The sequence below is a fragment of the Camelus bactrianus genome, chromosome 2, assembly GCF_048773025.1.
Source record: "Camelus bactrianus isolate YW-2024 breed Bactrian camel chromosome 2, ASM4877302v1, whole genome shotgun sequence".
In the NCBI taxonomy this organism is placed as follows: Eukaryota; Metazoa; Chordata; class Mammalia; order Artiodactyla; family Camelidae; genus Camelus; species Camelus bactrianus.
Window position 1 is genome coordinate 8,814,606 of NC_133540.1, and position 144,179 is coordinate 8,958,784.

A 144,179-nucleotide genomic window follows, 5' to 3' on the forward strand; every position below is an offset into this window, starting at 1 on the left:
CGCCGTGAAATTCCGTGCTTCAAACTTGCTACTTGCACTGCAGGTTCAACAAATATTCACTGCTGAGTTGTTAGCATGTGGATTACTGAAATTTCATCTACCATAAAATGTACATATACAGCTAGAAACATGTACAAAATATATGCAGATTTTTCCTAACGTCAGTTTCTGAAATCAGGCAGTTTTCAAAAAAATATACTCTTGGAACTTGTTCCCCCCAATAGACTTGTAATTTACATAGATTCGCTCATCGTCAAATTCTGTGTTCTGAAAAAAACATCAGAAAACATGCATCACGGTTTCGAAAATTATTCACTACAGATTTTTTAGCATGTGTATTTCTGAACTTCATCACCATAAAATTCATATTGGCACTTAGAAGCATTTTCTCAAAATTCGAATTTTTTCCTAATGCCAGTTTAGAAAATGAGGCAGATTTCAAAATAAAATGCTTTTGGGGCAAGTTCTACCAAGTGGACATGTCATTTAAATGCTTTCACTCACCATGATATTGCATGTTCCGAACACGCTACATGCATCACTGATTTGACAAACATTCTTTATTGAGTGGTGAACATGTGTATTACCGAACTTTCATCCACCAACCAATGTGTATTTACACATAGAAACATTTATTTTTATTTAGTAGATTTCTCCTTACGTCAGTTTCTAAAATCATGCAGTTTTCGCAGAAAAATACTCTTGGAGCGACTAATACCCAATAGACATGTAATTTACATTTTTCCCCTCACTGTGACATTCCATGATCTGAACATGCTACATGCATCACAGATTCAGAAAGCATTCATTACTGTGTTATGTGCATGTGCATTACAAACTTTCATCCACCATACAAGACATAATAGCACCTAGAAACATTAACTCTGAGTTCGCAACAATTTCCTAATAGCAGTTTTGAAAATTAGGCATTTTTCTAAGGAAAAAACTGTTGGAGCAATTTCTAATCACTAGGCATTTAATTTACATAGATTCCATTTCTGTGAATTTACGTCTTTCGAACACACTACATGCATAACGGATTTGACACATATTCATTACAAATGAGTTTGCATGTGGATTACCGAACTTTCAACACAATAAAAGGCATAGTGACACTTTGAAGCATTTTCTCTGATTTCACAGAGTTTTGCAATCGCCAGATTCCAAAATGCAGCAGATTTCACAGCAAAAAACTCTTGGAGCGAGTTCTACCCAATAGACTTGTAATTTATATAGATTCACTCACCGTGAATCTCCGTGTTCTGAACACGCTACATGCATCTCAGATTCCACAAATATTCACTACAGAGTTATTAGCATATGGTTTTCCGTACTTTCATCCACCATACAAGGCATACTGACACTTACAAGCATTTTCTCATTTTTTGAAAGTTTTACCTAAAGCCAGTTTCGAAAATGAGGCAGTTTTCACAGAAAAATATTCTTGGAGAGAGTTCTCCACCATAGACATGTAATTTACATAGATTCGCTCACCGTCAAAATCTGTGTTCTGACAAAGATGCATGCATCAAGGTTTCGACAACTATTCACTACAGATTTGTTAGCATGTGCATTTCTGATCTTTCATCCACATACAAGTCATATTGACACTTAGAAGCTTTTTCTCAGATTTCGAATATGTTTCCTACTGCCAGTTTTGAAAGTGAGGCAGATTTTGCAGTAAAATGCTTGTGGAGCGAGTTCTACCCAATGGACATGAAAGTTAAATGCTTCCGCTCATCGAGGATTTCCGTGTTCCAAACATGATCCCTGCATCACTGTTTCGACAAACACTCTTTAATCAGTTGTGAACATTAGTATTACCGAATTTTCATCCACCAAAGAAGGCATATTTACACGTAGAAATACTTTTTCAGATTTAGTAGATATCTCCTAATGTCAGTTTCTAATATCATGCAGTTTATGCAGAAATATCCTCTTGGAGCTAGTTCTACTCAATAGAGATGTAATTTACATAGATTCGCTCACCGTTAAATTCCGTGTTCTGAGAAAGCTCTATGCATCACTGAATCGAAAAAAATTCACTACAGACTTGTTAGCATGTGGATTACTGAGTTTTCATCCACCATTAAAGTCATATTGCACTTAGAAACATTTTCTCAGATTTCGAACTCTTTTCCTTATGCCAGTTTTGAAAATGAGGCAGATTTCACAGAAAAATACCTTTGGAGTGAGTTCTACCCAATAAATTTGTAATTTACAAAGATTTTTCACCATGATATTCTGTGTTCCGTATATGAAACGTGCATCACGGATTCGACAAACATATTTTAATGAGTTGTGAACATGTGGATTACCATACTTTCTACCACCAAACACGGCATATTTACACCTAGAAATGTTTCTACTCGTTTGCAGGTTTGTCCTAATGCCACTTGCGGTATATAACCAGTTTTCACATAAAAAATCTCTTCGATCATGTTCTATCAAATAGACATGAAATTTACAATGTTTCACTTACCATGAAATTCTGTGTTCATAACACGTTACATGCATATTGGATTTAGAAATCATTCATTACTGAGTTGTGAGCATGTGGATTTCTGAACTTTCAACCACCATACAAGGTATATTTACACCTAGAAATATTTACTCTGCTTTCACAGTTTTTCCTAACTTCAGTTTAAAAATCATGAAGTTTTCACAGAAAAAAAGTCTTCATGCGAGTTCTACCCAGTAGAATTGTAATTTAAATAGTTTCCCTCAAAGTGACTTTCCTTTTTCTGAACATGCTACATGCATCACGGTTTGACAAACATTCATTACTAAGTAGTGTGCATGTGGATTACAGAACATTCATCCACCATACAAGGCATAAATAAACCTAGAAATATTTACTCTGATTTCACAGATTTTTCCTAACGTCAGTCTCGAAAATCATAGTTTTCCCAGAAAAAATCTCTTCATGTGACATCTACCCATTAGAATTTTCAATTTCAATTTTTTCCCATAAAGTGACTTTCCGAGTTGTGAACATGCTAAATTCATCACGGATTTGACAAACATTCATTACTCATTTGTGTGCCTGTGATTTACAGAACTTTCATCCACCATATAATGCATATATAAACCTTGAAAATATTATTCTTATTTTTCAGCTTTTTCCTAACTGCAGTTTAGAATATCAGGCAACATTTGCAGGATAATACTCTTGTAGAATGTTCTAAACAATAGACATGTAATTTACATAGATCTCCTCGCCGTGACATACCGTCCTCCGAACATGCTTCATGCACCGCATTTCGACAGATATTAATTGCTGAGTTGTTAGCATGTGGATTAATGTACTTTCATCTACCATACAATGTATATATACAGCTAGAAGCATGTACTAAATATTTGCAGATATTTCTTAATGCCAGTTTCGAAAATAAGACATTTTTCACAGAAAAATACTCTTGGAGTGAGTTCTATCCAATAGACTTGTAATTTAAATAGTTACTGTTACCGTGACGTTCCGTGTTCCGAATACATTACATGCATCACAGATTCTACAACATTCTTTCATGAGTGGAAGCATGTGCATTACCAAATTTCATCCACCACACAAGACATATTAGCACCTAGAAACAATAACTCTGAGTTCGCAGCAATTTCCTAATAGCAGTTTTGAAAATTAGGCATTTTTCTAAGGAAAAACCTTTTGGAGCGATTTTTACCCACTAGGCATGTAATTTACATAGATTCCATTGCTCTGAAATTACGTCTTTCGAACACGCTACATGCATAACCGATTTGACACATATTCACTACAAATGTGTTTGCATGTGGATTAACGAACTTTCAACACAATAAAAGGCATAGTGACACTTTGAAGCATTTTCTCTGATTTCACAGAGATTTCCAATCACCAGATTCCAAAATGCAGCAGATTTCACAGCAAAAAACTCTTGGAGCGATTTCTACCCAATAGATTGTAATTTACATAGATTCACTCACCGTGAATCTCCGTGTTCTGAACACGCTACATGCATCTCTGTTTCCACAAATATTCACTACAGAGTTATTAGCATATGGTTTACCGTACTTTCATCCAACATAAAAGGCATACTGACACTTACAAGCATTTTCTAATTTTTTAAACTTTTACCTAAAGCCAGTTTCGAAAATGAGGCAGTTTTCACAGAAAAATATTTTTGGGAGAGTTCTCCACAATAGACATGTAATTTACATAGATTCGCTCACCGTCAAAATCTGTGTTCTGACAAAGTTGCATGCATCAAGGTTTCGAAAATTATTCACTACAGATTTGTTAGCATGTGGATTTCTGATCTTTCATCCACATACAAGTCATATTGACTCTTAGAAGCATTTTCTCAGATTTCGAATATATTTCCTAATGCCAGGTTTGAAAGTGAGGCACATTTTTCAGTAAAATGCTTGTGGAGCGAGTTCTACCCAATGGACTTGAAATTTAAATGCTTCCGCTCATCGAGAATTTCCGTGTTCCAAACATGCTCCCTGCATCACTGTTTCGACAAACACTCTTTAATGATTTGTGAACATTAGAATTACTGAATTTTCATCCACCAAACAAGGCATAATTACACGTAGAAAGACTTTTTCAGATTTAGTAGATATCTCCTAATGTCAGTTTCTAAAATCATGCAGTTTATGCAGGAAAATCCTCTTGGATCGAGTTCTAATCAATAGAGATGTAATTTACATAGATTCGCTCACCGTTAAATTCCGTGTTCTGAGAAAGTTGTATGCATCACTGAATAGACAAAAATTCACTACAGATTTGTTAGCATGTGGATTACTGAGATTTCATCCACCATTAAATTCATATTGCACTTAGAAACATTTTCTCAGATTTCGAAATGTTTTCCTTATGCCAGTTTTGATAATGAGGCAGATTTCACAGAATAATACTTTTGGAGTGTATTCTACCCAATAAATATGTAATTTACAAAGTTTATTTCACCATGATATTCTGTGTTCTGAATATGGTACGTGCATCACGGATTCGACAAACATTGTTTAATGAGTTGTGAACATGTGGATTGCCAAACTTTCGTCCACCAAACACGGCATATTTACACGTAGAAATCTTTCTCCTCCTTTGCAAGTTTGTCCTAATGCCACTTGCGAAATACAGGCAGTTTTCACAGAAAAATTCTCTTCGAACGTGTTCTATCCAATAGACATTTCCACCATAGAAGGCATATTTACACCTAGACATATTTACTCTGCTTTCACAGCTTTTTCCTAATTTCAGGTTTTAAAATCATGAAGTTTATCAGGAAAAAACCTCTTCAAGCGAGTTCTATCCAGAGGAATTTTAATTTAAGCCGTTTCCCTCAAAGTGACTTTCCGTTTTCTGAACATGCTACAAGCATCACGGATTTGACAAACGTTAATTACTCAGTTGTGTGCATGTGGATTAGAGAACTTTCATCCAGCTTATAAGACATATATACACCTAGAAATATTTACTCTGATTTCACTACTTTTTCCTACCGTCTGTTTTGAAAATCATGATGTTTTTGCAGAAGTAATCTCTGCAAGCGAGTTCGACCCAGTAGAATTCTAATTTCAATAGTTTCCCACAAAGTGACTTTCCATGGTCCAAACATGCTAAATTCATCATGGATTTGACAAACATTCATTACTCAGTTTTGTGCATGTAGATTACAGAATTTTCATCCACCATATAAGGCATATATAAACCTAGAAAACATTATACTGAGTTCGCAGCTTTTCCTAATGGCAGTTTAGAAAATCAGGCAACTATAGTAGGATAAGTCTCTTGTAGCGTGTTCTACACATTGGACATATAATTTACATAGAGTCCCTCGCCGTGAAATTCCGTGCTTCAAACTTGCTACTTGCACCGCAGGTTCGACAAATATTCACTGCTGAGTTGTAAGCATGTGGATTACTGAAATTTCAACTACCATAAAATGTATATATACAGCTAGAAACATGTACAAAGCATATGCAGGTTTTTCCTAACGTCAGTTTGTGAAATCAGGCAGTTTTTAAGAAATATACACTTAGAACTTGTTCCACCCAATAGACATTTTATTTACATAGATTCGCTCATCGTCAAATTCTGTGTTCTGAAAAAACTGCATGCATCACTGTTTTGAAAAATATTCACTATAGATTTGTTAGCATGCGTATTTCTGAACTTTAATCACCATAGGGTTCATATTGACCCTTAGAAGAATTTTCTCAAAATTCGAATTTTTTCCTAATGCCAGTTTGGAAAATGAGGCTGATTTTAAAGAAAAATGCTTTTGGAGCAAGTTCTACCAAGTGGACATGTAATTTAAATGCTTTCACTCACCGTGACATTGCATGTCCCGAACACGCTACATGCATCACTGATTCGAAAAACATTCTTTATTGAGTGGTGAACATGTGTATTACCGAACTTTTATCCACCATAAAATGTGTATTTACACATAGAAATATTTATTCTTATTTAGTAGATTTCTCCTTACGTCAGTTTCTAAAATCATGCAGTTTTCGCAGAAAAATACTCTTGGAGCGACTAATACCCAATAGACATGTAATTTACATTTTTCCCCTCACTGTGACATTCCATGTTCTGAACATGCTACATGCATCACAGATTCAGAAAGCATTCATTACTGTGTTATGATTATGTGCATTAAAAACTTTCATAAACCATGCAAGACATAATAGCACCTAGAAACATTAACTCTGAGTTCACATCAATTTCCTAATAGCAGTTTTGAAAATTAGGCATTTTCCTAAGGAAAAAACTGTTGGAGCGATTTCTACCCACTAGGCATGTAATTTACATGGATTCCATTGCTGTGAAATTACATCTTTCGTACACTCTACATGCATAACGGATTTGACACATATTCACTACAAATGTGTTTGCATGTGGATTACCGAACATTCAGCATAATAAAAGGCATATTGATACTTAGAAGCATTTTCTCTGATTTCACAGAGATTTCCAATCGCCAGATTCCAAAATGCAGCAGATTTCACAGCAAAAAGTTCTTGGAGAGAGTTCTACCCAATAGACTTGTAATTTATATAGATTCACTCACCGTGAAACTCCGTGTTCTGAACACGCTACATGCATCTCAGATTCCACAAATATTCACTACAGAGTTATTAGCATAAGTTTTACCATACTTTCATCCACCATACAAGGCATACTAACACTTACAAGCATTTTCTCATTTTTTGAAAGTATTTCCTAAAGCCAGTTTCGAAAATGAATCAGTTTTCACAGAAAAATATTCTTGGGGAGAGTTCTAACCAATAGGCCTGTAATTTACATAGATTCGCTCACCGTCAAAATCTGTGTTCTGACAAAGATGCATGCATCAAGATTTCGAAAAGTATTCACTACAGATTTGTTAGCATGTGCATTTCTGATCTTTCATCCACATAAAAGTCATATTGACATGAAGAAGCTTTTTCTTAGATTTCGAATATGTTTCCTACTGCCAGTTTTGAAAGTGAGGCAGATTTTGCAGAAAAATTCTTGTGGAGCGAGTTCTACCCAATGGACATGAAATTTAAATGCTTCCGCTCATCGAGAATTTCCGTGTTCCAAACATGCTTCCTGCATCACGGATTCGACAAACACACTTTAATGAGTCTTGAACATTAGTATTACTGAATTTTCATCCACCAAAGAAGGCATTATTACACGTAGAAAGACTTTTCCAGATTTAGTAGATATCTCCTAATGTCAGTTTCTAAAATCATGCAGTTTACGCAGAAATATCCTCTTGGAGAGACTTTTACTCAATAGAGATGTAATTTACATAGATTCGCTCACTGTTAACTTCCGTGTTCTGAGAAAGCTGTATGCATCACTGAATCGACAAAAATTCACTATAGATTTGTTAGCATGTGGATTACTGAGTTTTCATCCACCATTAAAGTCATATTGCACTTAGAAATATTTTCTCAGATTTCAAACTCTTTTCCTTATGCCAGTTTTGAAAATGAGGCAGATTTCACAGAAAAATATTTTTGGAGTGAGTTTTACCCAATAGATATATAATTTACAAAGTTTATTTCACCATGATATTCTGTGTTCTGAATATGATACGTGCATCACGGATTCGACAAACATTTTTTAATGAGTTGTGAACATGTGGATTACCAAACTTTCATCCACCAAACACGGCATATTTACACGTAGAAATGTTTCTCCTCGTTTGCAGGTTTGTCCTAATGCCACTTGCGAAATACAGGCAGTTTTCACAGAAAAATCCTCTTCGATCGTGTTCTATCCAATAGACATTGAATTTACAATGTTTCACTTACCATGGCATTCCGTGTTCATAACACGCTACATGCATATTGGATTTAGAAATCATTCATTACCTAGTTGTGAGCATGTGGATTTCTGAAATTTCAACCACCATACAAGGTATATTTACACCTAGAAATAATGACTCTGCTTTCAAAGCATTTTCATTACTTCAGTTTCAAAAATCATGAAGTTTTCGCAGGAAAAAACTCTTCATGCGAGTTCTACAAAGGAGAATTGTAATTTAAATAGTTTCCCTCAAAGTGACTTTCCATTTTCTGAACACGCTATATGCATCACTGATTTGACAAACATTCATTTCTCAGTTGTGTGCATGTGTATTACAGAACTTTCATCCACCATACAAGGCATAAATACACCTAGAAATATATACTCTGATTTCACAGATTTTTCCTAACTTCAGTCTCAAAATCATAAAGATTTCCCAGAAAAAATCTCTTCATGTGACATCTATCCATTAGAATTGCAATTTCAATTGTTTCCATCAAAGTGACTTTCCGTGGTGCGAACATGTTAAATTCATCACAGATTTGACAAACATTCATTACTCAGTTGTGTGCCTGTGATTTACAGAAGTTTCATCCACCATAGAATGCATATATAAACCTTGAAACTATTATTCTGATTTTGAAGCTTTTTCCTAACTGCAGTTTAGAATATCAGGCAACTTTTGCAGGAAAATTCTCTTGTAGAGTGTTCTACACAGTAGACATGTAATTTACATAGATCTCCTCGCCGTGACCTACCGTGCTCCGAACATGCTACATGCACAGCAGTTCGACAAATATTAAGTGCTGAGTTGTTAGCATGTGGATTAATGTACTTTCATTTACCATACAATGTATAAATACAGCTAGAAGCTTGTACTCAGTATTTGCAGATATTTCTTAATGCCAGTTTCGAAAATAAGACCCTTTTCACAGAAAAATCCTCTTGGAGTGAGTTCTACCCAATAGACTTGTAATTTACATACTTTCAGTTACCATGACGTTCTGTGTTCCGAATTCATTACATGCATCACAGAATCTACAACATTCTTTAATGCGTGTACTCATGTGCATTACAAACTTTCATCCACCACACAAGACATATTTGCACCTAGAAACATTACCTCTGAGTTCGCAGCAATTTCCAAATAGCAGTTTTGAAAATTATTCATTTTTTTTGGAATAACATTTTGGAGCGATTTCTACCCACTAGGCATGTAAATAACAAAGATTCCATTGCTGTGATATTACGTCCTTCGAACACGCTACTTGCACAACGGATTCGAGATATATTCACTACAAATATGTTTGCATGTGGATTACCGAACTTTCAGCATAATAAAAGGCATATTGATACTAAGAAGCATTTTCTCTGATTTCAAAGAATTTTCCAAAGGCAGTTTAGAAAATGTGGCAGATTTCTTAGCAAAAATCTTTTGAGGCAAGTTCTATCCGAGAATTGTAATTTACATAGGTTCGCTCACCATGAAATTCCTTGTTCTGAACACACTACATGCATCTCGGATTCCACAAATATTAACTACAGAGTTGTTAGCATGTGGATTATCGTACTTTTATCCACCATACAAGGCATAATGGCGCTTGCAATCATTTTCTCATTTTTTGAAAGTTTTCCTAACGCCACTTTGGAAAATGAGGCACTTTTCACCGAAAAATTCTCTTGGAGAGAATTCTACACAATAGACATTTAATTTACATAGGTTCGCTCACCGTCAAATTCTGTGTTCCGAGAAAGCTGCATGCATAACCGTTTCGACAAATATTCACTACAGAATTTTTTAGCATGTGGATTACTGAACTTTCATCCACCATACAATTCATATTGACACTTAGAATCATTTTCTCAGATTTTGAAGTGTTTTTCTAATGCCAGTTTTGAAAATGAGGCAGATTTCACAGATAAATGCTTTTGGAGCGAGTTCTACCTAATACATGTGTAATTTGCAAGGTTTCTATTACCGTGATAGTCTGTGTTCCGAACACGTTTCATGGATCACGGATTCGACAAACGTTAATCAATGAGTTCGGAACGTGTTGATTACCGAACATTCATCCATCAAACACGGCATATTTACACCTAGAAATTTTTCTTTGTTTATGCAGATTTGTCCGAATGCCAGTTGCAAAAAACAGGCAGTTTTCACAGGAAAATTCTCTTCGAGCGTTTTCTATCAGACAGACATGAAATTTACAATGTTTTATTTACGATGACATTCCTTGTTCAGAACAGCCAATAAGCATAATGCATTTATAAAACAATCATTGCTGATTCGAGAGCATGTGGTTTTCCGAAATTTAATCCACCATACAAGGCATATTTACACCTAGAAATATTTACTCTGCTTTCACAGCTTTTTCCTAACTTCAGGTTTTAAAATCATGAAGTTTTCTCAGGAATAAACCTCTTCAAGTGAGTTCTATCTAGAGGAATTTTAATTTAAGCAGTTTCCCTCAAAGTGACTTTCCGTTTTCTGAACATGCTACATGCATCAAGGATTTGACAAACGTTAATTTCTCAGTTGTGTGCATGTTGATTACAGAACTTTAATCCACCTTATAAGACATATATACACCTAGAAATATTTACTCTGATTTCACTACTTTTTCCTATCGTCTGATTTGGAAATCATGATGTTTTTGCAGAAGTAAACTCTGCAAGCGAGTTCGACCCAGTAGAATTGTAATTTCAAAAGTTTCCCACAAAGAGACTTTCCATGGTCCGAACATGTTAAATTTATCACGGATTTGACAAACATTCATTACTCAGTTGTGTGCATGTACATTACAGAATTTTCATCCACCATATAAGGCATACATAAACCTAGAAAACATTATTCTGAGTTCGCAGCTTTTTCCTAATGGCAGTTTAGAAACTCAGGCTACTATAGCAGGATTAATCTCTTGTAGTATGTTCTACATATTGGACATATAATTTACATAGAGTCCCTCGCCGTGAAATTCCGTGCTTCAAACTTGCTACTTGCACTGCAGGTTCGACAAATATTCACTGCTGAGTTGTTAGCATGTGGATTACTGAAATTTCATCTACCATAAAATGTACATATACAGCTAGAAACATGTACAAAATATATGCAGATTTTTCCTAACGTCAGTTTCTGAAATCAGGCAGTTTTCAAAAAAATATACTCTTGGAACTTGTTCCCCCCAATAGACTTGTAATTTACATAGATTCGTTCATCGTCAAATTCTGTGTTCTGAAAAAAACATCAGAAAACCTGCATCACGGTTTCGAAAATTATTCACTACAGATTTTTTAGCATGTGTATTTCTGAACTTCATCACCATAAAATTCATATTGGCACTTAGAAGCATTTTCTCAAAATTCGAATTTTTTCCTAATGCCAGTTTAGAAAATGAGGCAGATTTCAAAATAAAATGCTTTTGGGGCAAGTTCTACCAAGTGGACATGTCATTTAAATGCTTTCACTCACCGTGATATTGCATGTTCCGAACACGCTACATGCATCACTGATTCGACAAACATTCTTTATTGAGTGGTGAACATGTGTATTACCGAACTTTTATCCACCAACCAATGTGTATTTACACATAGAAACATTTATTTTTATTTAGTAGATTTCTCCTTACGTCAGTTTCTAAAATCATGCAGTTTTCGCAGAAAAATACTCTTGGAGCGACTAATACCCAATAGACATGTAATTTACATTTTTCCCCTCACTGTGACATTCCATGTTCTGAACATGCTACATGCATCACAGATTCAGAAAGCATTCATTACTGTGTTATGAGCATGTGCATTACAAACTTTCATCCACCATACAAGACATAATAGCACCTAGAAACATTAACTCTGAGTTCGCAACAATTTCCTAATAGCAGTTTTGAAAATTAGGCATTTTTCTAAGGAAAAAACTGTTGGAGCAATTTCTAACCACTAGGCATTTAATTTACATAGATTCCATTTCTGTGAATTTACGTCTTTCGAACACGCTGCATGCATAACTGATTTGACACATATTCACTACAAATGAGTTTGCATGTGGATTACCGAACTTTCAACACAATAAAAGGCATAGTGACACTTTGAAGCATTTTCTCTGATTTCACAGAGTTTTGCAATCGCCAGATTCCAAAATGCAGCAGATTTCACAGCAAAAACTCTTGGAGCGAGTTCTACCCAATAGACTTGTAATTTATATAGATTCACTCACCGTGAATCTCCGTGTTCTGAACACGCTACATGCATCTCAGATTCCACAAATATTCACTACAGAGTTATTAGCATATGGTTTTCCGTACTTTCATCCACCATACAAGGCATACTGACACTTACAAGCATTTTCTCATTTTTTGAAAGTTTTACCTAAAGCCAGTTTGTAAATGAGGCAGTTTTCACAGAAAAATATTCTTGGAGAGAGTTCTCCACCATAGACATGTAATTTACATAGATTCGCTCACCGTCAAAATCTGTGTTCTGACAAAGATGCATGCATCAAGGTTTCGACAACTATTCACTACAGATTTGTTAGCATGTGCATTTCTGATCTTTCATCCACATACAAGTCATATTGACACTTAGAAGCTTTTTCTCAGATTTCGAATATGTTTCCTACTGCCAGTTTTGAAAGTGAGGCAGATTTTGCAGTAAAATGCTTGTGGAGCGAGTTCTACCCAATGGACATGAAAGTTAAATGCTTCCGCTCATCGAGGATTTCCGTGTTCCAAACATGATCCCTGCATCAATGTTTCGACAAACACTCTTTAATGAGTTGTGAACATTAGTATTACCGAATTTTCATCCACCAAAGAAGGCATATTTACACGTAGAAATACTTTTTCAGATTTAGTAGATATCTCCTAATGTCAGTTTCTAATATCATGCAGTTTATGCAGAAATATCCTCTTGGAGCTAGTTCTACTCAATAGAGATGTAATTTACATAGATTCGCTGACCGTTAAATTCCGTGTTCTGAGAAAGCTCTATGCATCACTGAATCGAAAAAAATTCACTACAGACTTGTTAGCATGTGGATTACTGAGTTTTCATCCACCATTAAAGTCATATTGCACTTAGAAACATTTTCTCAGATTTCGAACTCTTTTCCTTATGCCAGTTTTGGAAATGAGGCAGATTTCACAGAAAAATACCTTTGGAGTGAGTTCTACCCAATAAATTTGTAATTTACAAAGATTTTTCACCATGATATTCTGTGTTCCGTATATGAAACGTGCATCACGGATTCGACAAACATATTTTAATGAGTTGTGAACATGTGGATTACCATACTTTCTACCACCAAACACGGCATATTTACACCTAGAAATGTTTCTACTCGTTTGCAGGTTTGTCCTAATGCCACTTGCGGTATATAACCAGTTTTCACATAAAAAATCTCTTCGATCATGTTCTATCAAATAGACATGAAATTTACAATGTTTCACTTACCATGAAATTCTGTGTTCATAACACGTTACATGCATATTGGATTTAGAAATCATTCATTACTTAGTTGTGAGCATGTGGATTTCTGAACTTTCAACCACCATACAAGGTATATTTACACCTAGAAATATTTACTCTGCTTTCACAGTTTTTCCTAACTTCAGTTTAAAAATCATGAAGTTTTCACAGAAAAAACGTCTTCATGCGAGTTCTACCCAGTAGAATTGTAATTTAAATAGTTTCCCTCAAAGTGACTTTCCATTTTCTGAACATGCTACATGCATCACGGTTTGACAAACACTCATTACTAAGTAGTGTGCATGTGGATTACAGAACATTCATCCACCATACAAGGCATAAATAAACCTAGAAATATTTCCTCTGATTTCACAGATTTTTCCTAACGTCAGTCTCGAAAATCATAGTTTTCCCAGAAAAAATCTCTTCATGTGACATCTACCCATTAGAATTTTCAATTTCAATTTTTTCCCATAAAGTGACTTTCCGAGTTGTGAACATGCTAAATTCATCACGGATTTGACAAACATTCATTACTCATTTGTGTGCCTGTGATTTACAGAACTTTCATCCACCATATAATGCATATATAAACCTTGAAAATATTATTCTTATTTTTCAGCTTTTTCCTAACTGCAGTTTAGAATATCAGGCAACATTTGCAGGATAATACTCTTGTAGAATGTTCTAAACAATAGACATGTAATTTACATAGATCTCCTCGCCGTGACATACCGTCCTCCGAACATGCTTCATGCACCGCATTTCGACAAATATTAATTGCTGAGTTGTTAGCATGTGGATTAATGTACTTTCATCTACCATACAATGTATATATACAGCTAGAAGCATGTACTAAATATTTGCAGATATTTCTTAATGCCAGTTTCGAAAATAAGACATTTTTCACAGAAAAATACTCTTGGAGTGAGTTCTATCCAATAGACTTGTAATTTAAATAGTTACTGTTACCGTGACGTTCCGTGTTCCGAATACATTACATGCATCACAGATTCTACAACATACTTTCATGAGTGGAAGCATGTGCATTACCAAATTTCATCCACCAGACAAGACATATTTGCACCTAGAAACTTTAACTCTGAGTTCGCAGCAATTCCCTAATAGCAGTTTTGAAAATTAGGCATTTTTTTTGGAAAAAACTTTTGGAGAGATTTCTACCCACTAGGCATGTAATATACATAGATTCCATTGCTGTGAAATTATGTCTTTCGAACACGCTACATGCATAAAGGATTCGACATATATTCACTACAAATGTGTTTGCATGTGGATTACAGAACTTTCAGCATAATAAAAGGCATATTGATACTTAGAAGAATTTTCTCTGATTTCACAGAGTTTTCCAAATGCCAGTTTTGAAAATGCGGAAGATTTCGCTGTAAAAAGCTCTTGGAGCGTGTTCTATCCGAGACTTGTAATTTACATAGTTTCGCTCACCGTGAAATTCCTTGTTCTGAACACACTACATGCATTTCGGATTCCACAAATATTAACTACAGAGTTGTTAGCATGTGGATTATCGTACTTTTATCCACCATACAAGGCATAAAGGCGCTTACAATCATTTTCTCATTTTTTGAAAGTTTTCCTAACGCCACTTTGGAAAATGAGGCCCTTTTCACCGAAAAATTCTCTTGGAGAGGATTCTACACAATAGACATTTAATTTACATAGGTTCGCTCACCGTCAAATTCTGTGTTCCGAGAAAGCTGCATGCATAACAGTTTCGACAAATATTCACTACAGAATTTTTTAGCATGTGGATTACTGAACTTTCATCCACCATACAATTCATATTGACACTTAGAATCATTTTCTCAAATTTTGAAGTGTTTTTCTAATGCCAGTTTTGAAAATGAGGCAGATTTCACAGATAAATGCTTTTGGAGCGAGTTCTACCTAATACATGTGTAATTTGCAAGGTTTCTATTACCGTGATAGTCTGTGTTCCGAACACGTTTCATGGATCACGGATTCGACAAACATTAATCAATGAGTTGGGAACGTGTTGATTACCGAACATTCATCCATCAAACACGGCATATTTACACCTAGAAGTTTTTCTTTGTGTATGCAGATTTGTCCGAATGCCAGTTGCAAAAAACAGGCAGTTTTCACAGGAAAATTCTCTTCGAGCGTTTTCTATCAGACAGACATGAAATTTACAATGTTTTATTTACCATGACATTCCTTGTTCAGAACAGGCAATAAGCATAATGCATTTATAAAACAATCATTGCTGATTCGAGAGCATGTGGATTTCCGAAATTTAATCCACCATACAAGGCATATTTACACCTAGAAATATTTACTCTGCTTTCACAGCTTTTTCCTAACTTCAGGTTTTAAAATCATGAAGTTTTCTCAGGAATAAACCTCTTCAAGTGAGTTCTATCTAGAGGAATTTTAATTTAAGCAGTTTCCCTCAAAGTGACTTTCCGTTTTCTGAACATGCTACATGCATCAAGGATTTGACAAACGTTAATTTCTCAGTTGTGTGCATGTTGATTACAGAACTTTAATCCACCTTATAAGACATATATACACCTAGAAATATTTACTCTGATTTCACTACTTTTTCCTATCGTCTGATTTGAAAATCATGATGTTTTGCAGAAGTAAACTCTGCAAGCGAGTTCGACCCAGTAGAATTGTAATTTCAAAAGTTTCCCACAAAGAGACTTTCCATGGTCCGAACATGTTAAATTTATCACGGATTTGACAAACATTCATTACTCAGTTGTGTGCATGTACATTACAGAATTTTCATCCACCATATAAGGCATACATAAACCTAGAAAACATTATTCTGAGTTCGCAGCTTTTTCCTAATGGCAGTTTAGAAACTCAGGCTACTATAGCAGGATTAATCTCTTGTAGTATGTTCTACATATTGGACATATAATTTACATAGAGTCCCTCGCCGTGAAATTCCGTGCTTCAAACTTGCTACTTGCACTGCAGGTTCAACAAATATTCACTGCTGAGTTGTTAGCATGTGGATTACTGAAATTTCATCTACCATAAAATGTACATATACAGCTAGAAACATGTACAAAATATATGCAGATTTTTCCTAATGTCAGTTTCTGAAATCAGGCAGTTTTCAAAAAAATATACTCTTGGAACTTGTTCCCCCCAATAGACTTGTAATTTACATAGATTCGCTCATCGTCAAATTCTGTGTTCTGAAAAAAACATCAGAAAACATGCATCACGGTTTCGAAAATTATTCACTACAGATTTTTTAGCATGTGTATTTCTGAACTTCATCACCATAAAATTCATATTGGCACTTAGAAGCATTTTCTCAAAATTCGAATTTTTTCCTAATGCCAGTTTAGAAAATGAGGCAGATTTCAAAATAAAATGCTTTTGGGGCAAGTTCTACCAAGTGGACATGTCATTTAAATGCTTTCACTCACCATGACATTGCATGTTCCGAACACGCTACATGCATCACTGATTTGACAAACATTCTTTATTGAGTGGTGAACATGTGTATTACCGAACTTTCATCCACCAACCAATGTGTATTTACACATAGAAACGTTTATTTTTATTTAGTAGATTTCTCCTTACGTCAGTTTCTAAAATCATGCAGTTTTCGCAGAAAAATACTCTTGGAGCGACTAATACCCAATAGACATGTAATTTACATTTTTCCCCTCACTGTGACATTCCATGTTCTGAACATGCTACATGCATCACAGATTCAGAAAGCATTCATTACTGTGTTATGTGCATGTGCATTACAAACTTTCATCCACCATACAAGACATAATAGCACCTAGAAACATTAACTCTGAGTTCGCAACAATTTCCTAATAGCAGTTTTGAAAATTAGGCATTTTTCTAAGGAAAAAACTGTTGGAGCAATTTCTAATCACTAGGCATTTAATTTACATGGATTCCATTTCTGTGAATTTACGTCTTTCGAACACGCTACATGCATAACGGATTTGACACATATTCACTACAAATGAGTTTGCATGTGGATTACCAAACTTTCAACACAATAAAAGGCATAGTGACACTTTGAAGCATTTTCTCTGATTTCACAGAGTTTTGCAATCGCCAGATTCCAAAATGCAGCAGATTTCACAGCAAAAAACTCTTGGAGCGAGTTCTACCCAATAGACTTGTAATTTATATAGATTCACTCACCGTGAATCTCCGTGTTCTGAACACGCTACATGCATCTCAGATTCCACAAATATTCACTACAGAGTTATTAGCATATGGTTTTCCGTACTTTCATCCACCATACAAGGCATACTGACACTTACAAGCATTTTCTCATTTTTTGAAAGTTTTACCTAAAGCCAGTTTCGAAAATGAGGCAGTTTTCACAGAAAAATATTCTTGGAGAGAGTTCTCCACAATAGACATGTAATTTACATAGATTCGCTCACCGTCAAAATCTGTGTTCTGACAAAGATGCATGCATCAAGGTTTCGACAACTATTCACTACAGATTTGTTAGCATGTGCATTTCTGATCTTTCATCCACATACAATTCATATTGACACTTAGAAGCATTTTCTCAGATTTCGAATATGTTTCCTACTGCCAGTTTTGAAAGTGAGGCAGATTTTGCAGTAAAATGCTTGTGGAGCGAGTTCTACCCAATGGACATGAAAGTTAAATGCTTCCGCTCATCGAGGATTTCCGTGTTCCAAACATGCTCCCTGCATCACTGTTTCGACAAACACTCTTTTATGAGTTGTGAACATTAGTATTACCGAATTTTCATCCACCAAAGAAGGCATATTTACACGTAGAAATACTTTTTCAGATTTAGTAGATATCTCCTAATGTCAGTTTCTAATATCATGCAGTTTATGCAGAAATATCCTCTTGGAGCTAGTTCTACTCAATAGAGATGTAATTTACATAGATTCGCTGACCGTTAAATTCTGTGTTCTGAGAAAGCTCTATGCATCACTGAATCGAAAAAAATTCACTACAGACTTGTTAGCATGTGGATTACTGAGTTTTCATCCACCATTAAAGTCATATTGCACTTAGAAACATTTTCTCAGATTTCGAACTCTTTTCCTTATGCCAGTTTTGAAAATGAGGCAGATTTCACAGAAAAATACCTTTGGAGTGAGTTCTACCCAATAAATTTGTAATTTACAAAGATTTTTCACCATGATATTCTGTGTTCCGTATATGAAACGTGCATCACGGATTCGACAAACATACTTTAATGAGTTGTGAACATGTGGATTACCATACTTTCTACCACCAAACACGGCATATTTACACCTAGAAATGTTTCTACTCGTTTGCAGGTTTGTCCTAATGCCACTTGCGGTATATAACCAGTTTTCACATAAAAAATCTCTTCGATCATGTTCTATCAAATAGACATGAAATTTACAATGTTTCACTTACCATGAAATTCTGTGTTCATAACACGTTACATGCATATTGGGTTTAGAAATCATTCATTACTTAGTTGTGAGCATGTGGATTTCTGAACTTTCAACCACCATACAAGGTATATTTACACCTAGAAATATTTACTCTGCTTTCACAGTTTTTCCTAACTTCAGTTTAAAAATCATGAAGTTTTCACAGAAAAAACGTCTTCATGCGAGTTCTACCCAGTAGAATTGTAATTTAAATAGTTTCCCTCAAAGTGACTTTCCTTTTTCTGAACATGCTACATGCATCACGGTTTGACAAACATTCATTACTAAGTAGTGTGCATGTGGATTACAGAACATTCATCCACCATACAAGGCATAAATAAACCTAGAAATATTTACTCTGATTTCACAGATTTTTCCTAACGTCAGTCTCGAAAATCATAGTTTTCCCAGAAAAAATCTCTTCATGTGACATCTACCCATTAGAATTTTCAATTTCAATTTTTTCCCATAAAGTGACTTTCCGAGTTGTGAACATGCTAAATTCATCACGGATTTGACAAACATTCATTACTCATTTGTGTGCCTGTGATTTACAGAACTTTCATCCACCATATAATGCATATAAAAACCTTGAAAATATTATTCTGATTTTGCAGGTTTTTCCTAACTGCAGTTTAGAATATCAGGCAACATTTGCAGGATAATACTCTTGTAGAATGTTCTAAACAATAGACATGCAATTTACATAGATCTCCTCGCCGTGACATACCGTCCTCCGAACATGCTTCATGCACCGCATTTTGACAAATATTAATTGCTGAGTTGTTAGCATGTGGATTAATGTACTTTCATCTACCATACAATGTATATATACAGCTAGAAGCATGTACTAAATATTTGCAGATATTTCTTAATGCCAGTTTCGAAAATAAGACATTTTTCACAGAAAAATACTCTTGGAGTGAGTTCTATCCAATAGACTTGTAATTTAAATAGTTACTGTTACCGTGACGTTCCGTGTTCCGAATACATTACATGCATCACAGATTCTACAACATTCTTTCATGAGTGGAAGCATGTGCATTACCAAATTTCATCCACCACACAAGACATATTAGCACCTAGAAACAATAACTCTGAGTTCGCAGCAATTTCCTAATAGCAGTTTTGAAAATTAGGCATTTTTCTAAGGAAAAACCTTTTGGAGCGATTTTTACCCACTAGGCATGTAATTTACATAGATTCCATTGCTCTGAAATTACGTCTTTCGAACACGCTACATGCATAACCGATTTGACACATATTCACTACAAATGTGTTTGCATGTGGATTAACGAACTTTCAACACAATAAAAGGCATAGTGACACTTTGAAGCATTTTCTCTGATTTCACAGAAATTTCCAATCACCAGATTCCAAAATGCAGCAGATTTCACAGCAAAAAACTCTTGGAGCGATTTCTACCCAATAGATTGTAATTTACATAGATTCACTCACCGTGAATCTCCGTGTTCTGAACACGCTACATGCATCTCTGTTTCCACAAATATTCACTACAGAGTTATTAGCATATGGTTTACCGTACTTTCATCCAACATAAAAGGCATACTGACACTTACAAGCATTTTCTCATTTTTTGAAACTTTTACCTAAAGCCAGTTTCGAAAATGAGGCAGTTTTCTCAGAAAAATATTTTTGGGAGAGTTCTCCACAATAGACATGTAATTTACATAGATTCGCTCACCGTCAAAATCTGTGTTCTGACAAAGTTGCATGCATCAAGATTTCGAAAATTATTCACTACAGATTAGTTAGCATGTGGATTTCTGATCTTTCATCCACATACAAGTCATATTGACTCTTAGAAGCATTTTCTCAGATTTCGAATATATTTCCTAATGCCAGGTTTGAAAGTGAGGCACATTTTTCAGTAAAATGCTTGTGGAGCGAGTTCTACCCAATGGACTTGAAATTTAAATGCTTCCGCTCATCGAGAATTTCCGTGTTCCAAACATGCTCCCTGCATCACTGTTTCGACAAACACTCTTTAATGATTTGTGAACATTAGAATTACTGAATTTTCATCCACCAAACAAGGCATAATTACACGTAGAAAGACTTTTTCAGATTTAGTAGATATCTCCTAATGTCAGTTTCTAAAATCATGCAGTTTATGCAGGAAAATCCTCTTGGATCGAGTTCTAATCAATAGAGATGTAATTTACATAGATTCGCTCACCGTTAAATTCCGTGTTCTGAGAAAGTTGTATGCATCACTGAATCGACAAAAATTCACTACAGATTTGTTAGCATGTGGATTACTGAGATTTCATCCACCATATAATTCATATTGCACTTAGAAACATTTTCTCAGATTTCGAAATGTTTTCCTTATGCCAGTTTTGATAATGAGGCAGATTTCACAGAATAATACTTTTGGAGTGTATTCTACCCAATAAATATGTAATTTACAAAGTTTATTTCACCATGATATTCTGTGTTCTGAATATGGTACGTGCATCACGGATTCGACAAACATTGTTTAATGAGTTGTGAACATGTGGATTACCAAACTTTCGTCCACCAAACACGGCATATTTACACGTAGAAATCTTTCTCCTCGTTTGCAAGTTTGTCCTAATGCCACTTGCGAAATACAGGCAGTTTTCACAGAAAAATTCTCTTCGAACGTGTTCTATCCAATAGACATTTCCACCATAGAAGGCATATTTACACCTAGACATATTTACTCTGCTTTCACAGCTTTTTCCTAATTTCAGGTTTTAAAATCATGAAGTTTATCAGGAAAAAACCTCTTCAAGCGAGTTCTATCCAGAGGAATTTTAATTTAAGCCGTTTCCCTCAAAGTGACTTTCCGTTTTCTGAACATGCTACAAGCATCACGGATTTGACAAACGTTAATTACTCAGTTGTGTGCATGTGGATTAGAGAACTTTCATCCAGCTTATAAGACATATATACACCTAGAAATATTTACTCTGATTTCACTACTTTTTCCTACCGTCTGTTTTGAAAATCATGATGTTTTTGCAGAAGTAATCTCTGCAAGCGAGTTCGACCCAGTAGAATTCTAATTTCAATAGTTTCCCACAAAGTGACTTTCCATGGTCCAAACATGCTAAATTCATCATGGATTTGACAAACATTCATTACTCAGTTTTGTGCATGTAGATTACAGAATTTTCATCCACCATATAAGGCATATATAAACCTAGAAAACATTATACTGAGTTCGCAGCTTTTCCTAATGGCAGTTTAGAAAATCAGGCAACTATAGTAGGATAAGTCTCTTGTAGCGTGTTCTACACATTGGACATATAATTTACATAGAGTCCCTCGCCGTGAAATTCCGTGCTTCAAACTTGCTACTTGCACCGCAGGTTCGACAAATATTCACTGCTGAGTTGTAAGCATGTGGATTACTGAAATTTCAACTACCATAAAATGTATATATACAGCTAGAAACATGTACAAAGTATATGCAGATATTTCCTAACGTCAGTTTCGGAAATCAGGCAGTTTTCTAAGAAATATACTCTTGGAACTTGTTCCACCCAAAAGACATTTTATTTACATAGATTCGCTCATCGTCAAATTCTGTGTTCTGAAAAAACTGCATGCATCACTCTTTTGAAAAATATTCACTATAGATTTGTTAGCATGCGTATTTCTGAACTTTAATCACCATAGGGTTCATATTGACCCTTAGAAGAATTTTCTCAAAATTCGAATTTTTTCCTAATGCCAGTTTGGAAAATGAGGCTGATTTTAAAGAAAAATGCTTTTGGAGCAAGTTCTACCAAGTGGACATGTAATTTAAATGCTTTCACTCACCGTGACATTGCATGTCCCGAACACGCTACATGCATCACTGATTCGAAAAACATTCTTTATTGAGTGGTGAACATGTGTATTACCGAACTTTTATCCACCATAAAATGTGTATTTACACATAGAAATATTTATTCTTATTTAGTAGATTTCTCCTTACGTCAGTTTCTAAAATCATGCAGTTTTCGCAGAAAAATACTCTTGGAGCGACTAATACCCAATAGACATGTAATTTACATTTTTCCCCTCACTGTGACATTCCATGTTCTGAACATGCTACATGCATCACAGATTCAGAAAGCATTCATTACTGTGTTATGATTATGTGCATTAAAAACTTTCATAAACCATGCAAGACATAATAGCACCTAGAAACATTAACTCTGAGTTCACATCAATTTCCTAATAGCAGTTTTGAAAATTAGGCATTTTCCTAAGGAAAAAACTGTTGGAGCGATTTCTACCCACTAGGCATGTAATTTACATGGATTCCATTGCTGTGAAATTACATCTTTCGTACACTCTACATGCATAACGGATTTGACACATATTCACTACAAATGTGTTTGCATGTGGATTACCGAACATTCAGCATAATAAAAGGCATATTGATACTTAGAAGCATTTTCTCTGATTTCACAGAGATTTCCAATCGCCAGATTCCAAAATGCAGCAGATTTCACAGCAAAAAGTTCTTGGAGAGAGTTCTACCCAATAGACTTGTAATTTATATAGATTCACTCACCGTGAAACTCCGTGTTCTGAACACGCTACATGCATCTCAGATTCCACAAATATTCACTACAGAGTTATTAGCATAAGTTTTACCATACTTTCATCCACCATACAAGGCATACTAACACTTACAAGCATTTTCTCATTTTTTGAAAGTATTTCCTAAAGCCAGTTTCGAAAATGAATCAGTTTTCACAGAAAAATATTCTTGGGGAGAGTTCTAACCAATAGGCCTGTAATTTACATAGATTCGCTCACCGTCAAAATCTGTGTTCTGACAAAGATGCATGCATCAAGATTTCGAAAAGTATTCACTACAGATTTGTTAGCATGTGCATTTCTGATCTTTCATCCACATAAAAGTCATATTGACATGAAGAAGCTTTTTCTTAGATTTCGAATATGTTTCCTACTGCCAGTTTTGAAAGTGAGGCAGATTTTGCAGAAAAATTCTTGTGGAGCGAGTTCTACCCAATGGACATGAAATTTAAATGCTTCCGCTCATCGAGAATTTCCGTGTTCCAAACATGCTTCCTGCATCACGGATTCGACAAACACACTTTAATGAGTCTTGAACATTAGTATTACTGAATTTTCATCCACCAAAGAAGGCATTATTACACGTAGAAAGACTTTTCCAGATTTAGTAGATATCTCCTAATGTCAGTTTCTAAAATCATGCAGTTTACGCAGAAATATCCTCTTGGAGAGACTTTTACTCAATAGAGATGTAATTTACATAGATTCGCTCACTGTTAACTTCCGTGTTCTGAGAAAGCTGTATGCATCACTGAATCGACAAAAATTCACTATAGATTTGTTAGCATGTGGATTACTGAGTTTTCATCCACCATTAAAGTCATATTGCACTTAGAAATATTTTCTCAGATTTCAAACTCTTTTCCTTATGCCAGTTTTGAAAATGAGGCAGATTTCACAGAAAAATATTTTTGGAGTGAGTTTTACCCAATAGATATATAATTTACAAAGTTTATTTAACCATGATATTCTGTGTTCTGAATATGATACGTGCATCACGGATTCGACAAACATTTTTTAATGAGTTGTGAACATGTGGATTACCAAACTTTCATCCACCAAACACGGCATATTTACACGTAGAAATGTTTCTCCTCGTTTGCAGGTTTGTCCTAATGCCACTTGCGAAATACAGGCAGTTTTCACAGAAAAATCCTCTTCGATCGTGTTCTATCCAATAGACATTGAATTTACAATGTTTCACTTACCATGGCATTCCGTGTTCATAACACGCTACATGCATATTGGATTTAGAAATCATTCATTACCTAGTTGTGAGCATGTGGATTTCTGAAATTTCAACCACCATACAAGGTATATTTACACCTAGAAATAATGACTCTGCTTTCAAAGCATTTTCATTACTTCAGTTTCAAAAATCATGAAGTTTTCGCAGGAAAAAACTCTTCATGCGAGTTCTACAAAGGAGAATTGTAATTTAAATAGTTTCCCTCAAAGTGACTTTCCATTTTCTGAACACGCTATATGCATCACTGATTTGACAAACATTCATTACTCAGTTGTGTGCATGTGGATTACAGAACTTTCATCCACCATACAAGGCATAAATACACCTAGAAATATATACTCTGATTTCACAGATTTTTCCTAACTTCAGTCTCGAAATCATAAAGATTTCCCAGAAAAAATCTCTTCATGTGACATCTATCCATTAGAATTGCAATTTCAATTGTTTCCATCAAAGTGACTTTCCGTGGTGCGAACATGTTAAATTCATCACAGATTTGACAAACATTCATTACTCAGTTGTGTGCCTGTGATTTACAGAAGTTTCATCCACCATAGAATGCATATATAAACCTTGAAACTATTATTCTGATTTTGAAGCTTTTTCCTAACTGCAGTTTAGAATATCAGGCAACTTTTGCAGGAAAATTCTCTTGTAGAGTGTTCTACACAGTAGACATGTAATTTACATAGATCTCCTCGCCGTGACCTACCGTGCTCCGAACATGCTACATGCACAGCAGTTCGACAAATATTAAGTGCTGAGTTGTTAGCATGTGGATTAATGTACTTTCATTTACCATACAATGTATAAATACAGCTAGAAGCTTGTACTCAGTATTTGCAGATATTTCTTAATGCCAGTTTCGAAAATAAGACCCTTTTCACAGAAAAATCCTCTTGGAGTGAGTTCTACCCAATAGACTTGTAATTTACATACTTTCAGTTACCATGACGTTCTGTGTTCCGAATTCATTACATGCATCACAGAATCTACAACATTCTTTAATGCGTGTACTCATGTGCATTACAAACTTTCATCCACCACACAAGACATATTTGCACCTAGAAACATTACCTCTGAGTTCGCAGCAATTTCCAAATAGCAGTTTTGAAAATTATTCATTTTTTTTGGAATAACATTTTGGAGCGATTTCTACCCACTAGGCATGTAAATAACAAAGATTCCATTGCTGTGATATTACGTCCTTCGAACACGCTACTTGCACAACGGATTCGAGATATATTCACTACAAATATGTTTGCATGTGGATTACCGAACTTTCAGCATAATAAAAGGCATATTGATACTAAGAAGCATTTTCTCTGATTTCAAAGAATTTTCCAAAGGCAGTTTAGAAAATGTGGCAGATTTCTTAGCAAAAATCTTTTGAGGCAAGTTCTATCCGAGAATTGTAATTTACATAGGTTCGCTCACCATGAAATTCCTTGTTCTGAACACACTACATGCATCTCGGATTCCACAAATATTAACTACAGAGTTGTTAGCATGTGGATTATCGTACTTTTATCCACCATACAAGGCATAATGGCGCTTGCAATCATTTTCTCATTTTTTGAAAGTTTTCCTAACGCCACTTTGGAAAATGAGGCACTTTTCACCGAAAAATTCTCTTGGAGAGAATTCTACACAATAGACATTTAATTTACATAGGTTCGCTCACCGTCAAATTCTGTGTTCCGAGAAAGCTGCATGCATAACCGTTTCGACAAATATTCACTACAGAATTTTTTAGCATGTGGATTACTGAACTTTCATCCACCATACAATTCATATTGACACTTAGAATCATTTTCTCAGATTTTGAAGTGTTTTTCTAATGCCAGTTTTGAAAATGAGGCAGATTTCACAGATAAATGCTTTTGGAGCGAGTTCTACCTAATACATGTGTAATTTGCAAGGTTTCTATTACCGTGATAGTCTGTGTTCCGAACACGTTTCATGGATCACGGATTCGACAAACGTTAATCAATGAGTTCGGAACGTGTTGATTACCGAACATTCATCCATCAAACACGGCATATTTACACCTAGAAATTTTTCTTTGTTTATGCAGATTTGTCCGAATGCCAGTTGCAAAAAACAGGCAGTTTTCACAGGAAAATTCTCTTCGAGCGTTTTCTATCAGACAGACATGAAATTTACAATGTTTTATTTACCATGACATTCCTTGTTCAGAACAGGCAATAAGCATAATGCATTTATAAAACAATCATTGCTGATTCGAGAGCATGTGGTTTTCCGAAATTTAATCCACCATACAAGGCATATTTACACCTAGAAATATTTACTCTGCTTTCACAGCTTTTTCCTAACTTCAGGTTTTAAAATCATGAAGTTTTCTCAGGAATAAACCTCTTCAAGTGAGTTCTATCTAGAGGAATTTTAATTTAAGCAGTTTCCCTCAAAGTGACTTTCCGTTTTCTGAACATGCTACATGCATCAAGGATTTGACAAACGTTAATTTCTCAGTTGTGTGCATGTTGATTACAGAACTTTAATCCACCTTATAAGACATATATACACCTAGAAATATTTACTCTGATTTCACTACTTTTTCCTATCGTCTGATTTGAAAATCATGATGTTTTTGCAGAAGTAAACTCTGCAAGCGAGTTCGACCCAGTAGAATTGTAATTTCAAAAGTTTCCCACAAAGAGACTTTCCATGGTCCGAACATGTTAAATTTATCACGGATTTGACAAACATTCATTACTCAGTTGTGTGCATGTACATTACAGAATTTTCATCCACCATATAAGGCATACATAAACCTAGAAAACATTATTCTGAGTTCGCAGCTTTTTCCTAATGGCAGTTTAGAAACTCAGGCTACTATAGCAGGATTAATCTCTTGTAGTATGTTCTACATATTGGACATATAATTTACATAGAGTCCCTCGCCGTGAAATTCCGTGCTTCAAACTTGCTACTTGCACTGCAGGTTCGACAAATATTCACTGCTGAGTTGTTAGCATGTGGATTACTGAAATTTCATCTACCATAAAATGTACATATACAGCTAGAAACATGTACAAAATATATGCAGATTTTTCCTAACGTCAGTTTCTGAAATCAGGCAGTTTTCAAAAAAATATACTCTTGGAACTTGTTCCCCCCAATAGACTTGTAATTTACATAGATTCGTTCATCGTCAAATTCTGTGTTCTGAAAAAAACATCAGAAAACATGCATCACGGTTTCGAAAATTATTCACTACAGATTTTTTAGCATGTGTATTTCTGAACTTCATCACCATAAAATTCATATTGGCACTTAGAAGCATTTTCTCAAAATTCGAATTTTTTCCTAATGCCAGTTTAGAAAATGAGGCAGATTTCAAAATAAAATGCTTTTGGGGCAAGTTCTACCAAGTGGACATGTCATTTAAATGCTTTCACTCACCGTGATATTGCATGTTCCGAACACGCTACATGCATCACTGATTCGACAAACATTCTTTATTGAGTGGTGAACATGTGTATTACCGAACTTTTATCCACCAACCAATGTGTATTTACACATAGAAACATTTATTTTTATTTAGTAGATTTCTCCTTACGTCAGTTTCTAAAATCATGCAGTTTTCGCAGAAAAATACTCTTGGAGCGACTAATACCCAATAGACATGTAATTTACATTTTTCCCCTCACTGTGACATTCCATGTTCTGAACATGCTACATGCATCACAGATTCAGAAAGCATTCATTACTGTGTTATGAGCATGTGCATTACAAACTTTCATCCACCATACAAGACATAATAGCACCTAGAAACATTAACTCTGAGTTCGCAACAATTTCCTAATAGCAGTTTTGAAAATTAGGCATTTTTCTAAGGAAAAAACTGTTGGAGCAATTTCTAACCACTAGGCATTTAATTTACATAGATTCCATTTCTGTGAATTTACGTCTTTCGAACACGCTGCATGCATAACTGATTTGACACATATTCACTACAAATGAGTTTGCATGTGGATTACCGAACTTTCAACACAATAAAAGGCATAGTGACACTTTGAAGCATTTTCTCTGATTTCACAGAGTTTTGCAATCGCCAGATTCCAAAATGCAGCAGATTTCACAGCAAAAACTCTTGGAGCGAGTTCTACCCAATAGACTTGTAATTTATATAGATTCACTCACCGTGAATCTCCGTGTTCTGAACACGCTACATGCATCTCAGATTCCACAAATATTCACTACAGAGTTATTAGCATATGGTTTTCCGTACTTTCATCCACCATACAAGGCATACTGACACTTACAAGCATTTTCTCATTTTTTGAAAGTTTTACCTAAAGCCAGTTTGTAAATGAGGCAGTTTTCACAGAAAAATATTCTTGGAGAGAGTTCTCCACCATAGACATGTAATTTACATAGATTCGCTCACCGTCAAAATCTGTGTTCTGACAAAGATGCATGCATCAAGGTTTCGACAACTATTCACTACAGATTTGTTAGCATGTGCATTTCTGATCTTTCATCCACATACAAGTCATATTGACACTTAGAAGCTTTTTCTCAGATTTCGAATATGTTTCCTACTGCCAGTTTTGAAAGTGAGGCAGATTTTGCAGTAAAATGCTTGTGGAGCGAGTTCTACCCAATGGACATGAAAGTTAAATGCTTCCGCTCATCGAGGATTTCCGTGTTCCAAACATGATCCCTGCATCAATGTTTCGACAAACACTCTTTAATGAGTTGTGAACATTAGTATTACCGAATTTTCATCCACCAAAGAAGGCATATTTACACGTAGAAATACTTTTTCAGATTTAGTAGATATCTCCTAATGTCAGTTTCTAATATCATGCAGTTTATGCAGAAATATCCTCTTGGAGCTAGTTCTACTCAATAGAGATGTAATTTACATAGATTCGCTCACCGTTAAATTCCGTGTTCTGAGAAAGCTCTATGCATCACTGAATCGAAAAAAATTCACTACAGACTTGTTAGCATGTGGATTACTGAGTTTTCATCCACCATTAAAGTCATATTGCACTTAGAAACATTTTCTCAGATTTCGAACTCTTTTCCTTATGCCAGTTTTGAAAATGAGGCAGATTTCACAGAAAAATACCTTTGGAGTGAGTTCTACCCAATAAATTTGTAATTTACAAAGATTTTTCACCATGATATTCTGTGTTCCGTATATGAAACGTGCATCACGGATTCGACAAACATATTTTAATGAGTTGTGAACATGTGGATTACCATACTTTCTACCACCAAACACGGCATATTTACACCTAGAAATGTTTCTACTCGTTTGCAGGTTTGTCCTAATGCCACTTGCGGTATATAACCAGTTTTCACATAAAAAATCTCTTCGATCATGTTCTATCAAATAGACATGAAATTTACAATGTTTCACTTACCATGAAATTCTGTGTTCATAACACGTTACATGCATATTGGATTTAGAAATCATTCATTACTTAGTTGTGAGCATGTGGATTTCTGAACTTTCAACCACCATACAAGGTATATTTACACCTAGAAATATTTACTCTGCTTTCACAGTTTTTCCTAACTTCAGTTTAAAAATCATGAAGTTTTCACAGAAAAAACGTCTTCATGCGAGTTCTACCCAGTAGAATTGTAATTTAAATAGTTTCCCTCAAAGTGACTTTCCATTTTCTGAACATGCTACATGCATCACGGTTTGACAAACACTCATTACTAAGTAGTGTGCATGTGGATTACAGAACATTCATCCACCATACAAGGCATAAATAAACCTAGAAATATTTCCTCTGATTTCACAGATTTTTCCTAACGTCAGTCTCGAAAATCATAGTTTTCCCAGAAAAAATCTCTTCATGTGACATCTACCCATTAGAATTTTCAATTTCAATTTTTTCCCATAAAGTGACTTTCCGAGTTGTGAACATGCTAAATTCATCACGGATTTGACAAACATTCATTACTCATTTGTGTGCCTGTGATTTACAGAACTTTCATCCACCATATAATGCATATATAAACCTTGAAAATATTATTCTTATTTTTCAGCTTTTTCCTAACTGCAGTTTAGAATATCAGGCAACATTTGCAGGATAATACTCTTGTAGAATGTTCTAAACAATAGACATGTAATTTACATAGATCTCCTCGCCGTGACATACCGTCCTCCGAACATGCTTCATGCACCGCATTTCGACAAATATTAATTGCTGAGTTGTTAGCATGTGGATTAATGTACTTTCATCTACCATACAATGTATATATACAGCTAGAAGCATGTACTAAATATTTGCAGATATTTCTTAATGCCAGTTTCGAAAATAAGACATTTTTCACAGAAAAATACTCTTGGAGTGAGTTCTATCCAATAGACTTGTAATTTAAATAGTTACTGTTACCGTGACGTTCCGTGTTCCGAATACATTACATGCATCACAGATTCTACAACATACTTTCATGAGTGGAAGCATGTGCATTACCAAATTTCATCCACCAGACAAGACATATTTGCACCTAGAAACTTTAACTCTGAGTTCGCAGCAATTCCCTAATAGCAGTTTTGAAAATTAGGCATTTTTTTTGGAAAAAACTTTTGGAGAGATTTCTACCCACTAGGCATGTAATATACATAGATTCCATTGCTGTGAAATTATGTCTTTCGAACACGCTACATGCATAAAGGATTCGACATATATTCACTACAAATGTGTTTGCATGTGGATTACAGAACTTTCAGCATAATAAAAGGCATATTGATACTTAGAAGAATTTTCTCTGATTTCACAGAGTTTTCCAAATGCCAGTTTTGAAAATGCGGAAGATTTCGCTGTAAAAAGCTCTTGGAGCGTGTTCTATCCGAGACTTGTAATTTACATAGTTTCGCTCACCGTGAAATTCCTTGTTCTGAACACACTACATGCATTTCGGATTCCACAAATATTAACTACAGAGTTGTTAGCATGTGGATTATCGTACTTTTATCCACCATACAAGGCATAAAGGCGCTTACAATCATTTTCTCATTTTTTGAAAGTTTTCCTAACGCCACTTTGGAAAATGAGGCCCTTTTCACCGAAAAATTCTCTTGGAGAGGATTCTACACAATAGACATTTAATTTACATAGGTTCGCTCACCGTCAAATTCTGTGTTCCGAGAAAGCTGCATGCATAACAGTTTCGACAAATATTCACTACAGAATTTTTTAGCATGTGGATTACTGAACTTTCATCCACCATACAATTCATATTGACACTTAGAATCATTTTCTCAAATTTTGAAGTGTTTTTCTAATGCCAGTTTTGAAAATGAGGCAGATTTCACAGATAAATGCTTTTGGAGCGAGTTCTACCTAATACATGTGTAATTTGCAAGGTTTCTATTACCGTGATAGTCTGTGTTCCGAACACGTTTCATGGATCACGGATTCGACAAACATTAATCAATGAGTTGGGAACGTGTTGATTACCGAACATTCATCCATCAAACACGGCATATTTACACCTAGAAGTTTTTCTTTGTGTATGCAGATTTGTCCGAATGCCAGTTGCAAAAAACAGGCAGTTTTCACAGGAAAATTCTCTTCGAGCGTTTTCTATCAGACAGACATGAAATTTACAATGTTTTATTTACCATGACATTCCTTGTTCAGAACAGGCAATAAGCATAATGCATTTATAAAACAATCATTGCTGATTCGAGAGCATGTGGATTTCCGAAATTTAATCCACCATACAAGGCATATTTACACCTAGAAATATTTACTCTGCTTTCACAGCTTTTTCCTAACTTCAGGTTTTAAAATCATGAAGTTTTCTCAGGAATAAACCTCTTCAAGTGAGTTCTATCTAGAGGAATTTTAATTTAAGCAGTTTCCCTCAAAGTGACTTTCCGTTTTCTGAACATGCTACATGCATCAAGGATTTGACAAACGTTAATTTCTCAGTTGTGTGCATGTTGATTACAGAACTTTAATCCACCTTATAAGACATATATACACCTAGAAATATTTACTCTGATTTCACTACTTTTTCCTATCGTCTGATTTGAAAATCATGATGTTTTGCAGAAGTAAACTCTGCAAGCGAGTTCGACCCAGTAGAATTGTAATTTCAAAAGTTTCCCACAAAGAGACTTTCCATGGTCCGAACATGTTAAATTTATCACGGATTTGACAAACATTCATTACTCAGTTGTGTGCATGTACATTACAGAATTTTCATCCACCATATAAGGCATACATAAACCTAGAAAACATTATTCTGAGTTCGCAGCTTTTTCCTAATGGCAGTTTAGAAACTCAGGCTACTATAGCAGGATTAATCTCTTGTAGTATGTTCTACATATTGGACATATAATTTACATAGAGTCCCTCGCCGTGAAATTCCGTGCTTCAAACTTGCTACTTGCACTGCAGGTTCAACAAATATTCACTGCTGAGTTGTTAGCATGTGGATTACTGAAATTTCATCTACCATAAAATGTACATATACAGCTAGAAACATGTACAAAATATATGCAGATTTTTCCTAATGTCAGTTTCTGAAATCAGGCAGTTTTCAAAAAAATATACTCTTGGAACTTGTTCCCCCCAATAGACTTGTAATTTACATAGATTCGCTCATCGTCAAATTCTGTGTTCTGAAAAAAACATCAGAAAACATGCATCACGGTTTCGAAAATTATTCACTACAGATTTTTTAGCATGTGTATTTCTGAACTTCATCACCATAAAATTCATATTGGCACTTAGAAGCATTTTCTCAAAATTCGAATTTTTTCCTAATGCCAGTTTAGAAAATGAGGCAGATTTCAAAATAAAATGCTTTTGGGGCAAGTTCTACCAAGTGGACATGTCATTTAAATGCTTTCACTCACCATGACATTGCATGTTCCGAACACGCTACATGCATCACTGATTTGACAAACATTCTTTATTGAGTGGTGAACATGTGTATTACCGAACTTTCATCCACCAACCAATGTGTATTTACACATAGAAACGTTTATTTTTATTTAGTAGATTTCTCCTTACGTCAGTTTCTAAAATCATGCAGTTTTCGCAGAAAAATACTCTTGGAGCGACTAATACCCAATAGACATGTAATTTACATTTTTCCCCTCACTGTGACATTCCATGTTCTGAACATGCTACATGCATCACAGATTCAGAAAGCATTCATTACTGTGTTATGTGCATGTGCATTACAAACTTTCATCCACCATACAAGACATAATAGCACCTAGAAACATTAACTCTGAGTTCGCAACAATTTCCTAATAGCAGTTTTGAAAATTAGGCATTTTTCTAAGGAAAAAACTGTTGGAGCAATTTCTAATCACTAGGCATTTAATTTACATGGATTCCATTTCTGTGAATTTACGTCTTTCGAACACGCTACATGCATAACGGATTTGACACATATTCACTACAAATGAGTTTGCATGTGGATTACCGAACTTTCAACACAATAAAAGGCATAGTGACACTTTGAAGCATTTTCTCTGATTTCACAGAGTTTTGCAATCGCCAGATTCCAAAATGCAGCAGATTTCACAGCAAAAAACTCTTGGAGCGAGTTCTACCCAATAGACTTGTAATTTATATAGATTCACTCACCGTGAATCTCCGTGTTCTGAACACGCTACATGCATCTCAGATTCCACAAATATTCACTACAGAGTTATTAGCATATGGTTTTCCGTACTTTCATCCACCATACAAGGCATACTGACACTTACAAGCATTTTCTCATTTTTTGAAAGTTTTACCTAAAGCCAGTTTCGAAAATGAGGCAGTTTTCACAGAAAAATATTCTTGGAGAGAGTTCTCCACAATAGACATGTAATTTACATAGATTCGCTCACCGTCAAAATCTGTGTTCTGACAAAGATGCATGCATCAAGGTTTCGACAACTATTCACTACAGATTTGTTAGCATGTGCATTTCTGATCTTTCATCCACATACAATTCATATTGACACTTAGAAGCATTTTCTCAGATTTCGAATATGTTTCCTACTGCCAGTTTTGAAAGTGAGGCAGATTTTGCAGTAAAATGCTTGTGGAGCGAGTTCTACCCAATGGACATGAAAGTTAAATGCTTCCGCTCATCGAGGATTTCCGTGTTCCAAACATGCTCCCTGCATCACTGTTTCGACAAACACTCTTTTATGAGTTGTGAACATTAGTATTACCGAATTTTCATCCACCAAAGAAGGCATATTTACACGTAGAAATACTTTTTCAGATTTAGTAGATATCTCCTAATGTCAGTTTCTAATATCATGCAGTTTATGCAGAAATATCCTCTTGGAGCTAGTTCTACTCAATAGAGATGTAATTTACATAGATTCGCTGACCGTTAAATTCTGTGTTCTGAGAAAGCTCTATGCATCACTGAATCGAAAAAAATTCACTACAGACTTGTTAGCATGTGGATTACTGAGTTTTCATCCACCATTAAAGTCATATTGCACTTAGAAACATTTTCTCAGATTTCGAACTCTTTTCCTTATGCCAGTTTTGAAAATGAGGCAGATTTCACAGAAAAATACCTTTGGAGTGAGTTCTACCCAATAAATTTGTAATTTACAAAGATTTTTCACCATGATATTCTGTGTTCCGTATATGAAACGTGCATCACGGATTCGACAAACATACTTTAATGAGTTGTGAACATGTGGATTACCATACTTTCTACCACCAAACACGGCATATTTACACCTAGAAATGTTTCTACTCGTTTGCAGGTTTGTCCTAATGCCACTTGCGGTATATAACCAGTTTTCACATAAAAAATCTCTTCGATCATGTTCTATCAAATAGACATGAAATTTACAATGTTTCACTTACCATGAAATTCTGTGTTCATAACACGTTACATGCATATTGGGTTTAGAAATCATTCATTACTTAGTTGTGAGCATGTGGATTTCTGAACTTTCAACCACCATACAAGGTATATTTACACCTAGAAATATTTACTCTGCTTTCACAGTTTTTCCTAACTTCAGTTTAAAAATCATGAAGTTTTCACAGAAAAAACGTCTTCATGCGAGTTCTACCCAGTAGAATTGTAATTTAAATAGTTTCCCTCAAAGTGACTTTCCTTTTTCTGAACATGCTACATGCATCACGGTTTGACAAACATTCATTACTAAGTAGTGTGCATGTGGATTACAGAACATTCATCCACCATACAAGGCATAAATAAACCTAGAAATATTTACTCTGATTTCACAGATTTTTCCTAACGTCAGTCTCGAAAATCATAGTTTTCCCAGAAAAAATCTCTTCATGTGACATCTACCCATTAGAATTTTCAATTTCAATTTTTTCCCATAAAGTGACTTTCCGAGTTGTGAACATGCTAAATTCATCACGGATTTGACAAACATTCATTACTCATTTGTGTGCCTGTGATTTACAGAACTTTCATCCACCATATAATGCATATAAAAACCTTGAAAATATTATTCTGATTTTGCAGGTTTTTCCTAACTGCAGTTTAGAATATCAGGCAACATTTGCAGGATAATACTCTTGTAGAATGTTCTAAACAATAGACATGCAATTTACATAGATCTCCTCGCCGTGACATACCGTCCTCCGAACATGCTTCATGCACCGCATTTTGACAAATATTAATTGCTGAGTTGTTAGCATGTGGATTAATGTACTTTCATCTACCATACAATGTATATATACAGCTAGAAGCATGTACTAAATATTTGCAGATATTTCTTAATGCCAGTTTCGAAAATAAGACATTTTTCACAGAAAAATACTCTTGGAGTGAGTTCTATCCAATAGACTTGTAATTTAAATAGTTACTGTTACCGTGACGTTCCGTGTTCCGAATACATTACATGCATCACAGATTCTACAACATTCTTTCATGAGTGGAAGCATGTGCATTACCAAATTTCATCCACCACACAAGACATATTAGCACCTAGAAACAATAACTCTGAGTTCGCAGCAATTTCCTAATAGCAGTTTTGAAAATTAGGCATTTTTCTAAGGAAAAACCTTTTGGAGCGATTTTTACCCACTAGGCATGTAATTTACATAGATTCCATTGCTCTGAAATTACGTCTTTCGAACACGCTACATGCATAACCGATTTGACACATATTCACTACAAATGTGTTTGCATGTGGATTAACGAACTTTCAACACAATAAAAGGCATAGTGACACTTTGAAGCATTTTCTCTGATTTCACAGAAATTTCCAATCACCAGATTCCAAAATGCAGCAGATTTCACAGCAAAAAACTCTTGGAGCGATTTCTACCCAATAGATTGTAATTTACATAGATTCACTCACCGTGAATCTCCGTGTTCTGAACACGCTACATGCATCTCTGTTTCCACAAATATTCACTACAGAGTTATTAGCATATGGTTTACCGTACTTTCATCCAACATAAAAGGCATACTGACACTTACAAGCATTTTCTCATTTTTTGAAACTTTTACCTAAAGCCAGTTTCGAAAATGAGGCAGTTTTCTCAGAAAAATATTTTTGGGAGAGTTCTCCACAATAGACATGTAATTTACATAGATTCGCTCACCGTCAAAATCTGTGTTCTGACAAAGTTGCATGCATCAAGATTTCGAAAATTATTCACTACAGATTAGTTAGCATGTGGATTTCTGATCTTTCATCCACATACAAGTCATATTGACTCTTAGAAGCATTTTCTCAGATTTCGAATATATTTCCTAATGCCAGGTTTGAAAGTGAGGCACATTTTTCAGTAAAATGCTTGTGGAGCGAGTTCTACCCAATGGACTTGAAATTTAAATGCTTCCGCTCATCGAGAATTTCCGTGTTCCAAACATGCTCCCTGCATCACTGTTTCGACAAACACTCTTTAATGATTTGTGAACATTAGAATTACTGAATTTTCATCCACCAAACAAGGCATAATTACACGTAGAAAGACTTTTTCAGATTTAGTAGATATCTCCTAATGTCAGTTTCTAAAATCATGCAGTTTATGCAGGAAAATCCTCTTGGATCGAGTTCTAATCAATAGAGATGTAATTTACATAGATTCGCTCACCGTTAAATTCCGTGTTCTGAGAAAGTTGTATGCATCACTGAATCGACAAAAATTCACTACAGATTTGTTAGCATGTGGATTACTGAGATTTCATCCACCATATAATTCATATTGCACTTAGAAACATTTTCTCAGATTTCGAAATGTTTTCCTTATGCCAGTTTTGATAATGAGGCAGATTTCACAGAATAATACTTTTGGAGTGTATTCTACCCAATAAATATGTAATTTACAAAGTTTATTTCACCATGATATTCTGTGTTCTGAATATGGTACGTGCATCACGGATTCGACAAACATTGTTTAATGAGTTGTGAACATGTGGATTACCAAACTTTCGTCCACCAAACACGGCATATTTACACGTAGAAATCTTTCTCCTCGTTTGCAAGTTTGTCCTAATGCCACTTGCGAAATACAGGCAGTTTTCACAGAAAAATTCTCTTCGAACGTGTTCTATCCAATAGACATTTCCACCATAGAAGGCATATTTACACCTAGACATATTTACTCTGCTTTCACAGCTTTTTCCTAATTTCAGGTTTTAAAATCATGAAGTTTATCAGGAAAAAACCTCTTCAAGCGAGTTCTATCCAGAGGAATTTTAATTTAAGCCGTTTCCCTCAAAGTGACTTTCCGTTTTCTGAACATGCTACAAGCATCACGGATTTGACAAACGTTAATTACTCAGTTGTGTGCATGTGGATTAGAGAACTTTCATCCAGCTTATAAGACATATATACACCTAGAAATATTTACTCTGATTTCACTACTTTTTCCTACCGTCTGTTTTGAAAATCATGATGTTTTTGCAGAAGTAATCTCTGCAAGCGAGTTCGACCCAGTAGAATTCTAATTTCAATAGTTTCCCACAAAGTGACTTTCCATGGTCCAAACATGCTAAATTCATCATGGATTTGACAAACATTCATTACTCAGTTTTGTGCATGTAGATTACAGAATTTTCATCCACCATATAAGGCATATATAAACCTAGAAAACATTATACTGAGTTCGCAGCTTTTCCTAATGGCAGTTTAGAAAATCAGGCAACTATAGTAGGATAAGTCTCTTGTAGCGTGTTCTACACATTGGACATATAATTTACATAGAGTCCCTCGCCGTGAAATTCCGTGCTTCAAACTTGCTACTTGCACCGCAGGTTCGACAAATATTCACTGCTGAGTTGTAAGCATGTGGATTACTGAAATTTCAACTACCATAAAATGTATATATACAGCTAGAAACATGTACAAAGCATATGCAGGTTTTTCCTAACGTCAGTTTGTGAAATCAGGCAGTTTTTAAGAAATATACACTTAGAACTTGTTCCACCCAAAAGACATTTTATTTACATAGATTCGCTCATCGTCAAATTCTGTGTTCTGAAAAAACTGCATGCATCACTCTTTTGAAAAATATTCACTATAGATTTGTTAGCATGCGTATTTCTGAACTTTAATCACCATAGGGTTCATATTGACCCTTAGAAGAATTTTCTCAAAATTCGAATTTTTTCCTAATGCCAGTTTGGAAAATGAGGCTGATTTTAAAGAAAAATGCTTTTGGAGCAAGTTCTACCAAGTGGACATGTAATTTAAATGCTTTCACTCACCGTGACATTGCATGTCCCGAACACGCTACATGCATCACTGATTCGAAAAACATTCTTTATTGAGTGGTGAACATGTGTATTACCGAACTTTTATCCACCATAAAATGTGTATTTACACATAGAAATATTTATTCTTATTTAGTAGATTTCTCCTTACGTCAGTTTCTAAAATCATGCAGTTTTCGCAGAAAAATACTCTTGGAGCGACCACTACCCTATAGACTTGTAATTTAATTTTTTTTCTCACTGTGACATTCCATGTTCTGAACATGCTACATGCATCACAGATTCAGAAAGCATTCATTACTGTGTTATGAGTATGTGCATTAAAAACTTTCATAAACCATGCAAGACATAATAGCACCTAGAAACATTAACTCTGAGTTCACATCAATTTCCTAATAGCAGTTTTGAAAATTAGGCATTTTCCTAAGGAAAAAACTGTTGGAGCGATTTCTACCCACTAGGCATGTAATTTACATGGATTCCATTGCTGTGAAATTACATCTTTCGTACACTCTACATGCATAACGGATTTGACACATATTCACTACAAATGTGTTTGCATGTGGATTACCGAACATTCAGCATAATAAAAGGCATATTGATACTTAGAAGCATTTTCTCTGATTTCACAGAGATTTCCAATCGCCAGATTCCAAAATGCAGCAGATTTCACAGCAAAAAGCTCTTGGAGAGAGTTCTACCCAATAGACTTGTAATTTACAAAGATTCACTCACCGTGAAACTCCGTGTTGTGAACACGCTACATGCATCTCAGATTCCACAAATATTCACTACAGAGTTATTAGCATAAGGTTTACCATACTTTCATCCACCATACAAGGCATACTAACACTTACAAGCATTTTCTCATTTTTTGAAAGTATTTCCTAAAGCCAGTTTCGAAAATGAATCAGTTTTCACAGAAAAATATTCTTGGGGAGAGTTCTAACCAATAGGCCTGTAATTTACATAGATTCGCTCACCGTCAAAATCTGTGTTCTGACAAAGATGCATGCATCAAGATTTCGAAAAGTATTCACTACAGATTTGTTAGCATGTGCATTTCTGATCTTTCATCCACATAAAAGTCATATTGACATGAACAACTTTTTCTCAGATTTCGAATATGTTTCCTACTGCCAGTTTTGAAAGTGAGGCAGATTTTGCAGAAAAATGCTTGTGGAGCGAGATCTACCCAATGGACATGAAATTTAAATGCTTCCGCTCATCGAGAATTTCCGTGTTCCAAACATGCTCCCTGCATCACGGATTCGACAAACACTCTTTAATGAGTCTTGAACATTAGTATTACTGAATTTTCATCCACCAAACAAGGCATATTTACACGTAGAAAGACTTTTTCAGATTTAGTAGTTAACTCCTAATGTCAGTTTCTAAAATCATGCAGTTTATGCAGAAATATCCTCTTGGAGCGAGTTCTACTCAATAGAGATGTAATTTACATACATTCGCTCACTGTTAAATTCCGTGTTCTGAGAAATCTGTATGCATCACAGAATCGACAAAAATTCACAACAGACTTGTTAGCATGTGGATTACTGAGTTTTCATCCACCATTAAAGTTATATTGCATTTAGAAACATTTTCTCAGATTTCGAACACTTTTCCTTATGCCAGTTTTGAAAATGAGGCAGATTTCACAGAAAAATACTTTTGGAGTGAGTTCTACCCAATAAATATGTAATTTACAAAGTTTATTTCACCATGATATTCTGTGTTCTGAATATGATATGTGCATCACGGATTCTACAAACATTTTTTAATGAGTTGTGAACATGTGGATTACCAAACTTTCATCCTCCAAACACGGCATATTTACACCTAGAAATGTTTCTCCTCGTTTGCAGGATTGTCCTAATGCCACTTGCAAAATACAGGCAGTTTTCACAGAAAAATTCTCTTCGAACGTGTTCTATCCAATAGACATGAAATTTACAATGTTTCACTTACCATGACATTCCGTGTTCATAACACGCTACATGCATATTGGATTTAGAAATCATTCATTACTTAGTTGTGAGCATGTGGATTTCTGAAATTTCAACCTCCATACAAGCTATATTTACACCTAGATATAATGACACTTCTTTCACAGCATTTTCCTTACTTCAGTTTCAAAAATCATGAAGTTTTCACAGAAAATAACTCTTCATGCGAGTTCTACCCAGTAGAATTGTAATTTAAGAAGTTTCCCTCAAAGTGACTTCCATTTTATGAACACGCTATATGCATCACTGATTTGACAAACATTCATTACTCAGCTGTGTGCATGTGGATTACAGAACTTTCATCCACCATACAAGGCATAAATACACCTAGAATTATTTACTCTGATTTCACAGATTTTTCCTATCGTCAGTCTCAAAATCATAAAGATTTCCCAGAAAAAATCTCTTCATGTGACATCTATCCCTTAGAATTGCAATTTCAATTGTTTCCATCAAAGTGACTTTCCGTGGTGCGAACATGTTAAATTCATCACAGATTTGACAAACATTCATTACTCAGTTGTGTGCCTGTGATTTACAGAACTTTCATCCACCATACAATACATATATAAACCTAGAAAATATTATTCTGATTTTGCAGCTTTTTCCTAACTGCAGATTAGAATATCAGGCAACTTTTGCCGGATAATTCCTTGTAGAGTGTTCTACATTATAGACATATAATTTACATAGATCTCCTCGCTGTGACATACCGTGCTCCGAAAATGCTTCATGCACCGCAGTTCGACAAATATTAAGTGCTGAGTTGTTAGCATGCGGATTAATGTACTTTCATCTACCATACAATTTATATATACAGCTAGAAGCATGTACTCAGTATATGCAGATATTTCTTAATGCCAGTTTCGAAAATAAGACCCTTTTCACAAAAAAATCTTCTTGGAGTGAGTTCTATCCAATAGAGTTTTAATTTACATAGTTTCAGTTACCTTGACGTTCCGTGTTCCAAATACATTACATGCATCACAGATTCTACAACATTCTTTAATGAGTGTAAGCATGTGCATTACAAACTTTCATCCACCACACAAGACATATTTGCACCTAGAAACATTAACACTGAGTTCGCAGCAATTTCCTAAAAGCAGTTTTGAAAATTATGCATTTTTCTAAGAATAATATTTTGGAGCAATTTCTACCCACTAGGCACGTAAATAACATAGATTCCATTGCTGTGAAATTACGTCTTTCGAACACGCTACATGCATAACGGATTCGACATATATTCACTACAAATATGTTTGCATGTGGATTACAGAACTTTCAGCATAATAAAAGGCATATTGATACTTAGAAGCATTTTCTCTGATTTCAAAGAAGTTTCCAAACGCCAGTTTTTAAAATGCGGCAGATTACGCAGCAAAAAGCTTTTGTGGCAAGTTCTAACCAAGATTTCCGATTTACATAGATTTGCTCACCATGAAATTCCGTGTTCTGTACACGCTACATGCATGTCGGATTCCACAAATATTAACTACAGGGTTGTTAGCATGTGGATTACCGTAGTTTTATCCACCATACAAGGCATAATGGCGCTTACAAGCATTTTCTCATTTTTTGAAAATTTTTGTAACGCCACTTTCGAAAATGAGGCACTTTTCACCGAAAAATGCTCTTGGAGAGAGTTCTATACAATAGACATTTAATTTACATAGGTTCGCTCACCATCAAATTCTGTGTTCCGAGAAAGCTGCATGCATATCAGTTTCAACAAATATTCACTACAGAATTTTTTAGCATGTGGATTACTGAACTTTCATCCACCATACATTTCATATTGACACTTAGAATCATTTTCTCAGATTTTGAAGTGTTTTTCTAATGCCAGTTTTTAAAATGAGGCAGATTTGGCAGATAAATGCTTTTGGAGCGAGTTCTACCTAATACATGTGTAAATTGCAAGGTTTCTATTACCGTGATAGTCTGTGTTCCGAACACATTACATGGATCACGGATTCGACAAACATTTATTAATGAGTTGGGAACGTGTTGATTACCGAACATTCATCCAAGAAACACGGCATATTTAAACCTAGAAATATTTCTCTGTGTTTGCAGATTTGTCCGAATGCCAGTTGCAAAAACAGGCAGTTTTCACAGAAAAATTCTCTTCGAGCGTGTTCTATCAGACAGACATGAAATTTACAGTGTTTCACCTACCATGACATTCCCTGTTCAGAACACGCTCTATGCATACTGGATTTATAAAGCATTCATTGCTGATTCGAGAGCATGTGGATTTCCGAAATTTAATCCACCATACAAGGCATATTTACACCTAGAAATATTTACTATGCTTTCACAGCTTTCTCCTAACTTCTGGTTTTAAAATCATGAAGTTTTCTCAGGAAAAATCCTCTTCAAGCGAGTTCTATCCAGAGGAATTGTAATTTAAGCAGTTTCCCTCAAAGTGACTTTCTGTTTTCTGAACATTCTACATGCATCACGGATTTGACAAAAGATAATTACTCAGTTGTGTGCATGTGGATTACAGAACTTTCATCCAGCTTATAAGACATATATACCCGTAGAAATATTTACTCTGATTTCACTACTTTTTCCTACCGTCTTTTTTGAAAATCATGATGTTTTTGCAGAAGTAATCTCTGCAAGCGAGTTCGAACCAGTAGAATTGTAATTTCAATAGTTTCCCACAAAGTGGCTTTCTATGGTACGAACATGCTAAATTCATCAGGATTTGACAAAAATTCATTACTCAGTTGTGTGCATGTAGATTACAAAATTTTCATTGACCATATAATGCATATATATACCTAGAATATATTATTCTGAGTTCGCAGCTTTTTCCTAATGGCAGTTTAGAAAATCAGGCAACTATAGCAGGATAAATTTCTTGTAGCATGTTTTGCACATTGGACATATAATTTCCATAGTGTCCCTCGCCGTGAAATTCCGTGCTTCAAACATGCTACTTGCAGCGCAGGTTCGACAAATATTCACTGCTGAGTTTTTAGCATGTGGATTACTGAACTTTCATCTACCATAAAATGTATATATACAGATAGAAACATGAACAAAGTATATGCAGATTTTTCTTAACGTCAGTTTCTGAAATCAGGCAGTTTTCAAAGAAATATACTCTTGGAACTTGTTCCACCCAATAGACATGTAATTTACAGAGATTCGCTCATCGTCAAATTCTGTGTTCTGAAAAAAATGCATGCATCATGGTTTCGAAAAATTTTCACTACAGATTTGTTAGCATGGGTTTTTCTGAACTTTCATCACCATACATGTCATATTGACACTTAGAAGCTTTTTCTCAAAATTCGAATTATTTCCTAATGCCAGTTTGGAAAATGAGGCAGATTTCACAGAAAAATGCTTTTGGAGCAAGTTCTACCAAGTGGACATGTCATTTAAATGCTTTCACTCACCGTGACATTGCATGTTCCGAACACGCTACATGCATCACTGATTCGACAAACATTCTTTATTGAGTGGTGAACATGTGTATTACCGAACTTTCATCCACCATACAATGTGTATTTACACATAGAAACATTTATTCTTATTTAGTAGATTTCTCCTTACGTCATTTTCTAAAGTCATGCAGTTTTCGCAGAAAAAACTTCTTGGGGCGAGTACTACCCAATACACATGTAATTTACATTTGTCCCCTCACTGTGATATTCCAAGTTCTTAACATGCTACATGCATCACAGATTCAGAAAGCATTCATTACTGTGTTATGAGTATGTGCATTAAAATCTTTCATTCACCATACAAGACATAATAGCACCTAGAAACATTAACTCTGAGATAGCATCAATTTCCTAATAGCAGTTTTGAAAATTAGGCATTTTCTTAAGGAAAAAACTGTTGGAGCGATTTCTACCCACTAGGCATGTAATTTACATGGATTCCATAGCTGTGAAATTACATCTTTCGAACACGCTACATGCATAACTGATTTGACACATATTCACTACAAATGTGTTTGCATGTGGATTAACGAACTTTCAACACAATAAAAGGCATAGTGACACTTTGAAGCATTTTCTCTGATTTCACAGAGATTTCCAATCGCCAGATTCCAAAATGCAGCAGATAACACAGCAAAAATCTCTTGGAGCGTGTTCTACCCAATACACTTGTAATTTACATAGATTTGCTCACCGTGAAATTCCGTGTTCTGAACACGCTACATGCATCTCGGATTCCACAAATATTAACTACAGAGTTGTTAGCATGTGGATTACCATAGTTTTATCCACCATACAAGGCATAATGGCGCTTACAATCATTTTCTCATTTTTTGAAATTTTACCTAAAGCCAGTTTCGAAAATGAGGCAGTTTTCACAGAAAAATATTCTTGGAGAGAGTTCTACACAATAGACATGTAATTTACATAGATTCACTCACCGTCAAAATCTGTGTTCTGACAAAGATGCATGCATCAAAGTTTCGACAAGTATTCACTACAGATTTCTTAGCATGTGCATTTCTGATCTTTCATCCACATTCAAGTCATATTGACACTTAGAAGCATTATCTCAGATTTCGAATATATTTCCTAATTCCAGGTTTGAAAGTGAGGCAGATTTTTCAGTAAAATGCTTGTGGAGCGAGTTCTACCCAATGGACATGAAATTTAAATGCTTCCGCTCATCGAGAATTTCTGTGTTCCAAACATGCTCCCTGCATCAGGGATAAGAGAAAAACTCTTTAATGAGTTGTGAACATTAGAATTACCGAATTTTCATCCACCAAACAAGGCATTATTACACGTAGAAAGACTTTTCCAGATTTAGTAGATATCTCCTAATGTCAGTTTCTAAAATCATGCAGTTTATGCAGAAATATCCTCTTGGAGAGAGTTTTACTCAATAGAGATGTAATTTACATAGATTCGCTCACTGTTAACTTCCGTGTTCTGAGAAAGCTGTATGCATCACTGAATCGACAAAAATTCACTACAGATTTGTTAGCATGTGGATTACTGAGTTTTCATCCACCATTAAAGTCATATTGCACTTAGAAACATTTTCTCAGATTTCAAACTCTTTTCCTTATGCCAGTTTTGAAAATGAGGCAGATTTCACAGAAAAATATTTTTGGAGTGAGTTTTACCCAATAGATATATAATTTACAAAGTTTATTTCACCATGATATTCTGTGTTCTGAATATGATACGTGCATCACGGATTTGACAAACATTTTTTAATGAGTTGTGAACATGTGGATTACCAAACTTTCATCCACCAAACACGGCATATTTACACGTAGAAATGTTTCTCCTCGTTTGCAGGTTTGTCCTAATGCCACTTGCGAAATACAGGCAGTTTTCACAGAAAAATTCTCTTCGAACGTGTTCTATCCAATAGACATTGAATTTACAATGTTTCACTTACCATGACATTCCGTGTTCATAACACGCTACATGCATATTGGATTTAGAAATCATTCATTACTTAGTTGTGAGCATGTGGATTTCTGAAATTTCAACCTCCATACAAGCTATATTTACACCTAGATATAATGACACTTCTTTCACAGCATTTTCCTTACTTCAGTTTCAAAAATCATGAAGTTTTCACAGAAAATAACTCTTCATGCTTGTTCTACCCAGTAGAATTGTAATTTAAGTAGTTTCCCTCAAAGTGACTTTCCATTTTCTGAACACGCTATATGCATCACTGATTTGACAAACATTCATTACTCAGCTGTGTGCATGTGGATTACAGAACTTTCATCCACCATACAAGGCATAAATACACCTAGAATTATTTACTCTGATTTCACAGATTTTTCCTATCGTCAGTCTCAAAATCATAAAGATTTCCCAGAAAAAATCTCTTCATGTGACATCTATCCCTTAGAATTGCAATTTCAATTGTTTCCATCAAAGTGACTTTCCGTGGTGCGAACATGTTAAATTCATCACAGATTTGACAAACATTCATTACTCAGTTGTGTGCCTGTGATTTACAGAACTTTCATCCACCATATAATACATATATAAACCTAGAAAATATTATTCTGATTTTGCAGCTTTTTCCTAACTGCAGATTAGAATATCAGGCAACTTTTGCCGGATAATTCCTTGTAGAGTGTTCTACATTATAGACATATAATTTACATAGATCTCCTCGCCGTGACATACCGTGCTCCGAAAATGCTTCATGCACCGCAGTTCGACAAATATTAAGTGCTGAGTTGTTAGCATGCAGATTAATGTACTTTCATCTACCATACAATTTATATATACAGCTAGAAGCATGTACTCAGTATATGCAGATATTTCTTAATGCCAGTTTCGAAAATAAGACCCTTTTCACAAAAAAATCTTCTTGGAGTGAGTTCTATCCAATAGAGTTTTAATTTACATAGTTTCAGTTACCTTGACGTTCCGTGTTCCGAATACATTACATGCATCACAGATTCTACAACATTCTTTAATGAGTGTAAGCATGTGCATTACAAACTTTCATCCACCACACAAGACATATTTGCACCTAGAAACATTAACTCTGAGTTCGCAGAAATTTCCTAAAAGCAGTTTTGAAAATTATGCATTTTTCTAAGAATAACATTTTGGAGCAATTTCTACCCACTAGGCACGTAAATAACATAGATTCCATTGCTGTGAAATTACGTCTTTCGAACACGCTACATGCATAACGGATTCGACATATATTCACTACAATTATGTTTGCATGTGGATTACCGAACTTTCAGCATAATAAAAGGCATATTGATACTTAGAAGCATTTTCTCTGATTTCACAGATTTTTCCAAATGCCAGTTTAGAAAATGCGGCAGATTTCTTAGCAAAAACTTTTGTGGCAAGTTCTAACCAAGATTTCCGATTTACATAGATTTGCTCACCATGAAATTCCGTGTTCTGTACACGCTACATGCATGTCGGATTCCACAAATATTAACTACAGGGTTGTTAGCATGTGGATTACCGTAGTTTTATCCACCATACAAGGCATAATGGCGCTTACAAGCATTTTCTCATTTTTTGAAAATTTTTCTAACGCCACTTTCGAAAATGAGGCACTTTTCACCGAAAAATGCTCTTGGAGAGAGTTCTATACAATAGACATTTAATTTACATAGGTTCGCTCACCATCAAATTCTGTGTTCCGAGAAAGCTGCATGCATATCAGTTTCGACAAATATTCACTACAGAATTTTTTAGCATGTGGATTACTGAACTTTCATCCACCATACAATTCATATTGACACTTAGAATCATTTTCTCAGATTTCGAAGTGTTTTTCTAATGCCAGTTTTTAAATGAGGCAGATTTCGCAGATAAATGCTTTTGGAGCGAGTTCTACCTAATACATGTGTAAATTGCAAGGTTTCTATTACCGTGATAGTCTGTGTTCCGAACACATTACATGGATCACGGATTCGACAAACATTTATTAATGAGTTGGGAACGTGTTGATTACCGAACATTCATCCAACAAACACGGCATATTTAAACCTAGAAATATTTCTCTGTGTTTGCAGATTTGTCCGAATGCCAGTTGCAAAAAACAGGCAGTTTTCACAGAAAAATTCTCTTCGAGCGTGTTCTATCAGACAGACATGAAATTTACAATGTTTCACCTACCATGATATTCCCTGTTCAGAACACGCTCTATGCATACTGGATTTATAAAGCATTCATTGCTGATTCGAGAGCATGTGGATTTCCGAAATTTAATCCACCATACAAGGCATATTTACACCTAGAAATATTTACTATGCTTTCACAGCTTTCTCCTAACTTCTGGTTTTAAAATCATGAAGTTTTCTCAGGAAAAATCCTCTTCAAGCGAGTTCTATCCAGAGGAATTGTAATTTAAGCAGTTTCCCTCAAAGTGACTTTCTGTTTTCTGAACATTCTACATGCATCACGGATTTGACAAAAGATAATTACTCAGTTGTGTGCATGTGGATTACAGAACTTTCATCCAGCTTATAAGACATATATACCCGTAGAAATATTTACTCTGATTTCACTACTTTTTCCTACCGTCTTTTTTGAAAATCATGATGTTTTTGCAGAAGTAATCTCTGCAAGCGAGTTCGAACCAGTAGAATTGTAATTTCAATAGTTTCCCACAAAGTGGCTTTCTATGGTACGAACATGCTAAATTCATCAGGATTTGACAAAAATTCATTACTCAGTTGTGTGCATGTAGATTACAAAATTTTCATTGACCATATAATGCATATATATACCTAGAATATATTATTCTGAGTTCGCAGCTTTTTCCTAATGGCAGTTTAGAAAATCAGGCAACTATAGCAGGATAAATTTCTTGTAGCATGTTTTGCACATTGGACATATAATTTCCATAGTGTCCCTCGCCGTGAAATTCCGTGCTTCAAACATGCTACTTGCAGCGCAGGTTCGACAAATATTCACTGCTGAGTTTTTAGCATGTGGATTACTGAACTTTCATCTACCATAAAATGTATATATACAGATAGAAACATGAACAAAGTATATGCAGATTTTTCTTAACGTCAGTTTCTGAAATCAGGCAGTTTTCAAAGAAATATACTCTTGGAACTTGTTCCACCCAATAGACATGTAATTTACAGAGATTCGCTCATCGTCAAATTCTGTGTTCTAAAAAAAATGCATGCATCATGGTTTCGAAAAATTTTCACTACAGATTTGTTAGCATGCGTTTTTCTGAACTTTCATCACCATACATGTCATATTGACACTTAGAAGCTTTTTCTCAAAATTCGAATTATTTCCTAATGTCAGTTTGGAAAATGAGGCAGATTTCACAGAAAAATGCTTTTGGAGCAAGTTCTACCAAGTGGACATGTCATTTAAATGCTTTCACTCACCGTGACATTGCATGTTCCGAACACGCTACATGCATCACTGATTCGACAAACATTCTTTATTGAGTGGTGAACATGTGTATTACCGAACTTTCATCCACCATACAATGTGTATTTACACATAGAAACATTTATTCTTATTTAGTAGATTTCTCCTTACGTCAGTTTCTAAAATCATGCAGTTTTCGCAGAAAAAACTTCTTGGGGCGAGTACTACCCAATACACATGTAATTTACATTTGTCCCCTCACTGTGATATTCCAAGTTCTTAACATGCTACATGCATCACAGATTCAGAAAGCATTCATTACTGTGTTATGAGTATGTGCATTAAAATCTTTCATTCACCATACAAGACATAATAGCACCTAGAAACATTAACTCTGAGATAGCATCAATTTCCTAATAGCAGTTTTGAAAATTAGGCATTTTCTTAAGGAAAAAACTGTTGGAGCGATTTCTACCCACTAGGCATGTAATTTACATGGATTCCATAGCTGTGAAATTACATCTTTCGAACACGCTACATGCATAACTGATTTGACACATATTCACTACAAATGTGTTTGCATGTGGATTAACGAACTTTCAACACAATAAAAGGCATAGTGACACTTTGAAGCATTTTCTCTGATTTCACAGAGATTTCCAATCGCCAGATTCCAAAATGCAGCAGATAACACAGCAAAAATCTCTTGGAGCGTGTTCTACCCAATACACTTGTAATTTACATAGATTTGCTCACCGTGAAATTCCGTGTTCTGAACACGCTACATGCATCTCGGATTCCACAAATATTAACTACAGAGTTGTTAGCATGTGGATTACCATAGTTTTATCCACCATACAAGGCATAATGGCGCTTACAATCATTTTCTCATTTTTTGAAATTTTACCTAAAGCCAGTTTCGAAAATGAGGCAGTTTTCACAGAAAAATATTCTTGGAGAGAGTTCTACACAATAGACATGTAATTTACATAGATTCACTCACCGTCAAAATCTGTGTTCTGACAAAGATGCATGCATCAAAGTTTCGACAAGTATTCACTACAGATTTCTTAGCATGTGCATTTCTGATCTTTCATCCACATTCAAGTCATATTGACACTTAGAAGCATTATCTCAGATTTCGAATATATTTCCTAATTCCAGGTTTGAAAGTGAGGCAGATTTTTCAGTAAAATGCTTGTGGAGCGAGTTCTACCCAATGGACATGAAATTTAAATGCTTCCGCTCATCGAGAATTTCTGTGTTCCAAACATGCTCCCTGCATCAGGGATAAGAGAAAAACTCTTTAATGAGTTGTGAACATTAGAATTACCGAATTTTCATCCACCAAACAAGGCATTATTACACGTAGAAAGACTTTTCCAGATTTAGTAGATATCTCCTAATGTCAGTTTCTAAAATCATGCAGTTTATGCAGAAATATCCTCTTGGAGAGAGTTTTACTCAATAGAGATGTAATTTACATAGATTCGCTCACTGTTAACTTCCGTGTTCTGAGAAAGCTGTATGCATCACTGAATCGACAAAAATTCACTACAGATTTGTTAGCATGTGGATTACTGAGTTTTCATCCACCATTAAAGTCATATTGCACTTAGAAACATTTTCTCAGATTTCAAACTCTTTTCCTTATGCCAGTTTTGAAAATGAGGCAGATTTCACAGAAAAATATTTTTGGAGTGAGTTTTACCCAATAGATATATAATTTACAAAGTTTATTTCACCATGATATTCTGTGTTCTGAATATGATACGTGCATCACGGATTCGACAAACATTTTTTAATGAGTTGTGAACATGTGGATTACCAAACTTTCATCCACCAAACACAGCATATTTACACGTAGAAATGTTTCTCCTCGTTTGCAGGTTTGTCCTAATGCCACTTGCGAAATACAGGCAGTTTTCACAGAAAAATTCTCTTCGAACGTGTTCTATCCAATAGACATTGAATTTACAATGTTTCACTTACCATGACATTCCGTGTTCATAACACGCTACATGCATATTGGATTTAGAAATCATTCATTACTTAGTTGTGAGCATGTGGATTTCTGAAATTTCAACCTCCATACAAGCTATATTTACACCTAGATATAATGACACTTCTTTCACAGCATTTTCCTTACTTCAGTTTCAAAAATCATGAAGTTTTCACAGAAAATAACTCTTCATGCTTGTTCTACCCAGTAGAATTGTAATTTAAGTAGTTTCCCTCAAAGTGACTTTCCATTTTCTGAACACGCTATATGCATCACTGATTTGACAAACATTCATTACTCAGCTGTGTGCATGTGGATTACAGAACTTTCATCCACCATACAAGGCATAAATACACCTAGAATTATTTACTCTGATTTCACAGATTTTTCCTATCGTCAGTCTCAAAATCATAAAGATTTCCCAGAAAAAATCTCTTCATGTGACATCTATCCCTTAGAATTGCAATTTCAATTGTTTCCATCAAAGTGACTTTCCGTGGTGCGAACATGTTAAATTCATCACAGATTTGACAAACATTCATTACTCAGTTGTGTGCCTGTGATTTACAGAACTTTCATCCACCATATAATACATATATAAACCTAGAAAATATTATTCTGATTTTGCAGCTTTTTCCTAACTGCAGATTAGAATATCAGGCAACTTTTGCCGGATAATTCCTTGTAGAGTGTTCTACATTATAGACATATAATTTACATAGATCTCCTCGCCGTGACATACCGTGCTCCGAAAATGCTTCATGCACCGCAGTTCGACAAATATTAAGTGCTGAGTTGTTAGCATGCAGATTAATGTACTTTCATCTACCATACAATTTATATATACAGCTAGAAGCATGTACTCAGTATATGCAGATATTTCTTAATGCCAGTTTCGAAAATAAGACCCTTTTCACAAAAAAATCTTCTTGGAGTGAGTTCTATCCAATAGAGTTTTAATTTACATAGTTTCAGTTACCTTGACGTTCCGTGTTCCGAATACATTACATGCATCACAGATTCTACAACATTCTTTAATGAGTGTAAGCATGTGCATTACAAACTTTCATCCACCACACAAGACATATTTGCACCTAGAAACATTAACTCTGAGTTCGCAGAAATTTCCTAAAAGCAGTTTTGAAAATTATGCATTTTTCTAAGAATAACATTTTGGAGCAATTTCTACCCACTAGGCACGTAAATAACATAGATTCCATTGCTGTGAAATTACGTCTTTCGAACACGCTACATGCATAACGGATTCGACATATATTCACTACAATTATGTTTGCATGTGGATTACCGAACTTTCAGCATAATAAAAGGCATATTGATACTTAGAAGCATTTTCTCTGATTTCACAGATTTTTCCAAATGCCAGTTTAGAAAATGCGGAAGATTTCTTAGCAAAAACTTTTGTGGCAAGTTCTAACCAAGATTTCCGATTTACATAGATTTGCTCACCATGAAATTCCGTGTTCTGTACACGCTACATGCATGTCGGATTCCACAAATATTAACTACAGGGTTGTTAGCATGTGGATTACCGTAGTTTTATCCACCATACAAGGCATAATGGCGCTTACAAGCATTTTCTCATTTTTTGAAAATTTTTCTAACGCCACTTTCGAAAATGAGGCACTTTTCACCGAAAAATGCTCTTGGAGAGAGTTCTATACAATAGACATTTAATTTACATAGGTTCGCTCACCATCAAATTCTGTGTTCCGAGAAAGCTGCATGCATATCAGTTTCGACAAATATTCACTACAGAATTTTTTAGCATGTGGATTACTGAACTTTCATCCACCATACAATTCATATTGACACTTAGAATCATTTTCTCAGATTTCGAAGTGTTTTTCTAATGCCAGTTTTTAAATGAGGCAGATTTCGCAGATAAATGCTTTTGGAGCGAGTTCTACCTAATACATGTGTAAATTGCAAGGTTTCTATTACCGTGATAGTCTGTGTTCCGAACACATTACATGGATCACGGATTCGACAAACATTTATTAATGAGTTGGGAACGTGTTGATTACCGAACATTCATCCAACAAACACGGCATATTTAAACCTAGAAATATTTCTCTGTGTTTGCAGATTTGTCCGAATGCCAGTTGCAAAAAACAGGCAGTTTTCACAGAAAAATTCTCTTCGAGCGTGTTCTATCAGACAGACATGAAATTTACAATGTTTCACCTACCATGATATTCCCTGTTCAGAACACGCTCTATGCATACTGGATTTATAAAGCATTCATTGCTGATTCGAGAGCATGTGGATTTCCGAAATTTAATCCACCATACAAGGCATATTTACACCTAGAAATATTTACTATGCTTTCACAGCTTTCTCCTAACTTCTGGTTTTAAAATCATGAAGTTTTCTCAGGAAAAATCCTCTTCAAGCGAGTTCTATCCAGAGGAATTGTAATTTAAGCAGTTTCCCTCAAAGTGACTTTCTGTTTTCTGAACATTCTACATGCATCACGGATTTGACAAAAGATAATTACTCAGTTGTGTGCATGTGGATTACAGAACTTTCATCCAGCTTATAAGACATATATACCCGTAGAAATATTTACTCTGATTTCACTACTTTTTCCTACCGTCTTTTTTGAAAATCATGATGTTTTTGCAGAAGTAATCTCTGCAAGCGAGTTCGAACCAGTAGAATTGTAATTTCAATAGTTTCCCACAAAGTGGCTTTCTATGGTACGAACATGCTAAATTCATCAGGATTTGACAAAAATTCATTACTCAGTTGTGTGCATGTAGATTACAAAATTTTCATTGACCATATAATGCATATATATACCTAGAATATATTATTCTGAGTTCGCAGCTTTTTCCTAATGGCAGTTTAGAAAATCAGGCAACTATAGCAGGATAAATTTCTTGTAGCATGTTTTCCACATTGGACATATAATTTCCATAGTGTCCCTCGCCGTGAAATTCCGTGCTTCAAACATGCTACTTGCAGCGCAGGTTCGACAAATATTCACTGCTGAGTTTTTAGCATGTGGATTACTGAACTTTCATCTACCATAAAATGTATATATACAGATAGAAACATGAACAAAGTATATGCAGATTTTTCTTAACGTCAGTTTCTGAAATCAGGCAGTTTTCAAAGAAATATACTCTTGGAACTTGTTCCACCCAATAGACATGTAATTTACAGAGATTCGCTCATCGTCAAATTCTGTGTTCTAAAAAAAATGCATGCATCATGGTTTCGAAAAATTTTCACTACAGATTTGTTAGCATGCGTTTTTCTGAACTTTCATCACCATACATGTCATATTGACACTTAGAAGCTTTTTCTCAAAATTCGAATTATTTCCTAATGTCAGTTTGGAAAATGAGGCAGATTTCACAGAAAAATGCTTTTGGAGCAAGTTCTACCAAGTGGACATGTCATTTAAATGCTTTCACTCACCGTGACATTGCATGTTCCGAACACGCTACATGCATCACTGATTCGACAAACATTCTTTATTGAGTGGTGAACATGTGTATTACCGAACTTTCATCCACCATACAATGTGTATTTACACATAGAAACATTTATTCTTATTTAGTAGATTTCTCCTTACGTCAGTTTCTAAAATCATGCAGTTTTCGCAGAAAAAACTTCTTGGGGCGAGTACTACCCAATACACATGTAATTTACATTTGTCCCCTCACTGTGATATTCCAAGTTCTTAACATGCTACATGCATCACAGATTCAGAAAGCATTCATTACTGTGTTATGAGTATGTGCATTAAAATCTTTCATTCACCATACAAGACATAATAGCACCTAGAAACATTAACTCTGAGATAGCATCAATTTCCTAATAGCAGTTTTGAAAATTAGGCATTTTCTTAAGGAAAAAACTGTTGGAGCGATTTCTACCCACTAGGCATGTAATTTACATGGATTCCATAGCTGTGAAATTACATCTTTCGAACACGCTACATGCATAACTGATTTGACACATATTCACTACAAATGTGTTTGCATGTGGATTAACGAACTTTCAACACAATAAAAGGCATAGTGACACTTTGAAGCATTTTCTCTGATTTCACAGAGATTTCCAATCGCCAGATTCCAAAATGCAGCAGATAACACAGCAAAAATCTCTTGGAGCGTGTTCTACCCAATACACTTGTAATTTACATAGATTTGCTCACCGTGAAATTCCGTGTTCTGAACACGCTACATGCATCTCGGATTCCACAAATATTAACTACAGAGTTGTTAGCATGTGGATTACCATAGTTTTATCCACCATACAAGGCATAATGGCGCTTACAATCATTTTCTCATTTTTTGAAATTTTACCTAAAGCCAGTTTCGAAAATGAGGCAGTTTTCACAGAAAAATATTCTTGGAGAGAGTTCTACACAATAGACATGTAATTTACATAGATTCACTCACCGTCAAAATCTGTGTTCTGACAAAGATGCATGCATCAAAGTTTCGACAAGTATTCACTACAGATTTCTTAGCATGTGCATTTCTGATCTTTCATCCACATTCAAGTCATATTGACACTTAGAAGCATTATCTCAGATTTCGAATATATTTCCTAATTCCAGGTTTGAAAGTGAGGCAGATTTTTCAGTAAAATGCTTGTGGAGCGAGTTCTACCCAATGGACATGAAATTTAAATGCTTCCGCTCATCGAGAATTTCTGTGTTCCAAACATGCTCCCTGCATCAGGGATAAGAGAAAAACTCTTTAATGAGTTGTGAACATTAGAATTACCGAATTTTCATCCACCAAACAAGGCATTATTACACGTAGAAAGACTTTTCCAGATTTAGTAGATATCTCCTAATGTCAGTTTCTAAAATCATGCAGTTTATGCAGAAATATCCTCTTGGAGAGAGTTTTACTCAATAGAGATGTAATTTACATAGATTCGCTCACTGTTAACTTCCGTGTTCTGAGAAAGCTGTATGCATCACTGAATCGACAAAAATTCACTACAGATTTGTTAGCATGTGGATTACTGAGTTTTCATCCACCATTAAAGTCATATTGCACTTAGAAACATTTTCTCAGATTTCAAACTCTTTTCCTTATGCCAGTTTTGAAAATGAGGCAGATTTCACAGAAAAATATTTTTGGAGTGAGTTTTACCCAATAGATATATAATTTACAAAGTTTATTTCACCATGATATTCTGTGTTCTGAATATGATACGTGCATCACGGATTCGACAAACATTTTTTAATGAGTTGTGAACATGTGGATTACCAAACTTTCATCCACCAAACACGGCATATTTACACGTAGAAATGTTTCTCCTCGTTTGCAGGTTTGTCCTAATGCCACTTGCGAAATACAGGCAGTTTTCACAGAAAAATTCTCTTCGATCGTGTTCTATCCAATAGACATTGAATTTACAATGTTTCACTTACCATGACATTCCGTGTTCATAACACGCTACATGCATATTGGATTTAGAAATCATTCATTACCTAGTTGTGAGCATGTGGATTTCTGAAATTTCAACCACCATACAAGGTATATTTACACCTAGAAATAATGACTCTGCTTTCACAGCATTTTCATTACTTCAGTTTCAAAAATCATGAAGTTTTCGCAGGAAAAAACTCTTCATGCGAGTTCTACAAAGGAGAATTGTAATTTAAATAGTTTCCCTCAAAGTGACTTTCCATTTTCTGAACACGCTATATGCATCACTTATTTGACAAACATTCATTACTCAGGTGTGTGCATGTGGATTACAGAACTTTCATCCACCATACAAGGCATAAATACACCTAGAAATATATACTCTGATTTCACAGATTTTTCCTAACTTCAGTCTCGAAATCATAAAGATTTCCCAGAAAAAATCTCTTCATGTGACATCTATCCATTAGAATTGCAATTTCAATTGTTTCCATCAAAGTGACTTTCCGTGGTGGGAACATGTTAAATTCATCACAGATTTGACAAACATTCATTACTCAGTTGTGTGCCTGTGATTTACAGAAGTTTCATCCACCATAGAATGCATATATAAACCTTGAAACTATTATTCTGATTTTGAAGCTTTTTCCTAACTGCAGTTTAGAATATCAGGCAACTTTTGCAGGAAAATTCTCTTGTAGAGTGTTCTACACAGTAGACATGTAATTTACATAGATCTCCTCGCCGTGACCTACCGTGCTCCGAACATGCTACATGCACAGCAGTTCGACAAATATTAAGTGCTGAGTTGTTAGCATGTGGATTAATGTACTTTCATTTACCATACAATGTATAAATACAGCTAGAAGCATGTACTCAGTATTTGCAGATATTTCTTAATGCCAGTTTCGAAAATAAGACCCTTTTCACAGAAAAATCCTCTTGGAGTGAGTTCTACCCAATAGACTTGTAATTTACATACTTTCAGTTACCATGACGTTCTGTGTTCCGAATTCATTACATGCATCACAGAATCTACAACATTCTTTAATGCGTGTACTCATGTGCATTACAAACTTTCATCCACCACACAAGACATATTTGCACCTAGAAACATTAACTCTGAGTTCGCAGCAATTTCCTAATAGCAGTTTTGAAAATTATTCATTTTTTTTGGAATAACATTTTGGAGCGATTTCTACCCACTAGGCATGTAAATAACATAGATTCCATTGCTGTGATATTACGTCCTTCGAACACGCTACATGCACAACGGATTCGAGATATATTCACTACAAATATGTTTGCATGTGGATTACCGAATTTTCAGCATAATAAAAGGCATATTGATACTAAGAAGCATTTTCTCTGATTTCAAAGAATTTTCCAAAGGCAGTTTAGAAAATGTGGCAGATTTCTTAGCAAAAATCTTTTGAGGCAAGTTCTATCCGAGACTTGTAATTTACCTCGATTCGCTCACTGTGAAATTCCGTGTTCTGAACACGCTACATGCATCTCGGATTCCACAAATATTAACTACATAGTTGTTAGCATGTGGATTACCGTAGTTTTATCCACCATACAAGGCATAATGGCGCTTACAAGCATTTTCTCATTTTTTGAAATTTTTCCTCACGCCACTTTCGAAAATGAGGCAGTTTTCACCGAAAAATGCTCTTGGATAGAGTTCTACACAATAGACATTTAATTTACATAGGTTTGCTTACCGTCAAATTGTGTTTTCGGAGAAAGCTGCATGCATAACCGTATCGACAAATATTCACTACAGAATTTTTTAGCATGTGGATTACTGAACTTTCATCCACCATACAATTCATATTGACACTTAGAGCCATTTTCTCAGATTTCGAAGTGTTTTTCTAATGCCATGTTTGAAAATGAGGCAGATTTCGCAGATAAATGCTTTTGGAGCGAGTTCTACCTAATACATGTGTAATTTGCAAGGTTTCTATTACCGTGATAGTCTGTGTCCGAACACATTACATAGATCACGGATTCGACAAACATTGATTAATGAGTTGGGAACGTGTTGATTTCCGAACATTCATCCAACAAACACGGCATAGTTACACCTAGAAATTTTTCTCTGTGTTTGCAGATTTGTCCGAATGCCAGTTGCAAAAAACAGGCAGATTTCACAGGAAAATTCTCTTCGAGCGTTTTCTATCAGACAGACATGAAATTTACAATGTTTCACTTACCATGACATTCCTTGTTCAGAACACGCTCTATGCATATTGGATGTATAAAACATTCATTACTGATTAGAGAGCATGTGGATTTCCGAAATTTAATCCACCATACAAGGCATATTTACACCTAGAAATATTTACTGTGATTTCACTACTTTTTTCAACCGTCTGTTTTGAAAATCATGATGTTTTTGCAGAAGTAATCTCTGCAAGCGAGTTCGACCCAGTAGAATTGTAATTTCAATAGTTTCCCACAAAGTGACTTTCCATGGTCCGAACATGCTAAATTCATCAGGATTTGACAAACATTCATTACTCAGTTGTGTGCATGTAGATTACAAAATTTTCATTGACCATATAATGCATATATATACCTAGAATATATTATTCTGAGTTCGCAGCTTTTTCCTAATGGCAGTTTAGAAAATCAGGCAACTATAGCAGGATAAATTTCTTGTAGCATGTTCTGCACATTGGACATATAATTTCCATAGTGTCCCTCGCCGTGAAATTCCGTGCTTCAAACATGCTACTTGCAGCGCAGGTTCAACAAATATTCACTGCTGAGTTTTTAGCATGTGGATTACTGAACTTTCATCTACCATAAAATGTATATATACAGATAGAAACATGTACAAATATATGCAGATTTTTCCTAACGTCAGTTTCTGAAATCAGGCAGTTTTCAAAGAAATATACTCTTGGAACTTGTTCCACCCAATAGACATGTAATTTACAGAGATTCACTCATCGTCAAATTCTGTGTTCTGAAAAAAATGCATGCATCATGGTTTCGAAAAATTTTCACTACAGATTTGTTAGCATGCGTTTTTCTGAACTTTCATCACCATACAAGTCATATTGACGCTTAGAAGCTTTTTCTCAAAATTCGAATTATTTCCTAATGTCAGTTTGGAAAATGAGGCAGATTTCACAGAAAAATGCTTTTGGAGCAAGTTCTACCAAGTGGACATGTCATTTAAATGCTTTCACTCACCGTGACATTGCATGTTCCGAACACGCTACATGCATCACTGATTCGACAAACATTCTTTATTGAGTGGTGAACATGTGTATTACCGAACTTTCATCCACCATACAATGTGTATTTACACATAGAAACATTTATTCTTATTTAGTAGATTTCTCCTTACGTCAGTTTCTAAAATCATGCAGTTTTCGCAGAAAAAACTTCTTGGGGCGAGTACTACCCAATACACATGTAATTTACATTTGTCCCCTCACTGTGATATTCCAAGTTCTTAACATGCTACATGCATCACAGATTCAGAAAGCATTCATTACTGTGTTATGAGTATGTGCATTAAAAACTTTCATTCACCATACAAGACATAATAGCACCTAGAAACATTAACTCTGAGATAGCATCAATTTCCTAATAGCAGTTTTGAAAATTAGGCATTTTCTTAAGGAAAAAACTGTTGGAGCGATTTCTACCCACTAGGCATGTAATTTACATGGATTCCATAGCTGTGAAATTACATCTTTCGAACACGCTACATGCATAACTGATTTGACACATATTCACTACAAATGTGTTTGCATGTGGATTAACGAACTTTCAACACAATAAAAGGCATAGTGACACTTTGAAGCATTTTCTCTGATTTCACAGAGATTTCCAATCGCCAGATTCCAAAATGCAGCAGATAACACAGCAAAAATCTCTTGGAGCGTGTTCTACCCAATACACTTGTAATTTACATAGATTTGCTCACCGTGAAATTCCGTGTTCTGAACACGCTACATGCATCTCGGATTCCACAAATATTAACTACAGAGTTGTTAGCATGTGGATTACCATAGTTTTATCCACCATACAAGGCATAATGGCGCTTACAATCATTTTCTCATTTTTTGAAATTTTACCTAAAGCCAGTTTCGAAAATGAGGCAGTTTTCACAGAAAAATATTCTTGGAGAGAGTTCTACACAATAGACATGTAATTTACATAGATTCACTCACCGTCAAAATCTGTGTTCTGACAAAGATGCATGCATCAAAGTTTCGACAAGTATTCACTACAGATTTCTTAGCATGTGCATTTCTGATCTTTCATCCACATTCAAGTCATATTGACACTTAGAAGCATTATCTCAGATTTCGAATATATTTCCTAATTCCAGGTTTGAAAGTGAGGCAGATTTTTCAGTAAAATGCTTGTGGAGCGAGTTCTACCCAATGGACATGAAATTTAAATGATTCCGCTCATCGAGAATTTCTGTGTTCCAAACATGCTCCCTGCATCAGGGATAAGAGAAAAACTCTTTAATGAGTTGTGAACATTAGAATTACCGAATTTTCATCCACCAAACAAGGCATTATTACACGTAGAAAGACTTTTCCAGATTTAGTAGATATCTCCTAATGTCAGTTTCTAAAATCATGCAGTTTATGCAGAAATATCCTCTTGGAGAGAGTTTTACTCAATAGAGATGTAATTTACATAGATTCGCTCACTGTTAACTTCCGTGTTCTGAGAAAGCTGTATGCATCACTGAATCGACAAAAATTCACTACAGATTTGTTAGCATGTGGATTACTGAGTTTTCATCCACCATTAAAGTCATATTGCACTTAGAAACATTTTCTCAGATTTCAAACTCTTTTCCTTATGCCAGTTTTGAAAATGAGGCAGATTTCACAGAAAAATATTTTTGGAGTGAGTTTTACCCAATAGATATATAATTTACAAAGTTTATTTCACCATGATATTCTGTGTTCTGAATATGATACGTGCATCACGGATTCGACAAACATTTTTTAATGAGTTGTGAACATGTGGATTACCAAACTTTCATCCACCAAACACGGCATATTTACACGTAGAAATGTTTCTCCTCGTTTGCAGGTTTGTCCTAATGCCACTTGCGAAATACAGGCAGTTTTCACAGAAAAATTCTCTTCGATCGTGTTCTATCCAATAGACATTGAATTTACAATGTTTCACTTACCATGATATTCCGTGTTCATAACACGCTACATGCATATTGGATTTAGAAATCATTCATTACCTAGTTGTGAGCATGTGGATTTCTGAAATTTCAACCACCATACAAGGTATATTTACACCTAGAAATTTTGACTCTGCTTTCAAAGCATTTTCATTACTTCAGTTTCAAAATTCATGAAGTTTTCGCAGGAAAAAACTCTTCATGCGAGTTCTACAAAGGAGAATTGTAATTTAAATAATTTCCCTCAAAGTGACTTTCCATTTTCTGAACACGCTATATGCATCACTGATTTGACAAACATTCATTTCTCAGTTGTGTGCATGTGGATTACAGAACTTTCATCCACCATACAAGGCATAAATACACCTAGAAATATATACTCTGATTTCACAGATTTTTCCTAACTTCAGTCTCGAAATCATAAAGATTTCCCAGAAAAAATCTCTTCATGTGACATCTATCCATTAGAATTGCAATTTCAATTGTTTCCATCAAAGTGACTTTCCGTGGTGGGAACATGTTAAATTCATCACAGATTTGACAAACATTCATTACTCAGTTGTGTGCCTGTGATTTACAGAAGTTTCATCCACCATAGAATGCATATATAAACCTTGAAACTATTATTCTGATTTTGAAGCTTTTTCCTAACTGCAGTTTAGAATATCAGGCAACTTTTGCAGGAAAATTCTCTTGTAGAGTGTTCTACACAGTAGACATGTAATTTACATAGATCTCCTCGCCGTGACCTACCGTGCTCCGAACATGCTACATGCACAGCAGTTCGACAAATATTAAGTGCTGAGTTGTTAGCATGTGGATTAATGTACTTTCATTTACCATACAATGTATAAATACAGCTAGAAGCATGTACTCAGTATTTGCAGATATTTCTTAATGCCAGTTTCGAAAATAAGACCCTTTTCACAGAAAAATCCTCTTGGAGTGAGTTCTACCCAATAGACTTGTAATTTACATACTTTCAGTTACCATGACGTTCTGTGTTCCGAATTCATTACATGCATCACAGAATCTATAACATTATTTAATGCGTGTACTCATGTGCATTACAAACTTTCATCCACCACACAAGACATATTTGCACCTAGAAACATTAACTCTGAGTTCGCAGCAATTTCCAAATAGCAGTTTTGAAAATTATTCATTTTTTTTGGAATAACATTTTGGAGCGATTTCTACCCACTAGGCATGTAAATAACATAGATTCCATTGCTGTGATATTACGTCCTTCGAACACGCTACTTGCACAACGGATTCGAGATATATTCACTACAAATATGTTTGCATGTGGATTACCGAAATTTCAGCATAATAAAAGGCATATTGATACTAAGAAGCATTTTCTCTGATTTCAAAGAATTTTCCAAAGGCAGTTTAGAAAATGTGGCAGATTTCTTAGCAAAAATCTTTTGAGGCAAGTTCTATCCGAGAATTGTAATTTACATAGGTTCGCTCACCATGAAATTCCTTGTTCTGAACACACTACATGCATCTCGGATTCCACAAATATTAACTACAGAGTTGTTAGCATGTGGATTATCGTACTTTTATCCACCATACAAGGCATAAAGGCGCTTACAATCATTTTCTCATTTTTTGAAAGTTTTCCTAACGCCACTTTGGAAAATGAGGCACTTTTCACCGAAAAATTCTCTTGGAGAGGATTCTACACAATAGACATTTAATTTACATAGGTTCGCTCACCGTCAAATTCTGTGTTCCGAGAAAGCTGCATGCATAACCGTTTCGACAAATATTCACTACAGAATTTTTTAGCATGTGGATTACTGAACTTTCATCCACCATAAAATTCATATTGACACTTAGAATCATTTTCTCAGATTTTGAAGTGTTTTTCTAATGCCAGTTTTGAAAATGAGGCAGATTTCACAGATAAATGCTTTTGGAGCGAGTTCTACCTAATACATGTGTAATTTGCAAGGTTTCTATTACCGTGATAGTCTGTGTTCCGAACACGTTTCATGGATCACGGATTCGACAAACATTAATCAATGAGTTGGGAACGTGTTGATTACCGAACATTCATCCATCAAACACGGCATATTTACACCTAGAAGTTTTTCTTTGTGTATGCAGATTTGTCCGAATGCCAGTTGCAAAAAACAGGCAGTTTTCACAGGAAAATTCTCTTCGAGTGTTTTCTATCAGACAGACATGAAATTTACAATGTTTTATTTACCATGACATTCCTTGTTCAGAACAGGCAATAAGCATAATGCATTTATAAAACAATCATTGCTGATTCGAGAGCATGTGGATTTCCGAAATTTAATCCACCATACAAGGCATATTTACACCTAGAAATATTTACTCTGCTTTCACAGTTTTTCCTAACTTCAGGTTTTAAAATCATGAAGTTTTCTCAGGAATAAACCTCTTCAAGTGAGTTCTATCTAGAGGAATTTTAATTTAAGCAGTTTCCCTCAAAGTGACTTTCCGTTTTCTGAACATGCTACATGCATCAAGGATTTGACAAACGTTAATTTCTCAGTTGTGTGCATGTTGATTACAGAACTTTAATCCACCTTATAAGACATATATACACCTAGAAATATTTACTCTGATTTCACTACTTTTTCCTATCGTCTGATTTGAAAATCATGATGTTTTGCAGAAGTAAACTCTGCAAGCGAGTTCGACCCAGTAGAATTGTAATTTCAAAAGTTTCCCACAAAGAGACTTTCCATGGTCCGAACATGTTAAATTTATCACGGATTTGACAAACATTCATTACTCAGTTGTGTGCATGTACATTACAGAATTTTCATCCACCATATAAGGCATACATAAACCTAGAAAACATTATTCTGAGTTCGCAGCTTTTTCCTAATGGCAGTTTAGAAACTCAGGCTACTATAGCAGGATTAATCTCTTGTAGTATGTTCTACATATTGGACATATAATTTACATAGAGTCCCTCGCCGTGAAATTCCGTGCTTCAAACTTGCTACTTGCACTGCAGGTTCAACAAATATTCACTGCTGAGTTGTTAGCATGTGGATTACTGAAATTTCATCTACCATAAAATGTACATATACAGCTAGAAACATGTACAAAATATATGCAGATTTTTCCTAACGTCAGTTTCTGAAATCAGGCAGTTTTCAAAAAAATATACTCTTGGAACTTGTTCCCCCCAATAGACTTGTAATTTACATAGATTCGCTCATCGTCAAATTCTGTGTTCTGAAAAAAACATCAGAAATCATGCATCACGGTTTCGAAAATTATTCACTACAGATTTTTTAGCATGTGTATTTCTGAACTTCATCACCATAAAATTCATATTGGCACTTAGAAGCATTTTCTCAAAATTCGAATTTTTTCCTAATGCCAGTTTAGAAAATGAGGCAGATTTCAAAATAAAATGCTTTTGGGGCAAGTTCTACCAAGTGGACATGTCATTTAAATGCTTTCACTCACCATGACATTGCATGTTCCGAACACGCTACATGCATCACTGATTTGACAAACATTCTTTATTGAGTGGTGAACATGTGTATTACCGAACTTTCATCCACCAACCAATGTGTATTTACACATAGAAACATTTATTTTTATTTAGTAGATTTCTCCTTACGTCAGTTTCTAAAATCATGCAGTTTTCGCAGATAAATACTCTTGGAGCGACTAATACCCAATAGACATGTAATTTACATTTTTCCCCTCACTGTGACATTCCATGTTCTGAACATGCTACATGCATCACAGATTCAGATAGCATTCATTACTGTGTTATGTGCATGTGCATTACAAACTTTCATCCACCATGCAAGACATAATAGCACCTAGAAACATTAACTCTGAGTTCGCAACAATTTCCTAATAGCAGTTTTGAAAATTAGGCATTTTTCTAAGGAAAAAACTGTTGGAGCAATTTCTAATCACTAGGCATTTAATTTACATAGATTCCATTTCTGTGAATTTACGTCTTTCGAACACGCTACATGCATAACGGATTTGACACATATTCACTACAAATGAGTTTGCATGTGGATTACCGAACTTTCAACACAATAAAAGGCATAGTGACACTTTGAAGCATTTTCTCTGATTTCACAGAGTTTTCCAATCGCCAGATTCCAAAATGCAGCAGATTTCACAGCAAAAAACTCTTGGAGCGAGTTCTACCCAATAGACTTGTAATTTATATAGATTCACTCACCGTGAATCTCCGTGTTCTGAACACGCTACATGCATCTCAGATTCCACAAATATTCACTACAGAGTTATTAGCATATGGTTTTCCGTACTTTCATCCACCATACAAGGCATACTGACACTTACAAGCATTTTCTCATTTTTTGAAAGTTTTACTTAAAGCCAGTTTCGAAAATGAGGCAGTTTTCACAGAAAAATATTCTTGGAGAGAGTTCTCCACCATAGACATGTAATTTACATAGATTCGCTCACCGTCAAAATCTGTGTTCTGACAAAGATGCATGCATCAAGGTTTCGACAACTATTCACTACAGATTTGTTAGCATGTGCATTTCTGATCTTTCATCCACATACAATTCATTTTGACACTTAGAAGCATTTTCTCAGATTTCGAATATGTTTCCTACTGCCAGTTTTGAAAGTGAGGCAGATTTTGCAGTAAAATGCTTGTGGAGCGAGTTCTACCCAATGGACATGAAAGTTAAATGCTTCCGCTCATCGAGGATTTCCGTGTTCCAAACATGATCCCTGCATCACTGTTTCGACAAACACTCTTTTATGAGTTGTGAACATTAGTATTACCGAATTTTCATCCACCAAAGAAGGCATATTTACACGTAGAAATACTTTTTCAGATTTAGTAGATATCTCCTAATGTCAGTTTCTAATATCATGCAGTTTATGCAGAAATATCCTCTTGGAGCTAGTTCTACTCAATAGAGATGTAATTTACATAGATTCGCTGACCGTTAAATTCCGTGTTCTGAGAAAGCTCTATGCATCACTGAATCGAAAAAAATTCACTACAGACTTGTTAGCATGTGGATTACTGAGTTTTCATCCACCATTAAAGTCATATTGCACTTAGAAACATTTTCTCAGATTTCGAACTCTTTTCCTTATGCCAGTTTTGAAAATGAGGCAGATTTCACAGAAAAATACCTTTGGAGTGAGTTCTACCCAATAAATTTGTAATTTACAAAGATTTTTCACCATGATATTCTGTGTTCCGTATATGAAACGTGCATCACGGATTCGACAAACATATTTTAATGAGTTGTGAACATGTGGATTACCATACTTTCTACCACCAAACACGGCATATTTACACCTAGAAATGTTTCTACTCGTTTGCAGGTTTGTCCTAATGCCACTTGCGGTATATAACCAGTTTTCACATAAAAAATCTCTTCGATCATGTTCTATCAAATAGACATGAAATTTACAATGTTTCACTTACCATGAAATTCTGTGTTCATAATACGTTACATGCATATTGGATTTAGAAATCATTCATTACTTAGTTGTGAGCATGTGGATTTCTGAACTTTCAACCACCATACAAGGTATATTTACACCTAGAAATATTTACTCTGCTTTCACAGTTTTTCCTAACTTCAGTTTAAAAATCATGAAGTTTTCACAGAAAAAACGTCTTCATGCGAGTTCTACCCAGTAGAATTGTAATTTAAATAGTTTCCCTCAAAGTGACTTTCCATTTTCTGAACATGCTACATGCATCACGGTTTGAAAAACACTCATTACTAAGTAGTGTGCATGTGGATTACAGAACATTCATCCACCATACAAGGCATAAATAAACCTAGAAATATTTCCTCTGATTTCACAGATTTTTCCTAACGTCAGTCTCGAAAATCATAGTTTTCCCAGAAAAAATCTCTTCATGTGACATCTACCCATTAGAATTTTCAATTTCAATTTTTTCCCATAAAGTGACTTTCCGAGTTGTGAACATGCTAAATTCATCACGGATTTGACAAACATTCATTACTCATTTGTGTGCCTGTGATTTACAGAACTTTCATCCACCATATAATGCATATATAAACCTTGAAAATATTATTCTTATTTTTCAGCTTTTTCCTAACTGCAGTTTAGAATATCAGGCAACATTTGCAGGATAATACTCTTGTAGAATGTTCTAAACAATAGACATGTAATTTACATAGATCTCCTCGCCATGACATACCGTCCTCCGAACATGCTTCATGCACCACATTTCGACAAATATTAATTGCTGAGTTGTTAGCATGTGGATTAATGTACTTTCATCTACCATACAATGTATATATACAGCTAGAAGCATGTACTAAATATTTGCAGATATTTCTTAATGCCAGTTTCGAAAATAAGACATTTTTCACAGAAAAATACTCTTGGAGTGAGTTCTATCCAATAGACTTGTAATTTAAATAGTTACTGTTACCGTGACGTTCCGTGTTCCGAATACATTACATGCATCACAGATTCTACAACATTCTTTCATGAGTGGAAGCATGTGCATTACCAAATTTCATCCACCAGACAAGACATATTTGCACCTAGAAACTTTAACTCTGAGTTCGCAGCAATTCCCTAATAGCAGTTTTGAAAATTAGGCATTTTTTTTGGAAAAAACTTTTGGAGAGATTTCTGCCCACTAGGCATGTAATATACATAGATTCCATTGCTGTGAAATTAAGTCTTTCGAACACGCTACATGCATAACGGATTTGACACATATTCACTACAAATGTGTTTGCATGTGGATTACCGAACTTTCATCACAGTAAAAAGCATACTGACACTTTGAAACATTTTCTGTGATTTCACTGCAATTTCCAATCGCCAGATTCCAAAATGCAGCAGATTTCACTGCAAAAATCTCTTGGAGCGAGTTCTACCCAATAGACTTGTAATTTACATAGAGTCACTCCCCTTGAATCTCCGTGTTATGAACACGCTACATGAATCTCAGATTCCACAAATATTCACTACAGAGTTATTAGCATATGGTTTACCGAACTTTCATCTAACATACAAGGCATAATGACACTTAAAGCATTTTCTCATTTTTTGAAATTTTACCTAAAGCCTGTTTCGAAAATGAGGCAGTTTTCACAGAAAAATATTCTTGGGGAGAGTTCTACACAATAGACATGTAATTTACATAGATTCGCTCACTGTCAACATCTGTGTTCTGACAAAGATGCATGCATCAAGGTTTCAAAAAGTATTCACTACAGATTTCTTTGCATGTGCATTTCTGATCTTTCATCCACATACAAGTCATATTGACACGTAGAAGCATTTTCTCAGATTTCGAATATATTTCCTACTGCCAGTTTTGAAAGTGAGGCAAATTTTGCAGAAAAATGCTTGTTGAGCGAGTTCTACCCAATGGACATGAAATTTAAATGCTTCCGCTCATCAAGAAATTCCGTGTTCCTAACACGCTACATGCATCACGGATTCGACAAACACTCTTTAATTAGTTGTGAACATTAGTATTACCGAATTTTCATCCACCAAACAAGACATATTTACACGTAGAAAGACTTTCAGATTTAGTAGATATCTCCTAATGTCAGTTTCTAAAATCATGCAGTTTATGCAGAAAAATCCTCTTGGAGTGAGTTCGACTCAATAGAGATGTAATTTACATAGATTCGCTCACCGTTAAATTCCGTGTTCTGAGAAAGCTTTATGCATCACTGAATCGACAAAATTCACTACAGACTTGTTAGCATGTGGATTACTGAGTTTTCATCCACCATTAAAGTCATATTGCACTTAGAAACAATTTCTCAGATTTCGAACTCTTTTCCTTATGCCAGTTTTGAAAATGAGGCAGATTTCACAGAAAAATACTTTTGGAGTGAGTTCTACCCAATAAATATGTAATTTACAATGTTTCTTTCACCATGATATTCTGTGTTCTGAATATGATACGTGCATCACGGATTCAACAAACATTTTTTAACGAGTTGTGAACATGTGGATTACCAAACTTTCATCCACCAAACACGGCATATTTACACCTAGGAATGTTTCTCCTCGTTTGCAGTTTTGTCCTAATGCCACTTGCGAAATACAGGCAGTTTTCACAGAAAAATTTTCTTCGAATGTGTTCTATGCAATAGACATGAAATTTACTATGTTTCACTTATCATGACATTTGGTGTTTATAACACGCTACATGCATATTGGATTTAGAAATCATTCATTACTTAGTTGTGAGCATGTGGATTTCTGAACTTTCAACCACCATACAAGGTATATTTACACCTAGAAATTTTGACTCTGCTTTCACAGTTTTTCCTAAATCAATTTCAAAAATCATGAAGATTTCGCAGAAAAAACCTCTTCATGCGAGTTCTACCCAGTAGAATTTTAATTTAAATAGTTTCCCTCAAAGTGAATTTTCCATTTTCTGGACATGCTACATGCATTACGGATTTGACAAACATTCATTACTCAGTTGTGTGCATGTGGATTACAGAACTTTCATCCACCATACAAGGCATAAATACACCTAGAAATATTTACTCTGATTTCACAGATATTTCGTAACTTCACTCTCGAAAATCATACAGTTTTCCCAGAAAAAATCTCTGCATGTGAGTTCTACCCATTGGAATTGCAATTTCAATTATTTCCCACAAAGTGACTTTCCGTGGGGAGAGTATGCTAAATTCATCACGGATTTGACAAACATTCATTACTCAGTTGTGTGCCTGTGAATTATGAAACTTTCGTCCACCATATAATGCATATATACACCTTGAAAATATTATTCTGATTTTGCAGCATTTTCCTAACTGCAGTTTAGAATATCAGGCAACTTTTGCAGGATAATTCTCTTGTAGAGTGTTCTAAACAATAGACATGTAATTTACATAGACCTACTCGCGGTGACATACCGTGCTCCGAACATGCTTCATGCAGCGCAGTTCGACAAATATTAATTGCTGAGTTGTTAGCATGTGGATTAATGTACTTTCATCAACCATACAATGTATATATACTGCTAGAAGCATGTACCAAATATTTGCAGATATTTCTTAATGCCAGTTTCGAAAATAAGACATTTTTCCCAGAAAAATACTCTTGGAGCGAGTTCTACCCAATAGATTTGTAATTTATATAGATTCACTAACCGTGAATCTCCGTGTTCTGAACACGCTACATGCATCTCAGATTCCACGAATATTCACTACAGAGTTATTAGCATATGGTTTTCCGTACTTTCATCCACCACACAAGGCATACTGACACTTACAAGCATTTTCTCATTTTTTGAAAGTTTTACCTAAAGCCAGTTTCGAAAATGAGGCAGTTTTCACAGAAAAATATTCTTGGAGATAGTTCTCAACAATAGACATGTAATTTACATAGATTCGCTCACCGTCAAAATCTGTGTTCTTACAAAGTTGCATACATCAAGGTTTCGACAAGTATTCACTACAGATTTTTTAGCATGTGCATTTCTGATCTTTCATCCACATACAAGTCATATTGACACTTAGAAGCTTTTTCTCAGATTTCGAATATGTTTTCTACTGCCAGTTTTGAAAGTGAGGCAGAGTTTGCAGTAAAATGCTTGTGGAGCGAGTTCTACCCAATGGACATGAAATTTAAATGCTTCCGCTCATCGAGGATTTCCGTGTTCCAAACATGCTCCCTGCATCACTGATTCGACAAACACTCTTTAATGAGTTGTGAACATTAGTATTACCGAATTTTCATCCACCAAAGAAGGCATATTTACACGTAGAAATACTTTTTCAGATTTAGTAGATATCTCCTAATGTCAGTTTCTAATATCATGCAGTTTATGCAGAAATATCCTCTTGGAGCTAGTTCTACTCAATAGAGATGTAATTTACATAGATTCGCTCACCGTTAAATTCCGTGTTCTGAGAAAGCTGTATGCATCACTGAATCGAAAAAAATTCACTACAGACTTGTTAGCATGTGGATTACTGAGTTTTCATCCACCATTAAAGTCATATTGCACTTAGAAACATTTTCTCAGATTTCGAACTCTTTTCCTTATGCCAGTTTTGAAAATGAGGCAGATTTCACAGAAAAATAATTTTGGAGTGAGTTCTACCCAATAAATTTGTAATTTACAAAGATTTTTCACCATGATATTCTGTGTTCAGTATATGATACGTGCATCACGGATTCGACAAACATATTTTAATGAGTTGTGAACATGTGGATTACCATACTTTCTACCACCAAACACGGCATATTTACACCTAGAAATGTTTCTACTCGTTTGCAGGTTTGTCCTAATGCCACTTGCGATATATAACCAGTTTTCACATAAAAAATCTCTTCGATCGTGTTCTATCAAATAGACATGAAATTTACAATGTTTCACTTACCATGAAATTCTGTGTTCATAACAAGTTACATGCATATTGGTCTTAGAAATCATTCATTACTTAGTTGTGAGCATGTGGATTTCTGAACTTTCAACCACCATACAAGGTATATTTACACCTAGAAATATTTACTCTGCTTTCACAGTTTTTCCTAACTTCAGTTTAAAAATCATGAAGTTTTCACAGAAAAAACGTCTTCATGCGAGTTCTACCCAGTAGAATTGTAATTTAAATAGTTTCCCTCAAAGTGACTTTCCATTTTCTGAACATGCTACATGCATCACGGTTTGACAAACACTCATTACTAAGTAGTGTGCATGTGGATTACAGAACATTCATCCACCATACAAGGCATAAATAAACCTAGAAATATTTCCTCTGATTTCACAGATTTTTCCTAACGTCAGTCTCGAAAATCATAGTTTTCCCAGAAAAAATCTCTTCATGTGACATCTACCCATTAGAATTTTCAATTTCAATTTTTTCCCATAAAGTGACTTTCCGAGTTGTGAACATGCTAAATTCATCACGGATTTGACAAACATTCATTACTCATTTGTGTGCCTGTGATTTACAGAACTTTCATCCACCATATAATGCATATATAAACCTTGAAAATATTATTCTTATTTTTCAGCTTTTTCCTAACTGCAGTTTAGAATATCAGGCAACATTTGCAGGATAATACTCTTGTAGAATGTTCTAAACAATAGACATGTAATTTACATAGATCTCCTCGCCGTGACATACCGTCCTCCGAACATGCTTCATGCACCGCATTTCGACAAATATTAATTGCTGAGTTGTTAGCATGTGGATTAATGTACTTTCATCTACCATACAATGTATATATACAGCTAGAAGCATGTACTAAATATTTGCAGATATTTCTTAATGCCAGTTTCGAAAATAAGACATTTTTCACAGAAAAATACTCTTGGAGTGAGTTCTATCCAATAGACTTGTAATTTAAATAGTTACTGTTACCGTGACGTTCCGTGTTCCGAATACATTACATGCATCACAGATTCTACAACATACTTTCATGAGTGGAAGCATGTGCATTACCAAATTTCATCCACCAGACAAGACATATTTGCACCTAGAAACTTTAACTCTGAGTTCGCAGCAATTCCCTAATAGCAGTTTTGAAAATTAGGCATTTTTTTTGGAAAAAACTTTTGGAGAGATTTCTACCCACTAGGCATGTAATATACATAGATTCCATTGCTGTGAAATTATGTCTTTCGAACACGCTACATGCATAAAGGATTCGACATATATTCACTACAAATGTGTTTGCATGTGGATTACAGAACTTTCAGCATAATAAAAGGCATATTGATACTTAGAAGAATTTTCTCTGATTTCACAGAGTTTTCCAAATGCCAGTTTTGAAAATGCGGAAGATTTCGCTGTAAAAAGCTCTTGGAGCGTGTTCTATCCGAGACTTGTAATTTACATAGTTTCGCTCACCGTGAAATTCCTTGTTCTGAACACACTACATGCATCTCGGATTCCACAAATATTAACTACAGAGTTGTTAGCATGTGGATTATCGTAATTTTATCCACCATACAAGGCATAATGGCGCTTACAAGCATTTTCTAATTTTTTGAAAGTTTTCCTAACGCCACTTTGGAAAATGAGGCCCTTTTCACCGAAAAATTCTCTTGGAGAGGATTCTACACAATAGACATTTAATTTACATAGGTTCGCTCACCGTCAAATTCTGTGTTCCGAGAAAGCTGCATGCATAACAGTTTCGACAAATATTCACTACAGAATTTTTTAGCATGTGGATTACTGAACTTTCATCCACCATACAATTCATATTGACACTTAGAATCATTTTCTCAAATTTTGAAGTGTTTTTCTAATGCCAGTTTTGAAAATGAGGCAGATTTCACAGATAAATGCTTTTGGAGCGAGTTCTACCTAATACATGTGTAATTTGCAAGGTTTCTATTACCGTGATAGTCTGTGTTCCGAACACGTTTCATGGATCACGGATTCGACAAACATTAATCAATGAGTTGGGAACGTGTTGATTACCGAACATTCATCCATCAAACACGGCATATTTACACCTAGAAATTTTTCTTTGTGTATGCAGATTTGTCCGAATGCCAGTTGCAAAAAACAGGCAGTTTTCACAGGAAAATTCTCTTCGAGCGTTTTCTATCAGACAGACATGAAATTTACAATGTTTTATTTACCATGACATTCCTTGTTCAGAACAGGCAATAAGCATAATGCATTTATAAAACAATCATTGCTGATTCGAGAGCATGTGGATTTCCGAAATTTAATCCACCATACAAGACATATTTACACCTAGAAATATTTACTCTGCTTTCACAGCTTTTTCCTAACTTCAGGTTTTAAAATCATGAAGTTTTCTCAGGAATAAACCTCTTCAAGTGAGTTCTATCTAGAGGAATTTTAATTTAAGCAGTTTCCCTCAAAGTGACTTTCCGTTTTCTGAACATGCTACATGCATCAAGGATTTGACAAACGTTAATTTCTCAGTTGTGTGCATGTTGATTACAGAACTTTAATCCACCTTATAAGACATATATACACCTAGAAATATTTACTCTGATTTCACTACTTTTTCCTATCGTCTGATTTGAAAATCATGATGTTTTTGCAGAAGTAAACTCTGCAAGCGAGTTCGACCCAGTAGAATTGTAATTTCAAAAGTTTCCCACAAAGAGACTTTCCATGGTCCGAACATGTTAAATTCATCACAGATTTGACAAACATTCATTACTCAGTTGTGTGCATGTACATTACAGAATTTTCATCCACCATATAAGGCATACATAAACCTAGAAAACATTATTCTGAGTTCGCAGCTTTTTCCTAATGGCAGTTTAGAAACTCAGGCTACTATAGCAGGATTAATCTCTTGTAGTATGTTCTACATATTGGACATATAATTTACATAGAGTCCCTCGCCGTGAAATTCCGTGCTTCAAACTTGCTACTTGCACTGCAGGTTCAACAAATATTCACTGCTGAGTTGTTAGCATGTGGATTACTGAAATTTCATCTACCATAAAATGTACATATACAGCTAGAAACATGTACAAAATATATGCAGATTTTTCCTAACGTCAGTTTCTGAAATCAGGCAGTTTTCAAAAAAATATACTCTTGGAACTTGTTCCCCCCAATAGACTTGTAATTTACATAGATTCGCTCATCGTCAAATTCTGTGTTCTGAAAAAAACATCAGAAAACATGCATCACGGTTTCGAAAATTATTCACTACAGATTTTTTAGCATGTGTATTTCTGAACTTCATCACCATAAAATTCATATTGGCACTTAGAAGCATTTTCTCAAAATTCGAATTTTTTCCTAATGCCAGTTTAGAAAATGAGGCAGATTTCAAAATAAAATGCTTTTGGGGCAAGTTCTACCAAGTGGACATGTCATTTAAATGCTTTCACTCACCATGATATTGCATGTTCCGAACACGCTACATGCATCACTGATTTGACAAACATTCTTTATTGAGTGGTGAACATGTGTATTACCGAACTTTCATCCACCAAACAATGTGTATTTACACATAGAAACATTTATTTTTATTTAGTAGATTTCTCCTTACGTCAGTTTCTAAAATCATGCAGTTTTCGCAGAAAAATACTCTTGGAGCGACTAATACCCAATAGACATGTAATTTACATTTTTCCCCTCACTGTGACATTCCATGATCTGAACATGCTACATGCATCACAGATTCAGAAAGCATTCATTACTGTGTTATGTGCATGTGCATTACAAAATTTCATCCACCATACAAGACATAATAGCACCTAGAAACATTAACTCTGAGTTCGCAACAATTTCCTAATAGCAGTTTTGAAAATTAGGCATTTTTCTAAGGAAAAAACTGTTGGAGCAATTTCTAATCACTAGGCATTTAATTTACATAGATTCCATTTCTGTGAATTTACGTCTTTCGAACACACTACATGCATAACGGATTTGACACATATTCATTACAAATGAGTTTGCATGTGGATTACCGAACTTTCAACACAATAAAAGGCATAGTGACACTTTGAAGCATTTTCTCTGATTTCACAGAGTTTTGCAATCGCCAGATTCCAAAATGCAGCAGATTTCACAGCAAAAAACTCTTGGAGCGAGTTCTACCCAATAGACTTGTAATTTATATAGATTCACTCACCGTGAATCTCCGTGTTCTGAACACGCTACATGCATCTCAGATTCCACAAATATTCACTACAGAGTTATTAGCATATGGTTTTCCGTACTTTCATCCACCATACAAGGCATACTGACACTTACAAGCATTTTCTCATTTTTTGAAAGTTTTACCTAAAGCCAGTTTCGAAAATGAGGCAGTTTTCACAGAAAAATATTCTTGGAGAGAGTTCTCCACCATAGACATGTAATTTACATAGATTCGCTCACCGTCAAAATCTGTGTTCTGACAAAGATGCATGCATCAAGGTTTCGACAACTATTCACTACAGATTTGTTAGCATGTGCATTTCTGATCTTTCATCCACATACAAGTCATATTGACACTTAGAAGCTTTTTCTCAGATTTCGAATATGTTTCCTACTGCCAGTTTTGAAAGTGAGGCAGATTTTGCAGTAAAATGCTTGTGGAGCGAGTTCTACCCAATGGACATGAAAGTTAAATGCTTCCGCTCATCGAGGATTTCCGTGTTCCAAACATGATCCCTGCATCAATGTTTCGACAAACACTCTTTAATGAGTTGTGAACATTAGTATTACCGAATTTTCATCCACCAAAGAAGGCATATTTACACGTAGAAATACTTTTTCAGATTTAGTAGATATCTCCTAATGTCAGTTTCTAATATCATGCAGTTTATGCAGAAATATCCTCTTGGAGCTAGTTCTACTCAATAGAGATGTAATTTACATAGATTCGCTCACCGTTAAATTCCGTGTTCTGAGAAAGCTCTATGCATCACTGAATCGAAAAAAATTCACTACAGACTTGTTAGCATGTGGATTACTGAGTTTTCATCCACCATTAAAGTCATATTGCACTTAGAAACATTTTCTCAGATTTCGAACTCTTTTCCTTATGCCAGTTTTGAAAATGAGGCAGATTTCACAGAAAAATACCTTTGGAGTGAGTTCTACCCAATAAATTTGTAATTTACAAAGATTTTTCACCATGATATTCTGTGTTCCGTATATGAAACGTGCATCACGGATTCGACAAACATATTTTAATGAGTTGTGAACATGTGGATTACCATACTTTCTACCACCAAACACGGCATATTTACACCTAGAAATGTTTCTACTCGTTTGCAGGTTTGTCCTAATGCCACTTGCGGTATATAACCAGTTTTCACATAAAAAATCTCTTCGATCATGTTCTATCAAATAGACATGAAATTTACAATGTTTCACTTACCATGAAATTCTGTGTTCATAACACGTTACATGCATATTGGATTTAGAAATCATTCATTACTGAGTTGTGAGCATGTGGATTTCTGAACTTTCAACCACCATACAAGGTATATTTACACCTAGAAATATTTACTCTGCTTTCACAGTTTTTCCTAACTTCAGTTTAAAAATCATGAAGTTTTCACAGAAAAAAAGTCTTCATGCGAGTTCTACCCAGTAGAATTGTAATTTAAATAGTTTCCCTCAAAGTGACTTTCCTTTTTCTGAACATGCTACATGCATCACGGTTTGACAAACATTCATTACTAAGTAGTGTGCATGTGGATTACAGAACATTCATCCACCATACAAGGCATAAATAAACCTAGAAATATTTACTCTGATTTCACAGATTTTTCCTAACGTCAGTCTCGAAAATCATAGTTTTCCCAGAAAAAATCTCTTCATGTGACATCTACCCATTAGAATTTTCAATTTCAATTTTTTCCCATAAAGTGACTTTCCGAGTTGTGAACATGCTAAATTCATCACGGATTTGACAAACATTCATTACTCATTTGTGTGCCTGTGATTTACAGAACTTTCATCCACCATATAATGCATATATAAACCTTGAAAATATTATTCTTATTTTTCAGCTTTTTCCTAACTGCAGTTTAGAATATCAGGCAACATTTGCAGGATAATACTCTTGTAGAATGTTCTAAACAATAGACATGTAATTTACATAGATCTCCTCGCCGTGACATACCGTCCTCCGAACATGCTTCATGCACCGCATTTCGACAGATATTAATTGCTGAGTTGTTAGCATGTGGATTAATGTACTTTCATCTACCATACAATGTATATATACAGCTAGAAGCATGTACTAAATATTTGCAGATATTTCTTAATGCCAGTTTCGAAAATAAGACATTTTTCACAGAAAAATACTCTTGGAGTGAGTTCTATCCAATAGACTTGTAATTTAAATAGTTACTGTTACCGTGACGTTCCGTGTTCCGAATACATTACATGCATCACAGATTCTACAACATTCTTTCATGAGTGGAAGCATGTGCATTACCAAATTTCATCCACCACACAAGACATATTAGCACCTAGAAACAATAACTCTGAGTTCGCAGCAATTTCCTAATAGCAGTTTTGAAAATTAGGCATTTTTCTAAGGAAAAACCTTTTGGAGCGATTTTTACCCACTAGGCATGTAATTTACATAGATTCCATTGCTCTGAAATTACGTCTTTCGAACACGCTACATGCATAACCGATTTGACACATATTCACTACAAATGTGTTTGCATGTGGATTAACGAACTTTCAACACAATAAAAGGCATAGTGACACTTTGAAGCATTTTCTCTGATTTCACAGAGATTTCCAATCACCAGATTCCAAAATGCAGCAGATTTCACAGCAAAAAACTCTTGGAGCGATTTCTACCCAATAGATTGTAATTTACATAGATTCACTCACCGTGAATCTCCGTGTTCTGAACACGCTACATGCATCTCTGTTTCCACAAATATTCACTACAGAGTTATTAGCATATGGTTTACCGTACTTTCATCCAACATAAAAGGCATACTGACACTTACAAGCATTTTCTAATTTTTTAAACTTTTACCTAAAGCCAGTTTCGAAAATGAGGCAGTTTTCACAGAAAAATATTTTTGGGAGAGTTCTCCACAATAGACATGTAATTTACATAGATTCGCTCACCGTCAAAATCTGTGTTCTGACAAAGTTGCATGCATCAAGGTTTCGAAAATTATTCACTACAGATTTGTTAGCATGTGGATTTCTGATCTTTCATCCACATACAAGTCATATTGACTCTTAGAAGCATTTTCTCAGATTTCGAATATATTTCCTAATGCCAGGTTTGAAAGTGAGGCACATTTTTCTGTAAAATGCTTGTGGAGCGAGTTCTACCCAATGGACTTGAAATTTAAATGCTTCCGCTCATCGAGAATTTCCGTGTTCCAAACATGCTCCCTGCATCACTGTTTCGACAAACACTCTTTAATGATTTGTGAACATTAGAATTACTGAATTTTCATCCACCAAACAAGGCATAATTACACGTAGAAAGACTTTTTCAGATTTAGTAGATATCTCCTAATGTCAGTTTCTAAAATCATGCAGTTTATGCAGGAAAATCCTCTTGGATCGAGTTCTAATCAATAGAGATGTAATTTACATAGATTCGCTCACCGTTAAATTCCGTGTTCTGAGAAAGTTGTATGCATCACTGAATAGACAAAAATTCACTACAGATTTGTTAGCATGTGGATTACTGAGATTTCATCCACCATATAATTCATATTGCACTTAGAAACATTTTCTCAGATTTCGAAATGTTTTCCTTATGCCAGTTTTGATAATGAGGCAGATTTCACAGAATAATACTTTTGGAGTGTATTCTACCCAATAAATATGTAATTTACAAAGTTTATTTCACCATGATATTCTGTGTTCTGAATATGGTACGTGCATCACGGATTCGACAAACATTGTTTAATGAGTTGTGAACATGTGGATTACCAAACTTTCGTCCACCAAACACGGCATATTTACACGTAGAAATCTTTCTCCTCCTTTGCAAGTTTGTCCTAATGCCACTTGCGAAATACAGGCAGTTTTCACAGAAAAATTCTCTTCGAACGTGTTCTATCCAATAGACATTTCCACCATAGAAGGCATATTTACACCTAGACATATTTACTCTGCTTTCACAGCTTTTTCCTAATTTCAGGTTTTAAAATCATGAAGTTTATCAGGAAAAAACCTCTTCAAGCGAGTTCTATCCAGAGGAATTTTAATTTAAGCCGTTTCCCTCAAAGTGACTTTCCGTTTTCTGAACATGCTACAAGCATCACGGATTTGACAAACGTTAATTACTCAGTTGTGTGCATGTGGATTAGAGAACTTTCATCCAGCTTATAAGACATATATACACCTAGAAATATTTACTCTGATTTCACTACTTTTTCCTACCGTCTGTTTTGAAAATCATGATGTTTTTGCAGAAGTAATCTCTGCAAGCGAGTTCGACCCAGTAGAATTCTAATTTCAATAGTTTCCCACAAAGTGACTTTCCATGGTCCAAACATGCTAAATTCATCATGGATTTGACAAACATTCATTACTCAGTTTTGTGCATGTAGATTACAGAATTTTCATCCACCATATAAGGCATATATAAACCTAGAAAACATTATACTGAGTTCGCAGCTTTTCCTAATGGCAGTTTAGAAAATCAGGCAACTATAGTAGGATAAGTCTCTTGTAGCGTGTTCTACACATTGGACATATAATTTACATAGAGTCCCTCGCCGTGAAATTCCGTGCTTCAAACTTGCTACTTGCACCGCAGGTTCGACAAATATTCACTGCTGAGTTGTAAGCATGTGGATTACTGAAATTTCAACTACCATAAAATGTATATATACAGCTAGAAACATGTACAAAGCATATGCAGGTTTTTCCTAACGTCAGTTTGTGAAATCAGGCAGTTTTTAAGAAATATACACTTAGAACTTGTTCCACCCAATAGACATTTTATTTACATAGATTCGCTCATCGTCAAATTCTGTGTTCTGAAAAAACTGCATGCATCACTGTTTTGAAAAATATTCACTATAGATTTGTTAGCATGCGTATTTCTGAACTTTAATCACCATAGGGTTCATATTGACCCTTAGAAGAATTTTCTCAAAATTCGAATTTTTTCCTAATGCCAGTTTGGAAAATGAGGCTGATTTTAAAGAAAAATGCTTTTGGAGCAAGTTCTACCAAGTGGACATGTAATTTAAATGCTTTCACTCACCGTGACATTGCATGTCCCGAACACGCTACATGCATCACTGATTCGAAAAACATTCTTTATTGAGTGGTGAACATGTGTATTACCGAACTTTTATCCACCATAAAATGTGTATTTACACATAGAAATATTTATTCTTATTTAGTAGATTTCTCCTTACGTCAGTTTCTAAAATCATGCAGTTTTCGCAGAAAAATACTCTTGGAGCGACTAATACCCAATAGACATGTAATTTACATTTTTCCCCTCACTGTGACATTCCATGTTCTGAACATGCTACATGCATCACAGATTCAGAAAGCATTCATTACTGTGTTATGATTATGTGCATTAAAAACTTTCATAAACCATGCAAGACATAATAGCACCTAGAAACATTAACTCTGAGTTCACATCAATTTCCTAATAGCAGTTTTGAAAATTAGGCATTTTCCTAAGGAAAAAACTGTTGGAGCGATTTCTACCCACTAGGCATGTAATTTACATGGATTCCATTGCTGTGAAATTACATCTTTCGTACACTCTACATGCATAACGGATTTGACACATATTCACTACAAATGTGTTTGCATGTGGATTACCGAACATTCAGCATAATAAAAGGCATATTGATACTTAGAAGCATTTTCTCTGATTTCACAGAGATTTCCAATCGCCAGATTCCAAAATGCAGCAGATTTCACAGCAAAAAGTTCTTGGAGAGAGTTCTACCCAATAGACTTGTAATTTATATAGATTCACTCACCGTGAAACTCCGTGTTCTGAACACGCTACATGCATCTCAGATTCCACAAATATTCACTACAGAGTTATTAGCATAAGTTTTACCATACTTTCATCCACCATACAAGGCATACTAACACTTACAAGCATTTTCTCATTTTTTGAAAGTATTTCCTAAAGCCAGTTTCGAAAATGAATCAGTTTTCACAGAAAAATATTCTTGGGGAGAGTTCTAACCAATAGGCCTGTAATTTACATAGATTCGCTCACCGTCAAAATCTGTGTTCTGACAAAGATGCATGCATCAAGATTTCGAAAAGTATTCACTACAGATTTGTTAGCATGTGCATTTCTGATCTTTCATCCACATAAAAGTCATATTGACATGAAGAAGCTTTTTCTTAGATTTCGAATATGTTTCCTACTGCCAGTTTTGAAAGTGAGGCAGATTTTGCAGAAAAATTCTTGTGGAGCGAGTTCTACCCAATGGACATGAAATTTAAATGCTTCCGCTCATCGAGAATTTCCGTGTTCCAAACATGCTTCCTGCATCACGGATTCGACAAACACACTTTAATGAGTCTTGAACATTAGTATTACTGAATTTTCATCCACCAAAGAAGGCATTATTACACGTAGAAAGACTTTTCCAGATTTAGTAGATATCTCCTAATGTCAGTTTCTAAAATCATGCAGTTTACGCAGAAATATCCTCTTGGAGAGACTTTTACTCAATAGAGATGTAATTTACATAGATTCGCTCACTGTTAACTTCCGTGTTCTGAGAAAGCTGTATGCATCACTGAATCGACAAAAATTCACTATAGATTTGTTAGCATGTGGATTACTGAGTTTTCATCCACCATTAAAGTCATATTGCACTTAGAAATATTTTCTCAGATTTCAAACTCTTTTCCTTATGCCAGTTTTGAAAATGAGGCAGATTTCACAGAAAAATATTTTTGGAGTGAGTTTTACCCAATAGATATATAATTTACAAAGTTTATTTCACCATGATATTCTGTGTTCTGAATATGATACGTGCATCACGGATTCGACAAACATTTTTTAATGAGTTGTGAACATGTGGATTACCAAACTTTCATCCACCAAACACGGCATATTTACACGTAGAAATGTTTCTCCTCGTTTGCAGGTTTGTCCTAATGCCACTTGCGAAATACAGGCAGTTTTCACAGAAAAATCCTCTTCGATCGTGTTCTATCCAATAGACATTGAATTTACAATGTTTCACTTACCATGGCATTCCGTGTTCATAACACGCTACATGCATATTGGATTTAGAAATCATTCATTACCTAGTTGTGAGCATGTGGATTTCTGAAATTTCAACCACCATACAAGGTATATTTACACCTAGAAATAATGACTCTGCTTTCAAAGCATTTTCATTACTTCAGTTTCAAAAATCATGAAGTTTTCGCAGGAAAAAACTCTTCATGCGAGTTCTACAAAGGAGAATTGTAATTTAAATAGTTTCCCTCAAAGTGACTTTCCATTTTCTGAACACGCTATATGCATCACTGATTTGACAAACATTCATTTCTCAGTTGTGTGCATGTGTATTACAGAACTTTCATCCACCATACAAGGCATAAATACACCTAGAAATATATACTCTGATTTCACAGATTTTTCCTAACTTCAGTCTCAAAATCATAAAGATTTCCCAGAAAAAATCTCTTCATGTGACATCTATCCATTAGAATTGCAATTTCAATTGTTTCCATCAAAGTGACTTTCCGTGGTGGGAACATGTTAAATTCATCACAGATTTGACAAACATTCATTACTCAGTTGTGTGCCTGTGATTTACAGAAGTTTCATCCACCATAGAATGCATATATAAACCTTGAAACTATTATTCTGATTTTGAAGCTTTTTCCTAACTGCAGTTTAGAATATCAGGCAACTTTTGCAGGAAAATTCTCTTGTAGAGTGTTCTACACAGTAGACATGTAATTTACATAGATCTCCTCGCCGTGACCTACCGTGCTCCGAACATGCTACATGCACAGCAGTTCGACAAATATTAAGTGCTGAGTTGTTAGCATGTGGATTAATGTACTTTCATTTACCATACAATGTATAAATACAGCTAGAAGCTTGTACTCAGTATTTGCAGATATTTCTTAATGCCAGTTTCGAAAATAAGACCCTTTTCACAGAAAAATCCTCTTGGAGTGAGTTCTACCCAATAGACTTGTAATTTACATACTTTCAGTTACCATGACGTTCTGTGTTCCGAATTCATTACATGCATCACAGAATCTACAACATTCTTTAATGCGTGTACTCATGTGCATTACAAACTTTCATCCACCACACAAGACATATTTGCACCTAGAAACATTACCTCTGAGTTCGCAGCAATTTCCAAATAGCAGTTTTGAAAATTATTCATTTTTTTTGGAATAACATTTTGGAGCGATTTCTACCCACTAGGCATGTAAATAACAAAGATTCCATTGCTGTGATATTACGTCCTTCGAACACGCTACTTGCACAACGGATTCGAGATATATTCACTACAAATATGTTTGCATGTGGATTACCGAACTTTCAGCATAATAAAAGGCATATTGATACTAAGAAGCATTTTCTCTGATTTCAAAGAATTTTCCAAAGGCAGTTTAGAAAATGTGGCAGATTTCTTAGCAAAAATCTTTTGAGGCAAGTTCTATCCGAGAATTGTAATTTACATAGGTTCGCTCACCATGAAATTCCTTGTTCTGAACACACTACATGCATCTCGGATTCCACAAATATTAACTACAGAGTTGTTAGCATGTGGATTATCGTACTTTTATCCACCATACAAGGCATAATGGCGCTTGCAATCATTTTCTCATTTTTTGAAAGTTTTCCTAATGCCACTTTGGAAAATGAGGCACTTTTCACCGAAAAATTCTCTTGGAGAGAATTCTACACAATAGACATTTAATTTACATAGGTTCGCTCACCGTCAAATTCTGTGTTCCGAGAAAGCTGCATGCATAACCGTTTCGACAAATATTCACTACAGAATTTTTTAGCATGTGGATTACTGAACTTTCATCCACCATACAATTCATATTGACACTTAGAATCATTTTCTCAGATTTTGAAGTGTTTTTCTAATGCCAGTTTTGAAAATGAGGCAGATTTCACAGATAAATGCTTTTGGAGCGAGTTCTACCTAATACATGTGTAATTTGCAAGGTTTCTATTACCGTGATAGTCTGTGTTCCGAACACGTTTCATGGATCACGGATTCGACAAACGTTAATCAATGAGTTCGGAACGTGTTGATTACCGAACATTCATCCATCAAACACGGCATATTTACACCTAGAAATTTTTCTTTGTTTATGCAGATTTGTCCGAATGCCAGTTGCAAAAAACAGGCAGTTTTCACAGGAAAATTCTCTTCGAGCGTTTTCTATCAGACAGACATGAAATTTACAATGTTTTATTTACCATGACATTCCTTGTTCAGAACAGGCAATAAGCATAATGCATTTATAAAACAATCATTGCTGATTCGAGAGCATGTGGTTTTCCGAAATTTAATCCACCATACAAGGCATATTTACACCTAGAAATATTTACTCTGCTTTCACAGCTTTTTCCTAACTTCAGGTTTTAAAATCATGAAGTTTTCTCAGGAATAAACCTCTTCAAGTGAGTTCTATCTAGAGGAATTTTAATTTAAGCAGTTTCCCTCAAAGTGACTTTCCGTTTTCTGAACATGCTACATGCATCAAGGATTTGACAAACGTTAATTTCTCAGTTGTGTGCATGTTGATTACAGAACTTTAATCCACCTTATAAGACATATATACACCTAGAAATATTTACTCTGATTTCACTACTTTTTCCTATCGTCTGATTTGAAAATCATGATGTTTTTGCAGAAGTAAACTCTGCAAGCGAGTTCGACCCAGTAGAATTGTAATTTCAAAAGTTTCCCACAAAGAGACTTTCCATGGTCCGAACATGTTAAATTTATCACGGATTTGACAAACATTCATTACTCAGTTGTGTGCATGTACATTACAGAATTTTCATCCACCATATAAGGCATACATAAACCTAGAAAACATTATTCTGAGTTCGCAGCTTTTTCCTAATGGCAGTTTAGAAACTCAGGCTACTATAGCAGGATTAATCTCTTGTAGTATGTTCTACATATTGGACATATAATTTACATAGAGTCCCTCGCCGTGAAATTCCGTGCTTCAAACTTGCTACTTGCACTGCAGGTTCGACAAATATTCACTGCTGAGTTGTTAGCATGTGGATTACTGAAATTTCATCTACCATAAAATGTACATATACAGCTAGAAACATGTACAAAATATATGCAGATTTTTCCTAACGTCAGTTTCTGAAATCAGGCAGTTTTCAAAAAAATATACTCTTGGAACTTGTTCCCCCCAATAGACTTGTAATTTACATAGATTCGTTCATCGTCAAATTCTGTGTTCTGAAAAAAACATCAGAAAACATGCATCACGGTTTCGAAAATTATTCACTACAGATTTTTTAGCATGTGTATTTCTGAACTTCATCACCATAAAATTCATATTGGCACTTAGAAGCATTTTCTCAAAATTCGAATTTTTTCCTAATGCCAGTTTAGAAAATGAGGCAGATTTCAAAATAAAATGCTTTTGGGGCAAGTTCTACCAAGTGGACATGTCATTTAAATGCTTTCACTCACCGTGATATTGCATGTTCCGAACACGCTACATGCATCACTGATTCGACAAACATTCTTTATTGAGTGGTGAACATGTGTATTACCGAACTTTTATCCACCAACCAATGTGTATTTACACATAGAAACATTTATTTTTATTTAGTAGATTTCTCCTTACGTCAGTTTCTAAAATCATGCAGTTTTCGCAGAAAAATACTCTTGGAGCGACTAATACCCAATAGACATGTAATTTACATTTTTCCCCTCACTGTGACATTCCATGTTCTGAACATGCTACATGCATCACAGATTCAGAAAGCATTCATTACTGTGTTATGAGCATGTGCATTACAAACTTTCATCCACCATACAAGACATAATAGCACCTAGAAACATTAACTCTGAGTTCGCAACAATTTCCTAATAGCAGTTTTGAAAATTAGGCATTTTTCTAAGGAAAAAACTGTTGGAGCAATTTCTAACCACTAGGCATTTAATTTACATAGATTCCATTTCTGTGAATTTACGTCTTTCGAACACGCTGCATGCATAACTGATTTGACACATATTCACTACAAATGAGTTTGCATGTGGATTACCGAACTTTCAACACAATAAAAGGCATAGTGACACTTTGAAGCATTTTCTCTGATTTCACAGAGTTTTGCAATCGCCAGATTCCAAAATGCAGCAGATTTCACAGCAAAAACTCTTGGAGCGAGTTCTACCCAATAGACTTGTAATTTATATAGATTCACTCACCGTGAATCTCCGTGTTCTGAACACGCTACATGCATCTCAGATTCCACAAATATTCACTACAGAGTTATTAGCATATGGTTTTCCGTACTTTCATCCACCATACAAGGCATACTGACACTTACAAGCATTTTCTCATTTTTTGAAAGTTTTACCTAAAGCCAGTTTGTAAATGAGGCAGTTTTCACAGAAAAATATTCTTGGAGAGAGTTCTCCACCATAGACATGTAATTTACATAGATTCGCTCACCGTCAAAATCTGTGTTCTGACAAAGATGCATGCATCAAGGTTTCGACAACTATTCACTACAGATTTGTTAGCATGTGCATTTCTGATCTTTCATCCACATACAAGTCATATTGACACTTAGAAGCTTTTTCTCAGATTTCGAATATGTTTCCTACTGCCAGTTTTGAAAGTGAGGCAGATTTTGCAGTAAAATGCTTGTGGAGCGAGTTCTACCCAATGGACATGAAAGTTAAATGCTTCCGCTCATCGAGGATTTCCGTGTTCCAAACATGATCCCTGCATCAATGTTTCGACAAACACTCTTTAATGAGTTGTGAACATTAGTATTACCGAATTTTCATCCACCAAAGAAGGCATATTTACACGTAGAAATACTTTTTCAGATTTAGTAGATATCTCCTAATGTCAGTTTCTAATATCATGCAGTTTATGCAGAAATATCCTCTTGGAGCTAGTTCTACTCAATAGAGATGTAATTTACATAGATTCGCTCACCGTTAAATTCCGTGTTCTGAGAAAGCTCTATGCATCACTGAATCGAAAAAAATTCACTACAGACTTGTTAGCATGTGGATTACTGAGTTTTCATCCACCATTAAAGTCATATTGCACTTAGAAACATTTTCTCAGATTTCGAACTCTTTTCCTTATGCCAGTTTTGAAAATGAGGCAGATTTCACAGAAAAATACCTTTGGAGTGAGTTCTACCCAATAAATTTGTAATTTACAAAGATTTTTCACCATGATATTCTGTGTTCCGTATATGAAACGTGCATCACGGATTCGACAAACATATTTTAATGAGTTGTGAACATGTGGATTACCATACTTTCTACCACCAAACACGGCATATTTACACCTAGAAATGTTTCTACTCGTTTGCAGGTTTGTCCTAATGCCACTTGCGGTATATAACCAGTTTTCACATAAAAAATCTCTTCGATCATGTTCTATCAAATAGACATGAAATTTACAATGTTTCACTTACCATGAAATTCTGTGTTCATAACACGTTACATGCATATTGGATTTAGAAATCATTCATTACTTAGTTGTGAGCATGTGGATTTCTGAACTTTCAACCACCATACAAGGTATATTTACACCTAGAAATATTTACTCTGCTTTCACAGTTTTTCCTAACTTCAGTTTAAAAATCATGAAGTTTTCACAGAAAAAACGTCTTCATGCGAGTTCTACCCAGTAGAATTGTAATTTAAATAGTTTCCCTCAAAGTGACTTTCCATTTTCTGAACATGCTACATGCATCACGGTTTGACAAACACTCATTACTAAGTAGTGTGCATGTGGATTACAGAACATTCATCCACCATACAAGGCATAAATAAACCTAGAAATATTTCCTCTGATTTCACAGATTTTTCCTAACGTCAGTCTCGAAAATCATAGTTTTCCCAGAAAAAATCTCTTCATGTGACATCTACCCATTAGAATTTTCAATTTCAATTTTTTCCCATAAAGTGACTTTCCGAGTTGTGAACATGCTAAATTCATCACGGATTTGACAAACATTCATTACTCATTTGTGTGCCTGTGATTTACAGAACTTTCATCCACCATATAATGCATATATAAACCTTGAAAATATTATTCTTATTTTTCAGCTTTTTCCTAACTGCAGTTTAGAATATCAGGCAACATTTGCAGGATAATACTCTTGTAGAATGTTCTAAACAATAGACATGTAATTTACATAGATCTCCTCGCCGTGACATACCGTCCTCCGAACATGCTTCATGCACCACATTTCGACAAATATTAATTGCTGAGTTGTTAGCATGTGGATTAATGTACTTTCATCTACCATACAATGTATATATACAGCTAGAAGCATGTACTAAATATTTGCAGATATTTCTTAATGCCAGTTTCGAAAATAAGACATTTTTCACAGAAAAATACTCTTGGAGTGAGTTCTATCCAATAGACTTGTAATTTAAATAGTTACTGTTACCGTGACGTTCCGTGTTCCGAATACATTACATGCATCACAGATTCTACAACATACTTTCATGAGTGGAAGCATGTGCATTACCAAATTTCATCCACCAGACAAGACATATTTGCACCTAGAAACTTTAACTCTGAGTTCGCAGCAATTCCCTAATAGCAGTTTTGAAAATTAGGCATTTTTTTTGGAAAAAAATTTTGGAGAGATTTCTACCCACTAGGCATGTAATATACATAGATTCCATTGCTGTGAAATTATGTCTTTCGAACACGCTACATGCATAAAGGATTCGACATATATTCACTACAAATGTGTTTGCATGTGGATTACAGAACTTTCAGCATAATAAAAGGCATATTGATACTTAGAAGAATTTTCTCTGATTTCACAGAGTTTTCCAAATGCCAGTTTTGAAAATGCGGAAGATTTCGCTGTAAAAAGCTCTTGGAGCGTGTTCTATCCGAGACTTGTAATTTACATAGTTTCGCTCACCGTGAAATTCCTTGTTCTGAACACACTACATGCATTTCGGATTCCACAAATATTAACTACAGAGTTGTTAGCATGTGGATTATCGTACTTTTATCCACCATACAAGGCATAAAGGCGCTTACAATCATTTTCTCATTTTTTGAAAGTTTTCCTAACGCCACTTTGGAAAATGAGGCCCTTTTCACCGAAAAATTCTCTTGGAGAGGATTCTACACAATAGACATTTAATTTACATAGGTTCGCTCACCGTCAAATTCTGTGTTCCGAGAAAGCTGCATGCATAACAGTTTCGACAAATATTCACTACAGAATTTTTTAGCATGTGGATTACTGAACTTTCATCCACCATACAATTCATATTGACACTTAGAATCATTTTCTCAAATTTTGAAGTGTTTTTCTAATGCCAGTTTTGAAAATGAGGCAGATTTCACAGATAAATGCTTTTGGAGCGAGTTCTACCTAATACATGTGTAATTTGCAAGGTTTCTATTACCGTGATAGTCTGTGTTCCGAACACGTTTCATGGATCACGGATTCGACAAACATTAATCAATGAGTTGGGAACGTGTTGATTACCGAACATTCATCCATCAAACACGGCATATTTACACCTAGAAGTTTTTCTTTGTGTATGCAGATTTGTCCGAATGCCAGTTGCAAAAAACAGGCAGTTTTCACAGGAAAATTCTCTTCGAGCGTTTTCTATCAGACAGACATGAAATTTACAATGTTTTATTTACCATGACATTCCTTGTTCAGAACAGGCAATAAGCATAATGCATTTATAAAACAATCATTGCTGATTCGAGAGCATGTGGATTTCCGAAATTTAATCCACCATACAAGGCATATTTACACCTAGAAATATTTACTCTGCTTTCACAGCTTTTTCCTAACTTCAGGTTTTAAAATCATGAAGTTTTCTCAGGAATAAACCTCTTCAAGTGAGTTCTATCTAGAGGAATTTTAATTTAAGCAGTTTCCCTCAAAGTGACTTTCCGTTTTCTGAACATGCTACATGCATCAAGGATTTGACAAACGTTAATTTCTCAGTTGTGTGCATGTTGATTACAGAACTTTAATCCACCTTATAAGACATATATACACCTAGAAATATTTACTCTGATTTCACTACTTTTTCCTATCGTCTGATTTGAAAATCATGATGTTTTGCAGAAGTAAACTCTGCAAGCGAGTTCGACCCAGTAGAATTGTAATTTCAAAAGTTTCCCACAAAGAGACTTTCCATGGTCCGAACATGTTAAATTTATCACGGATTTGACAAACATTCATTACTCAGTTGTGTGCATGTACATTACAGAATTTTCATCCACCATATAAGGCATACATAAACCTAGAAAACATTATTCTGAGTTCGCAGCTTTTTCCTAATGGCAGTTTAGAAACTCAGGCTACTATAGCAGGATTAATCTCTTGTAGTATGTTCTACATATTGGACATATAATTTACATAGAGTCCCTCGCCGTGAAATTCCGTGCTTCAAACTTGCTACTTGCACTGCAGGTTCAACAAATATTCACTGCTGAGTTGTTAGCATGTGGATTACTGAAATTTCATCTACCATAAAATGTACATATACAGCTAGAAACATGTACAAAATATATGCAGATTTTTCCTAATGTCAGTTTCTGAAATCAGGCAGTTTTCAAAAAAATATACTCTTGGAACTTGTTCCCCCCAATAGACTTGTAATTTACATAGATTCGCTCATCGTCAAATTCTGTGTTCTGAAAAAAACATCAGAAAACATGCATCACGGTTTCGAAAATTATTCACTACAGATTTTTTAGCATGTGTATTTCTGAACTTCATCACCATAAAATTCATATTGGCACTTAGAAGCATTTTCTCAAAATTCGAATTTTTTCCTAATGCCAGTTTAGAAAATGAGGCAGATTTCAAAATAAAATGCTTTTGGGGCAAGTTCTACCAAGTGGACATGTCATTTAAATGCTTTCACTCACCATGACATTGCATGTTCCGAACACGCTACATGCATCACTGATTTGACAAACATTCTTTATTGAGTGGTGAACATGTGTATTACCGAACTTTCATCCACCAACCAATGTGTATTTACACATAGAAACGTTTATTTTTATTTAGTAGATTTCTCCTTACGTCAGTTTCTAAAATCATGCAGTTTTCGCAGAAAAATACTCTTGGAGCGACTAATACCCAATAGACATGTAATTTACATTTTTCCCCTCACTGTGACATTCCATGTTCTGAACATGCTACATGCATCACAGATTCAGAAAGCATTCATTACTGTGTTATGTGCATGTGCATTACAAACTTTCATCCACCATACAAGACATAATAGCACCTAGAAACATTAACTCTGAGTTCGCAACAATTTCCTAATAGCAGTTTTGAAAATTAGGCATTTTTCTAAGGAAAAAACTGTTGGAGCAATTTCTAATCACTAGGCATTTAATTTACATGGATTCCATTTCTGTGAATTTACGTCTTTCGAACACGCTACATGCATAACGGATTTGACACATATTCACTACAAATGAGTTTGCATGTGGATTACCGAACTTTCAACACAATAAAAGGCATAGTGACACTTTGAAGCATTTTCTCTGATTTCACAGAGTTTTGCAATCGCCAGATTCCAAAATGCAGCAGATTTCACAGCAAAAAACTCTTGGAGCGAGTTCTACCCAATAGACTTGTAATTTATATAGATTCACTCACCGTGAATCTCCGTGTTCTGAACACGCTACATGCATCTCAGATTCCACAAATATTCACTACAGAGTTATTAGCATATGGTTTTCCGTACTTTCATCCACCATACAAGGCATACTGACACTTACAAGCATTTTCTCATTTTTTGAAAGTTTTACCTAAAGCCAGTTTCAAAAATGAGGCAGTTTTCACAGAAAAATATTCTTGGAGAGAGTTCTCCACAATAGACATGTAATTTACATAGATTCGCTCACCGTCAAAATCTGTGTTCTGACAAAGATGCATGCATCAAGGTTTCGACAACTATTCACTACAGATTTGTTAGCATGTGCATTTCTGATCTTTCATCCACATACAATTCATATTGACACTTAGAAGCATTTTCTCAGATTTCGAATATGTTTCCTACTGCCAGTTTTGAAAGTGAGGCAGATTTTGCAGTAAAATGCTTGTGGAGCGAGTTCTACCCAATGGACATGAAAGTTAAATGCTTCCGCTCATCGAGGATTTCCGTGTTCCAAACATGCTCCCTGCATCACTGTTTCGACAAACACTCTTTTATGAGTTGTGAACATTAGTATTACCGAATTTTCATCCACCAAAGAAGGCATATTTACACGTAGAAATACTTTTTCAGATTTAGTAGATATCTCCTAATGTCAGTTTCTAATATCATGCAGTTTATGCAGAAATATCCTCTTGGAGCTAGTTCTACTCAATAGAGATGTAATTTACATAGATTCGCTGACCGTTAAATTCTGTGTTCTGAGAAAGCTCTATGCATCACTGAATCGAAAAAAATTCACTACAGACTTGTTAGCATGTGGATTACTGAGTTTTCATCCACCATTAAAGTCATATTGCACTTAGAAACATTTTCTCAGATTTCGAACTCTTTTCCTTATGCCAGTTTTGAAAATGAGGCAGATTTCACAGAAAAATACCTTTGGAGTGAGTTCTACCCAATAAATTTGTAATTTACAAAGATTTTTCACCATGATATTCTGTGTTCCGTATATGAAACGTGCATCACGGATTCGACAAACATACTTTAATGAGTTGTGAACATGTGGATTACCATACTTTCTACCACCAAACACGGCATATTTACACCTAGAAATGTTTCTACTCGTTTGCAGGTTTGTCCTAATGCCACTTGCGGTATATAACCAGTTTTCACATAAAAAATCTCTTCGATCATGTTCTATCAAATAGACATGAAATTTACAATGTTTCACTTACCATGAAATTCTGTGTTCATAACACGTTACATGCATATTGGGTTTAGAAATCATTCATTACTTAGTTGTGAGCATGTGGATTTCTGAACTTTCAACCACCATACAAGGTATATTTACACCTAGAAATATTTACTCTGCTTTCACAGTTTTTCCTAACTTCAGTTTAAAAATCATGAAGTTTTCACAGAAAAAACGTCTTCATGCGAGTTCTACCCAGTAGAATTGTAATTTAAATAGTTTCCCTCAAAGTGACTTTCCTTTTTCTGAACATGCTACATGCATCACGGTTTGACAAACATTCATTACTAAGTAGTGTGCATGTGGATTACAGAACATTCATCCACCATACAAGGCATAAATAAACCTAGAAATATTTACTCTGATTTCACAGATTTTTCCTAACGTCAGTCTCGAAAATCATAGTTTTCCCAGAAAAAATCTCTTCATGTGACATCTACCCATTAGAATTTTCAATTTCAATTTTTTCCCATAAAGTGACTTTCCGAGTTGTGAACATGCTAAATTCATCACGGATTTGACAAACATTCATTACTCATTTGTGTGCCTGTGATTTACAGAACTTTCATCCACCATATAATGCATATAAAAACCTTGAAAATATTATTCTGATTTTGCAGGTTTTTCCTAACTGCAGTTTAGAATATCAGGCAACATTTGCAGGATAATACTCTTGTAGAATGTTCTAAACAATAGACATGCAATTTACATAGATCTCCTCGCCGTGACATACCGTCCTCCGAACATGCTTCATGCACCGCATTTTGACAAATATTAATTGCTGAGTTGTTAGCATGTGGATTAATGTACTTTCATCTACCATACAATGTATATATACAGCTAGAAGCATGTACTAAATATTTGCAGATATTTCTTAATGCCAGTTTCGAAAATAAGACATTTTTCACAGAAAAATACTCTTGGAGTGAGTTCTATCCAATAGACTTGTAATTTAAATAGTTACTGTTACCGTGACGTTCCGTGTTCCGAATACATTACATGCATCACAGATTCTACAACATTCTTTCATGAGTGGAAGCATGTGCATTACCAAATTTCATCCACCACACAAGACATATTAGCACCTAGAAACAATAACTCTGAGTTCGCAGCAATTTCCTAATAGCAGTTTTGAAAATTAGGCATTTTTCTAAGGAAAAACCTTTTGGAGCGATTTTTACCCACTAGGCATGTAATTTACATAGATTCCATTGCTCTGAAATTACGTCTTTCGAACACGCTACATGCATAACCGATTTGACACATATTCACTACAAATGTGTTTGCATGTGGATTAACGAACTTTCAACACAATAAAAGGCATAGTGACACTTTGAAGCATTTTCTCTGATTTCACAGAAATTTCCAATCACCAGATTCCAAAATGCAGCAGATTTCACAGCAAAAAACTCTTGGAGCGATTTCTACCCAATAGATTGTAATTTACATAGATTCACTCACCGTGAATCTCCGTGTTCTGAACACGCTACATGCATCTCTGTTTCCACAAATATTCACTACAGAGTTATTAGCATATGGTTTACCGTACTTTCATCCAACATAAAAGGCATACTGACACTTACAAGCATTTTCTCATTTTTTGAAACTTTTACCTAAAGCCAGTTTCGAAAATGAGGCAGTTTTCTCAGAAAAATATTTTTGGGAGAGTTCTCCACAATAGACATGTAATTTACATAGATTCGCTCACCGTCAAAATCTGTGTTCTGACAAAGTTGCATGCATCAAGATTTCGAAAATTATTCACTACAGATTAGTTAGCATGTGGATTTCTGATCTTTCATCCACATACAAGTCATATTGACTCTTAGAAGCATTTTCTCAGATTTCGAATATATTTCCTAATGCCAGGTTTGAAAGTGAGGCACATTTTTCAGTAAAATGCTTGTGGAGCGAGTTCTACCCAATGGACTTGAAATTTAAATGCTTCCGCTCATCGAGAATTTCCGTGTTCCAAACATGCTCCCTGCATCACTGTTTCGACAAACACTCTTTAATGATTTGTGAACATTAGAATTACTGAATTTTCATCCACCAAACAAGGCATAATTACACGTAGAAAGACTTTTTCAGATTTAGTAGATATCTCCTAATGTCAGTTTCTAAAATCATGCAGTTTATGCAGGAAAATCCTCTTGGATCGAGTTCTAATCAATAGAGATGTAATTTACATAGATTCGCTCACCGTTAAATTCCGTGTTCTGAGAAAGTTGTATGCATCACTGAATCGACAAAAATTCACTACAGATTTGTTAGCATGTGGATTACTGAGATTTCATCCACCATATAATTCATATTGCACTTAGAAACATTTTCTCAGATTTCGAAATGTTTTCCTTATGCCAGTTTTGATAATGAGGCAGATTTCACAGAATAATACTTTTGGAGTGTATTCTACCCAATAAATATGTAATTTACAAAGTTTATTTCACCATGATATTCTGTGTTCTGAATATGGTACGTGCATCACGGATTCGACAAACATTGTTTAATGAGTTGTGAACATGTGGATTACCAAACTTTCGTCCACCAAACACGGCATATTTACACGTAGAAATCTTTCTCCTCGTTTGCAAGTTTGTCCTAATGCCACTTGCGAAATACAGGCAGTTTTCACAGAAAAATTCTCTTCGAACGTGTTCTATCCAATAGACATTTCCACCATAGAAGGCATATTTACACCTAGACATATTTACTCTGCTTTCACAGCTTTTTCCTAATTTCAGGTTTTAAAATCATGAAGTTTATCAGGAAAAAACCTCTTCAAGCGAGTTCTATCCAGAGGAATTTTAATTTAAGCCGTTTCCCTCAAAGTGACTTTCCGTTTTCTGAACATGCTACAAGCATCACGGATTTGACAAACGTTAATTACTCAGTTGTGTGCATGTGGATTAGAGAACTTTCATCCAGCTTATAAGACATATATACACCTAGAAATATTTACTCTGATTTCACTACTTTTTCCTACCGTCTGTTTTGAAAATCATGATGTTTTTGCAGAAGTAATCTCTGCAAGCGAGTTCGACCCAGTAGAATTCTAATTTCAATAGTTTCCCACAAAGTGACTTTCCATGGTCCAAACATGCTAAATTCATCATGGATTTGACAAACATTCATTACTCAGTTTTGTGCATGTAGATTACAGAATTTTCATCCACCATATAAGGCATATATAAACCTAGAAAACATTATACTGAGTTCGCAGCTTTTCCTAATGGCAGTTTAGAAAATCAGGCAACTATAGTAGGATAAGTCTCTTGTAGCGTGTTCTACACATTGGACATATAATTTACATAGAGTCCCTCGCCGTGAAATTCCGTGCTTCAAACTTGCTACTTGCACCGCAGGTTCGACAAATATTCACTGCTGAGTTGTAAGCATGTGGATTACTGAAATTTCAACTACCATAAAATGTATATATACAGCTAGAAACATGTACAAAGTATATGCAGATATTTCCTAACGTCAGTTTCGGAAATCAGGCAGTTTTCTAAGAAATATACTCTTGGAACTTGTTCCACCCAAAAGACATTTTATTTACATAGATTCGCTCATCGTCAAATTCTGTGTTCTGAAAAAACTGCATGCATCACTCTTTTGAAAAATATTCACTATAGATTTGTTAGCATGCGTATTTCTGAACTTTAATCACCATAGGGTTCATATTGACCCTTAGAAGAATTTTCTCAAAATTCGAATTTTTTCCTAATGCCAGTTTGGAAAATGAGGCTGATTTTAAAGAAAAATGCTTTTGGAGCAAGTTCTACCAAGTGGACATGTAATTTAAATGCTTTCACTCACCGTGACATTGCATGTCCCGAACACGCTACATGCATCACTGATTCGAAAAACATTCTTTATTGAGTGGTGAACATGTGTATTACCGAACTTTTATCCACCATAAAATGTGTATTTACACATAGAAATATTTATTCTTATTTAGTAGATTTCTCCTTACGTCAGTTTCTAAAATCATGCAGTTTTCGCAGAAAAATACTCTTGGAGCGACTAATACCCAATAGACATGTAATTTACATTTTTCCCCTCACTGTGACATTCCATGTTCTGAACATGCTACATGCATCACAGATTCAGAAAGCATTCATTACTGTGTTATGATTATGTGCATTAAAAACTTTCATAAACCATGCAAGACATAATAGCACCTAGAAACATTAACTCTGAGTTCACATCAATTTCCTAATAGCAGTTTTGAAAATTAGGCATTTTCCTAAGGAAAAAACTGTTGGAGCGATTTCTACCCACTAGGCATGTAATTTACATGGATTCCATTGCTGTGAAATTACATCTTTCGTACACTCTACATGCATAACGGATTTGACACATATTCACTACAAATGTGTTTGCATGTGGATTACCGAACATTCAGCATAATAAAAGGCATATTGATACTTAGAAGCATTTTCTCTGATTTCACAGAGATTTCCAATCGCCAGATTCCAAAATGCAGCAGATTTCACAGCAAAAAGTTCTTGGAGAGAGTTCTACCCAATAGACTTGTAATTTATATAGATTCACTCACCGTGAAACTCCGTGTTCTGAACACGCTACATGCATCTCAGATTCCACAAATATTCACTACAGAGTTATTAGCATAAGTTTTACCATACTTTCATCCACCATACAAGGCATACTAACACTTACAAGCATTTTCTCATTTTTTGAAAGTATTTCCTAAAGCCAGTTTCGAAAATGAATCAGTTTTCACAGAAAAATATTCTTGGGGAGAGTTCTAACCAATAGGCCTGTAATTTACATAGATTCGCTCACCGTCAAAATCTGTGTTCTGACAAAGATGCATGCATCAAGATTTCGAAAAGTATTCACTACAGATTTGTTAGCATGTGCATTTCTGATCTTTCATCCACATAAAAGTCATATTGACATGAAGAAGCTTTTTCTTAGATTTCGAATATGTTTCCTACTGCCAGTTTTGAAAGTGAGGCAGATTTTGCAGAAAAATTCTTGTGGAGCGAGTTCTACCCAATGGACATGAAATTTAAATGCTTCCGCTCATCGAGAATTTCCGTGTTCCAAACATGCTTCCTGCATCACGGATTCGACAAACACACTTTAATGAGTCTTGAACATTAGTATTACTGAATTTTCATCCACCAAAGAAGGCATTATTACACGTAGAAAGACTTTTCCAGATTTAGTAGATATCTCCTAATGTCAGTTTCTAAAATCATGCAGTTTACGCAGAAATATCCTCTTGGAGAGACTTTTACTCAATAGAGATGTAATTTACATAGATTCGCTCACTGTTAACTTCCGTGTTCTGAGAAAGCTGTATGCATCACTGAATCGACAAAAATTCACTATAGATTTGTTAGCATGTGGATTACTGAGTTTTCATCCACCATTAAAGTCATATTGCACTTAGAAATATTTTCTCAGATTTCAAACTCTTTTCCTTATGCCAGTTTTGAAAATGAGGCAGATTTCACAGAAAAATATTTTTGGAGTGAGTTTTACCCAATAGATATATAATTTACAAAGTTTATTTCACCATGATATTCTGTGTTCTGAATATGATACGTGCATCACGGATTCGACAAACATTTTTTAATGAGTTGTGAACATGTGGATTACCAAACTTTCATCCACCAAACACGGCATATTTACACGTAGAAATGTTTCTCCTCGTTTGCAGGTTTGTCCTAATGCCACTTGCGAAATACAGGCAGTTTTCACAGAAAAATCCTCTTCGATCGTGTTCTATCCAATAGACATTGAATTTACAATGTTTCACTTACCATGGCATTCCGTGTTCATAACACGCTACATGCATATTGGATTTAGAAATCATTCATTACCTAGTTGTGAGCATGTGGATTTCTGAAATTTCAACCACCATACAAGGTATATTTACACCTAGAAATAATGACTCTGCTTTCAAAGCATTTTCATTACTTCAGTTTCAAAAATCATGAAGTTTTCGCAGGAAAAAACTCTTCATGCGAGTTCTACAAAGGAGAATTGTAATTTAAATAGTTTCCCTCAAAGTGACTTTCCATTTTCTGAACACGCTATATGCATCACTGATTTGACAAACATTCATTTCTCAGTTGTGTGCATGTGTATTACAGAACTTTCATCCACCATACAAGGCATAAATACACCTAGAAATATATACTCTGATTTCACAGATTTTTCCTAACTTCAGTCTCAAAATCATAAAGATTTCCCAGAAAAAATCTCTTCATGTGACATCTATCCATTAGAATTGCAATTTCAATTGTTTCCATCAAAGTGACTTTCCGTGGTGCGAACATGTTAAATTCATCACAGATTTGACAAACATTCATTACTCAGTTGTGTGCCTGTGATTTACAGAAGTTTCATCCACCATAGAATGCATATATAAACCTTGAAACTATTATTCTGATTTTGAAGCTTTTTCCTAACTGCAGTTTAGAATATCAGGCAACTTTTGCAGGAAAATTCTCTTGTAGAGTGTTCTACACAGTAGACATGTAATTTACATAGATCTCCTCGCCGTGACCTACCGTGCTCCGAACATGCTACATGCACAGCAGTTCGACAAATATTAAGTGCTGAGTTGTTAGCATGTGGATTAATGTACTTTCATTTACCATACAATGTATAAATACAGCTAGAAGCTTGTACTCAGTATTTGCAGATATTTCTTAATGCCAGTTTCGAAAATAAGACCCTTTTCACAGAAAAATCCTCTTGGAGTGAGTTCTACCCAATAGACTTGTAATTTACATACTTTCAGTTACCATGACGTTCTGTGTTCCGAATTCATTACATGCATCACAGAATCTACAACATTCTTTAATGCGTGTACTCATGTGCATTACAAACTTTCATCCACCACACAAGACATATTTGCACCTAGAAACATTACCTCTGAGTTCGCAGCAATTTCCAAATAGCAGTTTTGAAAATTATTCATTTTTTTTGGAATAACATTTTGGAGCGATTTCTACCCACTAGGCATGTAAATAACAAAGATTCCATTGCTGTGATATTACGTCCTTCGAACACGCTACTTGCACAACGGATTCGAGATATATTCACTACAAATATGTTTGCATGTGGATTACCGAACTTTCAGCATAATAAAAGGCATATTGATACTAAGAAGCATTTTCTCTGATTTCAAAGAATTTTCCAAAGGCAGTTTAGAAAATGTGGCAGATTTCTTAGCAAAAATCTTTTGAGGCAAGTTCTATCCGAGAATTGTAATTTACATAGGTTCGCTCACCATGAAATTCCTTGTTCTGAACACACTACATGCATCTCGGATTCCACAAATATTAACTACAGAGTTGTTAGCATGTGGATTATCGTACTTTTATCCACCATACAAGGCATAATGGCGCTTGCAATCATTTTCTCATTTTTTGAAAGTTTTCCTAACGCCACTTTGGAAAATGAGGCACTTTTCACCGAAAAATTCTCTTGGAGAGAATTCTACACAATAGACATTTAATTTACATAGGTTCGCTCACCGTCAAATTCTGTGTTCCGAGAAAGCTGCATGCATAACCGTTTCGACAAATATTCACTACAGAATTTTTTAGCATGTGGATTACTGAACTTTCATCCACCATACAATTCATATTGACACTTAGAATCATTTTCTCAGATTTTGAAGTGTTTTTCTAATGCCAGTTTTGAAAATGAGGCAGATTTCACAGATAAATGCTTTTGGAGCGAGTTCTACCTAATACATGTGTAATTTGCAAGGTTTCTATTACCGTGATAGTCTGTGTTCCGAACACGTTTCATGGATCACGGATTCGACAAACGTTAATCAATGAGTTCGGAACGTGTTGATTACCGAACATTCATCCATCAAACACGGCATATTTACACCTAGAAATTTTTCTTTGTTTATGCAGATTTGTCCGAATGCCAGTTGCAAAAAACAGGCAGTTTTCACAGGAAAATTCTCTTCGAGCGTTTTCTATCAGACAGACATGAAATTTACAATGTTTTATTTACCATGACATTCCTTGTTCAGAACAGGCAATAAGCATAATGCATTTATAAAACAATCATTGCTGATTCGAGAGCATGTGGTTTTCCGAAATTTAATCCACCATACAAGGCATATTTACACCTAGAAATATTTACTCTGCTTTCACAGCTTTTTCCTAACTTCAGGTTTTAAAATCATGAAGTTTTCTCAGGAATAAACCTCTTCAAGTGAGTTCTATCTAGAGGAATTTTAATTTAAGCAGTTTCCCTCAAAGTGACTTTCCGTTTTCTGAACATGCTACATGCATCAAGGATTTGACAAACGTTAATTTCTCAGTTGTGTGCATGTTGATTACAGAACTTTAATCCACCTTATAAGACATATATACACCTAGAAATATTTACTCTGATTTCACTACTTTTTCCTATCGTCTGATTTGAAAATCATGATGTTTTTGCAGAAGTAAACTCTGCAAGCGAGTTCGACCCAGTAGAATTGTAATTTCAAAAGTTTCCCACAAAGAGACTTTCCATGGTCCGAACATGTTAAATTTATCACGGATTTGACAAACATTCATTACTCAGTAGTGTGCATGTACATTACAGAATTTTCATCCACCATATAAGGCATACATAAACCTAGAAAACATTATTCTGAGTTCGCAGCTTTTTCCTAATGGCAGTTTAGAAACTCAGGCTACTATAGCAGGATTAATCTCTTGTAGTATGTTCTACATATTGGACATATAATTTACATAGAGTCCCTCGCCGTGAAATTCCGTGCTTCAAACTTGCTACTTGCACTGCAGGTTCGACAAATATTCACTGCTGAGTTGTTAGCATGTGGATTACTGAAATTTCATCTACCATAAAATGTACATATACAGCTAGAAACATGTACAAAATATATGCAGATTTTTCCTAACGTCAGTTTCTGAAATCAGGCAGTTTTCAAAAAAATATACTCTTGGAACTTGTTCCCCCCAATAGACTTGTAATTTACATAGATTCGTTCATCGTCAAATTCTGTGTTCTGAAAAAAACATCAGAAAACATGCATCACGGTTTCGAAAATTATTCACTACAGATTTTTTAGCATGTGTATTTCTGAACTTCATCACCATAAAATTCATATTGGCACTTAGAAGCATTTTCTCAAAATTCGAATTTTTTCCTAATGCCAGTTTAGAAAATGAGGCAGATTTCAAAATAAAATGCTTTTGGGGCAAGTTCTACCAAGTGGACATGTCATTTAAATGCTTTCACTCACCGTGATATTGCATGTTCCGAACACGCTACATGCATCACTGATTCGACAAACATTCTTTATTGAGTGGTGAACATGTGTATTACCGAACTTTTATCCACCAACCAATGTGTATTTACACATAGAAACATTTATTTTTATTTAGTAGATTTCTCCTTACGTCAGTTTCTAAAATCATGCAGTTTTCGCAGAAAAATACTCTTGGAGCGACTAATACCCAATAGACATGTAATTTACATTTTTCCCCTCACTGTGACATTCCATGTTCTGAACATGCTACATGCATCACAGATTCAGAAAGCATTCATTACTGTGTTATGAGCATGTGCATTACAAACTTTCATCCACCATACAAGACATAATAGCACCTAGAAACATTAACTCTGAGTTCGCAACAATTTCCTAATAGCAGTTTTGAAAATTAGGCATTTTTCTAAGGAAAAAACTGTTGGAGCAATTTCTAACCACTAGGCATTTAATTTACATAGATTCCATTTCTGTGAATTTACGTCTTTCGAACACGCTGCATGCATAACTGATTTGACACATATTCACTACAAATGAGTTTGCATGTGGATTACCGAACTTTCAACACAATAAAAGGCATAGTGACACTTTGAAGCATTTTCTCTGATTTCACAGAGTTTTGCAATCGCCAGATTCCAAAATGCAGCAGATTTCACAGCAAAAACTCTTGGAGCGAGTTCTACCCAATAGACTTGTAATTTATATAGATTCACTCACCGTGAATCTCCGTGTTCTGAACACGCTACATGCATCTCAGATTCCACAAATATTCACTACAGAGTTATTAGCATATGGTTTTCCGTACTTTCATCCACCATACAAGGCATACTGACACTTACAAGCATTTTCTCATTTTTTGAAAGTTTTACCTAAAGCCAGTTTGTAAATGAGGCAGTTTTCACAGAAAAATATTCTTGGAGAGAGTTCTCCACCATAGACATGTAATTTACATAGATTCGCTCACCGTCAAAATCTGTGTTCTGACAAAGATGCATGCATCAAGGTTTCGACAACTATTCACTACAGATTTGTTAGCATGTGCATTTCTGATCTTTCATCCACATACAAGTCATATTGACACTTAGAAGCTTTTTCTCAGATTTCGAATATGTTTCCTACTGCCAGTTTTGAAAGTGAGGCAGATTTTGCAGTAAAATGCTTGTGGAGCGAGTTCTACCCAATGGACATGAAAGTTAAATGCTTCCGCTCATCGAGGATTTCCGTGTTCCAAACATGATCCCTGCATCAATGTTTCGACAAACACTCTTTAATGAGTTGTGAACATTAGTATTACCGAATTTTCATCCACCAAAGAAGGCATATTTACACGTAGAAATACTTTTTCAGATTTAGTAGATATCTCCTAATGTCAGTTTCTAATATCATGCAGTTTATGCAGAAATATCCTCTTGGAGCTAGTTCTACTCAATAGAGATGTAATTTACATAGATTCGCTCACCGTTAAATTCCGTGTTCTGAGAAAGCTCTATGCATCACTGAATCGAAAAAAATTCACTACAGACTTGTTAGCATGTGGATTACTGAGTTTTCATCCACCATTAAAGTCATATTGCACTTAGAAACATTTTCTCAGATTTCGAACTCTTTTCCTTATGCCAGTTTTGAAAATGAGGCAGATTTCACAGAAAAATACCTTTGGAGTGAGTTCTACCCAATAAATTTGTAATTTACAAAGATTTTTCACCATGATATTCTGTGTTCCGTATATGAAACGTGCATCACGGATTCGACAAACATATTTTAATGAGTTGTGAACATGTGGATTACCATACTTTCTACCACCAAACACGGCATATTTACACCTAGAAATGTTTCTACTCGTTTGCAGGTTTGTCCTAATGCCACTTGCGGTATATAACCAGTTTTCACATAAAAAATCTCTTCGATCATGTTCTATCAAATAGACATGAAATTTACAATGTTTCACTTACCATGAAATTCTGTGTTCATAACACGTTACATGCATATTGGATTTAGAAATCATTCATTACTTAGTTGTGAGCATGTGGATTTCTGAACTTTCAACCACCATACAAGGTATATTTACACCTAGAAATATTTACTCTGCTTTCACAGTTTTTCCTAACTTCAGTTTAAAAATCATGAAGTTTTCACAGAAAAAACGTCTTCATGCGAGTTCTACCCAGTAGAATTGTAATTTAAATAGTTTCCCTCAAAGTGACTTTCCATTTTCTGAACATGCTACATGCATCACGGTTTGACAAACACTCATTACTAAGTAGTGTGCATGTGGATTACAGAACATTCATCCACCATACAAGGCATAAATAAACCTAGAAATATTTCCTCTGATTTCACAGATTTTTCCTAACGTCAGTCTCGAAAATCATAGTTTTCCCAGAAAAAATCTCTTCATGTGACATCTACCCATTAGAATTTTCAATTTCAATTTTTTCCCATAAAGTGACTTTCCGAGTTGTGAACATGCTAAATTCATCACGGATTTGACAAACATTCATTACTCATTTGTGTGCCTGTGATTTACAGAACTTTCATCCACCATATAATGCATATATAAACCTTGAAAATATTATTCTTATTTTTCAGCTTTTTCCTAACTGCAGTTTAGAATATCAGGCAACATTTGCAGGATAATACTCTTGTAGAATGTTCTAAACAATAGACATGTAATTTACATAGATCTCCTCGCCGTGACATACCGTCCTCCGAACATGCTTCATGCACCGCATTTCGACAAATATTAATTGCTGAGTTGTTAGCATGTGGATTAATGTACTTTCATCTACCATACAATGTATATATACAGCTAGAAGCATGTACTAAATATTTGCAGATATTTCTTAATGCCAGTTTCGAAAATAAGACATTTTTCACAGAAAAATACTCTTGGAGTGAGTTCTATCCAATAGACTTGTAATTTAAATAGTTACTGTTACCGTGACGTTCCGTGTTCCGAATACATTACATGCATCACAGATTCTACAACATACTTTCATGAGTGGAAGCATGTGCATTACCAAATTTCATCCACCAGACAAGACATATTTGCACCTAGAAACTTTAACTCTGAGTTCGCAGCAATTCCCTAATAGCAGTTTTGAAAATTAGGCATTTTTTTTGGAAAAAACTTTTGGAGAGATTTCTACCCACTAGGCATGTAATATACATAGATTCCATTGCTGTGAAATTATGTCTTTCGAACACGCTACATGCATAAAGGATTCGACATATATTCACTACAAATGTGTTTGCATGTGGATTACAGAACTTTCAGCATAATAAAAGGCATATTGATACTTAGAAGAATTTTCTCTGATTTCACAGAGTTTTCCAAATGCCAGTTTTGAAAATGCGGAAGATTTCGCTGTAAAAAGCTCTTGGAGCGTGTTCTATCCGAGACTTGTAATTTACATAGTTTCGCTCACCGTGAAATTCCTTGTTCTGAACACACTACATGCATTTCGGATTCCACAAATATTAACTACAGAGTTGTTAGCATGTGGATTATCGTACTTTTATCCACCATACAAGGCATAAAGGCGCTTACAATCATTTTCTCATTTTTTGAAAGTTTTCCTAACGCCACTTTGGAAAATGAGGCCCTTTTCACCGAAAAATTCTCTTGGAGAGGATTCTACACAATAGACATTTAATTTACATAGGTTCGCTCACCGTCAAATTCTGTGTTCCGAGAAAGCTGCATGCATAACAGTTTCGACAAATATTCACTACAGAATTTTTTAGCATGTGGATTACTGAACTTTCATCCACCATACAATTCATATTGACACTTAGAATCATTTTCTCAAATTTTGAAGTGTTTTTCTAATGCCAGTTTTGAAAATGAGGCAGATTTCACAGATAAATGCTTTTGGAGCGAGTTCTACCTAATACATGTGTAATTTGCAAGGTTTCTATTACCGTGATAGTCTGTGTTCCGAACACGTTTCATGGATCACGGATTCGACAAACATTAATCAATGAGTTGGGAACGTGTTGATTACCGAACATTCATCCATCAAACACGGCATATTTACACCTAGAAGTTTTTCTTTGTGTATGCAGATTTGTCCGAATGCCAGTTGCAAAAAACAGGCAGTTTTCACAGGAAAATTCTCTTCGAGCGTTTTCTATCAGACAGACATGAAATTTACAATGTTTTATTTACCATGACATTCCTTGTTCAGAACAGGCAATAAGCATAATGCATTTATAAAACAATCATTGCTGATTCGAGAGCATGTGGATTTCCGAAATTTAATCCACCATACAAGGCATATTTACACCTAGAAATATTTACTCTGCTTTCACAGCTTTTTCCTAACTTCAGGTTTTAAAATCATGAAGTTTTCTCAGGAATAAACCTCTTCAAGTGAGTTCTATCTAGAGGAATTTTAATTTAAGCAGTTTCCCTCAAAGTGACTTTCCGTTTTCTGAACATGCTACATGCATCAAGGATTTGACAAACGTTAATTTCTCAGTTGTGTGCATGTTGATTACAGAACTTTAATCCACCTTATAAGACATATATACACCTAGAAATATTTACTCTGATTTCACTACTTTTTCCTATCGTCTGATTTGAAAATCATGATGTTTTGCAGAAGTAAACTCTGCAAGCGAGTTCGACCCAGTAGAATTGTAATTTCAAAAGTTTCCCACAAAGAGACTTTCCATGGTCCGAACATGTTAAATTTATCACGGATTTGACAAACATTCATTACTCAGTTGTGTGCATGTACATTACAGAATTTTCATCCACCATATAAGGCATACATAAACCTAGAAAACATTATTCTGAGTTCGCAGCTTTTTCCTAATGGCAGTTTAGAAACTCAGGCTACTATAGCAGGATTAATCTCTTGTAGTATGTTCTACATATTGGACATATAATTTACATAGAGTCCCTCGCCGTGAAATTCCGTGCTTCAAACTTGCTACTTGCACTGCAGGTTCAACAAATATTCACTGCTGAGTTGTTAGCATGTGGATTACTGAAATTTCATCTACCATAAAATGTACATATACAGCTAGAAACATGTACAAAATATATGCAGATTTTTCCTAACGTCAGTTTCTGAAATCAGGCAGTTTTCAAAAAAATATACTCTTGGAACTTGTTCCCCCCAATAGACTTGTAATTTACATAGATTCGCTCATCGTCAAATTCTGTGTTCTGAAAAAAACATCAGAAAACATGCATCACGGTTTCGAAAATTATTCACTACAGATTTTTTAGCATGTGTATTTCTGAACTTCATCACCATAAAATTCATATTGGCACTTAGAAGCATTTTCTCAAAATTCGAATTTTTTCCTAATGCCAGTTTAGAAAATGAGGCAGATTTCAAAATAAAATGCTTTTGGGGCAAGTTCTACCAAGTGGACATGTCATTTAAATGCTTTCACTCACCATGACATTGCATGTTCCGAACACGCTACATGCATCACTGATTTGACAAACATTCTTTATTGAGTGGTGAACATGTGTATTACCGAACTTTCATCCACCAACCAATGTGTATTTACACATAGAAACGTTTATTTTTATTTAGTAGATTTCTCCTTACGTCAGTTTCTAAAATCATGCAGTTTTCGCAGAAAAATACTCTTGGAGCGACTAATACCCAATAGACATGTAATTTACATTTTTCCCCTCACTGTGACATTCCATGTTCTGAACATGCTACATGCATCACAGATTCAGAAAGCATTCATTACTGTGTTATGTGCATGTGCATTACAAACTTTCATCCACCATACAAGACATAATAGCACCTAGAAACATTAACTCTGAGTTCGCAACAATTTCCTAATAGCAGTTTTGAAAATTAGGCATTTTTCTAAGGAAAAAACTGTTGGAGCAATTTCTAATCACTAGGCATTTAATTTACATGGATTCCATTTCTGTGAATTTACGTCTTTCGAACACGCTACATGCATAACGGATTTGACACATATTCATTACAAATGAGTTTGCATGTGGATTACCGAACTTTCAACACAATAAAAGGCATAGTGACACTTTGAAGCATTTTCTCTGATTTCACAGAGTTTTGCAATCGCCAGATTCCAAAATGCAGCAGATTTCACAGCAAAAACTCTTGGAGCGAGTTCTACCCAATAGACTTGTAATTTATATAGATTCACTCACCGTGAATCTCCGTGTTCTGAACACGCTACATGCATCTCAGATTCCACAAATATTCACTACAGAGTTATTAGCATATGGTTTTCCGTACTTTCATCCACCATACAAGGCATACTGACACTTACAAGCATTTTCTCATTTTTTGAAAGTTTTACCTAAAGCCAGTTTCGAAAATGAGGCAGTTTTCACAGAAAAATATTCTTGGAGAGAGTTCTCCACAATAGACATGTAATTTACATAGATTCGCTCACCGTCAAAATCTGTGTTCTGACAAAGATGCATGCATCAAGGTTTCGACAACTATTCACTACAGATTTGTTAGCATGTGCATTTCTGATCTTTCATCCACATACAATTCATATTGACACTTAGAAGCATTTTCTCAGATTTCGAATATGTTTCCTACTGCCAGTTTTGAAAGTGAGGCAGATTTTGCAGTAAAATGCTTGTGGAGCGAGTTCTACCCAATGGACATGAAAGTTAAATGCTTCCGCTCATCGAGGATTTCCGTGTTCCAAACATGCTCCCTGCATCACTGTTTCGACAAACACTCTTTTATGAGTTGTGAACATTAGTATTACCGAATTTTCATCCACCAAAGAAGGCATATTTACACGTAGAAATACTTTTTCAGATTTAGTAGATATCTCCTAATGTCAGTTTCTAATATCATGCAGTTTATGCAGAAATATCCTCTTGGAGCTAGTTCTACTCAATAGAGATGTAATTTACATAGATTCGCTGACCGTTAAATTCTGTGTTCTGAGAAAGCTCTATGCATCACTGAATCGAAAAAAATTCACTACAGACTTGTTAGCATGTGGATTACTGAGTTTTCATCCACCATTAAAGTCATATTGCACTTAGAAACATTTTCTCAGATTTCGAACTCTTTTCCTTATGCCAGTTTTGAAAATGAGGCAGATTTCACAGAAAAATACCTTTGGAGTGAGTTCTACCCAATAAATTTGTAATTTACAAAGATTTTTCACCATGATATTCTGTGTTCCGTATATGAAACGTGCATCACGGATTCGACAAACATACTTTAATGAGTTGTGAACATGTGGATTACCATACTTTCTACCACCAAACACGGCATATTTACACCTAGAAATGTTTCTACTCGTTTGCAGGTTTGTCCTAATGCCACTTGCGGTATATAACCAGTTTTCACATAAAAAATCTCTTCGATCATGTTCTATCAAATAGACATGAAATTTACAATGTTTCACTTACCATGAAATTCTGTGTTCATAACACGTTACATGCATATTGGGTTTAGAAATCATTCATTACTTAGTTGTGAGCATGTGGATTTCTGAACTTTCAACCACCATACAAGGTATATTTACACCTAGAAATATTTACTCTGCTTTCACAGTTTTTCCTAACTTCAGTTTAAAAATCATGAAGTTTTCACAGAAAAAACGTCTTCATGCGAGTTCTACCCAGTAGAATTGTAATTTAAATAGTTTCCCTCAAAGTGACTTTCCTTTTTCTGAACATGCTACATGCATCACGGTTTGACAAACATTCATTACTAAGTAGTGTGCATGTGGATTACAGAACATTCATCCACCATACAAGGCATAAATAAACCTAGAAATATTTACTCTGATTTCACAGATTTTTCCTAACGTCAGTCTCGAAAATCATAGTTTTCCCAGAAAAAATCTCTTCATGTGACATCTACCCATTAGAATTTTCAATTTCAATTTTTTCCCATAAAGTGACTTTCCGAGTTGTGAACATGCTAAATTCATCACGGATTTGACAAACATTCATTACTCATTTGTGTGCCTGTGATTTACAGAACTTTCATCCACCATATAATGCATATAAAAACCTTGAAAATATTATTCTGATTTTGCAGGTTTTTCCTAACTGCAGTTTAGAATATCAGGCAACATTTGCAGGATAATACTCTTGTAGAATGTTCTAAACAATAGACATGCAATTTACATAGATCTCCTCGCCGTGACATACCGTCCTCCGAACATGCTTCATGCACCGCATTTTGACAAATATTAATTGCTGAGTTGTTAGCATGTGGATTAATGTACTTTCATCTACCATACAATGTATATATACAGCTAGAAGCATGTACTAAATATTTGCAGATATTTCTTAATGCCAGTTTCGAAAATAAGACATTTTTCACAGAAAAATACTCTTGGAGTGAGTTCTATCCAATAGACTTGTAATTTAAATAGTTACTGTTACCGTGACGTTCCGTGTTCCGAATACATTACATGCATCACAGATTCTACAACATTCTTTCATGAGTGGAAGCATGTGCATTACCAAATTTCATCCACCACACAAGACATATTAGCACCTAGAAACAATAACTCTGAGTTCGCAGCAATTTCCTAATAGCAGTTTTGAAAATTAGGCATTTTTCTAAGGAAAAACCTTTTGGAGCGATTTTTACCCACTAGGCATGTAATTTACATAGATTCCATTGCTCTGAAATTACGTCTTTCGAACACGCTACATGCATAACCGATTTGACACATATTCACTACAAATGTGTTTGCATGTGGATTAACGAACTTTCAACACAATAAAAGGCATAGTGACACTTTGAAGCATTTTCTCTGATTTCACAGAAATTTCCAATCACCAGATTCCAAAATGCAGCAGATTTCACAGCAAAAAACTCTTGGAGCGATTTCTACCCAATAGATTGTAATTTACATAGATTCACTCACCGTGAATCTCCGTGTTCTGAACACGCTACATGCATCTCTGTTTCCACAAATATTCACTACAGAGTTATTAGCATATGGTTTACCGTACTTTCATCCAACATAAAAGGCATACTGACACTTACAAGCATTTTCTCATTTTTTGAAACTTTTACCTAAAGCCAGTTTCGAAAATGAGGCAGTTTTCTCAGAAAAATATTTTTGGGAGAGTTCTCCACAATAGACATGTAATTTACATAGATTCGCTCACCGTCAAAATCTGTGTTCTGACAAAGTTGCATGCATCAAGATTTCGAAAATTATTCACTACAGATTAGTTAGCATGTGGATTTCTGATCTTTCATCCACATACAAGTCATATTGACTCTTAGAAGCATTTTCTCAGATTTCGAATATATTTCCTAATGCCAGGTTTGAAAGTGAGGCACATTTTTCAGTAAAATGCTTGTGGAGCGAGTTCTACCCAATGGACTTGAAATTTAAATGCTTCCGCTCATCGAGAATTTCCGTGTTCCAAACATGCTCCCTGCATCACTGTTTCGACAAACACTCTTTAATGATTTGTGAACATTAGAATTACTGAATTTTCATCCACCAAACAAGGCATAATTACACGTAGAAAGACTTTTTCAGATTTAGTAGATATCTCCTAATGTCAGTTTCTAAAATCATGCAGTTTATGCAGGAAAATCCTCTTGGATCGAGTTCTAATCAATAGAGATGTAATTTACATAGATTCGCTCACCGTTAAATTCCGTGTTCTGAGAAAGTTGTATGCATCACTGAATCGACAAAAATTCACTACAGATTTGTTAGCATGTGGATTACTGAGATTTCATCCACCATATAATTCATATTGCACTTAGAAACATTTTCTCAGATTTCGAAATGTTTTCCTTATGCCAGTTTTGATAATGAGGCAGATTTCACAGAATAATACTTTTGGAGTGTATTCTACCCAATAAATATGTAATTTACAAAGTTTATTTCACCATGATATTCTGTGTTCTGAATATGGTACGTGCATCACGGATTCGACAAACATTGTTTAATGAGTTGTGAACATGTGGATTACCAAACTTTCGTCCACCAAACACGGCATATTTACACGTAGAAATCTTTCTCCTCGTTTGCAAGTTTGTCCTAATGCCACTTGCGAAATACAGGCAGTTTTCACAGAAAAATTCTCTTCGAACGTGTTCTATCCAATAGACATTTCCACCATAGAAGGCATATTTACACCTAGACATATTTACTCTGCTTTCACAGCTTTTTCCTAATTTCAGGTTTTAAAATCATGAAGTTTATCAGGAAAAAACCTCTTCAAGCGAGTTCTATCCAGAGGAATTTTAATTTAAGCCGTTTCCCTCAAAGTGACTTTCCGTTTTCTGAACATGCTACAAGCATCACGGATTTGACAAACGTTAATTACTCAGTTGTGTGCATGTGGATTAGAGAACTTTCATCCAGCTTATAAGACATATATACACCTAGAAATATTTACTCTGATTTCACTACTTTTTCCTACCGTCTGTTTTGAAAATCATGATGTTTTTGCAGAAGTAATCTCTGCAAGCGAGTTCGACCCAGTAGAATTCTAATTTCAATAGTTTCCCACAAAGTGACTTTCCATGGTCCAAACATGCTAAATTCATCATGGATTTGACAAACATTCATTACTCAGTTTTGTGCATGTAGATTACAGAATTTTCATCCACCATATAAGGCATATATAAACCTAGAAAACATTATACTGAGTTCGCAGCTTTTCCTAATGGCAGTTTAGAAAATCAGGCAACTATAGTAGGATAAGTCTCTTGTAGCGTGTTCTACACATTGGACATATAATTTACATAGAGTCCCTCGCCGTGAAATTCCGTGCTTCAAACTTGCTACTTGCACCGCAGGTTCGACAAATATTCACTGCTGAGTTGTAAGCATGTGGATTACTGAAATTTCAACTACCATAAAATGTATATATACAGCTAGAAACATGTACAAAGCATATGCAGGTTTTTCCTAACGTCAGTTTGTGAAATCAGGCAGTTTTTAAGAAATATACACTTAGAACTTGTTCCACCCAAAAGACATTTTATTTACATAGATTCGCTCATCGTCAAATTCTGTGTTCTGAAAAAACTGCATGCATCACTCTTTTGAAAAATATTCACTATAGATTTGTTAGCATGCGTATTTCTGAACTTTAATCACCATAGGGTTCATATTGACCCTTAGAAGAATTTTCTCAAAATTCGAATTTTTTCCTAATGCCAGTTTGGAAAATGAGGCTGATTTTAAAGAAAAATGCTTTTGGAGCAAGTTCTACCAAGTGGACATGTAATTTAAATGCTTTCACTCACCGTGACATTGCATGTCCCGAACACGCTACATGCATCACTGATTCGAAAAACATTCTTTATTGAGTGGTGAACATGTGTATTACCGAACTTTTATCCACCATAAAATGTGTATTTACACATAGAAATATTTATTCTTATTTAGTAGATTTCTCCTTACGTCAGTTTCTAAAATCATGCAGTTTTCGCAGAAAAATACTCTTGGAGCGACCACTACCCTATAGACTTGTAATTTAATTTTTTTTCTCACTGTGACATTCCATGTTCTGAACATGCTACATGCATCACAGATTCAGAAAGCATTCATTACTGTGTTATGATTATGTGCATTAAAAACTTTCATAAACCATGCAAGACATAATAGCACCTAGAAACATTAACTCTGAGTTCACATCAATTTCCTAATAGCAGTTTTGAAAATTAGGCATTTTCCTAAGGAAAAAACTGTTGGAGCGATTTCTACCCACTAGGCATGTAATTTACATGGATTCCATTGCTGTGAAATTACATCTTTCGTACACTCTACATGCATAACGGATTTGACACATATTCACTACAAATGTGTTTGCATGTGGATTACCGAACATTCAGCATAATAAAAGGCATATTGATACTTAGAAGCATTTTCTCTGATTTCACAGAGATTTCCAATCGCCAGATTCCAAAATGCAGCAGATTTCACAGCAAAAAGCTCTTGGAGAGAGTTCTACCCAATAGACTTGTAATTTACAAAGATTCACTCACCGTGAAACTCCGTGTTGTGAACACGCTACATGCATCTCAGATTCCACAAATATTCACTACAGAGTTATTAGCATAAGGTTTACCATACTTTCATCCACCATACAAGGCATACTAACACTTACAAGCATTTTCTCATTTTTTGAAAGTATTTCCTAAAGCCAGTTTCGAAAATGAATCAGTTTTCACAGAAAAATATTCTTGGGGAGAGTTCTAACCAATAGGCCTGTAATTTACATAGATTCGCTCACCGTCAAAATCTGTGTTCTGACAAAGATGCATGCATCAAGATTTCGAAAAGTATTCACTACAGATTTGTTAGCATGTGCATTTCTGATCTTTCATCCACATAAAAGTCATATTGACATGAAGAACTTTTTCTCAGATTTCGAATATGTTTCCTACTGCCAGTTTTGAAAGTGAGGCAGATTTTGCAGAAAAATGCTTGTGGAGCGAGATCTACCCAATGGACATGAAATTTAAATGCTTCCGCTCATCGAGAATTTCCGTGTTCCAAACATGCTCCCTGCATCACGGATTCGACAAACACTCTTTAATGAGTCTTGAACATTAGTATTACTGAATTTTCATCCACCAAACAAGGCATATTTACACGTAGAAAGACTTTTTCAGATTTAGTAGTTAACTCCTAATGTCAGTTTCTAAAATCATGCAGTTTATGCAGAAATATCCTCTTGGAGCGAGTTCTACTCAATAGAGATGTAATTTACATACATTCGCTCACTGTTAAATTCCGTGTTCTGAGAAATCTGTATGCATCACAGAATCGACAAAAATTCACAACAGACTTGTTAGCATGTGGATTACTGAGTTTTCATCCACCATTAAAGTTATATTGCATTTAGAAACATTTTCTCAGATTTCGAACACTTTTCCTTATGCCAGTTTTGAAAATGAGGCAGATTTCACAGAAAAATACTTTTGGAGTGAGTTCTACCCAATAAATATGTAATTTACAAAGTTTATTTCACCATGATATTCTGTGTTCTGAATATGATATGTGCATCACGGATTCTACAAACATTTTTTAATGAGTTGTGAACATGTGGATTACCAAACTTTCATCCTCCAAACACGGCATATTTACACCTAGAAATGTTTCTCCTCGTTTGCAGGATTGTCCTAATGCCACTTGCAAAATACAGGCAGTTTTCACAGAAAAATTCTCTTCGAACGTGTTCTATCCAATAGACATGAAATTTACAATGTTTCACTTACCATGACATTCCGTGTTCATAACACGCTACATGCATATTGGATTTAGAAATCATTCATTACTTAGTTGTGAGCATGTGGATTTCTGAAATTTCAACCTCCATACAAGCTATATTTACACCTAGATATAATGACACTTCTTTCACAGCATTTTCCTTACTTCAGTTTCAAAAATCATGAAGTTTTCACAGAAAATAACTCTTCATGCGAGTTCTACCCAGTAGAATTGTAATTTAAGAAGTTTCCCTCAAAGTGACTTCCATTTTATGAACACGCTATATGCATCACTGATTTGACAAACATTCATTACTCAGCTGTGTGCATGTGGATTACAGAACTTTCATCCACCATACAAGGCATAAATACACCTAGAATTATTTACTCTGATTTCACAGATTTTTCCTATCGTCAGTCTCAAAATCATAAAGATTTCCCAGAAAAAATCTCTTCATGTGACATCTATCCCTTAGAATTGCAATTTCAATTGTTTCCATCAAAGTGACTTTCCGTGGTGCGAACATGTTAAATTCATCACAGATTTGACAAACATTCATTACTCAGTTGTGTGCCTGTGATTTACAGAACTTTCATCCACCATACAATACATATATAAACCTAGAAAATATTATTCTGATTTTGCAGCTTTTTCCTAACTGCAGATTAGAATATCAGGCAACTTTTGCCGGATAATTCCTTGTAGAGTGTTCTACATTATAGACATATAATTTACATAGATCTCCTCGCTGTGACATACCGTGCTCCGAAAATGCTTCATGCACCGCAGTTCGACAAATATTAAGTGCTGAGTTGTTAGCATGCGGATTAATGTACTTTCATCTACCATACAATTTATATATACAGCTAGAAGCATGTACTCAGTATATGCAGATATTTCTTAATGCCAGTTTCGAAAATAAGACCCTTTTCACAAAAAAATCTTCTTGGAGTGAGTTCTATCCAATAGAGTTTTAATTTACATAGTTTCAGTTACCTTGACGTTCCGTGTTCCAAATACATTACATGCATCACAGATTCTACAACATTCTTTAATGAGTGTAAGCATGTGCATTACAAACTTTCATCCACCACACAAGACATATTTGCACCTAGAAACATTAACACTGAGTTCGCAGCAATTTCCTAAAAGCAGTTTTGAAAATTATGCATTTTTCTAAGAATAATATTTTGGAGCAATTTCTACCCACTAGGCACGTAAATAACATAGATTCCATTGCTGTGAAATTACGTCTTTCGAACACGCTACATGCATAACGGATTCGACATATATTCACTACAAATATGTTTGCATGTGGATTACAGAACTTTCAGCATAATAAAAGGCATATTGATACTTAGAAGCATTTTCTCTGATTTCAAAGAAGTTTCCAAACGCCAGTTTTTAAAATGCGGCAGATTACGCAGCAAAAAGCTTTTGTGGCAAGTTCTAACCAAGATTTCCGATTTACATAGATTTGCTCACCATGAAATTCCGTGTTCTGTACACGCTACATGCATGTCGGATTCCACAAATATTAACTACACGGTTGTTAGCATGTGGATTACCGTAGTTTTATCCACCATACAAGGCATAATGGCGCTTACAAGCATTTTCTCATTTTTTGAAAATTTTTGTAACGCCACTTTCGAAAATGAGGCACTTTTCACCGAAAAATGCTCTTGGAGAGAGTTCTATACAATAGACATTTAATTTACATAGGTTCGCTCACCATCAAATTCTGTGTTCCGAGAAAGCTGCATGCATATCAGTTTCAACAAATATTCACTACAGAATTTTTTAGCATGTGGATTACTGAACTTTCATCCACCATACATTTCATATTGACACTTAGAATCATTTTCTCAGATTTTGAAGTGTTTTTCTAATGCCAGTTTTTAAAATGAGGCAGATTTGGCAGATAAATGCTTTTGGAGCGAGTTCTACCTAATACATGTGTAAATTGCAAGGTTTCTATTACCGTGATAGTCTGTGTTCCGAACACATTACATGGATCACGGATTCGACAAACATTTATTAATGAGTTGGGAACGTGTTGATTACCGAACATTCATCCAAGAAACACGGCATATTTAAACCTAGAAATATTTCTCTGTGTTTGCAGATTTGTCCGAATGCCAGTTGCAAAAACAGGCAGTTTTCACAGAAAAATTCTCTTCGAGCGTGTTCTATCAGACAGACATGAAATTTACAGTGTTTCACCTACCATGACATTCCCTGTTCAGAACACGCTCTATGCATACTGGATTTATAAAGCATTCATTGCTGATTCGAGAGCATGTGGATTTCCGAAATTTAATCCACCATACAAGGCATATTTACACCTAGAAATATTTACTATGCTTTCACAGCTTTCTCCTAACTTCTGGTTTTAAAATCATGAAGTTTTCTCAGGAAAAATCCTCTTCAAGCGAGTTCTATCCAGAGGAATTGTAATTTAAGCAGTTTCCCTCAAAGTGACTTTCTGTTTTCTGAACATTCTACATGCATCACGGATTTGACAAAAGATAATTACTCAGTTGTGTGCATGTGGATTACAGAACTTTCATCCAGCTTATAAGACATATATACCCGTAGAAATATTTACTCTGATTTCACTACTTTTTCCTACCGTCTTTTTTGAAAATCATGATGTTTTTGCAGAAGTAATCTCTGCAAGCGAGTTCGAACCAGTAGAATTGTAATTTCAATAGTTTCCCACAAAGTGGCTTTCTATGGTACGAACATGCTAAATTCATCAGGATTTGACAAAAATTCATTACTCAGTTGTGTGCATGTAGATTACAAAATTTTCATTGACCATATAATGCATATATATACCTAGAATATATTATTCTGAGTTCGCAGCTTTTTCCTAATGGCAGTTTAGAAAATCAGGCAACTATAGCAGGATAAATTTCTTGTAGCATGTTTTGCACATTGGACATATAATTTCCATAGTGTCCCTCGCCGTGAAATTCCGTGCTTCAAACATGCTACTTGCAGCGCAGGTTCGACAAATATTCACTGCTGAGTTTTTAGCATGTGGATTACTGAACTTTCATCTACCATAAAATGTATATATACAGATAGAAACATGAACAAAGTATATGCAGATTTTTCTTAACGTCAGTTTCTGAAATCAGGCAGTTTTCAAAGAAATATACTCTTGGAACTTGTTCCACCCAATAGACATGTAATTTACAGAGATTCGCTCATCGTCAAATTCTGTGTTCTAAAAAAAATGCATGCATCATGGTTTCGAAAAATTTTCACTACAGATTTGTTAGCATGCGTTTTTCTGAACTTTCATCACCATACATGTCATATTGACACTTAGAAGCTTTTTCTCAAAATTCGAATTATTTCCTAATGCCAGTTTGGAAAATGAGGCAGATTTCACAGAAAAATGCTTTTGGAGCAAGTTCTACCAAGTGGACATGTCATTTAAATGCTTTCACTCACCGTGACATTGCATGTTCCGAACACGCTACATGCATCACTGATTCGACAAACATTCTTTATTGAGTGGTGAACATGTGTATTACCGAACTTTCATCCACCATACAATGTGTATTTACACATAGAAACATTTATTCTTATTTAGTAGATTTCTCCTTACGTCATTTTCTAAAGTCATGCAGTTTTCGCAGAAAAAACTTCTTGGGGCGAGTACTACCCAATACACATGTAATTTACATTTGTCCCCTCACTGTGATATTCCAAGTTCTTAACATGCTACATGCATCACAGATTCAGAAAGCATTCATTACTGTGTTATGAGTATGTGCATTAAAATCTTTCATTCACCATACAAGACATAATAGCACCTAGAAACATTAACTCTGAGATAGCATCAATTTCCTAATAGCAGTTTTGAAAATTAGGCATTTTCTTAAGGAAAAAACTGTTGGAGCGATTTCTACCCACTAGGCATGTAATTTACATGGATTCCATAGCTGTGAAATTACATCTTTCGAACACGCTACATGCATAACTGATTTGACACATATTCACTACAAATGTGTTTGCATGTGGATTAACGAACTTTCAACACAATAAAAGGCATAGTGACACTTTGAAGCATTTTCTCTGATTTCACAGAGATTTCCAATCGCCAGATTCCAAAATGCAGCAGATAACACAGCAAAAATCTCTTGGAGCGTGTTCTACCCAATACACTTGTAATTTACATAGATTTGCTCACCGTGAAATTCCGTGTTCTGAACACGCTACATGCATCTCGGATTCCACAAATATTAACTACAGAGTTGTTAGCATGTGGATTACCATAGTTTTATCCACCATACAAGGCATAATGGCGCTTACAATCATTTTCTCATTTTTTGAAATTTTACCTAAAGCCAGTTTCGAAAATGAGGCAGTTTTCACAGAAAAATATTCTTGGAGAGAGTTCTACACAATAGACATGTAATTTACATAGATTCACTCACCGTCAAAATCTGTGTTCTGACAAAGATGCATGCATCAAAGTTTCGACAAGTATTCACTACAGATTTCTTAGCATGTGCATTTCTGATCTTTCATCCACATTCAAGTCATATTGACACTTAGAAGCATTATCTCAGATTTCGAATATATTTCCTAATTCCAGGTTTGAAAGTGAGGCAGATTTTTCAGTAAAATGCTTGTGGAGCGAGTTCTACCCAATGGACATGAAATTTAAATGCTTCCGCTCATCGAGAATTTCTGTGTTCCAAACATGCTCCCTGCATCAGGGATAAGAGAAAAACTCTTTAATGAGTTGTGAACATTAGAATTACCGAATTTTCATCCACCAAACAAGGCATTATTACACGTAGAAAGACTTTTCCAGATTTAGTAGATATCTCCTAATGTCAGTTTCTAAAATCATGCAGTTTATGCAGAAATATCCTCTTGGAGAGAGTTTTACTCAATAGAGATGTAATTTACATAGATTCGCTCACTGTTAACTTCCGTGTTCTGAGAAAGCTGTATGCATCACTGAATCGACAAAAATTCACTACAGATTTGTTAGCATGTGGATTACTGAGTTTTCATCCACCATTAAAGTCATATTGCACTTAGAAACATTTTCTCAGATTTCAAACTCTTTTCCTTATGCCAGTTTTGAAAATGAGGCAGATTTCACAGAAAAATATTTTTGGAGTGAGTTTTACCCAATAGATATATAATTTACAAAGTTTATTTCACCATGATATTCTGTGTTCTGAATATGATACGTGCATCACGGATTCGACAAACATTTTTTAATGAGTTGTGAACATGTGGATTACCAAACTTTCATCCACCAAACACGGCATATTTACACGTAGAAATGTTTCTCCTCGTTTGCAGGTTTGTCCTAATGCCACTTGCGAAATACAGGCAGTTTTCACAGAAAAATTCTCTTCGAACGTGTTCTATCCAATAGACATTGAATTTACAATGTTTCACTTACCATGACATTCCGTGTTCATAACACGCTACATGCATATTGGATTTAGAAATCATTCATTACTTAGTTGTGAGCATGTGGATTTCTGAAATTTCAACCTCCATACAAGCTATATTTACACCTAGATATAATGACACTTCTTTCACAGCATTTTCCTTACTTCAGTTTCAAAAATCATGAAGTTTTCACAGAAAATAACTCTTCATGCTTGTTCTACCCAGTAGAATTGTAATTTAAGTAGTTTCCCTCAAAGTGACTTTCCATTTTCTGAACACGCTATATGCATCACTGATTTGACAAACATTCATTACTCAGCTGTGTGCATGTGGATTACAGAACTTTCATCCACCATACAAGGCATAAATACACCTAGAATTATTTACTCTGATTTCACAGATTTTTCCTATCGTCAGTCTCAAAATCATAAAGATTTCCCAGAAAAAATCTCTTCATGTGACATCTATCCCTTAGAATTGCAATTTCAATTGTTTCCATCAAAGTGACTTTCCGTGGTGCGAACATGTTAAATTCATCACAGATTTGACAAACATTCATTACTCAGTTGTGTGCCTGTGATTTACAGAACTTTCATCCACCATATAATACATATATAAACCTAGAAAATATTATTCTGATTTTGCAGCTTTTTCCTAACTGCAGATTAGAATATCAGGCAACTTTTGCCGGATAATTCCTTGTAGAGTGTTCTACATTATAGACATATAATTTACATAGATCTCCTCGCCGTGACATACCGTGCTCCGAAAATGCTTCATGCACCGCAGTTCGACAAATATTAAGTGCTGAGTTGTTAGCATGCAGATTAATGTACTTTCATCTACCATACAATTTATATATACAGCTAGAAGCATGTACTCAGTATATGCAGATATTTCTTAATGCCAGTTTCGAAAATAAGACCCTTTTCACAAAAAAATCTTCTTGGAGTGAGTTCTATCCAATAGAGTTTTAATTTACATAGTTTCAGTTACCTTGACGTTCCGTGTTCCGAATACATTACATGCATCACAGATTCTACAACATTCTTTAATGAGTGTAAGCATGTGCATTACAAACTTTCATCCACCACACAAGACATATTTGCACCTAGAAACATTAACTCTGAGTTCGCAGAAATTTCCTAAAAGCAGTTTTGAAAATTATGCATTTTTCTAAGAATAACATTTTGGAGCAATTTCTACCCACTAGGCACGTAAATAACATAGATTCCATTGCTGTGAAATTACGTCTTTCGAACACGCTACATGCATAACGGATTCGACATATATTCACTACAATTATGTTTGCATGTGGATTACCGAACTTTCAGCATAATAAAAGGCATATTGATACTTAGAAGCATTTTCTCTGATTTCACAGATTTTTCCAAATGCCAGTTTAGAAAATGCGGCAGATTTCTTAGCAAAAACTTTTGTGGCAAGTTCTAACCAAGATTTCCGATTTACATAGATTTGCTCACCATGAAATTCCGTGTTCTGTACACGCTACATGCATGTCGGATTCCACAAATATTAACTACAGGGTTGTTAGCATGTGGATTACCGTAGTTTTATCCACCATACAAGGCATAATGGCGCTTACAAGCATTTTCTCATTTTTTGAAAATTTTTCTAACGCCACTTTCGAAAATGAGGCACTTTTCACCGAAAAATGCTCTTGGAGAGAGTTCTATACAATAGACATTTAATTTACATAGGTTCGCTCACCATCAAATTCTGTGTTCCGAGAAAGCTGCATGCATATCAGTTTCGACAAATATTCACTACAGAATTTTTTAGCATGTGGATTACTGAACTTTCATCCACCATACAATTCATATTGACACTTAGAATCATTTTCTCAGATTTCGAAGTGTTTTTCTAATGCCAGTTTTTAAATGAGGCAGATTTCGCAGATAAATGCTTTTGGAGCGAGTTCTACCTAATACATGTGTAAATTGCAAGGTTTCTATTACCGTGATAGTCTGTGTTCCGAACACATTACATGGATCACGGATTCGACAAACATTTATTAATGAGTTGGGAACGTGTTGATTACCGAACATTCATCCAACAAACACGGCATATTTAAACCTAGAAATATTTCTCTGTGTTTGCAGATTTGTCCGAATGCCAGTTGCAAAAAACAGGCAGTTTTCACAGAAAAATTCTCTTCGAGCGTGTTCTATCAGACAGACATGAAATTTACAATGTTTCACCTACCATGATATTCCCTGTTCAGAACACGCTCTATGCATACTGGATTTATAAAGCATTCATTGCTGATTCGAGAGCATGTGGATTTCCGAAATTTAATCCACCATACAAGGCATATTTACACCTAGAAATATTTACTATGCTTTCACAGCTTTCTCCTAACTTCTGGTTTTAAAATCATGAAGTTTTCTCAGGAAAAATCCTCTTCAAGCGAGTTCTATCCAGAGGAATTGTAATTTAAGCAGTTTCCCTCAAAGTGACTTTCTGTTTTCTGAACATTCTACATGCATCACGGATTTGACAAAAGATAATTACTCAGTTGTGTGCATGTGGATTACAGAACTTTCATCCAGCTTATAAGACATATATACCCGTAGAAATATTTACTCTGATTTCACTACTTTTTCCTACCGTCTTTTTTGAAAATCATGATGTTTTTGCAGAAGTAATCTCTGCAAGCGAGTTCGAACCAGTAGAATTGTAATTTCAATAGTTTCCCACAAAGTGGCTTTCTATGGTACGAACATGCTAAATTCATCAGGATTTGACAAAAATTCATTACTCAGTTGTGTGCATGTAGATTACAAAATTTTCATTGACCATATAATGCATATATATACCTAGAATATATTATTCTGAGTTCGCAGCTTTTTCCTAATGGCAGTTTAGAAAATCAGGCAACTATAGCAGGATAAATTTCTTGTAGCATGTTTTGCACATTGGACATATAATTTCCATAGTGTCCCTCGCCGTGAAATTCCGTGCTTCAAACATGCTACTTGCAGCGCAGGTTCGACAAATATTCACTGCTGAGTTTTTAGCATGTGGATTACTGAACTTTCATCTACCATAAAATGTATATATACAGATAGAAACATGAACAAAGTATATGCAGATTTTTCTTAACGTCAGTTTCTGAAATCAGGCAGTTTTCAAAGAAATATACTCTTGGAACTTGTTCCACCCAATAGACATGTAATTTACAGAGATTCGCTCATCGTCAAATTCTGTGTTCTAAAAAAAATGCATGCATCATGGTTTCGAAAAATTTTCACTACAGATTTGTTAGCATGCGTTTTTCTGAACTTTCATCACCATACATGTCATATTGACACTTAGAAGCTTTTTCTCAAAATTCGAATTATTTCCTAATGTCAGTTTGGAAAATGAGGCAGATTTCACAGAAAAATGCTTTTGGAGCAAGTTCTACCAAGTGGACATGTCATTTAAATGCTTTCACTCACCGTGACATTGCATGTTCCGAACACGCTACATGCATCACTGATTCGACAAACATTCTTTATTGAGTGGTGAACATGTGTATTACCGAACTTTCATCCACCATACAATGTGTATTTACACATAGAAACATTTATTCTTATTTAGTAGATTTCTCCTTACGTCAGTTTCTAAAATCATGCAGTTTTCGCAGAAAAAACTTCTTGGGGCGAGTACTACCCAATACACATGTAATTTACATTTGTCCCCTCACTGTGATATTCCAAGTTCTTAACATGCTACATGCATCACAGATTCAGAAAGCATTCATTACTGTGTTATGAGTATGTGCATTAAAATCTTTCATTCACCATACAAGACATAATAGCACCTAGAAACATTAACTCTGAGATAGCATCAATTTCCTAATAGCAGTTTTGAAAATTAGGCATTTTCTTAAGGAAAAAACTGTTGGAGCGATTTCTACCCACTAGGCATGTAATTTACATGGATTCCATAGCTGTGAAATTACATCTTTCGAACACGCTACATGCATAACTGATTTGACACATATTCACTACAAATGTGTTTGCATGTGGATTAACGAACTTTCAACACAATAAAAGGCATAGTGACACTTTGAAGCATTTTCTCTGATTTCACAGAGATTTCCAATCGCCAGATTCCAAAATGCAGCAGATAACACAGCAAAAATCTCTTGGAGCGTGTTCTACCCAATACACTTGTAATTTACATAGATTTGCTCACCGTGAAATTCCGTGTTCTGAACACGCTACATGCATCTCGGATTCCACAAATATTAACTACAGAGTTGTTAGCATGTGGATTACCATAGTTTTATCCACCATACAAGGCATAATGGCGCTTACAATCATTTTCTCATTTTTTGAAATTTTACCTAAAGCCAGTTTCGAAAATGAGGCAGTTTTCACAGAAAAATATTCTTGGAGAGAGTTCTACACAATAGACATGTAATTTACATAGATTCACTCACCGTCAAAATCTGTGTTCTGACAAAGATGCATGCATCAAAGTTTCGACAAGTATTCACTACAGATTTCTTAGCATGTGCATTTCTGATCTTTCATCCACATTCAAGTCATATTGACACTTAGAAGCATTATCTCAGATTTCGAATATATTTCCTAATTCCAGGTTTGAAAGTGAGGCAGATTTTTCAGTAAAATGCTTGTGGAGCGAGTTCTACCCAATGGACATGAAATTTAAATGCTTCCGCTCATCGAGAATTTCTGTGTTCCAAACATGCTCCCTGCATCAGGGATAAGAGAAAAACTCTTTAATGAGTTGTGAACATTAGAATTACCGAATTTTCATCCACCAAACAAGGCATTATTACACGTAGAAAGACTTTTCCAGATTTAGTAGATATCTCCTAATGTCAGTTTCTAAAATCATGCAGTTTATGCAGAAATATCCTCTTGGAGAGAGTTTTACTCAATAGAGATGTAATTTACATAGATTCGCTCACTGTTAACTTCCGTGTTCTGAGAAAGCTGTATGCATCACTGAATCGACAAAAATTCACTACAGATTTGTTAGCATGTGGATTACTGAGTTTTCATCCACCATTAAAGTCATATTGCACTTAGAAACATTTTCTCAGATTTCAAACTCTTTTCCTTATGCCAGTTTTGAAAATGAGGCAGATTTCACAGAAAAATATTTTTGGAGTGAGTTTTACCCAATAGATATATAATTTACAAAGTTTATTTCACCATGATATTCTGTGTTCTGAATATGATACGTGCATCACGGATTCGACAAACATTTTTTAATGAGTTGTGAACATGTGGATTACCAAACTTTCATCCACCAAACACGGCATATTTACATGTAGAAATGTTTCTCCTCGTTTGCAGGTTTGTCCTAATGCCACTTGCGAAATACAGGCAGTTTTCACAGAAAAATTCTCTTCGAACGTGTTCTATCCAATAGACATTGAATTTACAATGTTTCACTTACCATGACATTCCGTGTTCATAACACGCTACATGCATATTGGATTTAGAAATCATTCATTACTTAGTTGTGAGCATGTGGATTTCTGAAATTTCAACCTCCATACAAGCTATATTTACACCTAGATATAATGACACTTCTTTCACAGCATTTTCCTTACTTCAGTTTCAAAAATCATGAAGTTTTCACAGAAAATAACTCTTCATGCTTGTTCTACCCAGTAGAATTGTAATTTAAGTAGTTTCCCTCAAAGTGACTTTCCATTTTCTGAACACGCTATATGCATCACTGATTTGACAAACATTCATTACTCAGCTGTGTGCATGTGGATTACAGAACTTTCATCCACCATACAAGGCATAAATACACCTAGAATTATTTACTCTGATTTCACAGATTTTTCCTATCGTCAGTCTCAAAATCATAAAGATTTCCCAGAAAAAATCTCTTCATGTGACATCTATCCCTTAGAATTGCAATTTCAATTGTTTCCATCAAAGTGACTTTCCGTGGTGCGAACATGTTAAATTCATCACAGATTTGACAAACATTCATTACTCAGTTGTGTGCCTGTGATTTACAGAACTTTCATCCACCATATAATACATATATAAACCTAGAAAATATTATTCTGATTTTGCAGCTTTTTCCTAACTGCAGATTAGAATATCAGGCAACTTTTGCCGGATAATTCCTTGTAGAGTGTTCTACATTATAGACATATAATTTACATAGATCTCCTCGCCGTGACATACCGTGCTCCGAAAATGCTTCATGCACCGCAGTTCGACAAATATTAAGTGCTGAGTTGTTAGCATGCAGATTAATGTACTTTCATCTACCATACAATTTATATATACAGCTAGAAGCATGTACTCAGTATATGCAGATATTTCTTAATGCCAGTTTCGAAAATAAGACCCTTTTCACAAAAAAATCTTCTTGGAGTGAGTTCTATCCAATAGAGTTTTAATTTACATAGTTTCAGTTACCTTGACGTTCCGTGTTCCGAATACATTACATGCATCACAGATTCTACAACATTCTTTAATGAGTGTAAGCATGTGCATTACAAACTTTCATCCACCACACAAGACATATTTGCACCTAGAAACATTAACTCTGAGTTCGCAGAAATTTCCTAAAAGCAGTTTTGAAAATTATGCATTTTTCTAAGAATAACATTTTGGAGCAATTTCTACCCACTAGGCACGTAAATAACATAGATTCCATTGCTGTGAAATTACGTCTTTCGAACACGCTACATGCATAACGGATTCGACATATATTCACTACAATTATGTTTGCATGTGGATTACCGAACTTTCAGCATAATAAAAGGCATATTGATACTTAGAAGCATTTTCTCTGATTTCACAGATTTTTCCAAATGCCAGTTTAGAAAATGCGGCAGATTTCTTAGCAAAAACTTTTGTGGCAAGTTCTAACCAAGATTTCCGATTTACATAGATTTGCTCACCATGAAATTCCGTGTTCTGTACACGCTACATGCATGTCGGATTCCACAAATATTAACTACAGGGTTGTTAGCATGTGGATTACCGTAGTTTTATCCACCATACAAGGCATAATGGCGCTTACAAGCATTTTCTCATTTTTTGAAAATTTTTCTAACGCCACTTTCGAAAATGAGGCACTTTTCACCGAAAAATGCTCTTGGAGAGAGTTCTATACAATAGACATTTAATTTACATAGGTTCGCTCACCATCAAATTCTGTGTTCCGAGAAAGCTGCATGCATATCAGTTTCGACAAATATTCACTACAGAATTTTTTAGCATGTGGATTACTGAACTTTCATCCACCATACAATTCATATTGACACTTAGAATCATTTTCTCAGATTTCGAAGTGTTTTTCTAATGCCAGTTTTTAAATGAGGCAGATTTCGCAGATAAATGCTTTTGGAGCGAGTTCTACCTAATACATGTGTAAATTGCAAGGTTTCTATTACCGTGATAGTCTGTGTTCCGAACACATTACATGGATCACGGATTCGACAAACATTTATTAATGAGTTGGGAACGTGTTGATTACCGAACATTCATCCAACAAACACGGCATATTTAAACCTAGAAATATTTCTCTGTGTTTGCAGATTTGTCCGAATGCCAGTTGCAAAAAACAGGCAGTTTTCACAGAAAAATTCTCTTCGAGCGTGTTCTATCAGACAGACATGAAATTTACAATGTTTCACCTACCATGATATTCCCTGTTCAGAACACGCTCTATGCATACTGGATTTATAAAGCATTCATTGCTGATTCGAGAGCATGTGGATTTCCGAAATTTAATCCACCATACAAGGCATATTTACACCTAGAAATATTTACTATGCTTTCACAGCTTTCTCCTAACTTCTGGTTTTAAAATCATGAAGTTTTCTCAGGAAAAATCCTCTTCAAGCGAGTTCTATCCAGAGGAATTGTAATTTAAGCAGTTTCCCTCAAAGTGACTTTCTGTTTTCTGAACATTCTACATGCATCACGGATTTGACAAAAGATAATTACTCAGTTGTGTGCATGTGGATTACAGAACTTTCATCCAGCTTATAAGACATATATACCCGTAGAAATATTTACTCTGATTTCACTACTTTTTCCTACCGTCTTTTTTGAAAATCATGATGTTTTTGCAGAAGTAATCTCTGCAAGCGAGTTCGAACCAGTAGAATTGTAATTTCAATAGTTTCCCACAAAGTGGATTTCTATGGTACGAACATGCTAAATTCATCAGGATTTGACAAAAATTCATTACTCAGTTGTGTGCATGTAGATTACAAAATTTTCATTGACCATATAATGCATATATATACCTAGAATATATTATTCTGAGTTCGCAGCTTTTTCCTAATGGCAGTTTAGAAAATCAGGCAACTATAGCAGGATAAATTTCTTGTAGCATGTTTTGCACATTGGACATATAATTTCCATAGTGTCCCTCGCCGTGAAATTCCGTGCTTCAAACATGCTACTTGCAGCGCAGGTTCGACAAATATTCACTGCTGAGTTTTTAGCATGTGGATTACTGAACTTTCATCTACCATAAAATGTATATATACAGATAGAAACATGAACAAAGTATATGCAGATTTTTCTTAACGTCAGTTTCTGAAATCAGGCAGTTTTCAAAGAAATATACTCTTGGAACTTGTTCCACCCAATAGACATGTAATTTACAGAGATTCGCTCATCGTCAAATTCTGTGTTCTAAAAAAAATGCATGCATCATGGTTTCGAAAAATTTTCACTACAGATTTGTTAGCATGCGTTTTTCTGAACTTTCATCACCATACATGTCATATTGACACTTAGAAGCTTTTTCTCAAAATTCGAATTATTTCCTAATGTCAGTTTGGAAAATGAGGCAGATTTCACAGAAAAATGCTTTTGGAGCAAGTTCTACCAAGTGGACATGTCATTTAAATGCTTTCACTCACCGTGACATTGCATGTTCCGAACACGCTACATGCATCACTGATTCGACAAACATTCTTTATTGAGTGGTGAACATGTGTATTACCGAACTTTCATCCACCATACAATGTGTATTTACACATAGAAACATTTATTCTTATTTAGTAGATTTCTCCTTACGTCAGTTTCTAAAATCATGCAGTTTTCGCAGAAAAAACTTCTTGGGGCGAGTACTACCCAATACACATGTAATTTACATTTGTCCCCTCACTGTGATATTCCAAGTTCTTAACATGCTACATGCATCACAGATTCAGAAAGCATTCATTACTGTGTTATGAGTATGTGCATTAAAATCTTTCATTCACCATACAAGACATAATAGCACCTAGAAACATTAACTCTGAGATAGCATCAATTTCCTAATAGCAGTTTTGAAAATTAGGCATTTTCTTAAGGAAAAAACTGTTGGAGCGATTTCTACCCACTAGGCATGTAATTTACATGGATTCCATAGCTGTGAAATTACATCTTTCGAACACGCTACATGCATAACTGATTTGACACATATTCACTACAAATGTGTTTGCATGTGGATTAACGAACTTTCAACACAATAAAAGGCATAGTGACACTTTGAAGCATTTTCTCTGATTTCACAGAGATTTCCAATCGCCAGATTCCAAAATGCAGCAGATAACACAGCAAAAATCTCTTGGAGCGTGTTCTACCCAATACACTTGTAATTTACATAGATTTGCTCACCGTGAAATTCCGTGTTCTGAACACGCTACATGCATCTCGGATTCCACAAATATTAACTACAGAGTTGTTAGCATGTGGATTACCATAGTTTTATCCACCATACAAGGCATAATGGCGCTTACAATCATTTTCTCATTTTTTGAAATTTTACCTAAAGCCAGTTTCGAAAATGAGGCAGTTTTCACAGAAAAATATTCTTGGAGAGAGTTCTACACAATAGACATGTAATTTACATAGATTCACTCACCGTCAAAATCTGTGTTCTGACAAAGATGCATGCATCAAAGTTTCGACAAGTATTCACTACAGATTTCTTAGCATGTGCATTTCTGATCTTTCATCCACATTCAAGTCATATTGACACTTAGAAGCATTATCTCAGATTTCGAATATATTTCCTAATTCCAGGTTTGAAAGTGAGGCAGATTTTTCAGTAAAATGCTTGTGGAGCGAGTTCTACCCAATGGACATGAAATTTAAATGCTTCCGCTCATCGAGAATTTCTGTGTTCCAAACATGCTCCCTGCATCAGGGATAAGAGAAAAACTCTTTAATGAGTTGTGAACATTAGAATTACCGAATTTTCATCCACCAAACAAGGCATTATTACACGTAGAAAGACTTTTCCAGATTTAGTAGATATCTCCTAATGTCAGTTTCTAAAATCATGCAGTTTATGCAGAAATATCCTCTTGGAGAGAGTTTTACTCAATAGAGATGTAATTTACATAGATTCGCTCACTGTTAACTTCCGTGTTCTGAGAAAGCTGTATGCATCACTGAATCGACAAAAATTCACTACAGATTTGTTAGCATGTGGATTACTGAGTTTTCATCCACCATTAAAGTCATATTGCACTTAGAAACATTTTCTCAGATTTCAAACTCTTTTCCTTATGCCAGTTTTGAAAATGAGGCAGATTTCACAGAAAAATATTTTTGGAGTGAGTTTTACCCAATAGATATATAATTTACAAAGTTTATTTCACCATGATATTCTGTGTTCTGAATATGATACGTGCATCACGGATTCGACAAACATTTTTTAATGAGTTGTGAACATGTGGATTACCAAACTTTCATCCACCAAACACGGCATATTTACACGTAGAAATGTTTCTCCTCGTTTGCAGGTTTGTCCTAATGCCACTTGCGAAATACAGGCAGTTTTCACAGAAAAATTCTCTTCGATCGTGTTCTATCCAATAGACATTGAATTTACAATGTTTCACTTACCATGACATTCCGTGTTCATAACACGCTACATGCATATTGGATTTAGAAATCATTCATTACCTAGTTGTGAGCATGTGGATTTCTGAAATTTCAACCACCATACAAGGTATATTTACACCTAGAAATAATGACTCTGCTTTCACAGCATTTTCATTACTTCAGTTTCAAAAATCATGAAGTTTTCGCAGGAAAAAACTCTTCATGCGAGTTCTACAAAGGAGAATTGTAATTTAAATAGTTTCCCTCAAAGTGACTTTCCATTTTCTGAACACGCTATATGCATCACTTATTTGACAAACATTCATTACTCAGGTGTGTGCATGTGGATTACAGAACTTTCATCCACCATACAAGGCATAAATACACCTAGAAATATATACTCTGATTTCACAGATTTTTCCTAACTTCAGTCTCGAAATCATAAAGATTTCCCAGAAAAAATCTCTTCATGTGACATCTATCCATTAGAATTGCAATTTCAATTGTTTCCATCAAAGTGACTTTCCGTGGTGGGAACATGTTAAATTCATCACAGATTTGACAAACATTCATTACTCAGTTGTGTGCCTGTGATTTACAGAAGTTTCATCCACCATAGAATGCATATATAAACCTTGAAACTATTATTCTGATTTTGAAGCTTTTTCCTAACTGCAGTTTAGAATATCAGGCAACTTTTGCAGGAAAATTCTCTTGTAGAGTGTTCTACACAGTAGACATGTAATTTACATAGATCTCCTCGCCGTGACCTACCGTGCTCCGAACATGCTACATGCACAGCAGTTCGACAAATATTAAGTGCTGAGTTGTTAGCATGTGGATTAATGTACTTTCATTTACCATACAATGTATAAATACAGCTAGAAGCATGTACTCAGTATTTGCAGATATTTCTTAATGCCAGTTTCGAAAATAAGACCCTTTTCACAGAAAAATCCTCTTGGAGTGAGTTCTACCCAATAGACTTGTAATTTACATACTTTCAGTTACCATGACGTTCTGTGTTCCGAATTCATTACATGCATCACAGAATCTACAACATTCTTTAATGCGTGTACTCATGTGCATTACAAACTTTCATCCACCACACAAGACATATTTGCACCTAGAAACATTAACTCTGAGTTCGCAGCAATTTCCTAATAGCAGTTTTGAAAATTATTCATTTTTTTTGGAATAACATTTTGGAGCGATTTCTACCCACTAGGCATGTAAATAACATAGATTCCATTGCTGTGATATTACGTCCTTCGAACACGCTACATGCACAACGGATTCGAGATATATTCACTACAAATATGTTTGCATGTGGATTACCGAATTTTCAGCATAATAAAAGGCATATTGATACTAAGAAGCATTTTCTCTGATTTCAAAGAATTTTCCAAAGGCAGTTTAGAAAATGTGGCAGATTTCTTAGCAAAAATCTTTTGAGGCAAGTTCTATCCGAGACTTGTAATTTACCTCGATTCGCTCACTGTGAAATTCCGTGTTCTGAACACGCTACATGCATCTCGGATTCCACAAATATTAACTACATAGTTGTTAGCATGTGGATTACCGTAGTTTTATCCACCATACAAGGCATAATGGCGCTTACAAGCATTTTCTCATTTTTTGAAATTTTTCCTCACGCCACTTTCGAAAATGAGGCAGTTTTCACCGAAAAATGCTCTTGGATAGAGTTCTACACAATAGACATTTAATTTACATAGGTTTGCTTACCGTCAAATTGTGTTTTCGGAGAAAGCTGCATGCATAACCGTATCGACAAATATTCACTACAGAATTTTTTAGCATGTGGATTACTGAACTTTCATCCACCATACAATTCATATTGACACTTAGAGCCATTTTCTCAGATTTCGAAGTGTTTTTCTAATGCCATGTTTGAAAATGAGGCAGATTTCGCAGATAAATGCTTTTGGAGCGAGTTCTACCTAATACATGTGTAATTTGCAAGGTTTCTATTACCGTGATAGTCTGTGTCCGAACACATTACATAGATCACGGATTCGACAAACATTGATTAATGAGTTGGGAACGTGTTGATTTCCGAACATTCATCCAACAAACACGGCATAGTTACACCTAGAAATTTTTCTCTGTGTTTGCAGATTTGTCCGAATGCCAGTTGCAAAAAACAGGCAGATTTCACAGGAAAATTCTCTTCGAGCGTTTTCTATCAGACAGACATGAAATTTACAATGTTTCACTTACCATGACATTCCTTGTTCAGAACACGCTCTATGCATATTGGATGTATAAAACATTCATTACTGATTAGAGAGCATGTGGATTTCCGAAATTTAATCCACCATACAAGGCATATTTACACCTAGAAATATTTACTGTGATTTCACTACTTTTTTCAACCGTCTGTTTTGAAAATCATGATGTTTTTGCAGAAGTAATCTCTGCAAGCGAGTTCGACCCAGTAGAATTGTAATTTCAATAGTTTCCCACAAAGTGACTTTCCATGGTCCGAACATGCTAAATTCATCAGGATTTGACAAACATTCATTACTCAGTTGTGTGCATGTAGATTACAAAATTTTCATTGACCATATAATGCATATATATACCTAGAATATATTATTCTGAGTTCGCAGCTTTTTCCTAATGGCAGTTTAGAAAATCAGGCAACTATAGCAGGATAAATTTCTTGTAGCATGTTCTGCACATTGGACATATAATTTCCATAGTGTCCCTCGCCGTGAAATTCCGTGCTTCAAACATGCTACTTGCAGCGCAGGTTCAACAAATATTCACTGCTGAGTTTTTAGCATGTGGATTACTGAACTTTCATCTACCATAAAATGTATATATACAGATAGAAACATGTACAAATATATGCAGATTTTTCCTAACGTCAGTTTCTGAAATCAGGCAGTTTTCAAAGAAATATACTCTTGGAACTTGTTCCACCCAATAGACATGTAATTTACAGAGATTCACTCATCGTCAAATTCTGTGTTCTGAAAAAAATGCATGCATCATGGTTTCGAAAAATTTTCACTACAGATTTGTTAGCATGCGTTTTTCTGAACTTTCATCACCATACGAGTCATATTGACGCTTAGAAGCTTTTTCTCAAAATTCGAATTATTTCCTAATGTCAGTTTGGAAAATGAGGCAGATTTCACAGAAAAATGCTTTTGGAGCAAGTTCTACCAAGTGGACATGTCATTTAAATGCTTTCACTCACCGTGACATTGCATGTTCCGAACACGCTACATGCATCACTGATTCGACAAACATTCTTTATTGAGTGGTGAACATGTGTATTACCGAACTTTCATCCACCATACAATGTGTATTTACACATAGAAACATTTATTCTTATTTAGTAGATTTCTCCTTACGTCAGTTTCTAAAATCATGCAGTTTTCGCAGAAAAAACTTCTTGGGGCGAGTACTACCCAATACACATGTAATTTACATTTGTCCCCTCACTGTGATATTCCAAGTTCTTAACATGCTACATGCATCACAGATTCAGAAAGCATTCATTACTGTGTTATGAGTATGTGCATTAAAAACTTTCATTCACCATACAAGACATAATAGCACCTAGAAACATTAACTCTGAGATAGCATCAATTTCCTAATAGCAGTTTTGAAAATTAGGCATTTTCTTAAGGAAAAAACTGTTGGAGCGATTTCTACCCACTAGGCATGTAATTTACATGGATTCCATAGCTGTGAAATTACATCTTTCGAACACACTACATGCATAACTGATTTGACACATATTCACTACAAATGTGTTTGCATGTGGATTAACGAACTTTCAACACAATAAAAGGCATAGTGACACTTTGAAGCATTTTCTCTGATTTCACAGAGATTTCCAATCGCCAGATTCCAAAATGCAGCAGATAACACAGCAAAAATCTCTTGGAGCGTGTTCTACCCAATACACTTGTAATTTACATAGATTTGCTCACCGTGAAATTCCGTGTTCTGAACACGCTACATGCATCTCGGATTCCACAAATATTAACTACAGAGTTGTTAGCATGTGGATTACCATAGTTTTATCCACCATACAAGGCATAATGGCGCTTACAATCATTTTCTCATTTTTTGAAATTTTACCTAAAGCCAGTTTCGAAAATGAGGCAGTTTTCACAGAAAAATATTCTTGGAGAGAGTTCTACACAATAGACATGTAATTTACATAGATTCACTCACCGTCAAAATCTGTGTTCTGACAAAGATGCATGCATCAAAGTTTCGACAAGTATTCACTACAGATTTCTTAGCATGTGCATTTCTGATCTTTCATCCACATTCAAGTCATATTGACACTTAGAAGCATTATCTCAGATTTCGAATATATTTCCTAATTCCAGGTTTGAAAGTGAGGCAGATTTTTCAGTAAAATGCTTGTGGAGCGAGTTCTACCCAATGGACATGAAATTTAAATGATTCCGCTCATCGAGAATTTCTGTGTTCCAAACATGCTCCCTGCATCAGGGATAAGAGAAAAACTCTTTAATGAGTTGTGAACATTAGAATTACCGAATTTTCATCCACCAAACAAGGCATTATTACACGTAGAAAGACTTTTCCAGATTTAGTAGATATCTCCTAATGTCAGTTTCTAAAATCATGCAGTTTATGCAGAAATATCCTCTTGGAGAGAGTTTTACTCAATAGAGATGTAATTTACATAGATTCGCTCACTGTTAACTTCCGTGTTCTGAGAAAGCTGTATGCATCACTGAATCGACAAAAATTCACTACAGATTTGTTAGCATGTGGATTACTGAGTTTTCATCCACCATTAAAGTCATATTGCACTTAGAAACATTTTCTCAGATTTCAAACTCTTTTCCTTATGCCAGTTTTGAAAATGAGGCAGATTTCACAGAAAAATATTTTTGGAGTGAGTTTTACCCAATAGATATATAATTTACAAAGTTTATTTCACCATGATATTCTGTGTTCTGAATATGATACGTGCATCACGGATTCGACAAACATTTTTTAATGAGTTGTGAACATGTGGATTACCAAACTTTCATCCACCAAACACGGCATATTTACACGTAGAAATGTTTCTCCTCGTTTGCAGGTTTGTCCTAATGCCACTTGCGAAATACAGGCAGTTTTCACAGAAAAATTCTCTTCGATCGTGTTCTATCCAATAGACATTGAATTTACAATGTTTCACTTACCATGATATTCCGTGTTCATAACACGCTACATGCATATTGGATTTAGAAATCATTCATTACCTAGTTGTGAGCATGTGGATTTCTGAAATTTCAACCACCATACAAGGTATATTTACACCTAGAAATTTTGACTCTGCTTTCAAAGCATTTTCATTACTTCAGTTTCAAAATTCATGAAGTTTTCGCAGGAAAAAACTCTTCATGCGAGTTCTACAAAGGAGAATTGTAATTTAAATAATTTCCCTCAAAGTGACTTTCCATTTTCTGAACACGCTATATGCATCACTGATTTGACAAACATTCATTTCTCAGTTGTGTGCATGTGGATTACAGAACTTTCATCCACCATACAAGGCATAAATACACCTAGAAATATATACTCTGATTTCACAGATTTTTCCTAACTTCAGTCTCGAAATCATAAAGATTTCCCAGAAAAAATCTCTTCATGTGACATCTATCCATTAGAATTGCAATTTCAATTGTTTCCATCAAAGTGACTTTCCGTGGTGGGAACATGTTAAATTCATCACAGATTTGACAAACATTCATTACTCAGTTGTGTGCCTGTGATTTACAGAAGTTTCATCCACCATAGAATGCATATATAAACCTTGAAACTATTATTCTGATTTTGAAGCTTTTTCCTAACTGCAGTTTAGAATATCAGGCAACTTTTGCAGGAAAATTCTCTTGTAGAGTGTTCTACACAGTAGACATGTAATTTACATAGATCTCCTCGCCGTGACCTACCGTGCTCCGAACATGCTACATGCACAGCAGTTCGACAAATATTAAGTGCTGAGTTGTTAGCATGTGGATTAATGTACTTTCATTTACCATACAATGTATAAATACAGCTAGAAGCATGTACTCAGTATTTGCAGATATTTCTTAATGCCAGTTTCGAAAATAAGACCCTTTTCACAGAAAAATCCTCTTGGAGTGAGTTCTACCCAATAGACTTGTAATTTACATACTTTCAGTTACCATGACGTTCTGTGTTCCGAATTCATTACATGCATCACAGAATCTATAACATTATTTAATGCGTGTACTCATGTGCATTACAAACTTTCATCCACCACACAAGACATATTTGCACCTAGAAACATTAACTCTGAGTTCGCAGCAATTTCCAAATAGCAGTTTTGAAAATTATTCATTTTTTTTGGAATAACATTTTGGAGCGATTTCTACCCACTAGGCATGTAAATAACATAGATTCCATTGCTGTGATATTACGTCCTTCGAACACGCTACTTGCACAACGGATTCGAGATATATTCACTACAAATATGTTTGCATGTGGATTACCGAAATTTCAGCATAATAAAAGGCATATTGATACTAAGAAGCATTTTCTCTGATTTCAAAGAATTTTCCAAAGGCAGTTTAGAAAATGTGGCAGATTTCTTAGCAAAAATCTTTTGAGGCAAGTTCTATCCGAGAATTGTAATTTACATAGGTTCGCTCACCATGAAATTCCTTGTTCTGAACACACTACATGCATCTCGGATTCCACAAATATTAACTACAGAGTTGTTAGCATGTGGATTATCGTACTTTTATCCACCATACAAGGCATAAAGGCGCTTACAATCATTTTCTCATTTTTTGAAAGTTTTCCTAACGCCACTTTGGAAAATGAGGCACTTTTCACCGAAAAATTCTCTTGGAGAGGATTCTACACAATAGACATTTAATTTACATAGGTTCGCTCACCGTCAAATTCTGTGTTCCGAGAAAGCTGCATGCATAACCGTTTCGACAAATATTCACTACAGAATTTTTTAGCATGTGGATTACTGAACTTTCATCCACCATAAAATTCATATTGACACTTAGAATCATTTTCTCAGATTTTGAAGTGTTTTTCTAATGCCAGTTTTGAAAATGAGGCAGATTTCACAGATAAATGCTTTTGGAGCGAGTTCTACCTAATACATGTGTAATTTGCAAGGTTTCTATTACCGTGATAGTCTGTGTTCCGAACACGTTTCATGGATCACGGATTCGACAAACATTAATCAATGAGTTGGGAACGTGTTGATTACCGAACATTCATCCATCAAACACGGCATATTTACACCTAGAAGTTTTTCTTTGTGTATGCAGATTTGTCCGAATGCCAGTTGCAAAAAACAGGCAGTTTTCACAGGAAAATTCTCTTCGAGTGTTTTCTATCAGACAGACATGAAATTTACAATGTTTTATTTACCATGACATTCCTTGTTCAGAACAGGCAATAAGCATAATGCATTTATAAAACAATCATTGCTGATTCGAGAGCATGTGGATTTCCGAAATTTAATCCACCATACAAGGCATATTTACACCTAGAAATATTTACTCTGCTTTCACAGTTTTTCCTAACTTCAGGTTTTAAAATCATGAAGTTTTCTCAGGAATAAACCTCTTCAAGTGAGTTCTATCTAGAGGAATTTTAATTTAAGCAGTTTCCCTCAAAGTGACTTTCCGTTTTCTGAACATGCTACATGCATCAAGGATTTGACAAACGTTAATTTCTCAGTTGTGTGCATGTTGATTACAGAACTTTAATCCACCTTATAAGACATATATACACCTAGAAATATTTACTCTGATTTCACTACTTTTTCCTATCGTCTGATTTGAAAATCATGATGTTTTGCAGAAGTAAACTCTGCAAGCGAGTTCGACCCAGTAGAATTGTAATTTCAAAAGTTTCCCACAAAGAGACTTTCCATGGTCCGAACATGTTAAATTTATCACGGATTTGACAAACATTCATTACTCAGTTGTGTGCATGTACATTACAGAATTTTCATCCACCATATAAGGCATACATAAACCTAGAAAACATTATTCTGAGTTCGCAGCTTTTTCCTAATGGCAGTTTAGAAACTCAGGCTACTATAGCAGGATTAATCTCTTGTAGTATGTTCTACATATTGGACATATAATTTACATAGAGTCCCTCGCCGTGAAATTCCGTGCTTCAAACTTGCTACTTGCACTGCAGGTTCAACAAATATTCACTGCTGAGTTGTTAGCATGTGGATTACTGAAATTTCATCTACCATAAAATGTACATATACAGCTAGAAACATGTACAAAATATATGCAGATTTTTCCTAACGTCAGTTTCTGAAATCAGGCAGTTTTCAAAAAAATATACTCTTGGAACTTGTTCCCCCCAATAGACTTGTAATTTACATAGATTCGCTCATCGTCAAATTCTGTGTTCTGAAAAAAACATCAGAAATCATGCATCACGGTTTCGAAAATTATTCACTACAGATTTTTTAGCATGTGTATTTCTGAACTTCATCACCATAAAATTCATATTGGCACTTAGAAGCATTTTCTCAAAATTCGAATTTTTTCCTAATGCCAGTTTAGAAAATGAGGCAGATTTCAAAATAAAATGCTTTTGGGGCAAGTTCTACCAAGTGGACATGTCATTTAAATGCTTTCACTCACCATGACATTGCATGTTCCGAACACGCTACATGCATCACTGATTTGACAAACATTCTTTATTGAGTGGTGAACATGTGTATTACCGAACTTTCATCCACCAACCAATGTGTATTTACACATAGAAACATTTATTTTTATTTAGTAGATTTCTCCTTACGTCAGTTTCTAAAATCATGCAGTTTTCGCAGATAAATACTCTTGGAGCGACTAATACCCAATAGACATGTAATTTACATTTTTCCCCTCACTGTGACATTCCATGTTCTGAACATGCTACATGCATCACAGATTCAGATAGCATTCATTACTGTGTTATGTGCATGTGCATTACAAACTTTCATCCACCATACAAGACATAATAGCACCTAGAAACATTAACTCTGAGTTCGCAACAATTTCCTAATAGCAGTTTTGAAAATTAGGCATTTTTCTAAGGAAAAAACTGTTGGAGCAATTTCTAACCACTAGGCATTTAATTTACATAGATTCCATTTCTGTGAATTTACGTCTTTCGAACACGCTACATGCATAACGGATTTGACACATATTCACTACAAATGAGTTTGCATGTGGATTACCGAACTTTCAACACAATAAAAGGCATAGTGACACTTTGAAGCATTTTCTCTGATTTCACAGAGTTTTCCAATCGCCAGATTCCAAAATGCAGCAGATTTCACAGCAAAAAACTCTTGGAGCGAGTTCTACCCAATAGACTTGTAATTTATATAGATTCACTCACCGTGAATCTCCGTGTTCTGAACACGCTACATGCATCTCAGATTCCACAAATATTCACTACAGAGTTATTAGCATATGGTTTTCCGTACTTTCATCCACCATACAAGGCATACTGACACTTACAAGCATTTTCTCATTTTTTGAAAGTTTTACTTAAAGCCAGTTTCGAAAATGAGGCAGTTTTCACAGAAAAATATTCTTGGAGAGAGTTCTCCACAATAGACATGTAATTTACATAGATTCGCTCACCGTCAAAATCTGTGTTCTG